Genomic DNA, 144,179 nt, shown 5'->3' with positions numbered 1-144,179 from the left:
GGCAGATTATTTCAAAGTACTGTAACGTCGGTTTATAGTATTACAATTACATTTCTGTACATTACTACTCTTATAATGAAGTTTACATTGATCGTTTTGTAAAATTAAATGCAATATGTATGCATTATTCACTTTCAAAGGATTTTATTTTCATTTTCATCCCAAGCCCGCAGTGAAATCCCGTTACTGTACATATGTATTAAGAGATTTCTGTTATCCCTATTCGGTTATCTGTCACAGCCCTGGTCCGGACGGTTAATCAAAGTTTTACCGTACCACCAAAAAAAAAAAAATAAATAAATAAAATAAATAATAATAGTTAATAATATATAATACACTGTCTATAAAAAAAGATTATGGTTGTCTTATAAAGTACTTCTTTTAAAAAGTAGTCTTTTTTAAGGACCGAATTGCAGTCACAGAGCAAGTTCAATTTTATGAAGTCGTAGGAAAGTACTATGGTGGTAGACCCATGGAAAGAAAGGAGAAAGACAATTTTTCCTAAATTTTGCTCTTAATTAAATAATATTCATAAGTACAGTTAATTCACGATTAGTCGAACTCCGATAACTCGAATATCTGTTTAAATCGAAGTTTTCACTCGGTCCCAGTATTTTAGTGTTGACATTTAACTCAAAGTTTTCTTACTTCAAGTCGAAGTTTTCGGGCATGAGAATAATTTATAAAAAAATAGCATTTAGTAGTAGAATTTAGCATTTCCCAATACAGTTTAGCATTTAGCAATAGAATTTAGTAGATTCCTTTAGTCGATTCATTTTTTCGCTAGCACAAAGTGAATGACTTTATCACGAAAGAACAAAAGAGAGAGAGAGACTCAAAAATCACTGTATTTTTCAACAGAAAATAATCTTGTACATGAACTTTATCATTCGCTTCATTTATACGAATATCATACATGCGTCCGTTTCCATATTATACACTATGTACATCTATTTTGTTTCTAAATATTCTCATTCAATAATTAAATATGATTAAATTATAATTTTTTTCTCGGATTCCTTCATCCCCAGTAGTTTGACATGTTTTTTTTTTATTCGATATTCGTAAATATATATATATAGCATCGTTATTTTAGTAAATCTTTTATTTTCTCTCTCTAAATTCGGATTTTCTATAAGTCGAACTAGTTTTTTGTCAGTCGTTGCACATTCGACTTATCGAGATTTGACTGTACTTGTAGGTAAGATCGTATTTCAACATACGAGGTTATCGTCGATCCTTCCTTTCGCGTAACTACTTCGTGGTACAACGGAGAACATCGTTTATACTTAACCTCGCTTTTGGGCTCGTCTGCTGAATTCTCAGATAATAACAATAAATTGTCACTTAAGTCCACTCTAAAATAGTCAGAGCCGGCTCAATGCTTATTTTCGTCTTTCAATAGCCATTCAATCGGTCAGTAACTCTAAAATTTATGGCTTTTGCGGTAACAATGCATGAAAAACTATTTCAGAGTGGCGATTTTACAAAAAAAATACGCACATTCAATTGATCAAAATGATACTTTTCCCAAAAATTTGGGATTTGAGTTGTTGAAAAGTTAAAAAAATCGAATAACTGAAGTTGTTCTCTCTCTCCCTCTCGTAGAATCAGGGCCTTTGCCAGAAATTTCTTTCGGAGGAAGACGACTAGTATTTCGGGGGGGGGGGGGGGGCAAAGTGATAAAACGATAGATTTAACCATGTTATGTCATGTAGGCTACCGTATTTTAACGTGTATTATAAAACCTCGTATATAAGGAAACCCCTGATTTTTTTGGGCTTAAAATTTGGAAAAGTTTTAATCAGAAATATTTATTTTTTTTTAAGATATAAAAAACTGTTGTTTAATGTTCGTCATAGAAACCATTAGTCCTCACCATTCTGGTCTGGTGCATCACAATTGGCTACATCAACTAGTTCATTATCGTCTTCAAAGTCACTCTCATCGTAAATTGCATCCGATAATGAGATCTGTTAAAGCAGCGGTTCTTAACCTTTTTCAGCTGCGACCCAAAATAAATAACAAGATCAGCTTCTCTACCCACAAGACTGTTTGTCTTTCAAAATTAGTAATAATATATTTATGATTCACGACCCAATATATCCAGGGCCGTAACTAGATGCTTGGTCACCCGGGGCAAGTGCACATTTTGGCGCCCCCCTGGAAATGTTGAAGGTAAGGTTTGAGAATGAAATTTGCGCCCCCTCGGGTCTAGCGCCCGGGGCACGAAACCCGTCTGCTCCCCCCCCTAGTTGTGACCCTGAATATATCATTCATAGCTCAAGAATCCCTGTCTGTAAGTGGATTTGTACGACCCATCTCGAAAGCGCTGCGAATCACGTTTGTGTCGCGACCCATAGCTCAAGAATCCCGCCGCTGTGATGGTCGAGTGGTGATAGTGACGGACTCGCATCGCCTGTTCGAACCCCACCGCCACAGTGGTGGTCGACTGAAGTTGGTTTTCTACCCAACTTCGAGGCGTGAATGCGAGCCGATATCTCCCGTTAAAAAAAGTCTCGCCACAGAGAGCAACAAGACTACAAACGATACAAATATTCAATCATTACATTCATTACGTATCACCAACTTGACCTCTGAAAAATCAGACATTAGGTACGCATCGGACTGTTAGGTGCACACACTTACGCTTCCGACACAACTCACTAGGCAGTGAACTGCCCATGGCGATAGACCTGAGTTGTGCTCGGTTTGAAAGAAAGAAAGCTCAAGAATCCCTGCCTGTGTAAGTGAATTTGTACGACCCATTTTGGAAGCCCTTGCGACCCAAGTTTGGATTCCGACTAGGTTAAGAACCCCTGTGTTAAAGATTTTCGAGATTAAGCATGTGTAAATTTGTAAACAGGCGTTTGTGGACAGGTGGGGCCTCAGAAAAATCTCTTTGCCCGGGAGGTTCCATGACTGAAGACGGCCCTTATTCTTTCTTGACTTGTTAATACCTATATTACTATCCATGAATAAGAACCTCCCTCCCCATATTTTTGGGAAAAAAGGGGTTCCTTATGCACGTTAAAATACGGTTTAGCATTCATTTCCCCACATTTCACGGAGGTGGGAAACAGATCCTCAGATCCCTTCTCTTGCCACGGCCTTGCGTCTAAATTAAATATTTTAACATTAAAATGTATAGGAATGAATTGCGACTAAAGCCAATAGACGTATAAATGATAGCGGTACAAACGGGGTTTCCCTGTGTTGCTGTAATGGACGAGGGTCAGTTGCACTGCTCCTTAAACCTAATATAACAACCTTTTTATAACAACTAATTGTTGGATAATTAATTTAGTTAATTAAAAAATATAAAGTTTCACGACAATGACTACATGCCACTGCCTGTTCTAAGCATATAGATGGAGGAAAAATAATACGGGGAGAAGGGAAAAAAGTTATCTATCAACAATTCGGTATCAGCAGGGTAGCGGAGAGGGTGGGTGTCCAGTGCAATTCGGACATGGATAACAAGAGAGAAGCAGTGCAATTCGATAGCCACACCTGCCATCCAGTGCAACTGACCCATCTCCGCTGCAATATTCTTACAATGGAATCTTCAAATCGTTCCAATCGTCAGTAGACATCCAGTATGTGTAAATGTTTCTTCGATCTATTTATTAGTTGCAGTAAAAAAAAAAAACTTCTTCGGATTAAACGAAGAAAATGGAATTCGATCATTGATCTAGCAAATACCATAAGCATCCATAAAATTCCATAACAAGAAAACGCGTACGTTACGTTACGTTACGTGAGGCTACACAGATGGGTGACCAACAAGTAAAACAGCAGATAAAACATGGTATTAATATGATGTTGTTCATTGGTCGTGGTATGTATTACGGGTTTATCGTCGCCTGGAGTTTTCTCGTAGATGACTGGGCGCGCATATTAGTTAGTGTAGATCTATCTATTTGGTTAGCGCCCGCGAGCGTTAGATGGTTGTGGCCACTTGTCGTGAGGTTCGTGAGTCACGATGTTTCGGCGTGACGACAGGTGACCATGAGAAATCTCTACTTGCCCCTTTTCCTCTTTGGCGGCCGACGATGATCATCATCTTTTCAAATGAGGGGGAGAAACCTGTTTTCTTTCAGTCGAATTTTGCCTTTTTTCTTACGGCCTACAGGTTGATTTCGTCAGCTAAAAGGCGAGACAGGTGAAATAAGTTTCTTTCTTTTTTTTTAAAGACATCGATAGGATATATCCCAACGAGCAAAACAGAAAAAAATGACAACTACAGTTCAGTGGAATGATCCAAAGAACAACAACAACAACGCGCTATGCTAACTAACAGCTTGAAAGCTAATCATTACTGTTGGAATAGGAAATGAAACAAGGTAAATCAATCATTGCGAAGAATACTGAGAGTTATTGCTAAACGCATCTTTCATTTCGATTTTAACTTGTTATTAATTTTTTACGAAACTGTATATTTATGAAATTGATAATGAACGTTTGAAAAGACGGGGAGGAAAAACTAAAACCGTAACTTTGTTATGCGGTTGATTTTTTATCAAAATGTTGATTACCCCTATAGTTGAAAGCTAATTCAGAAAAATATGTGCAGGACGTTTTACGAAGAATATCCAAAAAAAGGAATAAATATTTTATGATTGATTCTGAAATTGAAGTAAATATGGTGAAATATATCTGCAAAAATATGAAACAATTGAGCCACGATAATTTCATTCCCATGCAATAATAATTGGGCGAAATATAAGAATTAAAATTTGTATACGGCCCAATAACAATTGAATAAAAATTCGTTGAAACATCGATGATCCTCATTTTGGCTAAAATGATCAAGTCTTAAAAGGAATTTGGAAATTGACGTAAAAAATAGCATAAATCAAAAATTTCAAAATCAAATTTCTTTTTTTCTCAAAAGTATCTTGAGAAATGTTCCTACAAATATTACAGGACAAATTTTTTTCAGTATAAAAGTCAAAAAGCAAAAACAAATTTTACGAATTGGCATAATTTTAGTTTTTACATTTTCCCTAATAATCATTTTACGGGACTGAAAAATATCACAATCAGTTTCCCTTTTTTCCTGCTGAAAATTCATCTCATTTTAGTTTAATTTTTGAGTCAACAGTAAAATTTTTATTCTTTTCGGCTATTCCTTGCGAAACACCCTGTAGAAGTTACGTTGTAGAGTTTATAAGTATGCAGTACGAATATAGTTTGACGAGTTTTTACTGATTTGGTTAACTTGTCCAATTAGAACTCAATCCCCCGGAGGACGCAGGTATCGCTATCAGATGGTCAGTAAGGAGTGGAAAATTGCATAAATCGAAAATTCACTTTCGTGTTTAGTTAATCTCAACACCTATTCACAGTATCGGTTAAATGCTTTTTTATCTGACATAAAGCAAATAACTGCTTGAATAATAAGAAATTGATGTTTGTGTTAGTATTTAGTAGACAGGTTGTGATTGTGAAAACAGTTATGAATATACTGTTAGGAGCATCGCCCTTTCTCAATTTACTTGTTCATTGTCTTGGGTTTTCTGTTCGGTCTACCGAAATCGGCTTTGAACTTTGGTTCTATGAGTCTAATGGACTCTGGGATAGCGGGAGACAACTGCAGTGTGCAACACCGGAGAGTCATTTTGCAATCTGACGAGGAAATAGTATTGCACGCGTCTACAATGTTTATACTCATGCCATTCCCCCGCCCCTTCTCCCACAAGAATGTGACACTTATTTTTGCTCTAAAAATTAGCGAAAATCAATTTAATGGGTCCGCTGTTTTTTCTTAGAGTGCATCAATAACCCTATCCCAGGATGAATTCCTGCATTCAGAGCGTCATAATGCATGGACCTATCGGTAAGGCATTTGCATAGGGGACTATAAACAAATTTATACGTCATAGTTTTTTACAGACTAGAGGTACCCACGCTTCCTACACATTTTAAGGAGTACATACAACTTCTAAGCATTTTTCGGGGTATGCAAGCTTCCTGCGTATTCCAAGAGCCACGAAAACCTACTACGCACTTCCAGTGCTCGCATTTCTGGGGGTCGCATACTTTTTTAGGCATTTTACGCATTTCTCGAAGTACGCACGCTTCTTACGTAGTTCTAGAGTGATTATTTGCAGCATGAAAGGCTTGCAACCACTAGTTTTTAACAGCGAGAACAAGACAAGACGGCGTAGCTAACACTATAAATGCCACAATTATTTCTAAAAATAACACAAAAAAATAATAAAATAAATAAAATATAATAAAACAAAACAGTTGGATGAATAATGCAAATTTCCAATCACACTAACTAGATATTTTCTTGATTGACATTCAGGCTTAGAAAATTCAGTAACATAAGCCCCCCAACCAAGAAAGAAAGGGACACCCACTAACTATTGCGCAAAACCTAATGCAATGCAAAACGTCATTGAATAACGAGTAAAAATAAAACAAATAAAAGTGAGCGCAACTTATAAAAATAATAATACTAATAATTTAAAAACATAAAAAAACCGATACTAAAGCAACGAATAACAGACCACAAGTAGTAGTAGTGATAATAATAATAATAATGCAAAAAAAAAAAAAAAGAGAACGGTGGCCCCCGAGGCTAAACACCTGCACCTCCTGTTTGTGATGCACGTTTGCTAAGAAGGTGGCACAGGTGCGAAAGGGTGTATGAGTATGTATGAGATGGAGTATAGTGCAATCTCAGCTTAACATCTTTATGTGCTGTTCAAAAATCTCCACCGACGAAGAAAAGAAAATCAAATTCTTTATATTACAGGTGGTTTCTTCCTTTCCAAGACACGCCATCTTCATATTCATCGAATGTAAGATTCACAAACTAAATATCCACAAATTAAAGCTGGCGGTGCAAAAAAATTCGAAGGTATAAATTAATTTATGGGCGTTGTTAAAAATATCTAAGTCAATCTCGATCGAAACGACATAGAAATGACCACGAAAAGTCGTTGAAACCAAAATAATAGCGCACCCCCTCCCCCGCCCTCCTTTGCAAATAGATTTTATATACAGGGTGATTCATAACGAAGTATACAGTTTCTACATTCTGGGAAACCGTAACGGTTGAAGACACGGACCACAACTGCGACACGTTATATCTGAGGCCTCTCGCCACTTATATAATGTTGTGTTAACCATTTTTTACGGCATAAGAAATCTGAATAAATATCAATTGCGTGAGGATTATGTGTTACAAACCACTCTTATGGTGACTTTTGAAAACACAAACATATAATTACGACCATATTCATAATAAAGAAAATATAGAAGATACATTATAAGTAAAAAATGGGTTATGAATGGTCCCAGCATTGATTTTGGAAAATGGGACATATTTCCCATTGCCCACAAAGAGTTCCAAGCAAAGTTTCTCATTAGTCAGACGAGGCCGTGAGAAATTCTCTTGGAATCAGGCACGTTATTTTTCCCCGATTTCATATATCCCGAATAATTTCCCGGTCGCATGTATGGTTTGGTGTCACTGTTAATCGTCATACGAATTACAATGAGTAAATCTGTCAGTTGGATGTGTTTTATTGGCTGATTTACAGAATACCCTGCACACAGGGTATCCTGTAAATCCTGATTCGGCCTTTATCGTAATCAACCGTTCGTCGTAGAGGCACGATTTTAATATAGAAGATGCTCAAAATGTGTTCAAGAACCACTCTGTGCCAGTTTCGAGAGTGAAAATACAGTGTGTCATGAATTTAAAAAAAATCTAAATTTTTATATGGTCCCCTTTTATCTAACTCTCAATTACGAAGTTGTTGCACTATCTCCTCTGAGGGCAACTTTGCGGGGGGGGGGGGCATCATAAACTAACGAACCACGCTTTCTTCCCTTATTTATGCTGTTCTTTCCCAACTTTTCTCCGATATTTGAATTCAGATATCTCAGCGAATATGCACCCCAGTAAACGTCGATTTCTTTTTTTTGCCCTAAAGAGAGACAGGGCAATCACTTTCTAATTGAAAGTTAGAAACCTGGGGGGGGGCTGTATAAAAACCAAGATTTTTTACTTTATGAGACACTGTATTTTCCCCTCTCGAAACTGGTACAGAGGGATTCCTAAACACATTTTGGAATGGCCAAAGTGTATCTTCGAACGTATATATTATCGACAGGATCTCATCACCATCATCAACATAATTATGTACAATGCGATTCATAAAAAGGTATACAGTTTTTTCAAGATGTTGTAAAACAGTAACAGTTGAAGACACGCACCACAACTGCGATTTATTAGGTAGATGTAATCATAAAGTATTTGTGTTCTGTTAATGATGGAAGCGACTTAAGTGGTAGCGCGCATGTCACGTAACTAGTCAGTCCAAATGGCAGCGTCTGCAGTAGAGAGGGCATGCTGCATTCTTTAATCGAGAAAAACGGACTCCGTAACTGTTGTGCTGTAATAGTTGCGATCCAATTTGAGAATAAAGTTGTCACACCATCTTCCTTCTACTGTGGCATCAACTAAAGTCTCAACATATCCAGAAAAGAGCCTCGCGTAACAGTTTTTTCTTGAAAAAGACTCAAGAACGCAAAATGCTTTTTCCATTACATATGCTGCCACTTCCACTGACTATTCATGTCACTTGCGAGTACCAAGACACAAACTTTACGAGTCCATCTACCTAATGCAGTTGTTCTCAAACTTTTGTCTTCCGCTGCTCTCCTGTCCTAGTGAACATATATCCGCGGCGTCCCAGAATAGTCTAACAAAGAACCGCTTCATGGTATTGAATAGGCGCACATTAATAAGGACACAACTCACCAAGACGGTAGAAGCCGCGACGCACACTTTGAAAACCAATGACCGACCTAACGGATCGCAGTTGTTTCTTAAGGACCAGAAAAATATCTAAAACGATTCGACGGATCAGTCAATGCCATCTTAACGCGTGAGTCTACCCAGGCACTACCCGGAGGCCTTAAGTGCAGAGGGAGGTCCTCGTGATAGTGAGATCTAGTTACAATTTTCGAGAATATGTATGTAAAATTGGAGGCAATTCATTCTAGCCGAAAAATAGGGCCCCTCAGAAAAATAATTTTGCCCGAGGGCCAGTGATACTGATAAGACGACCCTGGGACCAGTTACTTACAGCATGAGTACCGTGAGCATGTGTCCTTTATTTTACCGATAATTTTTGTATTTTCGTCCGGTGTTCCAACTTTTCCATACTATTGCCCCGTTTCAAATTATCAACAATTAAAATTATCAAATCTGCCGCGAACCACCTTCACTATCACTACAAATCACATGTTGAGAAATGATGATGCTGTGCAGCAGGGGTGCACAACCTCAAGTCCGCGGGCCAAATGCGGTCCGCCAAGGGGTTCCATCTGGCCCGTGAAATATGTTCGGGTAGAAAAGATCAGCAGTAAAAGGCGGACCATATTTCCTCCATAAAAATACGAGAAATCGGAATCAATAGGGGAAATTGCCAAAAAAATTGTCAAAGGCAACTAACGTTACCAATTATAGTCAAAAGGCAATTGTCAGAGGAAATTAAAGTTGCTGAAAAATTGGCAAATACTGTAGAAAGTAGAGGGCTACTGTGCCAGTCGAAATGGACTAAAATTCAATTTACCGAAAAAAAAACGTATATTTGACATGTATGTGAGATGAATTACAGTGAAACCTCGATATAACGATACTCTGCGGACTAAGAAAAAATATACTTGTGAAGAGATTATCGCGTCATATCTAGAGGAAGCAGTTTAACATTAGAGTATAGACATTCCCAAACAAGAGTTAAAAAAATATCGTTATAGAGAGATTTATCGTTATATCGAGTATCGTTGTCACGACGTTTCACTGTATATGACTATAATTAATTATGACAATTAGAGTAATAATTATCATAATATAATTTATTGCTTGATAAAATGATCCCAATCCTTGATTCAGGAAAAATAAATAAAAATTCAAGTTATCTTCGTTGAAAATACGAAACATTTTATGGTAAAAAGTCGGGACGGCCAAAATTTCGGGAATGTCCTGTAAAATAAGGGCCAGATTGTCACCTCCTTTTATCCAGTTTCGGGTCAATGGGCGGCAGAAATACTACATATCGGACTAAAAAGGTTGTGTGCCCCTGGTCCACAGGGCCTGACATCATCTATACCGGGCCGCGAGTGATGCCGCTGTGGTGGTCGAGTGGTTATAGTGACGGACTCGCGATGCGAGGATCCGGGTTCGAACCCCACAGTGGTGGTCGGCTGAAGTTGGTTTTCTGTGGTTCCCAACTTCAAGGCGCGAATGCGAGCCGATCTCCCCGTTAAAAAAAGTCTCACCACAGAGAGCAACAGGCCTACAACGTTACAAAATATTCATTAATTACACTGCACTCACAATTTGAAGTATAGATGGCAGCACTGAAATATCATACACAAAACTAGCTACACGCTCAGACTGTTAGGTGTACACACTCACTTTGTTCCAGACTCTGCCACGAAGCTGGGCTGGAAGAGATCTCGGCAACGGGATAAGTCTGGTGGCAGAGACCCTGGCGTTCATTCATTCATTCAGGGCCGCGAGTGATTAGCCGTTTCTTTTTTTCCTCATTCATTTTCTAATAGTTGTGTGTGTGTTTGACCGGGCTTCCACTTTCAAAAACAAATGAAACTGTGCCGCGAGCTTCCAAAGTATGAGAACCACTGACCTAGAGAGTTTGCAAACATATGTAACATACATATAACAAACATACAGCAAGAGACTAGGTCAGTGAGCGACCAAGGAGTAACATAGAGAGTTTGCAAGCATGTGAGTTACTAAAGGAGTCACCTAGAGAGAGGAAGGAAAAGGTCTGGGAACTGCAAAAGAGTAAGGAAGTGTGCATACATGTCAGTGACCAAAAGAAAAACCTAGATAGTGTTTGAGCATGGAGGTGACCTAGAAAGCGAAGGACAAGGTCAGTGAGCGACAAAAGAGTGACGTAGACAGTGAGATACCAGGTCGGTAAGTGACCAAAAGAGTGAACAAGAAATTAAGGTAACATGTTAATGGTCCAAAGAGTAATCAAGAGAGCGAAGAACCATGTCAGTGAGAGAACAAAAGGCTGACCTAGATAGCTAGGGACCAGGTTAGTGAGTGATCAAAAGATTGACCTAGAGAGTGAGGAAACCACATCGGTGAGCGACCAAAAGAGTTATTTATGATATGTAAGCATGCAAGTGTGTACAAGTGTGGGAGCATGCTTGAAAAACAGTGTGCAAGCATGTGAATGATCAAAAGAGTGACCTAGACTACAGCATCTGAAAACTGTACACTTCTTTATGAACTGCTCTGTATATTTCCTAATTTCGTGATTATTAATCTTTAAATTAAAATAAACGCGGAATCATTTAATTTTTGTGGAATGAAAATTGAAAATTTCGTAACAAAATTGAAATTTTGAATTTCTTAAAGAACCGAGCACATATTTCGTAAGGAGGTAAAAAAAAGAATATTGGACGAATTAATTATGAAACTAAAAGATACCCTGCAGCTTCCCACGATCTCATCAAACTATTTGAGCCGGCAAAGCGGTGTTACAACATAATTGTAAGCGCTCCCATCGATACAATTATGAAGCACAATCTTCGTTAATCACAGTTCATTAGCTCTAAATCACCCACATCACGTATTACTGCCACACCCCCCTTACTGTAATAATCTCGATTTCTTTCTTTTTAAAAACACTGCGTAAAGTGTCTTAACGTTAATGAAAGGCTGTTTGCCTTTAGGCTGTTTTGCCTTCGGAAATATATCATCTTTTGTGCAACGAAGGAGTCAAGAAAATAAACGCTAGGTATTTTTTTGTCTTTTTTTTTTTCATTTCGATGATATATTGGTAATCGTGCTTCATCATCAAATTAATATTGCACTGATAATTTACCGATGCTCATCAAAAGTATTTTATTGAGTAAAAATTGTTTTATACTTAAATTCAGTTATGGTAAGCGGTGCCCTTTGCATTGATTTCATCACGGTGAAACCTCAATATAACGATATTCTCGTGGCCCTCCGCGTTCTGGAGCAGGGCCCATAGGCTGGGACATTTGGCGGGCCTCCAGACCAGACTTTCCACGGGTCCTTCAACAATGAATTTATAGCATGAAAAAAAAATGAATTGCCCCGGGCTCCAGGGCTGGAGCCCTTGCAGCCCCCACCCTTGTGAGGGCCATGAATATTCTGTGGACCGAGAAACATTATCGCCGTAGTGCAGGGATTCTTAACATTCCCAACTTCGTGGCACGAATGCGAGCCGTTAAGAAGTCACTCTTTAAAAAGTCTCGCCACAGAGAGCAACACGCCTATAGTGGTACAAATATTCAATCGTTACACTTCATTCACTTCACTTCTGAAATATAGATGGCAGCACTGAAAATCAGACACAACACTATACACGCACTCACACTTCCGGCATAACTCATTTGGTAGTAAATTGCCCATGGCAATGGACCAGCGTTGTGCTCGGTTTGAAAGAAAGAAAGAAAGTGATTCTTAATCTTTTTTCCATCCCGCACCACCAGTGCGATTCGATTTACTTTCCCGCACCCCTTGAATAATGTTCTGCCTATTTGTTGGAAAATTTAGTTTCTTTCTTTGTAATTTATTAGGCTAATTATCCATTAATTAATTATGCAAATTCTAAAATTAAAAGACAATGAAAATTTTTTTTCATTGACGAAAAACTACACCAACGCAACAAAACAGTATTTATAAAAAAAGTAAATATATATATATATAAATACAAAAAAACTAATAACATTTTATTAATTATTCTACCCAGGTGTGCAGGCGCACCTGGTTAAGAACCGCTGCTGTAGAGGGATTATATTGCGCAACGCTGATTTTGTTCTCAAAGATTTTTCGGTGATTTAAGAATGATTTTGGGGCACTGCTTCCTAATCTGGTATTGGTTTCGTCAGATTTGCTCTGGTTTTTGAGATAAATTGAAAATAAAATTTCAATGGTAGTACACAAGCAGCATACAGGGTGGCCCAAAAAGGACTCCCTGATTTTAAAATGAAATAACTCGGGAACGGTGATCGATAGAAGAATAAACAAGCTGTATGGTTATTCTGAAAGCCGTGAAAATCTGATACAGACGTTTCAAAATTACTTACAAACATTGCCGACAGGGCTGCGCTGTATGTTGCAATCACAGTTTGGAGTCATAGAAATATTCATCCAGAATTCATGAAAAAGTTTCTTTTTCGCCCAAAATGCTTGCCGTTTGTTTATATTCGTGTTATTAGCATGCTGCGCTTAGATTTTATTGAAAGGATTGCAGATCGAAACGGATTGGTTATATTGAGGATTTCAACCAATCCGTGTCGATCCCTAATCCTTTAACCTTTTGAAAAGATTATGGGTAGGCCTACAGTATTTGGAAGATGAATGTCTTAAAGTTGGCTTCTTGGATCACTGTCCGATGTTGCCGTGAAGTTTATTATATCTTCATATGACGTGCATATAGGTAACTAAATTTTAAAAATTTACGATGCAATGGTTTCATTCATGGCCTCCATAACGGGGGAGGGCCAGTTCCGAGCTTAATACTGCGAAGAGTGAGGTCGCACCGGGCCGCTAAATTTTAAGGGCCGCAAAACAGTAAAAAACAACTTTTATTACATTTTGACCTTGTAATAAAATCACATACGCACACACTAAACCACACTAAAACTCTGCTGAAGTTAAAATTTAAAAAAAATTCTAAAATTCAGACATCGAACGCTCTGGCCTATGGTTTCAACATAACCCCTCCCTAAGCGACGGGTGCTGGTGGATCTGGTGATAGACCAGAGGGGGAGCTACATTCTTTTAAAATTATTCGAAATTGCACGGGGGAGGCATAATGCTTTATTGCTCCACTGAAAGAGTAATTAGTTGGGGCCCTGGGTATATAATGCCCCCAATCTTTAAGTGCCTGAGGACACACTCGTAATTTTTTCCGTTGGCAGCGGGCATTATTTATTGTCGAATGCTCTTTTTTTGTGACCATGAAATATGGTTTGATAGTCATCCTCGAGTGTCAATGTAAACCTGGATTACACCAGAATGTTGCTCATGGACACTGGGGCAGTAGCATAAAAGGGACTTTTCAGGGGGAAGGGGGTTCACATTTTTCCCAAGGAGAGTTACATTTATTGCAATAAGACATTGCAAAAATACGCCATCATCTCGGCTGGGGGATGGGGTGAATCCCCAAAACTCACCGTTTGCGTACGCCAATGCACTGGGGATTGGGAAATCCCGTTTTAGAGGGCCGCAAAATACCTAAGTCTGCCCCTGGGGAGGGCTGGGGGGCCTATGGGTTAACCGTGATTTTTTTTTTCATTATATGTTTACTATAAAATTAATATAAAGAATATCGTATGCTTTTTGGCCTGGACCTAGCCGAAACTCACAAACCAGCAACCCTGCTCAAGCATGACGAAACCATGCTTTTACCTACACAAATATTCGAGAAAATTTTATCTTTCTATATTTTTATAGACATTATCTAGATCAGTATTTTTTCGTGAGCACTTATCCGAGAATCCCTTGATCTAACATAGATACCAAGGCAGGGCAGTAACTAGGCTGGGACAACCGGGGTACTGCTCCTGGGCCCAGAGCAGGATGGGGCCCCACAAAAGTTTACATTTGTTTTGCATAATAATAACCCTCTCAAGAGGTGCCTCAAGTAAAAGTCTGCCCCGGGGCCCCGAGAATGCAAACTACGACCCTGTACCAAGGACTCTCTGAGCTACGCCACGGTCCAGGCATCTTCAACCTGTTAATCGCGATCACCATTCTGCCAGCCAAGCTCACCCTGCACCCAAAAGTGCTCGATTATGTAGGCTCGAGGTCTTTCTTCATCGACAAGCTAATTAAACCATCCCATTTAAGGTGACTGCCAGCCTTCAAATGACGAATTTTGTCAAAATTCTCGAAATTTTTTAAAATTCACTTTTTATTTGAAAGTGCAGTTATTATTAGAGAATCCAAAACTGTTTTATTTTTGTCTCTACAATAACTAGAAGCGAAATTATTGCCAATTAAGTAAAACGAATTGAATTATCTTAGTCTGATAATGAAATCTTTGCGCTTTCTGAATATTCGCGTTTTTTGCTTTTTTACTTCACGAAGAACTTTATTTCTCAAGCATTTTTCGAAATATCTCTAGCAAACTTTCCCACTGCATTTGAATCAGTTTCGGCTGAGCAGAGAACAAAAAACTAACCAATGTGTTTGAAACTTTTTGATTTACATGATTTTGAATTGAGAATAGCAAATATTTTTAACAAAAAATGTTTTTTACAATCGCATTTTAAAATTGTTTCATAGTATTCTAAAACTTGAAGTTCATTGCACAGAACAATGTCATAGCAATAATCTGTGTGAAGAACATGTTGATACAAACAGTAGTTTTTAGTGCACAATGTCTAGCAGAAGTACTGAAATATATGCTAATTTTATACATATAAATTAGCAATATAATTTTTTTTTGCCAAAGTATTCATTGAAATAACATTTATTTTCTTATTTTTATACCACATTCAAACCAAAACCACATGCGTTTTATCCAAAATGATTTTTAACATAAAGTACCCCAAAGGCCGGCAATCGCCTTAAATTGCATTCAAGAATTCAGATCACGCTAGTCTGAATTTGAACATACTCAGTCTGAGTTTGTCATATGAATGCTCATCTTTTGATGTTGGTCATAAAGGTCGATAAGATAATCGCCTAAAATACCAAAGGATGTTTATATGTTTCGCCAATTCGATACTCAGTTCATCCTTGTCAGACACCTTCCTGACGCGGGGTTACAACAGAAACGGTGACATGACCAAACGGCGAAAATTATTGCTACCGCTGGGAGTCCCACGCAGAGGGGTTAGCGCACCAACGTCTCGGTGAGTATAAAAAAAGGAAAATGTCGAACGCTGTCGTTCGGAATCGGCAAAAACTGGTAGGTAACGGTCTAATTAGCTCTCGTGTTCAGAAAATGACCGTGGTGAGACAAAAGTAATCAAATGCTGGACATAAAAGCTGCTCGTAACGCGAAGAAAGTTAAAGATCCCTGCCATAATCGCTGGCCAGACAGCTGTAGGCCTATAGGCTTTCTACACTCATGTCCATAAATTAAGGATTATCTCCGGCAAATAAAGGTTCAGAAATAAAACAAACGTTACTTATTCATAACGCCCATTTATTAAACAAAAGATAAAGAACAAAAACGATGGTGTGTGTATAATACCATTCATAAAAACTACGATTTTTGCTCCCTGGAGCAATTGTAAAAAATATCTCCTTTACAAAAACTTACTATTACATGGTTGGTATGATGGTTAATACATTGTATGTCTCCCATGCGATGAAATACAGTCCGTACAACGCCTAGGCATGCTGAGTATCAAATTATCGATCTGATCTTGGGGAAGATCACTCCACTCAGCAAGCAATGCTCTCCGAAGTTCCGGTACACATGTAGGAGGTGGTTGACGGGCTGCAACTCGTCGGCAAAGCATGTCCCACACATGCTCTATCGGATTCAAGTCAGGTGAGAATGCTGGCCATTCCATACGGGTTATATCCTCAGATTCAAGGCATTGTTTACGATGTTTGCTCGGTGAGGACGGGCGTTGTCATCCATAAACACAAATTCTGCGCCCATGGCACCCCTAAACAAACGTACATGTTGTTCCAGAATGATGTCCTGATAAATTTGGGCTTTCATGGTTCCGGTTTGAACATGCAGATCTGTTCTGGAACCCAGTATAATTCCACCCCAAACGAGCAATGCTGCACCACCGTAACGGTGTCGTTCAATGATGTTGTCTTGGTGGTAACGGGTACCTGGCGTTCTCCATATGAAAGTCCGACGTGAATCAGACTGCAAGCTAAACCTGGAATCGTCGGAAAACATCACACAAGCCCCCCTGTGACGATGTCCACATTGCATGTTCTCTACTACAGGCTAATCGCTGCCGACAGTGAGTTGCCGTGAGCGGAACACATCTGACAGGCCTGCGAGTATATAGACCAATATCTCCCAAACGTCTGTACACGGTTTGCCTTGAAACTGTGGTGCCCGTGGCTGCAGATAGCCGACGAGACAGGTCGGATGCTGTGCTCCGTCTGCTTCTTTTGGCAGTTACTGCCAAACACCGGTCTTTATTCGGCGTTGTAACTCGGGGGCGACCTGTACTGTAACGTCTACTGACATTACCGTTATCTTGGAATCGTTGCCAAAGCCTAGAGATGACACTTTGGGCAATTCCAAGTTCCTCGGATACTTTCATCTGAGTACGCCGCCATTCCAGGCGGCCGATAATTCTACCACGTAAAAAATCATCCACATGCGTCCTCTGTGTCATAACTATTCGCTTATGGCACTGAGCACCTTACAGAACTCTTGCGAACAATTTCGCTTCTTTGCCACCATTCCTTATATACTCCCCTCTTACACTCTCGTCATTGTGGCGTACTATCGGCATCATCTGGTGGCTTCCTGAAATTTGCATATCATTCTTGCAGATGTGTGTGATAATTCTACAGGTGAAATTTTTACTTTAGATTTCGATTTCCGTGTGATTTTGAATTATCCTTAATTTATGGACATTAGTGTATATGTAATTGCCTTATGATTTGTTTTGTTCCGAAATACATCCTGAGAATCCCGCTTTTCTAGATGGGGTGAAGAAATATAATAATAGGAAAACGGATAACAAAATAAAATAAATCATTTTAATTAAACATGAAATAAATAAAAAATTATAATTTTAATATTCATTTAATAAACTAAATAGTATTTTTCTGTAGATTATGCGCATACATAGACTGAAGTCCACATGAAATGTGTTCCGGATTAGACGCGATAAAGTTACTGCATAGTGGAAAAATTCAGAACATGAACGTTAACTTGTCAAGGACGAAAAAAAAAACTGAATAATCGCTCAGACTATATTATTAGATGGTAGACTTCTTTTTTCCTTCCATCATCACACAACAACACCCTCAACTCATGCATTTACTTATTTCTTTTTAAAATTCTTTGCACAACCCTACCAGAAGAAAACGTCATACCTGGGCTTCCATACTCATGATGAGGCTGATTCAGTGAGTCAGGGGCTCGTTCGAGGTCGAAAGATTCCCTGAGGCAACTCACCTGTGCCCACCTGCATGTACACTCAAGCAGTCAGGTGGACGAGAGTTGTGGCTAAAAACATACAGACCGCTTCTCGGAAATATATATATATTTTTTTACTTCTTTCTCCTCTAACATCACCGTTCGAAATGAATTAGCGACAAACATACAGTATTTCTCAATACTTAAAAAAAAAGAAAAAAAGATAAGATGTTGAAGATTTCACTGGATTCTGCTGAGCCAATGCTGCAAACGATATCATTTGAAAGTGATGGCTCTTATCTATATATATAAAATTGATTTTCTGCCTGTCTGTGTGTGTGTATGTTCTCTATACAAATCCACAATTTTAGACCGATCGTCGCCAAATTTTACATGTATAACAAACAGGGCCCGGATTAAACGATAGGCTACTTTAAAAGTTCGTCAGAGCTGAGCAAATGCCCGAAATGGGCGATAATTATGTCGGACAACAATGGTTCCTGGACCTCAACAATCCCTTTCGGAATGTTTACTTTGGCTACCGTGCTTCCCTAGCAATGCGAGTCAGACATGCATATGCATTTACAATGGTTTGTCACTTCTTTAATGCTGCCAGTGTTATGTATAATAGTTTATTCCTTTATAATGGTTTCCCACTTTTCCAATTCTCCCAGTAATTGAAGGAAACCCGGGCAGCGCCGCGTATTATAGCTAGTTCTTTATAAGCAGGGTCTGTCCGAGAGGTTGGCGGCTGCATACGGCAGCGCAAAGATGAGTCCATGGACTTGCAAATTGTTTATAGTAAAATTATCTGTGCGTAGGGACTTCATATACAGGCTCTGCTGGTCAAGCTTTTCTTATGAACATAGCTTGATGTGTAATCTATTTCTTGTTTATAGCGTAACTAATTTTCAAGAGATGAAATTTTAAAGACACTTCAGCTCCCTTTCGCTCAGGGCCATCTTATTAAGAACATCATAGACCATAGTTTCCCAAACTTTTCGTTCCATCGCCCCCTAATTTCTGAAAATTTTTCTCTCATCGCCCCCCCCCCCCAACTCAACTGAACCCATAGGATCCTATGTTAAATCCGTAACTTCTATCGCGCCCCCCAGAACCATTCCATCGCCCACCAGGGGGCAATATTGCCCACTTTGGGAAACACTGTCATAGACCCACGAGCGAAGTGAGTTTTCTGAGGTCCTACCTTCTGACTAAAAATGCTTACCTAAAAATTTACATATTTACTTTCAAAAATTTCAATCAGATATTCATTTTCGTAAGGCCAACGGATCATTGGTCCTGGAAACATGAACATCGGTATTTGCATATGTTTACATAGGAAGATGTTCAAAATATCCACCGCGCATATCGAGGCATGCATGCATGCGCGTCGTGGAATAAAGAGAGAGAAGTTCATGTTTCCAATAAAGTTTTTTTTCCTTGCAACGGATATGGCGTCATACTTTTCTTTAGCATTTTTCTCGAAAACTATGGGCCGTACAGGTACAGTTCTTTGGTTCATTTTTTATGCATTCCAAGTGAGGAATCTGGCTGTGCAGAGTTTGGGTGGTCTTGATGGGACACCCTGTATAGTAGTAGTAGACACAAAAATGAGAGAGAGAGCTGACCAAATCACAAATGGATGGGGTCACCTATGAACTCGATTGGGATTTCTCAACACCCGATGTGACAACAACTGCATGTTGGTTATGTACACAGTGTAAATTAAAAAGATCTTAAGTATCTCATCTTCCCATAAATTCTCACTTATCCAATTTTAGAGCGGTTCATTCTAGCCTTCGGTCAGTTGTTCTCTTTCTTATAGCTCCCCTTGGTGTTAAAAAAACAACAACTCATCCTCAAATTTTTGGCCATATGTGGAACGAACCAAACGAGTTTCCATAGAACCCTATGGTTTCATCTAACGAACGTGATTCCAGAACGAATCATCTTCGTTATATAGTCAAGGTATCATTGTATTTAAACCTCTCCAATCATTTGTAGACATCTTCTATTAATGAAAATAACTATTAACTTCTATTACAACTATTTTCCGTTTGGTTATAAACTTTGTTCTCACATACTTTTACTTTTCTTTATAGAAAACAAGTTTTTTCGATTTCAGTTGAGCAGTGGTACCTCGGTTTATGAATTTTTCCACTAACGAAGATTTTTTTGACGTCTTTATGCCTCAGCTAACAAACATTTTTGTTAATATGAATGCGTGCACCAAAATGAAAATGCCACGTCGTGAACAAAATTTTCGTGATAATGAATCCAATGAGTAACCGTTATTTGAGCAAGATTAATTTATTCCCACCTCGAAAGAGCCTTCCAATACGCCCCCTCTTTCTGAAAGATTTTGAGCAATTTCATGTAAAATGAAAGATTAAGAGAAAATGAATTAAATTTTTTTTTTAATTCAAAAATCCTCGGACTTGAATGATTTCAAGGGATGCGATAAGATTTTTCTCGTAGTACAAAATTAAACACAATCTGGACATTCAAGGATTTATCTCTTCCATCTGCACGTGTATGAGAGAGAAATGAGCTAACTACCTCATACATAGTGTTTAACCTTTTCAGACTCGAGCTTTCATTTTTTGAAATTTTCAAAATGCTTTTGCATTTTTGATGCCCAAAAATGCATTGAAAGTATAAATGTCAGCAAATCTTTACTTTTTCATAATTTCAATTTTTAATTTATAATTTTTCTGAAAAAATATAGTTCACTTCGTTCAAAATTTTCCTGCCAAGACGATGCAGGGTATATTCATCATTAGAACCCGGATCATATGCAAAAGATCCGGGTTCTAATGATGAATATACCCATTTACATATTTTGCATTTTTTTAGCACTAATGCATATAAATGCATAAAATCGAAGAATTTTCAGAATAAGTGCATATATTTTTGAAGGTTTATTTAAGCGTAATCAGTTTTTTTTATAATTTTCCAAATAAATATTGTTAATTAATACAGTAAAATTGATCTTTTGCGGTCACCGGCGGGACAAAAAAATTTGTTTGTAAAAGAGGGGTGACCGTTGATCAGGGATTGGAAATGCGTACTTCTATTATACAAGGGGAAAATATTACTTGGCCGTAAAAGAAGGGTGACCACATCTGAGGGGGTTTTTACTTTATTTTTATAACATCGGTTTTTCTGTCGCAGGTGGAATTTGGTGAATTAATAGAAATGTTCATATTTTTAGAAATAGTGTAATTATTAGTAGTGTAATAATTTGAAATTCTTTTGTTACTGTTATTTCGTTACTGAGCAGCTACAACAAACTAGAAATTAAAGATGCCTAAATAAAAAATATGTAGTTTTTTGCATATGCAGTATATGCATATGTGGGGATATGTTTTGTAATGTGCACATATTCACTTTAAAAGCAAATCTGCTTTTTTCTTCATGGTGATTTTTAAAATGCATACTTTCTCATTTTTGGTAAATAACTTTTTCAGGATTTTTTTAGAATATATTTTTCGTTTTTAATGCATATTTTGGCATTTTTAAGTACATATTTGCATATTTTTAGAGCATATTTCTCCACTTTTTAGTGCATATAATCCGGGCTCTATTCGTCATCATCACATACAATTTTTTTCAGAATTTCATTGCTAAAAATTTTATGTAATAAATCATGCTTTTCATATTAAAACCCCCTGAAAGTTCCACTTCAGGTGCTGCCCTCTTATGAAAGCCCCAAAGTTCATCACCATATTTCTAACTCAAAACTTACATAATCTTTCAAGTCAGGACTTAACTCCGTGAGGTCGAAAGAAGAAATTCTACAGTGAGAAAAAGCAACCCACATATTTGTGGCACCAGGGTCCGAAAGGGATAATAAAAGCAGGCCTGCAGCCAGAAATTTCGTTCGGAGGGGGACCACTTTCATTTCGGGGGGGGGGGACCAAGCAGTGCCGTCTTAACGCATGGGCCTACCCGGGCACGGCCTGGGGCCTCAAGAGAAGAGGGCCTCACAAAAATGAAATCCGGTTGAAATTTTTCTAGAATTTACTAGGTAGGGCCTCAGAAAAGCCACTTGGCCCGGGGGCCTATGATACTCTTGAGACGGCTCTGGGACCAAGGTGATAAAACCATAGATTTGGCCCTCTTTTCGGTCATTTTCTCACATTTCGGGGGGGGGGGGCAGACTCCAAGTCCCCCCTCCCTCGCTACAGCCTTGAATAAAAGATATATATGTCCAGTTTCCAAAAATCAGCGTGGTACAACCCCTCGGGGTAAAAGGCTTATATCCCTCAAGGGACAGAGCCTGGGCCTCGACTGGTCTTACAGTTTCCAAAACTGGACCACTTCCTTTAAATTCCCCTTCATTCTATTGTGAATCTCAGCCTTCGGTCAGTATTTTAATTTTTTACAGTGCTTTTAAGTGTTTTATGAAACTTAACTTCTCAAAAATTTTGGGCCGTTTCTGAAAAGAATTAAAGGTGTTTTTTTTAATACAAAACCTATGGAAAATCCCGTTTCGGCTAACAAATGTGATTGCAGTACGAATCATCTTCGTCAGCCCAGATATGCGATATGTAATATGTTACTGCCAAAGCTCGAAGTGCTGCCAATTCGGGACGGGTCCGAATTGCACAAATGATTCCGACTTTGGCCGGCCGTTTCGTGAAGTGGTCGGATATCCCTGGCCAAAGCTCGATGTGCTGATGTAAGGCGACCCGGTAGGAGCCAAATCCATTTTCTTCAACGTCAACGTGTGATATATGTCTTTATATAGTAGCTGTGTTGGATTACCCCCATGTGACGAGAGAAAAAAAAGTGAAATTTGGGAGAAAAACTATAAAAATAATTACATAAACATATATATAGATTTTTCTGCCAAATTTTGGAGGAAAAAAATTATTACCGCATCGTGACTACGGTTTGATGGGTTGCCATAACTAACGTGGACAGTTATCACGGAAAAATACACTAACTGGACGATGACCCCGAATCAAGTCTCTTGTTATCGACTTTGATCAGGGATCACTGGCCACTTCGGGAACTGGCCGGCCTGGGTAAATGAATAACAAAATTGGACAATTCGCGAAACGGCCCACCCCGTCGCAAATTGGCCAATTTCATTCTTTGGCAGTAACATATATCCGATTAAGATTCACACGCCAACGAAATAGTAAAAAAATATATTTCCTCTCTCTAGCCACTAAAGTAGAAATAAAAACGAGAATTGGGGGAAAAAAAACTAGCAGCGTTTTATATCAAATCTCGCGTTTGTTTCATAATCGATGCATCTTCTGAGAAAAAAATAAAATAAAAGTTGTGTTTATGACTTACGTACTAAAATAGTGTTGCACAATATAAGGCAAGTAAGATTTTCGTCTGCCGCGGGATAACTTCTTCCGAGGCTTGAAGATGATTTTACTCCGGTCTTTTAAAAGCCCGGTTCCCGACCTCACGTCCTTGAGAGGGGCAACCTGTTGCAACCAGGTGAGTGTGAGTGGAATGTGCGACCTGAAAATTTTAACGGAGGGGGTGGCACAGATGTGTGACCCACGATGCCACACCTGTGGAATGCAGGAGCAGTTGATGCGTGGGAAAAAAACCTATAGCTCATTCTTACTTGCGGGTGTCAGCCGTTACATAAAGGAATTATAGAATAACTTGTTCTCTTTAGAAACGTTTAAAAAAAGTTTTACTTTATAAATTTATTGTGATAATTTATCCTGCATGAAACGTTCATAATAGCCGATATGAGTCAAGAAGCCTACTTATTTACATGACATTGCTGACTAGAAGTTTTGGAGGCTTAATCAACCAGCGGTCAGATTTTTTTTTATCAACATCATAATGATAAATATACTCATAAAAATTCTATTAACCGGAAGAAACCAATCGAATTCAGATAAGGAATTCAAGTATAGTAGTATTTCTATCTTTCCTGAGAATATAATTATATTATCTAGATTTTGGATTTTATAATACAGTCGTCGTTGCAGAAGCAAATTTATAACTTCACCGCTTGTGTGTGCGGCTATTCAAATTTTGCCACCCTTCTAACGATCTAATTTAATGTTCTTGACCACAAATTACCGAAATTCACCACCCCCTCGGAACTTTCCGCTCTGGTCTATAGTGCCGCTGTAAACACGCCTCTGAGTCGACGATCGTTTATACGAACTCGAACGGACATGAAAAATAAGTTCGTAAAATCGGGGGTTCGTTAAATGGGAAAAACTTTCAAAGAAATGGCATATTGTTCAGTATCAGAGGACTAGTTCGTAAAAACGTATCAGTTCGTAAGAATGAGTGGCGACAATTTGTGAATGTTTTGAAAAACGCATTATAAAGCACACTGTACCCGACTGAAGGACTTAAGTTTTATACCAGTATTAATAACAACTAAATTTTGAATCCCCGATAATTTATGAATATATAATGTAACGCGCACATCCCCTTTCCCCATTGGGAAGCCCTCGGATCCGTAAAGATGTCAGCACAGGGCACTGCTATAAGAGAGGCGCCAAATCAAGAGTAAAGAAAAATAAGTAATTGCAGGAAACTTTGGAAAAAATGTTTTATCTGTAAAAACAATCAAACTATGAATTTTATGGATGGAGTAATTTGCACAGAAAATTTTTGATGCATATGCATAGCATATACAAATCTGCAAATTTTCAGGCTCATTTCACTGGAGGGGCGCCAAGGTGATGTCTCACATGGGAGAAGTTTGTCTTGAGTCGTCCCTGGACACACAGCCACCCTAGGTCCTCCCATGGAGGAGAGGCTAACTGAACTTTTTTGTTTTTTACACTATAAATTTATTATAGAGAGGCCTATAGAAAATCCTGGAGTTGGTGTCAGACCCGGACCTAGGCAGGTGCGGTCGCACCGGGCCGCAATTTTTCTGAAAGAAACCCTTTTCTTCTGAAATGGGAAATATTTGTGGGAAATGCACATTTCTCTCTCTCTCTCGTGGGAGATGAAAAAGCTTCCAGTTTTATAACCCCCGATATCAAAGTGCTAATAGCTGTGGCAATTAGTGAAGGAATCCAAAGAGCATTGTGCAGTAGGATTGCCGATGGTCTATTTCTTACTCTATTTTTCTTTTTTTTTACATTTTAGATAGCGAGTAAAAGCAGTACCTATAGTTATTGCTGGCCATATAATGATTGTCATCATAGCCTCCGTTCTGAACATGGTGCGTTCAACTCGCACTCCATGGAGAATCGGCTCCATTCGTAGAACTGAACATGAGTGCGTAATAAATTTTAGTGTAATTCAGTGGCCCTCAAGCTTTTGTGACCCACGACTCTTGCCTTATCCGAGGCCGGTTCTGGACGTTTTTCAAGTGTAAGTGAATAATATTTTGATAAAAAAAATCACCCCTCCCCTTCAGTTGGCACCCTAAAAAATTGCCCTTCATCAGTTGGCGGCCTAATAGGGATCCCCGCCCCCCTCAGTTGGAGCCTTCTGTGGCCGAACATTTCCAAAGCCTCCTAGAAGTGGTATTTAGTAGGCTTTGGTAGTTCGCAGGATTCAAGATCCGATCATACGATAGTCATCATACTTCCTCGGCTCCCCACAATAGTCTAACAACGAATCGTTTCAAAGCACTGAACCAGCACACATTAATATTGACAGCTCACCGTGGCGCCCCTAGGAGCCGCAACGCACACTTTGACAACCACTGGTGTAAATCATGGCCCCCACATCCTGGAGCCCTCCCCACAACCAGACTTCTACTGGTCCCCATTATGATGAATTTATAAGTGAAAAAAAAATGATGAGAATCGTCCTGGGCCCTGTCAGCCCCACCCTTGTGGGCATGGTGTAAATAGTGAGGAAGTATAACATAATTTCTCTGTCGAAAGTTCCAGGCATTTCATATTTGAATTTTCCAATATTCGAATTCAGTAGATAGTGATAGGATTCGTGTAATTCGTTGTTAAGTGCTATCAGCGATATCTTTGTCGACTGCGGAATGCAAGGAGTTTTGCGCCGAGTCCTGCCCTCAAGGCGATAACAGCGGCTTACAAAAGGCCTGACAGGCTAAAAAAAATTGTCGACTTTTCGTACAAAAACTGCTTTTCATTGGATCTTGTTCCGAAACTTGAGTGTGTAGTTGTTTATCTTAATTACCGGACTTGAATCGAGATTTACAGTTGAAACTACTTGTTTACAGTGTCGTGTTGGAGCGAGTAAGCCAATTTTTCTTCGATGAAAGTATATCAGAGCAAGTTTGTGTGTATTTATTATTGTTATTAATCTTATTCTTAGAAAAATAAGCGGTACTTGAGCTGAATCTAATAAAGATTAACAAGAAAAAGTTATGTAAAAAATTTAAAGAATTCTAACTGCATGTGAAATTCTTTTTTCCTGACTATTTCCTTATATGTATTTAATATTTTTTTTTACCGAAGCATATCAAATGTTGATCATGTATCAAAGTTCGAAATGAAGTATTTTACTGCGGTATAAATTTTTATGATGATAAGTGGATAAGTTATTGTTTTGTTCAGTGTCGCAGACCCCAATCCCCCCCCCCCTTACGGCCTTGCTAGATCCGGTCCTGAAACTGGTACAACTGACAGTGCAAAAATTTGCTAGAACAGCCAAACCTCTTTCTTGTTGCACCCTAAGGAATTTAAAATTTTTTTGAAATTATCCTTTCCTTATCCCTGATTTGATGCCACTTCTGTGGCAGGGCTCCGTGAGTCCGCACGAGAGTCGCATCGAACTAGATCCACCCCTGCCTCTCGCATACTGAAAAAAACAATTCATTTTAATTGTTGCCCTCCCCCATAGGATTGTAGAAAAAATTTATAACCAGTGCTCTGGCAAAACTACATACTAATTCAATTAGTTATGATTAGGGGCACGATAAATTTGATTGGTGCTTGCCAATTTAATTCACTCTCGATGGCTTGACAGTCTCTTTAAAAAGCCTATTTTTAGCTGACCTTTTCACAGCCCACACTTCCAAATTTTGATTTTTGTTTGCTATTCCACAAAAGTATCCATGTATCTTAATTACCTTGCTCTATCACAATTACATGCATGTAACCATTGAAAACATTTAGTATAAATTTAAAGATTTATGTAATGAAGTATCTTCATACATTAGGCTCGTAATGGAAAAAAAACATGACTCTTCTTTATGATTTCAATAATGAATTATTGGAAATTACTAAACTATTTTTTTTTATTATAACTAGGGCTGGTCCAATTAATCCATTAATCAAGTTGGTAATTGCAGTTAAAAATTTTAGTTGGGCTAATCGACGTGATTAAAATTTTAAATAAAAATTCATTATTTCTGTGGTCAGATGGCAAAATGTCACACACGTCCCTTTTCTCAAAAAATTGAGTTGTTCGCATTCTGGAGTCTCATTCATCAAAATTTTGGAAGGTGACAAAATTTCGTCTAGTTTTTTTTTCTATTTTATGAAGAACCAACGGAGGCATATTGTAACAAATCAAAAAGCCACAGTATCACATTTTTGTGAAATATTGTTTACAAATTTGCCCTAGTTAAATTTTGAAAAAGTGACTTATTACATTTTGTCATCTGAGCACAGATTTATTTTTATTTGTTTGGCGAAACCGATTAGATGTTTTATATTATATTTTTAGATGTAACATTTTAGATGAATGACCATATTTAAAAATATTTGAATTAATATTTTAATCAATTTTTTCAATATGGGGGAAATACAAGTCAATTCAATGAAAAGTAGTGATTCTATTTTAAAGGGTTATTTTCAGTTTTAGACGACAAGGCAGAAATTTGTTTTCTCCATTGTGAACAGAATTTTTCGTATTAAGGAAACATCAGACCCCACCTATTCCAGTACAATTTGAGAGCAATTTCTAAGGAAAACGTAATAGTATGGAGATCGAAAGTAGTTTCAAAATGACTAACCTAAAATGATTGATTTTCTAAAAAACTGACAAGATCCTAGTGAAGAAATTTCATGTTCTGACAAAAACGTTCAGCATTACTTCAAGTGTGGAACCTAAAGTGGTGGAGACTATATATATAAACGTGGTAATTTAATTATTGTAATATTTTTTTACATCTAGTGAATAGTGCGAGTGAGAGAGAAATGAATAAAATATAGTTTGTAGCATCAATTAACATAAAAAAGTTGCTTAATAAGTTATAAAGTAATAAATACAATAAGCCAGCCCCATATAATGGTTACTTGAAAATATTCGATTAATCATTTAAAATTTTTTGATTAACCAGTTAAAAATTTTATCGATTCCCAGCCCTAATTATAACGCAATGTGTTTGATTATGAGCCAACCTATCAATGCATTTGTGAAACAACTAAATAAAACATGAGTGTAGGTATAAACCTGTATTGGGCTCGAACCCCCCCCCCCCCTAATATTTGTAATACTTATGGAAACATAAGGCTTGAGGCCCCCCCCCCCGCCCAAACAATATATTGGAGCCTTCCTAATATTTCCAATATACATTACGCCTATGAAAAGGAGTATGGTAAAATAACTCATTTTTCCTTCCACATCCGGATTTCTTACTCCTTCACACTGCCTGTACAATTTTTGGCACATGCTGTAGAACCACAACTTCCAAAATATTTCTGTCGTAACTCAGAAAATTCGTAAGTCTGGATGTAATTATATGCATTTTTTTTAGAAGGGCAGCAAAACTTTCTTTTGTGTGTGCACCGGGCTGCGAAATTCCCAAGCCTGGCCCTGGTTGGTGTCCATATCCAGAATGGGAAACTATACCTCACAATATTTTCTTCATGTTGGAGCCTCTGGTACAATGTTTTCAAGATGAAAAGTGAATCGCAAACACATTGAACAAAAAGTTGTCTTTTCAAGGTTCTTCACCAGTGTTTCTCAACTGTCAGGAACTCACATCAATTCAACCAGGCCATGAGTGATTCATAGTTCCTTATTCATCTTCCATTAGTAGTGTGTATGGCTGCGCCTTCCAAAGGTTGAGAACCACTATTATAGAGTAGTGCCAGTAGTGGCATCAGAACTAGCAGTGACTAAGCACCCAAGAACTTTTGTGGCAAGGGTTTGAGCACCTCCAGAATTAATTCATAAATTGAAATCTCTTACATAAAGCTCAAGTCGAGAACCCAAAGAGCTAAAACACTTCAGACTACTACGCTTTTCTATGCCTTTTAATTCCCCTTCTGATTCTTCAGTATAAAAATATCATCCATAAAATTCATGAAAACAATTTTCCTATATATTTTTTGGACTTGCCCATGTTCATAGAAACAACATTAAAACTAAAAACAAAAAAAATTAAATTTTATTCTTCTTTAAAAAAGAGCGATTTAAAAAAAGTAATTAAATTTATGGTGCTATGTGCATAAGTGCTGAAATGAATGAAATTTCGGTTTTCTAAATTATATTTGGAATCTCATACCATCAGGGAAAAAAATCAAGTGCTTCATGTAAGAAAAATATATTTTTTTTCTAATTAATAAAACTGATGTTCTCAATTGGGAACAGTAGCCATTAAAATATTAAGAAAGCCTGCTATACCAAGTATAGGTTTTGGTAGCTTATACGAGACTTACTGATAAGAAGAAGACCATTCAAAAATTTGAATTTCTTTGAGACTAAAAATTTAAATAGTCTTTAATTTTTAAAGAAAGCATTCAAGTGCCACTTTTGATACCATGGATTGGATACCCAAGATGTCCAATTTTTGTGTTCTATTATTAACTATACCATATTTAACCCCTTTACATACAGGGTATTGGCAACAAATTGACAATAGGCAGTTGAATTAGCAGAGATAGATCTCAAAAAGTAGTACTACTGTTAACGTATAGGAAATGAAAGGAAGAAAGAGCAACAGGTTTTCCTATTCTTTCTCTCTCCCCTCCTTGCCAAACTTTCCCTATACAGATAACACTTTTTTTACTTGTCAAACCATAGCGAGGGAAGAAAATAAAATGAGTTATTGCTGAGGTAAATAGAAAATAAAAATTGTTTACAGGGTTACTATTTGAAGTCTTGAGAGAAGGGAAAGAGCACAAATGTATTTCTTCCATATACACAGGGACAAGATATCTCATCTGTATGCGTTAAGAGATTGAATTACTTCAATCATCTGTAATCTTTTTGTATTGTTTGTGATGGTCAAATGTTTGTACCAATCAATATAATTTGAGCAATAATAATTATTTTATTTGTCACAAAAGTCTTTAACTTAGAATTTTGTCCTTTTAGAGTTTTTTTCATCCATCCTTTTTTTCATGACTTTTTCAAACAGAATTAATCATTTAATTGCTTTTGAAACATTGATAGTATGAAACATGTTGTCCCAATTTCTAATCTGACAGCGATCACAAAATTTATTAAAGTCTATAATGCATTATGTTTTATACATATTTTTATCTTCATTAATATACATTCTGCTACTTTTATAGGACAAATCTTTAATCCTCTGCTGCAATGAAAGAGATGTTATTGAAACTGCAATCAAACATATTCCCCTTACAATCCAGACTTATTACTCTATGGCTATTAGTTGTTTAGTTCATTTGAAGGAATGTTAGGAAGAGAAAGATTTTCAGCTGATAAAGAGGTAGAGCATTTTATGTCATGGGTGTAGAAAGTAGTTTAGGCTTGTTGGTGCTCAAATTAAGCTTTAGGCAGAAAATTATGATTTTTGAATTTTAAGGGTGCTCAAGCACCCACAGCTCAGACACCACTGCTTTATGTATGACTAGCTTCATAATCGTCTGACTTCTTTTTACATGACCACAGGATAAATAAAAAAAATGCAAATGCGCTGAAAGAAAGGGCATGGATGTCAATAAGAGTATGTCAAAAAATAAGCCAAGTTTCCTTAGTATCCTAATTTCATAATGAATTAATTATAGAAGAAGTCTTGTTAATATTTAATCTGTCCTCATAATAATAATTTATTCAATGTTTTGTAGCATATTTCCAAATTTTGTTAACAGTTTTAAGATTTGTGATATATATAAGTTTTATACCTAATCACATTCAAGAAGTCACATTATGCTGATTTGAGTTTGTACATATGTCAGAGTTGCCATATAAGTGCTTGTCTTCTGATAATGGTCATAGCAAAGCTTGCAAATAGCAGACATGAGCAAGAAAATTATTCAGCAGAAAAAAACAATTAAATTTTAGCTAAGAATGCAGGGAAATAAATTTCAAAAAAATTTGAGAGGTTACCTGAATCCCACGGAATAGGGCTTCAATACAATTTGCTAACTATTTTTGCCCCCCCCCCCCATTAGCAGACAAAAGTTTTGGTAACATGGGTATCTATTTCTGAAAGGTAAAACAGGTTTTTATTGGTTATCTAAAACATAATTGATAGAATTCAAGAATTTTAATGTTTAATGGTTGTCATAATAATAACAAAAAACTTAATTTTTAAAATATAGAATCAAATTTTATTTCTCTCTAAAGTCACAGGGGAAATTTATATTAAAACAAAATTAACAGTTATTTAAAACATTTTTATACATTGCAAAAATAAGAAAAAGAGAAACCAATCTCACAGAAAATATAACAATTTATATGCTTTTAAAAAAACAAAAAAAACAAAAACGACCAAATATCAATGTCAAGAAAAATATATAAATAAGTGAAGATCTTTTTTTTTTCACTATATTAGTTATAAAACTTCATTTTCTATAACCACAACATGTCTATAGAAAATACATCTTCACTGCACACTTATTTGTAGTTGATTACAAACTTGCAGAAGAACTTTAATACTTGGCATGAATCCACAAATTTCACCAAAATTACTGTGTGACACTACCTCACCATGAGCACGGAGTGCCTTGGAGTAATCTTTCTCATATAATACAGCATAAGTAATTTTATGCAATCCATCTATAACAGCTGGAGAAAGCTAAGAAATAGAATTGTACACAACAATTATATTTAAAAAATTTCAGAATGCAATTTTACCTAAAAAAGGTATAAAAATGAAATGAATCAGATTAAAAACTGCAAAAAAAAAATAAAGAAAATGATTGACCAAGCAAATTAATAAGAAATATCATTAAAGCCATAGAAAATATTAGTTCTAGTTTGGGGCTGCACAGGCACCAGGTCGACTAAAAAAATTTGTATTGCCACCTAAAATTTTTCAAATGTGGTTGCTAAATTGGAGTAAATTTCAAAATTGGAGTCTAAAGGTGACACAAAATTTTCTGATGTCATTACCCTACATCTTTTAACATGGGAAAAGTAAAAGAAAACATTATTTAGGGCCAATTCTCTTGAACAAAATACCATGCTTAGCTCCTAAGAAATTGAGCTGGTGCCTAAATATTTTTTTATCAAGCCCTGTTGTGGTTGTGATAAGCTATGAGTTTGCATCAAAAAAATCTAGGTGAGTGAAATAATGGTTTTCAAAACTTTATTGCCATGTGGATCAAGGTTATATATTCTAAACTTGTACACATAGTTTTTCATAACATACCAATCATTTTGGAAATCAAGCAAACACAACCTTAAGAAACTAAGGTATGATCATATTTGCAATAAATTATATATTTTGTAGAAAGTTCATCTAACTGTACTCTCTCCAATATTTTCTGTTGTTCATCTCAAATTTTAGCAAAAAAATCAACTATAAGTTTTTACAAACTAATCTTCTGGTCCCAAACAATATACTAAATATTCCATTAAACATCTTTCCCATTCATGAACTTTTAATTTTAAGAGCTAAATTTTTCAAGTTTTACGAGTTTATAAAATTTAAAGACGACTGTATAATTAGTATAGATCATACTGGACCTTTAGATTGATGAAGATGTGATTATCCAGACTTTTTAATTTACTGATGCATGCTCATCTCAATTACATTGGATAAGCAAAGTTTTACTGTACAGTGTTTATTTGAATCACTGAACTTCCCAACTAGATCAAAATTCTTCTATCAATTTTTTCTAAATTTACAGAATCGTTTCCATAACTATTTGATGACACACCATGAGTGTAGTACAAGATAAAAAACCAGAACTACTAAGAAAATGTTTCATTCAGTTCATTTTAAAATGACATGGCTTTATAGGAAATGAAAATAAGAGACAGACAATGAAAGCTACAGAAAAATTTATATACAAATAAAATTTAACTCACAGATTTTTTTCGAAGTAGATCATACAAGTTTTCGAGTTTCTTAGGAATTTCTTCCAGCTTACGACAAATTTGCTATAAAATATATATATATATATATATATATCTTGCGAAATATTTTTCATTGAATATAAATTCAATGTTGATGGTAAATATTGAATTAAAATACAAATTGCCCTTCACATAATTAAAAATGATCTTATATTTGTAATATAAATGAAACAAATTACTTACTGGAGTATTTGCCCTCTCTTGGCACTGCTGTTGTAAAAATTCAAAAACGTCATATATGACCTTATGTTCTGGAGGAATGGGCTCCTTTACTTTAAGTTTTTCTACTTCTGAGATACATTCTTCTATAACCTATGTAAAAAAAAGAAAAAATAGTATTTCATTTGGAAAATGTAAAAACTAGCATAAAAAATTAAATTTTCACAAGTGAACAGTGAAAAATAGTTCTAGCCAGAAAAATTAACAGTTCAGCAAAATATAATTGATACAAAAACAACTAAAGAAAACTGGATAACTTCAGTTTTGAAATCAACTAGAGAATTCAGAATGACACTGAAAGTATGTTTATGTAACCAATGGTTCACAAGTTATTTGAGCTGAAATGGATTTAAGTTTTTACCCTGTATAATTCAATTCCTACATTTTAAGATCCCTTAAAATGTAGGATTTATGGATCGTAAATGTATCTTTACTCACAAGGGATACCCCTTGTGAGTAAAGATATTTTATTCAAAAATAATTACAAACTGGATTTTAAAAAAAATGACATGACAATATACAGTAATACAAAGTTCATATCCATCCAAAAATAATTGAATCATTTTAAAAAATCACTTAAAAACTGTGTGTTTTGTAGACTTCAACTGCAAAACTTTTTCTTTCACATGAATTATCAGTTTACCAGTCAAGTTGAGACCCTTTTACTATCACTATAATTTAGAAATAACCTATGTAATTGTTCCAGATATTTTTAGGTCCCTTAAAACTTTCTTGCTCTACAATTTTCTTTTATTTTTTTTTCACCAGTCTGAATATATCAATAATAATCTGAACATTTTTCTTCATTGCAGGATATAGGAGAATAAACCTATTGATGTCTTAAGATGTTGCATCTTTTCCCCATTGTTTATCAATGGCAAAAAGTCTTACATTGTCATATCACTGCTAGATACTTCAGTAAGTGTTGATATTTCATCATTTTTTAACTCTAAAACCAATAGGTTGATACCATTAAACTTTGAAATTTTTTTTTGGCATTATACAGCATCGATCATGGAGGAAAATATCCCCCAATTTCTACATTTTTTCCTTCTATAATTGTCTAAGGACATGTTATGTTGGATATGGATTGTGCGTCCTTCAAAAACACGGCTGAAAGAAGAAAATATAATGTGATCCAAAGAGCCTCATTCATACCAAATGTACAAAATGATTATGTTTGCTAAATCTACTTTCACATCAGCACATTGTCACAAAAAGGCAGATTAAAAAGCCCAACACACCTGCGATAATCGCGAATCAACACGATCTACATCCACTGTTAGATTATAAAGGATGTGAACTACATTTACTTCTTTTCTTCAATTGCTTTATTCTGAAGCAGTTTCAGTCAGCTTGTTGTCTCTCCAGTTAAAAAATACGATTTCGAAAAGAATGAAAAAAAAAAGCCCTACACAAAAAATTATTATTGAAACTTCTTTGAATGTCTTTAAATAGAGGTTATAGAGTTCCTATTCAAAGGAACATAGATTAAGACATTCATTAATTAAGCAAAAGTGTCCCCTAAATGGAGGTTTAACTGTATGTACATATATAAATGGTATTTTGAAATTTATTCACAGAAAAAAGAAAGTGCTGCTTAAACATATATAACATATACATTTCTACCATCTGACGCAATGTCTATGTTACTGCATTCTTGTTTTGCTTTGTGAGAAAAAATTAATTTTAACAAAGTTAGATTTAGATTAAATACCCAGACAGTACTTACTTCAGTGGTTTTGTGTATTACATTGCCAGTCTCAACATGTTGCATATGTTGCAGTGCAGAAGTTCCCACATAGCTTTGGACAGAAGTGACAAGATTTGTTGCCTGGGAATCATCAATGGGGCCACACAAAGGAGTGGTGATCGGTGCTGGTGCTTGATAAGCAGCTGAAGAATGCTGTAAAATGAAAGATTATACTCAATAAATAAGAAAGTACTGAAAATTTTTTTTTTAGAGAAGAAACACTCAAAAAGCATTGTAGTTGCTTATTTACACTTGGTATGTCTGTTTTGCTTAATTGGCTTGGAAAATTTTGGACTTCAACGATAACTTCCCCATAGTTAAGAAAAAAAAATATCTCTGAGAAAACCAATGTCAGTACCCAGAGAAGTCATGGTAAATGAGGTTCAGATAATCAAGGTTCTGCTGTATATACAATGGCATTATGCTACAAGACTGGTGATGATTTTTATATCAGCATTGCAGTGAAATCTTGACATAAGGTACACTGAGGTAAGTGAAAATTTGGGGGGGGGGGAGTGTAACTGGAACCACACGTGATTTGTAAAATTTAGTTAGCCTCTGAGAATGGTCACTTGCGGAATTTTCATTTCAAATTTATTCTATTTTCAGTAAAAATATAATTGATACGATAGCTACTCATATAAGGAGCTTTCATATGGAGAAGTTAGGTATGTGGTCATGTTGCTACCTGTTATGTCCTTTACATTTTGACTATTTCTGAAAGTGAGAGTTGACCTAATACATGACCCCCATAAGGGGGGGGGGGGGGGTGACGGGGATCTAGCCCTGAGGCACGAGAGTCAAGGGGGCCCATGGGGGGGGGTGACCTTTCCTATTTTTTTTCCTTTCAGATATGTGTTTCATAGGAGAAAATAGAAGACATTTTAACATCAGTCGTATCAATTTGTATGCGTATCTGTATCAGTGGATATTTTAAACTAAGTATTTATATTCTTTTTATTGCAATTTTTTTTTAACAATGCACATGTACAAGTAACCAAAAAAAATAAAAATACGGAAATGAAGAAAAGAAAAATGTACAAGGCATCACTCTCAGGTGACAGTCCTCCTCCAACGAAGGAAGAAAAGACATTGTGATGATCATTCAATAAAGGCTACAGACAACCACAGTATTTCCCAACAACAGCAAAGACATCAGCACTGGGTGTGTGACTCCAGGGCTATAGTGTGACCCCTGCTATTTTCAGTGTGTAGAAGACCATAATGTCTGAATGAAATGAAAATTGGCATGAAAAGATGTCATATTCCACAGAAAAATATTCATGGCTTGTGTGTGCTGATAAAGCACATGACCCCTCCTTACTTGACCCTAAATAAGAATTTTGATGACGTCTAACAAATGTCCAAACTCTTGCTTCTAAAATCGAAGTGATATGTTCAATAGAAAAAGAAGATAAAACAATGGGAACTGTCAAAAAAGGTTGGTGACACCTATAATAAGATTGAAGAGACAAGCAACAATACACTTGCGTTTTCCAATGATCTGTCCCATTATGTGCCTAGTTTAAAAGTTTTTCCCCTTATGTTTTGTGTTGAATACGTGATATATATGAACAATTAGTCCCAATTCATGAATATTTTGATTCATGTTACTATGTTGCGTTCAACAAAGAATAAATGAATTTCCCTTTTTACTGATTGTAACTAGCTTTTCTTAGCCTTCTTGAATGTATTGAATTTCACATATATTCAACTTATTTGAGACTTTCTTCAATTGATTTGATTACAAGTGAGTCTGACACTGCATTTTAGCATAAATTATCAAAATTTGATGAAAGTTTTTACTTCTGTTGAAGTTTCTTTGAGTAAAGGAGGGTCATTCCATGCAGTTTGAATTGCTCTATATGAGCTAGGAACTTGATATGAGGGAATGGTTGATTCTGGTAGCACTGACGTTGACTGGGGAACTGAAAAAAAAATGACAGAATAAATGTTTAGATATGGCCTATAATGTATAATTAACAAAAAAAAAAAAAAAACCAAAATAACTCAATTGAAATACTAAATACTAAAACTATACCATTGGCTCCATGGGCCGCAGGAAAGATTAACATCTACTTCCCCCCTCCCTAGGAACAACGCCCGTCTCTCCTCACTCCCAAAAATAATAGATTCTGTTATATAGAAGAGCACATACTACCTGTGACAAAAAGTGTTTGATCATGTTCAAAAACACTGGCAATAATAAGTTTAAAATGCAAAAAAAAATTATTTTTTTTTGCTGTATAATATCATAAAAAAATATAAAAAAATAAAATCAGTAAAAATATAAATTTATTCCAATGTGACAATGAAAATTAGTTCATGAACTCGCACCATGTGAGAAAAAATCAATTGATTAGAACTTTTGTGGGAAATAAGTGTTTGATCATTATTTTAAACAAATATGTTAGCTCAAAATATGTAAACGGAATAATGTTTGTGCAGTTGCAGGGTAACCAAACAATATATAAAAAATGAATGTAACTGGGTTTTTATCGTTATAACTTTTTCTGAACAGCTAAGAGGTGGTTCCCAGAAGATATTTTTCTGATGTTCTCAAAAAGCTGATAATTTCTATGTTGGAGGATAGGGCTCCTCGAAAAGAAGTTTCAGAATTGTTTAGCTGTGCTCTAAGTACAATGAGATTTCTTTGGAAAAAAAATCAGATGACTGGTGGTGTTGATAATTTGTCTCAGTCTCTCTCTCTCTCTTGTTGAACACCTGGAATTACATTGAGAGGTGATAGAAAACTCACTGCACTTACCAAGAACACACAATCATCATACCACCTCGAAATAGCTGAATGCAGAGTGGGAAAAGCACAAGGATTTTATCTGCAACCATACTTTACGCAGACAAAGACTCAGTTGCAATGGTTTAAAAAATCATGTTAGTCGGAAAATGGATGACTGAAAGAAGATGCCTAAACTAACTTCACAATGAAAAGTCAAGAAACAGTTTGAAAATCGGAGATGGCTACGGTAAATTTGTATGGAAGAGAACAGCTTAATGGTAAGTGCATTAAGAAAAATAACTAATGTTTAGTTCATCATTTGTATATGCATTACAGATAGTGGATTAGAAAAATCTGTGCATTGTGAAGCATACTATGATCTCAGAGGTCTACATGAGAATTATAGAAAAATTTTTGATTCCTTGTGTCCACAAATGGTTTTGGGATTGAACTAACTTTACATTACAAGACGAGAAAGCGTCTTGTCATCATGGCAGAAACTCACTGCCAGCTAGTTAATGCAAAGATAAATACAGGAAAGAAAATTTAATTAACCAATAATAGCAGAGAGTGACATCACATTTTCGGATTGTCTGGTTACCCTGCAATTGTGCAAACACTGTTTCCTTTACATATTTAGAGCTAAAATATATTTTTAAAACTGTGTGTGTGTATGATCAAACATTCATTTCCCACTAAAGTACTGATCGAATATTTTTTTTCCAGATGTTGCCAGTTCATAAACTGATTTTTAAGGTCACATCGGAATAAATTTATATATTTTTTCATTAATTCTGTATTTAGAATGATTGTTTTCACTAAAAGTTTTCGTAGAGAGAAATTTTGTTTTTCAAATTTTTGGTTCATTTTATGTTTTAAACGTACAATTGATAATTTTTTTGTACATGATTGAACACTTTCTGTCACGGATAGTAGACTTTACTTGTAACCAAAATCTTAATAGAATTAGATTATCCCCACAATACAACTTTCCTTCTAATTTTGATTCTAGTATACTTTGTCAAGATTGTCTTTTGCTTAATATCCTTTTGAAATAGTTCCACAATTTGACATTCCATATCAATTCAATTCAGAAAGCCCCTGTACCTTCAGCACAATGACTTCTTTAATTTACATAATAATCTCTACCACATTATTTTCAGCCATATTTTATAAAAACAATATTATATTAAACTTTTTCTTGCTGCTGTTTTTGGTTTTTAAAATACAGTGTAATGCCAAAATGTTTTTTTAAACCATAACCATAACTGTTGTGTTTGCTGTGTGTGCACACCCATCTGCTGTACAAAAAGCATGCAGTGGCAGCTTATGCTTCTTTTATCTTTTTTTTGTTCATGTACAATTTTGTCTGATCTGTTTTTACTAATTTTTTTATTAAGTTCTAGGTTTTAATAAATTCATTGTTAGTAGTTACATCTGTATGCATCTTTCCTTGTTTCATGAAACCCTTGAACATCCTTCTCTAGAAGCCAAAACAGCAACAAGAAAAAAGGCAAGGTGGAAATTTTTTACCAACACAACAAAGAAGAGAACCAATGATATAAGCAAATAGCAGGAAAAAATCTGAACGTTTGTTTTATCATCATTGATTAATACTAGAATACTAGAGTATGTGTCAACAAATTGCTTTATTGGTTCGTATAATACTGCTATCATAGCTGCCAACTTTCGAAAATGAAAATTCGGAAGATTTTCGCGCGAACCCGTATTTCATGTTAAAACCACTCCCTAATAAATACGAGAGGGATTTTTCCAAATAGAATAGGGATTTTCCACACATAAAAGTTAAAGAGTAGGGAATAAAATCCCTACTGAAAAACTAGTCAAATTAAAATAGGAATTTTACACACATGGAAGTTAAACCCTTGGGAATAAAATCCCTATGCAAAAAACAAGTGAAATTGGAGGCCAAAACTTCAAAATGGTGATCTAAAAAAATAAATAAATATTGTGTTCAATCAGAAATGCTGTGAACAAACATTCTGCGTGAACGACCCAAAAATCATCGGAAGATGAAGGGAAAAACGCGTCAATTTTTGAAGAACACTGACTTCTTGTGACACTTCTTGATGGGTTTTTCTTAAAAATTTCACATGAGTGATGATGGCAGTCTTTCCATGACCGATATTTATGTCCGTAACACAACTTGTACAAAAAGGAAAAGTCAGCCCTTTTCTGGAAGGTTTGATAAAAGGAAATTCATCGGAATAAGTACCTTTAAAATTGATTAAATATATTTTGCTTATCAGTATTCATGTTTTGTTATATCGCACATACGTAACTTCAACAAAAGAAATTCTGACCATATGCTCGTCATTACCCAGGACTATTGACTGCTAAGCTATTTCCCTTCACGATAAGACAAACCACTTTCTTGTTACCATCATAGGGGTTGTAAAACTTCCTTCAAAAGGGAATTTCCCCATTTACGACGTTTGACGTCATTTCGAAAGGAGAAAAAAAAAAAAGAGGTTTCATGCCCCACAAGAAATTCCTTAGGGATTGTTTTCATAAGCGGGGAATTTTTTAAATGAAGTAGAGAATTTTTAGGGACAATTAGGGATTTTTTGTGATTTTTGTAAAAATTCGGGAGGTTTAAGAACTTTTTGGGACATCGAGGGATGAAGCTAAAATTCGGGAGACTTGGCAGCTATGCTGCTATACTACTACTACTAAACCCAGCCATGCACCTCGTCCATATTCCTTTGCGGAACCTCTAACAAATTGGTACATGCAGGAATGTGCGTGTACGTGTAGTGAAACCTGATGTGAAGTTCGTTTCTGTGTAATGCTTGTTATGTGTAGTGCTGCCATCTTCCACCAGTTTTTTCTAACTATGAGTGAAGTGTAATGATTGAATAATTAATCGTTGTAGGCCTGTTGCTCTCTGTGGCGAGACTTTTTAATGGGGAGATCGGCTCGCATTTGCGACTCGAAGTTGTATGCTGCTATACTGCTACCCTGAATCAGCTGATAAACGAAACCCACTTTCATCCACAAATAGAATATCTGCTTCAGTCAGTGCTATTCAGTCCAGGTGGTGTGTTAGACATCACTATCCAAAAATTTAAACATTTTTTTTATGCACATTGTTGTTGCTTAACTTTTGAGCCAGCTTATTAAAAATAAGAAGTAATTCAATGAAAATTGAATGCATCCATCATTAAACAAATTAAGACATTGAGTTCGATAATTCAAGGAAAACATTCCACTTAAAATAATAATAACGAAAATAACATCAGATATTATAGTACAGTGAAATCTCAATATAACAATATGCTGGGGACCACAAAAAAAAAAATTGTTGTAGAGGGATTATTCTTATATCAAGAGGAAGCAGTTTAATATTAGATTATAAATGTTTCAAAACAAGACTTGAAAAAATATAGTTGTAGAGGGATTTATTATTATATAGAATATCATTGTAATGAGGTTTCATTGCATGTAGAAGGTGATTCTTCTATTTGGCTTTCTTTTTATTTTGAATATCACAAAAGATGCAGGAATATTTTACCTTGTGTAAAAGTGGAGTCAGGGTAAGGCAAATTTGAATAAGATACTTGAGCTCCAGCAAATATATTAGTTCCACTGAAAGAAAATATATAGACAATATAATAAATAATCATGGAATGAGAACTTAAAAGAGGTGGGGAGAAACCAACAATCATTAATCTACCTACCCTTGACTTGTATTGAGAACATTCACTGGTTGGGATACTGGTGCATTATAGGAGCCTGGCTGATGATATACATTGTACGGTGCTGAATACGCATTCTTAAATGGCTGACTTCCATCTGATGGTTTGGGTAGTGTTGGATATTCACTCATACACAGATTCTTAGAATAGCGTTGCAAATGTGGTAAACCTGTAGTACCTGAAAAAATATTCAAAATATAAATTGGTAAAACTTTTTACTTTCAATTTTGTCACATCATGACCATTTTTTGTACAAAACTTATCTGACAGGGACCTAGAAATTTTAAAAATAAATTTTGAATGGCATCTGATTGTCTCACCATCTAGTCATGATTTGAATTCAGACCTGCACATTCAGAGGTAGATATGCTAATCATTCGGCTACAGGTAGCCTATAATTTAACTCTCTACTGTATAATATATGGTGGGACTTCAATTATCTAAGCATTGACTGACTAAGTTTCAAGTTATCCAAGGTAGATTTCAGAAATGATTAAAAAAAAAAAGAAGTAAAACAACATACAAAATGCTCTGCATCACAACAAACTGGTTCAACTACGACTGTGGTGTGTAGCGAAAGCTTTATGCATTACGTGAAAGTTGAGGGAGGTTCAGAAGACATTGAAAAACTATTTCAAAATGTGTACAATAGTCTCCAAAATGTTGCAAATTACTAATTCAGTACAATACTTTGTAACTTCATACTGTACTTCATTGTAAATTTTAGATAATCTATGTGAAAACATAGTTTTCAATATGTACATCTTTCATTTATTTGAATCTTACACAATGTAACTTAATACTGTATTGTGCAGTGATTCTAAATAATCTTTGTGAAAACATAGTTCTCACTATTTACATATTTCATTAATTTGAACTTAATAATGTCAGTATCACCACATATTATGGATATCTGATGTAGGTTAACATCAGCTCAGATAATTGAGCCCTATTGACTACATATTCATTATTTTAAATAGTAAAACATACCAGATGTTTCTCTCTGAGAATGTTGAGGGATATAACCAGTTTTTGGAGGTGGCCAAGAGCCAGTCATTAGAGGCGCACTACTAACAGGATGAATACCTGACGCTGGATATTCATACATATCATTCTCTGTGTGTGACCAGGGGACACTCATTGTAGGTACATGTGATACACTTGAAGGCGCATTGATAACAGGAACAGCTTGGGGAAGAAAAGGTGCTAGAAATTGATAATAAAGTTTTATTTGCCAAAAGAATTAGATTGGAAAACTTAACATACTTACATAAAAATTTAATTTATTATTGAAAAGGCCTACCAGATTCTCCGCTCTGGGAATATTTGGGAATAAAACCAGCTTTTGGCGGCGACCAGGAGCTACTTATTGGAGGTATATATGATGTACTAGATGGCACATTGCTAACAGGAATATTTTGGGGAAGAAAAGGCACTGGGATCTGAGGCACATAAGTTTGTTGTAGATTTGATGCACTGATTGGCAGTTGATGAGGGAAGCCAAAACTTTTACCAGAAGAAAATGAACTGTCTATACCAGTAGGCACATCTGCTCCTGAGTTTACTAGCTGTAACATTAATAAATTATTCAGGTATTAGAACATATCACAAGAAAATTTTTTGTACATTCAAAACTGTTCCCATACATTAATCATTTGTTTGTATATCAAAAACTATCAGACTGTCAAGCAACACATTCCAACTTGAAAATTGATATCATGGCATGTAATAATCATCATCTTTGGAAGAACTAGAATTAACCCTTTATATCTGATATTGTGAAAAGTAGAATAAGAAGAAAATTATAATAAATAGTTATCATGTAAATTATTTGGTAGGTCATTTTAGTTCTAATTAAAGGGAAAAAAAACAATTTTTTTGAAACGGTTTCAACAAAAGTTAGTTCGTAAAACAAATCATCTATAACCTGGTACTTTAAAGTACTGTCAAGATATAAAGTGTTAAGCCAGAATTAATCAATGTGTGAAATGCAGGTGCTATGGGCTACAAAAAAATAGGAGCTACTATTTTGCTAAAAGGAATTTTTTTTTAATTTAATTTTTTCTTCTAAAATAACCTTTCTAGGGATAAAAAAACAGCTTCCAGTTTCAAACCCAGACTCTATTAATGCTATAACATAGATAGTAATCACAATTAGTATATGTACAGTACGCTAAAAAAGCAGAAAAGCAGTGCATGCAAAATTGGGGTGGTCTATTTCTAACCTTCCCCCCCAAAAAAGAGTTGTTCCCTGCTTTCTGTCATTTGGAGAGGAAGAACACATGCAGTAATGTATAGGACTCTAGAAAAAATTTATAACCAGTGCTCTGACATAACTAAATATTAATTCGATTAGTATGATGATAAATCAGATTGGTATTTGTCAAAATGTGATTTCATCACATTGCCTAAACAATATTTGCTAAATATAATGAAAAACTGCAAAAACATTTCTTTTTATAATTTTAAAAGATTGCAAGTCATGGAGTGATTATATGAGAATTTTTTAAAAGGGCAGGCAACATTATTTTTTTTGCACTAGGCCACAAAATTCCTAATCCTGGCCCTAACTGGAATATGGAAATATAATAGACCAGCATTCTCATTGTGACTTGAGAATTTGAATTGCTGCATGCAATTGCAATGAATAAAGATTGATCTGTAGATAAGATCTGTATCAATGTGTAAAGATCAATGAATAACGATTGATGTGTAGCTGTCAGTGATACACTGGAAACCATCCACATTGTATGAAGGAAATAGCATTGCATTCAGAGCACTTGTTATTAACTATAGCAAAATAATGCAGTTCGTCTCAAAAGTTTAGACACTATGGATTTTTGACTGCGTCATGGATAACATTTCAAATTTTGATTTTTTTTTTTTTTTTTGCTTGTGATCAGAATGCAAAAACTTACTTTAAACTTTGGTCATTTTCCAGGAAAATAAGTTTTGGATTTTTTAAACTCAAAATTTTGAAAAAAAGATATTTTAAAAGTTTAGAAAAATTTCCAATTATATGCAAATTTTGAAGATTGTGTCTATATGACATATCAATGATCGAGAAATGATAGTATAAAAGTGGAAAGCGCTATCGGATTGATTTTCATTTGGAAAAAAAAAATTGCAGAAGTCACATATTTTATACGATGAAATCCCTCGAGTACTTCATTTGAAAGCAAAAAAAAAGAAAAGGAAAAAGGCTGTAGAAGTCATTGCTATATATTGCAGGGTTCCAAGCAAAATCTGCTCGATCATTTCCCTGACAATAACTCAAAATTTTCCGTGCCCAAAAATGCATACACAGGGTTCCCTCTCAAAAAAGTAGAATGGGGGGGGGGGCTTACCCCCTTAGACAGCATAATCACAGCACATACTATTAAAAAGATCGCACAAAAATTCTTTTTTTCTAAAAAATTCAAAAATTTATTTTCTCACAGCACTATTTCATTATCATATAAGATTGACTCAAGCTAAAGCAAAATGACAGAAATTACTTGGTAACAAAAACAATTTTTGGCCAAAACAGTGTACTAGCAACCACAGATAATTCTATCCCTCTTCACAATATGTTACCTTCTTTTTTTTTCGAGTCTTCTAGAGTCCAGTGTGTAAACTCTTCTCCTCAATGCACAGCAAATTATAAAGACACGCAAGTTTTTTAGGAATGATGCTCCTTTGCGAATGCTCCCAAAATCACAGTGCAAAATGTGCAAATTACAGGGTCCAATGTAAATAAGTCCAGATGAACTGGATGGTTTTAATGCACTGTCCACCTTTTTGAGGGATATGTTTACATTTTAGTGTAGAATGCCAGTGTCATAGTTTTCGATAAATGAAGCACTTTTATTTCTAGCTCTTTGCAGAGCTTTGTAAACATTGTTTATGCCTCTACATGTCCTAAAAATAAAGAAGACAATCTCATGCTATTGGGTAGCATCGGAATCACAAAACCTAGAATCAGTGGTTCTTAACCGGGGATGCAAAAGAGCATTTTGAGGGTGTGACATAAAAAAAAAATACATATTGACTGATTATTCAGGAAAATTCAAATCTGGGACAGCTTCCCAATCCATATCAATTTCAGAAAGTTTTTTTGCAGAAGCTGCAGCCTCTCCAACTTATTACGTTCCAATCTTGCAATAAGTTTTCACATGAGATCTTTAAAAGAATTTTAAACAAAAAACTAACAAATATTTTTAGAAATGACTTGCACTCTGGGGGTACTGTCGTAAGAAACTCATCTCACACTTAATGGAGTATCTTTTACTGTCAGGCCAGAGGTAGCAAACTTATCTGAAATAGACTTGTTGTTCTATATAAACTTCACATTGTCAAAAATGTATATCACTCTTTCCAAACATTACACATTTTCAACCCATCTCCTACTAAAAAAATTCAGAGAAAACCCTTTCTCTTTCAATTTTACTCATTTGTGTTGCATTGTAATGCATGTGAACTGTGTGTGGTAAGGAGGAGAATTTTACAAACAAAAAACTATATGCCACTGAGGAGTTGTTTCATCCCATCCAGCTGCCTTCCATACAAACCACAGGTAAACCCCCTCCATCTTGACATATCTGAATGGGCCCCTATACAGAGGCAGGAAAAAAAAGCAAGAGGATAAACCATTTTGATAAAAAAGAAATTAAAGCTGGTATTGGCTTTTTGTTTTCTACGATGGACAATGGAAAAGAGGGTCTCCTCTTTAGACCCCTTTCATCCATTTACTGAAAAAGCAGGTTCAGTGACCTTACCAACATTGGTTTTCAGTATGTAAAATCCCACCCTTCAACTGGTAAGACATTTTGCTCATGTACACCAAACTTTCTGTCAGTACAGGATCCAGAGGAAAATGCAATAGAGATTGTTGATAACTTTATTACTCATTGGTGAATTTTTCTGAGTGTTATTAGGCAAAGTTTATCTATTCTTCCAAAAATTACCTTGCATGAAATTATGAAAGATCCTGGAATGGAAATTTCAACAGATACAGTTCATAGACAGATCAGAGAGGCTTGTATTTGGTTCATAAAAGAGTGGTTAGGAAATCACCTGTCACACAGCCTGAAATTTTCCACAGAGAAATGGAGAAGAGAGACTACTATTACTAAACCATACACGCACCTCATTCACATTCCTCTACTTTCAGGAGACAGTGCCTTTGCATGATGTGAAAAGTGTGATTTATTACATAAAATTTAGCAATGAAATTCTGAAAAAAATTGTATGTGAAGATGAATATACCCTGCATCATCTTGGATGGAAAATTTTGAATGAAGTGGATTATTTCTTCACACAAAAATAATAAATAAATAAAACAGCAAATCTTTATTTTTTCAAATTTTCATTTATGTTTTCAATGCATTTTTTAAGTATCAAAAATGCAAAAATATTTTGAAAATTTCAAAAAATGAAAGCTCGAGTTTGAAAGGGTTAAACATTATGTATGTTATGCAGCCAAGTTTGTGAGCCATGGTATGAGGTAGTTAGCTTATTTCTCTCTCATACACGTGCATTTTCCATACAGATGGAAAGATAAGATCCTCAAATGTCCAGACTATTCAGTGTTATATTAAGGAAAAAAAAAATCTTACAGTATCATTGAAATCACATAGCTACCTGTATTTTTTTAAATCTGAATTTTCTCTAAACTTTTGAGACAGATGTTTTTTGAATATTTGATACCGTAAAAATTCTTAATGTTCTCTTGTAACAATTTTTCTTATATAAATGTAGAAATGCTTCAGGTATTATCAATTAAAAGGTGCTAATTTTACTCACCATATTTTTCTTGTTATTTTGAGAAAAGTGCGTTATCTAAACTTTTGAGACAGACTTTACTTGTTCACAGCCACTTTTAGAGCCAAGTCATTCAGTAAACCTGCTCTGAACTACCCATAACAATGATTTTGCTTAAACTGAGAACATGAAAACCAAATATATAGATGAGGGACATATGTTGAATGGTAAAAGTATTGATTTCTCATGGTTTAAGCTATCAAGTGAAATGTTTATTGAAGTTCGCATAAATACCTTGAACAAAGTAAAATCAAGACCACAGATGATTTTCGACAAAATTTTAAACTAGATTTGCCACATTAACAGCTCCTTTTAGTCCATCTAAAAACAACTAAGAGAAGCATCAGATTTTTTTATTTGCATATGCTAATTCTTCTGGAGATAATCAAGAAAACAAACGATAGGTCATGAGGATTTTAAAAAGTTGGTTAGTTACTTCTGAAGTGGAATGTGTAATGAATTTTAATTGATATTCACACATAAAAGTATTGACATAACACACGTAGAGGAAAGTAGAGAAAAATAGCAAGATGTGTGTGTTTTATCTATGTTACTGCCAAACCCTGAAGTTGGCCACTGTGTGAAGGGGCCAGCCCAGTTGACGTAGCCAGTGTCCGGAATTAAGGCTTTTGCCGGCCCCTATTAATCCCTAAGTTTGGGGTCATTGCTGCATTATTGTATTTTTTTGTGACAATTTTGGGCATTTATTAGCTATGGAAAAAACCCTAACAATCAAAGGAATCGGAATATCAATATCTTAATGATACATATATAAGGATTGACATATAGGGGGCCAGCGAAAGCCCGAATTTCGGACTTTGGCCAGGTCAATTGGGCTGACCACTTCATTTGGCAGTAACATCTATATAGAAAAACCATTTTCACTGCTTAATGAAATTTAATGAACTACTTAAATTTATAAGTTAAAAAAAAAATTCAAAATTTACCGAAGTAGATTGCTGATATGAACTGGGAGTAAAATTTGCATGAGGAATGGATGTTTTAGATTGAGTATTTCCTTCAGATGCTTGAGTAATCCGATCTATAAACATAGCACATGATTCCTAAAATAATAATGTGCATTAAAAAGTAATAAAACTGTACAAAAATTTGTTAACTAAAACTAAACTTTCACTTGAAAGAAAAATAGTAGAATATCCCTTAACACGCCAGAGAATTCTGTATACATTTTTCGATATTTATACGCATAAAAATATAGTCAAACTTAGTTATAATGACATCCAAAAAGCAGCAAAATTTTGTTGTTCTAACCAAGGTGTCATTACAACCAATGTTGACATTTTCAAGATCTTTTAAGTATGAAATATATAATTAAATGCAATCAACTACACATGAAGGTTTTATTTATTATGATTAAGTCGACAATACTTTATCTAGAATATTAGAAATTGGAATCATAAATATGTGAACATACAGGACGTCGTCAATGACTATGTCAATACTCAAATGACTCTGGCAAGAAATAAAATGTTACAGTAGGTCTGCAATGAATTAAAATATACTTCATAAAAAAAAGTTGAACATCATGAATGCATAAGATAAGCATATATGACCACATTTATTACAATATAATTTATAAAATGTAAATTATCTTCATTGACAAAACAAAAAATCTGGAATTTCTATCAAAATGTCAAGGGCAAAATTACAGGAAAATATGGAAAGAATGTGAGTCCTCCTATATCTTCATATATATTACTTACCTCATATATTACTTATATACTTCCATCTTTCCCTAGAATATGGGTCAGATGTGGCCCTTCATTATGATAACTCATAAATGTCTTGTGACCTGTCCCTAGAGGCATACACATACCCTAATTATGATAAATGGAAATTGTAAAATATACAAAACTTTGTTTTGCGCTGTTGTTCAGATGACTTCAGAAAAACTTCATTGTGATCCTTACATACAGGCAGATGAATGTTTTTAGTTTTGATAATGTTCAGCCACTCTTATGAGATTGCATTGATAATTTTTTTTTTCACTTCCCGAATGTTACACACAAGTTGAATTGTTGGCAAAAAAAGTCAGTTTTTGTCTTAAAATTTAACTCATTGATGATGTTGAATTTATCTTTATAAATACTGAAAAGAATATATGTTCCAAATTTAGTTTCTTTCCCCAAACATTAACCCCTCAAGCGCGGAGGAGATATAAATGAATCCCATCTCTTAGGGCAAAAAAGATTTAAATGGAATCGCTGGTTTTTGCAGATGTTTAGTAAAAAAAATTACAATTTTGAAACTAATCAGTGAATTAATTTGAAATTTTTTATGTTTATAAAATAAGGCCTTAGCTATAATATTATATAGTATCACTTGTATTACTTAAAAATTTATATGAGATTTTCTTTGGTAAAATTGTTTTTTTCACTTATACAGCTGCTAAAAACTTGATTTATAACACAGCCTCCTGGCCGTAACAAAGAACTACAAACTCAATTATACAGAGCATTCTAGGTCAAAGGGGTTTAAACACACTCTTTACAATAATAATTATTCAGGGTATTTTAGCTCAATGGGCTAAAACATGCTCTTTACAATAATATCTCAGATCCCCATGTGTCAAGCAGCAAATGTTCATCACTCACATTAAAATATGATAAATGAAAATAATGTAATAGTTATGATTGGACAAAGCCACATTATTCCTCTTTTGAATGATACCAAACATGCAGAGATTGTGAAATAATGAAATGGATTAATAAATCAAGATATGCAGTTGGCCTCTGCTACATATTGGGTACATATGTGGCCACATAAGATGTTTTTTCGTACGTACTGGGTACGTAGAATAGCACTGAGGGATTAATCGACTGCAACAACCTCCCATTAAATATTATTGATTGTACTTTAATTTCTCATTTTATTTGCAACATCAACCATCAAATTTCATCACAGCATCCTCTAGTACAGGCCTCGGCCAAACAACACTGTATGAATAAATAAATCTTCCAAAATGAAAAGCTTCATTTTTCCATCTATAACACTGCTTCAACTTGAAGTACATATGTGTAAATCATACAACAGATGAGTCATGCAAGTTATTGCTTTAAAGTTTAAAGCTTTGCAGCATTTATGTCAGAAAATCATTATCTTGGGAAATCATCATGAATGGATCACAGTATGATGACTTAAATGGATCACAGTATGATGACTTAAATGGATCACAGTATGATGACTTAAATGGATCACAGTATGATGACTTAAATGGATCACAGTATGATGACTTAAATGGATCACAGTATGATGACTTAAATGGATCACAGTATGATGACTTAAATGGATCACAGTATGATGACTTAAATGGATCACAGTATGATGACTTAAATGGATCACAGTATGATGACTTAAATGGATCACAGTATGATGACTTAAATGGATCACAGTATGATGACTTAAATGGATCACAGTATGATGACTTAAATGGATCACAGTATGATGACTTAAATGGATCACAGTATGATGACTTAAATGGATCACAGTATGATGACTTAAATGGATCACAGTATGATGACTTAAATGGATCACAGTATGATGACTTAAATGGATCACAGTATGATGACTTAAATGGATCACAGTATGATGACTTAAATGGATCACAGTATGATGACTTAAATGGATCACAGTATGATGACTATTACATACTCATAGTACTTATAACCATCAACTGTTGCCTAGAAGAGCTGCCAGTGACATTTGGGTGAGGTTATTAGAGTGGTGGACAGTCAACACCCATAGCCAATGCTGGCTATTAACTCAGGAATGCAAAGACTGTGCCAAGAGGAGTCCAATACCACTAAAAATGCACACCATGATACAGACATACAACAACTTTTAAAGTAATCAGGCCTTCCACTCAAAAAATTAGAAAAAGCAAGACTAAAAAGTAGGATGGGAGAGGGTACCCCCCCTCCCAGACAACATAATCATAGCATAACAAAAAATTGCACTATTTCCGTATCCTATAAGATTGACTCAAGTCAAAGCAAAATGACATAAATGACTTGGTTACAAAAACAATTTTTGGCCAGAACATTGCACTAGCAACCACAGAAAATTCTTTTCTGTTCTCCTCAAATTATAAATTATTATTATTATTACTATTATTTGGAGTCTTCACAGTGCAATCTGTCAACTCTCTTCAGCACACAGCAAATTATGAAGGCATGTAAGATTTTTAAGAATGACGCTCCTGCACTTTCAAAAGCATGGTGCAAAACAAGTTCCAATGTAAATAACACAATTGTGTTGCCATCTTTTTTTTTTAAAGGGATTTGTTTACATTTTTCTGTTCAATACCAGTGTAATTGTTTTTGAAAAATGAAGCATTTTAATTTTTAGCTCTTTGCTGAGTATTGTATACATTGTTTATGCCTCTGCATGCCCTAAAAATACAGAAGACAATGGAATGCTATTGTGTAGCATCAGAATAATCAAACGTAGAATAAGCCTATGTATCAAACTACTTTGTAATGCAAACTGTTGTTTCACCTATACACAAAACGTGCACCATAATTTTAAATGATAATTGCTAGTTACTGTCCAAGACCACGAGAAGTAAATACAAAATTATTTTTCCCATCCAGACCAAAGTTTTAAATGACTACTCTACTTTTTGAACCCTCAAACTAAGCAACTGAAAAATTAATAAACCAAATGGTCCACATACGCCCCCCCCCCAAATAACCTTGAAAGCGATACAACTTCCGCTTTGGCAGGATCATTAATTGCAATCTACATTTGTATTATTTTGCAATATATCGATGATTCCCTGCTCAATTAAAACCTATTACACGAATTTTGTAGCTAGGATTTGGTAAAAAGGTAGGAAAAGTAGAACAAAAACCAGAAAGTAGAACAAAACTGAGAAAGTAGGACATTTCACCAAAAAAGTAAGAAAAGTAGGACGAGTGGGAGCCCTGACTAATAAATAAATACAGGGTGTCTATAATTTAAAAAATGATATGGCTTGAGATGTCTAAAACTGCAGATTTAACTTTTCATCACAAAATTATGCAACTTAATAAATATAAGTATCTTAATGAAGAAATGAGAATACTTGAAACCTTTTAAAAACGAAAATTTCTGTATAGCTTTTAGTGGGGAATTAGTGGGTTCATATAAGAGTTTCACCCGTGAAGCCTGTTCTAGCAAAATCAATGTCATACTCTTTAGTGAAGAAACAAGAATATAAATTGTTCTGCTGGAGATGTTTAGATACCCTGTAATGAAGCTTGAGCAATTTGGCCACATTTTCCTTGCAAAAAATTATAATTTGAATATAAAACATTCTCTATTGGTGAATATTAGAACTGAATTTTTTTTTTTTTTTTTTGCTCTCAATTTCTTTCCCATTTCTTCATTATGATATCCTCAAAATTTCATAGCTTCTGATAAGTAGTTAATGCTGTAAACTACTCAGAACATGCCAACTCTAATTATAGGCACCCTGCATGGAGTTTAAAACTTTAACCAACATTTGCTCATCATAGGCAGGGAAAAATTAGTTACCTCATTTTTTGCATATGAAAGATACATTTCAGCCCCTTTTAAATGTCCTTGGGAAGCCAAAACCGCAGCAAAACTATTTAGAAGAAATGAAAGAGCTCCACTCTGTATACAAGGTGAAATTTTAGATGTTTGTGCAACTGCGTGTCTTAAAACTATTATTTGTTCAATCAGATCCTGTAATATACAAAATAGATAACATACATAAAAATTAAGCAAATGAACCCATGACTCAACAAATCAGATAGGAACCAAAATTTTTATGCATTAAATCTGGGTTTCACTGTACATGTATTTTTTTGATTTTGCAATTGAATGGTATACATATTTCGGTTTTTTAATACTAAAGAAATCAATTAAGGAAACCAAAACCAAGAAGGAATTATCTCATTGAGATAGAATATAGTTAGCTTAATAAAAAATATGATAAAAATTAAGAATTTTTTTTTAACATCAGAAATAATCAAAAAGTGATTTGAATAATCCACAGAGCTAGCTAGTTTGTTGTCTATGAAAAATGTGAACAGTTTAAGGGTGAAAAGAGAAATTTCTCAATCTTTGTACAATAAGACCTAGGTATGATGCCATTACTTTTAACGTTGCCTGGCCTATAACGTCACTTTTATTGGTTCTTGCCAACATATAGTCGAGTACACTTATAACATACCCTGGATATAATATGTATACACTCCAAATATTACACATGGTTTTGTAATCCACAATTTTTGGCCCATTCCATATATTTTTACCTCTGTTATTCCATGCCCCACTTAAACATACACTGTGGATATAACAACTAAGAACACTTTCTTAAGCTAGAAAATAATGCTGATATAACATACTGCAAACAAAAACCTGGGAAAATGAAGCCAAAACTGACTTATTTGTACAACATGTGTACAGTGATCTCTCACTTAAACGTTTCTCTCAGTTATAAGACAATTTTCTGCACTCCTGGTCACAGATATAGCGTAATAATACTATTCACATATACAACTTTCTCACTTATGTGTTTTTCATTGCCCATAAGTGAGAGATATCTGCAGGTGATATCTTAACCCATTAATGACGACTTTGATTTTTTTAAAAACAAAAAATAATGAGTGGAACCACTTCCACTATTTATTGGTAAAGAAAAAACTTAAAATTTAGAATGGCAAATTTTCTTACCAACCAGCGTTAATGGGTTAATGTTTTTATACAAAAAGCCACGAGAATTTTTCTAGTAACAAATTTATTAATGGCACTGTAATAGTTCACAGCTAAAAAGCGCCACCTTTTAGTAACAAATATAATTATTCTAACAGTAAAATTATGTCACTTCAAAATATTCCAAATCTTTCTATGAATTTCTATGAAACTGCATGGAATGCAAAATTCGTTCTGACAGGACATGTCTCAAACTATCTGTCAATCTCGCGAATGAAGGTGTTTAGCTCAAGTGTACTTCTAGGCTGAAGGTGCACCAATATAATAGCACCTTGCTAATTTTTGATAGCTGTTTCTGTCGAACAGATAATACAGTTATTCTGAAATTCCAGTTTTTACTTTTTAGCATATATACACAGTAAATTGTTTCAACTGCATAATTCTTTCTTGGGGGAAAGGATGAAGTTTTTCATGCAAATTGAAAAAGAGTGCATATTGAATCAAGCAATAAATAAAAATTTCATATAATTGAAAAAGAAAAATTTCGTCAAGTTGTCAAGTTTATATAGAAAAAAATAAAAAAAATACAAAACCTGCAAAGGGTAGGTGCCTTTTTGAACATCTCTAACCCAAAGATAAGCAAAACGTTCTAGATTGCCAGCAATTATGTAACATAAAGCTGCCTCATGTTTCGTAAAATCTTTCTGAGCATCCAATCTTGAATAAAGCTTTTCTGTTGAGATAAGAAACATTGCTAGACTATTCTGATACATAGAAGGAAATTTTATTTTTTTGTTAGTATTACAGTCAGACTCACACTCTTATATTATAAATTTTCACATACAACAAAGTTTTTCTATGTCCAATGAATTTTGCATTGCTTATCTATATAGATTGCTTATAACCAGCAAGCACTAATTTCAGCAAAGTATGCTTGCAACAAATTTTCAACCAGTTACCAAACATGAATTGTCATGAATTTTTTTGTAATTTGAACACACACACTATAAACTTTATTTACCTTTCTACAATGTGTACCTACAACTGATAATGCCCCCCGCACGTTTTTTCCCTGGAAGATTTAAAATAACACTGGCAAACAAGGTTTTTGTTTCTTGGACGCTGAGTACTGTTTCTTACGTATTTTTCGATGCTGATTCTGAATCTGTTGTCAGAAATCGTCCATCAGGCACCAGTTTTCTGCAATTGCATTTTCCATTGTTGCGGGCTAGCCTAACCAGCCTTAATACTCTATACTTAGAAGATCAACATTTTTAACCTAATAATGGGTATTATGAATATTAAAACTTGCCTCATCTGACTAAATATTATGGAATAGTACATCAAGATTCTTTTGAGATACCTCTGATCATGTGCTAGCCATGGGGACAAGGGAATTACGAGTCTCTTTCACCTTTTCTAGGGAATTTCTGACCAAACTGTCCAAGCTTTGCTCCTCGACCAAAGCTATTTGAAAACCTTTTTTCGAATGAAGGCGACTTAGTCTATTGCAATGATGTCGATGCTCTGTATGTTGCATTGGGGAATCAGTATAATCCCCTAGAGGGGGTTATTCATAGATTCCTCTAAAACCAGCTTGAAAGCAGTACTTTTGCACAATGGTAACGAAAACCCCTTCATTTGCATCGCTTACGGGGCCCACATGAAAGAGACATGAAAAGATGAACGTTTTATTACGGATGGTTCAGTATGAAAGACATACCTGGCACTTTTGCAGAGATTTGAAAGTCATTGCCCTTGTACTAGGTCTTCAACTAGGATATACAAAATTTTGCTGTTTCTTGTGCTTGTGGGACAGCAGAGATAGACAAACCATCATGTAAAAAAACAATGGCTACCAAGAAGACAGCTCGTTCCGGGAACCAAAAATGTCGTCAGTCAGCCCTTGGTGGATCCTCAGAAAGTCTACCTGCCATACATGCTACACATTAAACTGGGATTGATGAAAAATTTTGTTAAAGGAATGAATTTTGAAATGGCGTTGGCTTTACCTTTCTAAAAAAAAAATTTCCACGGGTCAGTGGCGCTAAAATCAAGGAAGGCATATACATTGGCCCTCAAATTCGAGAATTAATGAACGATGCTGAGTTCGATGCCACCCTAAATGAGCAAGAAACACCAGCATGGGAGTCATTCAAGTCCAGAACTTTCTTGGAAATAACAAGACAGACAAATATAAGGACCTTGTGGAGGAATTACTTCAGAACTATAAAGCTCTTGGTTGCAATATGTCACTGAAAGTGCATTTTCTTCATTCACATTTGGATTTTTTCCCAGAAAACCAAGGTGATTTCAACGACTAGCACAGTGAGCAATTCCACCAGGACATATCCATCATGTAATCACATTATCAAGGCAAGTGGAGCCCAAACATGCTGGCCGATTACTGTTGTACATTAAAAAGAAATATTCCTGCTGCAAAATACAGAAGAAAATCATGTAAAAATACCTTTTGAACTGCCATTAATATTAGAATTTCAGCTATTTTAATAAGCAAATGCAAAAAATATACGTTTTTCAAAATTTTAAACGTGTGTTACTCAAACACTATGCCTGACACACAAATTCTGAAAGCATATTCGGAATCAACGGGGAAACTACTATAAGAATGACCCTATTTGATAAAAGAAACACAAAAAAAGTCAAATTTTGTTTACCAGTGTAATCTTTGCTTCAGATATATATTTTTTAATTTTCCCTGTTAATTCCTATTTTGCTTGCATTAAACCTTAATACTTAATAGGAAGGAAATATAGAAGTTATTTATTCCCAAGAATATAACTTCCAAAACACTTTTACCATGCATTTGCCACTATTTAGCTATATTTGGAACATTGGTTATGATAGTGTTATTGTGTGCAAGTTAATTTTGAGAATGTCCACACACAAAATGCTATGCCTTGCCTTGAAAATTGAAGCTATAAAGTTGGTTGAAAGACAAAAATGGAAAAAAGCGAGGTTTCAATGAAATTCAGGATTCCTTTAAGTTTTTTATCAATGATTCTAAGCAAAGAATTGAGGAGAAAGTTTTCCAAAGGGGTGCATTGAACATCTCAAGAAGAGAATCAGAGAAGGAATGAACCAGTGACCAGGTCCTTGATAAAAGAATAGCCATTATATTTTGCATTTGGTAAATATTATTTTAATGCAAAACATTTGTCATCCACAATCATATCAAGCAAAAAAAAGCAACCATTATATTACTTTTTCTATAAACAAATATTTTACTTGATGTATTCATTTAAATAAGGTTCTAATTACATTAATTTTTTTTTAATATATTAGTTTAACCTCTATTTTAAGAATGCATAGATTATTGAAAAATTTGTATCAAAGATTTCCAAGGAACCAGAAAAAACTATTTTCCTTATAGATAGAGTTTAATGGAATGCACATTATTGCTACTAGAGATCTCCAGAAATCAAAGTGTAATATCATTATATAAAAGATTATAGAGGGTATCATTACATTGAAGTTTTAGTGTGTACATTTAAAAAGTATATTCTAAATTCCCTATTTTATTCCTTTGCAAGTTCAAAAACAGAAGAAAAAATTTATCTTTGATATTTATTTTGGTAGAATCCATAAAAGCCTACACATGATTCAAAATATATATCAAAATGCTCAAAATGCAGTCTGATTTCAGAAAGTGAAGGGAAAGATCCAGGAGGAATTCAGATTATATGAAGCTTTATAGCAAAAAAAAAAAAAGGACATGCTTTTCAGTCTCAATTGGTTAACTTCTTTTAAAAAAATCCATTAAACTACATTAAATAACTTTATAAATCAAACCACACCAAAATAGATGATGTTTTTCCTCAACTTGAACTGAAAATTTTTTTTTTAATGGAAAATGCTCAGATTGGATTCTCTTTCTAAGTTGGGGGGAAGGGGCTGTACTATGTTAGCATAAAATTTACGGTATATTATTTTGATCACTTTATTTCACTTAGTGTTTCAATAACAATTCAAAGTAAATATGAAACACTGATTTTTTTAAAATAAATAATAAAACCGAAACCAGGATGTAACAATAATGATTACGTTAATTTAAAGTTATTCTTGTGATATTAAATTGTACAGCAGTTACTTTCAAATTGAATGAAAATACAAAAAACAATGTGTGAGGATTACAGCCTCACACGTAAAATGGCATCAATGAAAAAAAAGAAAAAATAAAGTGATTGCTTATTAAGGTCTCTGGATTTCTATGTCAAAATTACTTCACAGTTACAATGCCAAGGGTTTATGAACAAATTATCATCATGCTTGATCAGGTATTATTTTCATGTTCATATAAAATAATACTGTATTGCAGCTATATGACTGGAGATTAGCAAGCTTGGTTGTAAAATAGAAATATACATCAAGGTTTCTAGTTTAGCAAAGAAATCACTCTAACTACAGTTTGTAGGGAGAAAATTCTAAAGCGATATTGTTTTAATTTTAAAACAAGTTTTTTTCCCCTCTTTCAACTTAAAATTGAAGCCCAATAATTTTCATCTGTGTTATACACATTTTTGTTAGAATTTTCTTATAACTTCTGGCTTATAAGATTTCCAACTTAAAAATAATATAACATAAACACATTACCATACAAACTGAAACTCAATTATTGTTTTTATAATAAGCATTATCACATACCACATAAGAAAGGAAATTCCTCTGGCTTTGAATATACTAATATTGCAGCTAATGTTTCTTTCCAGCTTTTTATATCACAGTTTTCAACGAAAGGCAGCCAATCTGATGACACAATAGCAGAAATCAGCTGACATGAAAAATAGAAAAAATACTTAAACTTTTGAACAAATTGAAAAAAAAAGTGTTCAGGCTCTGTCATCAGCACAGTATCAAGTTCAAGTGTGAATATGTCTTCCAAACCTCATTACAAAGCAATAAAACCTATTTGTCTGCTAAAGCAATAAAACCTATTTGGTCTGCTAACCACAACTATGCATGGCTTTATATAAATAGGGTATTGTTGGAATCGGATCCAACAAGATCTATCTTCATGTCGAATATACTTCCAGAGATATAGTTTAAAACAATTTGGAAAAAAGTGTATTATGCTGTAAGTAACCAAACCACAAGATGTATCATGAGCTACGTACCTGAACCAGAAAATGTATTAACACCAGGAAACTACAGTTGAGTTTGTCTTCTCTGTTAAATATTTATCTGTAGACATGTGTTTCATATACAGTCAGCCCTCTGTATTCACAGATTTCATATTCACAGTTTTAGTATTTGCAATCTCTTTCCCAGTCTTCAGAAAAACACAGTTGCAATGCCACCTCTCGAATCAGAACAAGATATAAATTGTACGTGGTAAACAAACATTTTAGAAAGCCCTCTCAAAAGTTTTCCTAGTGCTTCTGGAAATGTTTCTAAAAGACTGTTTATTTAAATGTTTCTGAGTGTGAAAATTTTGAAAGAAAAATTTGAAATGTTGACAATAGACAGCTTCATTACTGCGGTTCTCTATTAATGCAGCATCAGTGAATCTACAGTAAGATTCATCAAGAAAAAAAAAGAGCTTCCCAAATTTGATTAGCCATTTCTGTAGCCACATGTGCTACTATATAGTCCTGTCTCTTACGTAGAAAGCGCAATTTTTATGTTGGTGTGATAAAAAAAGGTATGAAATTTACATATTGCATAACTTGCATATTATAACAGCCATGATTGAATATGCAAATCTGTGAGCACTGAAGGGAAAGATTGAGTCACATTAAAAAAATAAGTATTCTGTATATGAATAATAGAAAAGGTTGGACACACAACGAAAACACTTTCTCTAGACAGGTTTTGAACAGTGTTTCATTCCCAAAGTCAAAAGACACCTTTATAGTGAAGATATACTATTCAAAGTTATTTGGATGCTAGCTAATGCCTCTGAACTATATGTGGCATTTCCCCTATATGCCTCCTAACACAACATCTAACATTAAGCTACTTGATCAGGAGTTGTGCGAACATTTATAGCTCTCTATACACATTACCCAATGATGACTGTGCAAAAGCTATCAAAAAAGTTTAAAATGCAGGAAATGCCTTATTGATTATGAGCAACATGGCATAAGGGATTAGTAAGTTTAAAACAGTGATGGATTGTTTCCATGACATAGACCTGTCCATGGTTCATTTTTCATGAGTAAAAAAATTGGTATAGGAAGCCTAGCTACCATACTCTGAAATAAAGATCATAAATCCATATCATAGACTGAAATAAAGAAGAAATGGCTAATAGACAATATGTTTTTCTTTCAGTAAACATTGCCACGAATCACTGGACATCCCCTTCTACTTCTGTCACACAAATCAGATACAATCGAGATGCCTAAAAAATAAATGTTTATGTGGCTTGCATTATTTGTGGATTTTCCATATTCACCACGAACCCCAAAACATATTCCCCTGCAAACACCAAGGACGACTCTACTTCTTGAGACAAAAGTGTTTAAAGAATTTTGTTACACTAACGTTTCAGAGATACACCAGGTTTGGTGTGAAAGATGATTTAAAAGAAATATTCACATAAAAATAATTATCATTCATACTAACAGAAAACTATGAGGAAAAAGTAATATTAAAGTTGCTACATGAAGCATATCATGTTTGTAATTAACATTTTTACACAGGAATTCATTTTCACCACTTCTCAAGAATTTTGTATCATTTTTGTGTTTCAGAATTCTAGAAAGTGGAAGAATTGCTCTTCAAACTTAATAATATTTAATAAACACATGCTCCTGGTTGAAAGAAATATTCACATTATAATAATAATAAATGACAGAAAACCATGAAAAAAAAAGTAATATCAAAGTTGCTACATGAAACATACGTTTGTAATTATTGGTTTTGCATGAAAATTATTTTTCACCTCTCCTCTGTAATTTTTTTGCATAATAATAGTGATATACCTGTATATTTACAGTAAATATACAAGGTGCACAGGAAAGTTCCTTTGACCTAGAATAACTCACAAACCGTCGATTCTAAAGGCATACTTCCAATTAGAAGAAGTATTCAAATAATGTGTAGACCTCAGATATGTCATTCACATTGCATGGGGTTGTAATAAGTTATTAAAATAAAAAAATTCAACTTTTTATTTGGTCACCCTTTTTTAAAAATCCCATTAAAAATTTGTTGTTCAGTTTTTCCTGGGCCCAACAAAAAATTCTATGTTTTTTAACTAATATTTGCTGTGATATTTGATTTAAAAAATCGCTGAAAAGGAAGGGGGAAAACAGCATATGAAGTGTAGAATGAGCTCTTTTCTGTTAGTTTATTCTGTTTTTCCCTTCATTTTTAGCAATTTTCGAATTCAAATATCTAAGCGAATATTGCATTTTAAAAAAACAGGTTTTTTTCCTGGGCTCAGGAAAGACAATGAAAATTTTCTACTATTGAGTTTTTTTACTACAGCGTGAAAAATCAAAAAGTTATTATTTTTTATTTTAATAACTATACAACCACTTGCAATATGAATGACATATCTGAGGTCTAAACGTTATTTGAATATTTTTTCTAATTGGGCATATGCTTCTAGGATGAACGGTTTGTGAGTTATTCTAGGATAAAGAGACTTTTCGATGCACCCTGTATATATATAATAACACATGAATCACAGCAAGCAAAATTTAAATTTGTTTGTGAAAAAGTCATCAAGTAGCTTTAGAATTAATGAATTTTTTACAAGTCAGTCAGAATATGTTCTTTGTACCTCACGCCAGCTTTACAGAGGTAATTGATTAGCATTAGTCATTTTGTTTGATTCTCTCCAGAAAGTACTGTACATCTATTATTACCATCATTCATTTTTTTTATATAATTTCTAATTTGATGACATTCAGCATACAAGAATATTGCGACATGTGCTTTATAGTATTAGGTAAGTGTCACGGATCAGCCTTGCAAGCAGCAAGGATATACAGTCAACGGTATCCAACACGAAACACCAAGATCATAAAGTTATTTTGCAACTGGACCGCTGATTGCGCGAGTCAGGGTCTTATTACCCCAACCAAACGTAGATGCTGGGCCAGTATCAACCGTAAGAACACAGGCTTTTGAAGATAGGATGTTGTTTTGGTTGAATAGAATCCAATTGACCAGCTGAGTGATAGCACAAGAATTAAATTCTTGCATCCGTATCATTACACAAGGGTGCAAGCACTTTCATCAGAAGATATCCGCAAAAAAAGAACTCTGCCAATGCTTCAACAACATTCCAACGACAGAACTTTCCTAAATAGGATTCTATGGACTGATGAAGCAACGTTTACTCATGAAGGTGTCTTCAACAGCCCTAACAATTTCAGAAACTGTTCTAGAACAACACATAGCACTCAGATGTAGACACATTTTTATAGGCACACAAAATTGTAGAAATATGGTGAGGTTTATACTCCAACAGCTTGTGGAAGTATCTTGTGAGAATGGGCGCCATGCAGTGGCGGATTAAAGTCGATTGAGGCCCTGGGCACGTGCCCGGTGTGCCCACCATTAAATTCGCCTCTGGCGCCATGCACTCTGTAAAGTTTTCCATGGTTCAATTCTATTCCAAAGTTATGTAGCAGGAAATGTCACTTGTCAGACTGAATCATTTGTTTCAAATCACTGTATGTTCAAAATTAAAACAAGACAGCATAATATATTTCATTCAAATAATAAGGTAACAAATTTAAAAAAGAAACAAAATTGACAATTTTCAGTGAAAAAAAAAAGAACATAATAGACACAAAAATGTAATGCTAATACATTTAAAAGAGACTTTAAAAAGAAAGGAAAAACTACAGAGTAAAGCAAAAAATTTTAATTCAATACATACCTTTGAAGTAGAATTACTTTCCATTGCACCAAAATATGCCTTTTGTGTTTTTTTCAATAATTCCTGTCCACCAATATTAGCAAGGACTAAAGCATCAGCCCATCTTTGAGGATTTGCTTCAATGCATAAATCAATTGCTGACTCAATGTTCCCCACAAGGAGAGCTCTGTATAATTCATTGTCTCTGTCTGCTCATAAAAAAGAATTGATAGAGCAGAAATTATAAATATTGATATTAAGAAAACAATAACAGCATTGCAGTTACACAAAAATTTTAAGAATTTGAAGGTTTGAGACGTGCACATACATGCTATAGGCATGGAATTAAATTTTATCACAAACTAATAAAGTGGAATGACTTCAAATTTATAATACCTTATCATTATACAGTGAAACCTGTATGAATGGAACATCAAGAGACTGAAATAATATTCAGTTTTAGACAGATTTCCACTTTATAAAGGTGCAAATCAAAGCACTGATCATTGAACAGACTATATTTTGATTTTGTTTTAAACAGGTTTTAGTCAAATTCAATGTTCATCTCAGACAGGTTTGACTGTGCATTATAAATTTAGTCTTTTGTGAATACCATGAAAGATAAATTACACCAAACAATCACAAGGTGAATCAGAATTTAGTTTAAAAGTTTTCAGGTTTTTTGGCTGACGGGAAGTATGGTTTTTATCTTTCAACGTTTCGTTTGCATGAGTGGTGAACATTTTGAAGAAATATTACTTTACAGTGGGCAAAAGGCTACTACTTATGCCTTCTCCCTGCTTGAATCACACTGCCTCGTCGGGATTGGTCTGTTGAGTCAGTCTGTTTTCCCCATTGGCCGAAGTTGTTCCTAAAAGCTCTGGATAATGCTTGGGTTTCAGTCTCATCATTTTTGAAATGGGAAACCAAGCACTGTTGATTTTCATCCTCTCTTCCTTTCTGTTGAAGCAGTTCTTGTGCTTTTGAATTTCTATTGCTTCTCTAAAAATACGTGGAAAATATCTCATGTCGTTGGGTGTTTGAGAAGAGAATTTTGTGGTCCTTGGTCAGGGCATGCTCTGCTACGGCTGACTTGTCAACCTGACCCAGTCTACAATTTCGTTTGTGCTCAACTAATCTGGTCGATATTGATCTTTTTGTAGTGCCTATGAACACTTCTCCACAACTGCACAGAATACGGTAAACCCCAGCTGTTTTTAGTCTGTCGTCTGTCCCGTTGATCTTTGGCCGACCTGACGCATTCACTTAGCTTTCTGGTTGGTTGAAAAGTCAATCGTAGCAGAGCATGCCCTCACCAAGGACCACAAAATTCTCTTTGCAAACACCCAAGTGTTATCCAACGACATGAGATATTTTTCACGTATTTTTAGAGAAGCAATAGAAATTCAAAAGCACAAGAACTGCTTCAACAGAAAGGAAGAGAGGATGAAAATCAACAGTGCTTGGTTTCCTATTTCAAAAATGATGAGATTGAAACCCAAGCATTATCCAGAGCCCTTAGAGACAACTTCGACCAATGGGGAAAACAGACTGGCTCAACAGACCAGGGACAAGCAGGGAGAAGGTATAAGTAGTAGCCTTTTGCCCGCTGTAACGTAAGATTTCTTGAAAACGTTCGCCACTCATGCAAACGAAACGTCAAAAGACGAAAACTGTTCTTCAAGCCAGCCAAAAAACCCGAAAACTTTTAAGCTGAATTCTAATTTACACGATGGCCACAAAAGCCTTTTTTGCTTTATCAATCACAAGGTGGTTGCAATTAAAAAGAGATTATGTTTGGAGTCTGATTATCGTAACCTGTTGCAGCTAATGGAAAGCCAACGAGGAAAGACGCGTGGTCCAGGACCTGGTCTGGTTAACGAGGGAAGATGAGTGGTCCAGGACCTGGCCTGACCACGGCGGAGGGCTCACACGAGCCAACAATCCAACGAGGGAAAACGTGGTTCAGGACCTGGCGCTTCCCCACAGAGAACAACAAAGGGCTCAAGCTCAATAGAGCTACAAAGACATCAGAAGAGCTCATCAGAATAAATTGTATATTGTATAATAGAAATATTTAAATCTGTATATACTTTTTTTTTAAATAATGTGTTTTTATATTCATGTATTTTATATGCATAATAAAGCACCCGACACAATGGCTAAAATTGACAATGGTTGATAGAGCCTGGGTGGTGCACTGTATGAAATGAAATAAAATGCAGCTAATGGAACCAAATTTGATGGACTGAAACATTCAAAGTTTCAGACCACCAGAATTTAATTCTTATGGAAAAATATATCTAGAATCACTAACCAGGAGAAAAGCAGGCCCTGCATATCCTATCCTATCAATCATCATATTCATACACAGACGCAAAAGCAAAATATTCATAGATATAAAGTGATGCTGGAATAGTGCTCATGCAATACACGACAACTAGATATAGGCAATTTTCTATAGTGCTGAAAATCATGCAAAAAAATGTTAACCTTTTTCCCTTACAAAATTACCTCAGTCCATGAACTAAGCGCAGTCAGGAAAAAAACATTAGAAAAAAAATGTTTAATGTAAGCACCACATCTGAAAACCTACCGCACCTTCCAGAATGAAATTTAACTTTTATGTAATCAATATTTTAGCATATTCTACAAACAAATATTAGCTAGAAAATGCTTGTTAATGTTGAAAGAACCAATCTTGAACAAATTAGAATGTAATTCAATTATTGATATTTGAATGCAATAATTTAATTTTCATGTCAATATTTGATAGAGATTGCGTTTTTCTAAACAAAATTTCATGTTGGCACAGAATTAGTGTAAGTGCCATGTGCTTTCAAAATTATGTTTTTAAATGTAAGCACTACATTTGATAGACCAAGAAATATAGTAGGCCTGCATCATAATATGTATCGGCATTACAATACCATTTTTATTATCATACCAATATATACCATATTTTATATATACCATACAAATTTTATTATCCATAACTTCTCATTATGAAGCTGAGGCTTATATAGCTTTGGACGTTAATTTTTAGCAAGTGACCCATCCAATAACTCTTTTTCAGACTTTAAGTGATTCTAATTATTTATGAGAATTTTACGTATTTCTTTCTAATACAGTTAAAAATTAAATTTTTACTCCAGAAATGAATGCCTAATCTTACATAGTATATATTACAAGATTCTCAAAGAAATCTGGTTTTTCTTTGTTTGTTTGTTTATTCTTCAATGAAATTATGTGCAGCTTACACAAAGCTGCAGCATTTTTACAAAGACTTTTTCTTTTGTTCAATTTTTTTTTGCTGAGACTTATACATCCCAGTGGCTTATTTATCAGAAAGTAAAATGTATATTTTAATGACCCCCTTCTTCGCATGTGATTTTTGACAATGTATACAAAGTATTTAATACAAACTATTAGAGGTATACGTTACATTGCATTAAAATACACATTTATTTTAAATGAACAGGCATTTTAAAAAGCACAATGACCTTTCAAAGGAAAAGAAAATTTAAAGTCATGATTATCTTACCTATATTAGTTTTAATAATTGCAGGTTCTTTGACTGGACATTCATCAATTGAATTAAGAAGGTTTCTGCATCCAGGGTTATCACTATCCTTAAATGAAAAGATGAAGCTATGTTATAAATTCATGAATATATGGACATGAAACAATAACTTGCTGAATGTAACTAAACTGCACATGCTAATAACACTCCTTTGAGTGAATGTTCTACAGCATTTACCAACTGAAGCTGACAACACAAATGAAATTTAGTTCAATCATGAAATTGAAAAATCAACTGTAACTACAGTTAGACACAATACAAATACAAATACAACGCCACAACAGGCAAAATGCCCAACGAGGTGGCTGATAAAAAGATGCCCATAAAAATATGGATGTCATATATTTTTTTAAAAAAAAGCAACCCAATTAAAAATGCAATTAACACAAATTATAAACAATATATACACATGATTAAATATTATACAATGTCCATAAAGAATACTTATGGTTGTCTTATTCTAAGAATGGATAGCTTCTCGATTTACTCCAACATGTTTATCGTATTTCTTTTTAAACGTGTCAATTGTGTTACAATTTACTACCTCCGGGGGTAAGCTATTCCATTTATTAACAACCCTATTAGAGAAAAATTCCCTGCGACACCATAACCTTGCATTGTCCCTCACCAATCGAAACTGGTGTCCCCTTGTAAAAGCAGTCGATTGGCGGTGTACTAAAAGTTCATGGTCCATCCTATCCATCCCATTGAAAATTTTGAACACTTCGATCATATCTCATCGACACCTACGTTCATCCAATGTAAACATATTCAAAAAATGAAGTCTCTCTTCATAACTCAAGCCCTGTGTGCCAATAAGGACACGTGTAGCTCTTCTCTGCACCCCTTCAACCAATTCTATGTCCCTCTGTAGGTATGGTCTTCAAAACCTTACAGCATACTCCAGTCCAGGACGAACTAATCATCGAAAAAGCGGAAGAATGACTTCAGGAGAACGCGAAGAGACCTTTTCGAAAATGAGGCCAACAATTCTATTCGATTTTTTGACCACCGCTAAACACTGTTCAGAAAACCTAAGTCGCTCGTCAATGAGAATTCCCAAATCAGTGACCCTAGTTGCATCCGGGATAGTGACACCATTCAACTCGTAAGAGAACCGTGGGTTGTTCGAACCAAAATGAGCGACCATGCACTTATCAACGCTAAACGTCATGCTCCATTCATTTGCCCATGCTGCAATCCTGTTTAAGTTGGTCTGGAGCAACTCCCTATCGCTTTCATTCCTGATTACCCCCATGCAACATGTATTACCCCAGGCTTTATTACCCCATGCAACACCCGTATATTGAATATCATTATCTCCATTAAAAACCGATGCGAAAAAGTCATTGAAAGCACTACACATGCCTACATTGCTCTCTACCCTAGAGCCTCCTATCGACAGGGGGCCAACTGTCCCCTTACATCCATTATTGATGTATCGAAAAAATGATTTTGGGTCAGAGCCAATGTTATCTGTCAACCTAGATTTAACTTCCTTTTTACTATCCCTTATCACTTTCTTCAACAGTCTTCTTTTATCAGTAAACAATGATAGGTCACCTCGTCCACTTTTATACTCTCTGAATGCACTTTTCTTCTCAAGATAAAGGTTCCGCACACTATCCGTGAACCATAGAGGGTGTGATGTACAAACACGCTTTTTTCGAACAAAGGGTATGACGTCGTGCAAAACAGAGGACAGCTTCGTACTAAATTCTTCCCATTGACTTACCACCCCTACTGATTCCAACCGGTCTTTGAAAACTTCTGCTAACCTTCCTCTCAAAACATCAAAGTTAGTTCTCTGAAAACAAGGAACCAATCTTTTGTTATCAACCTTACCCGAGGAAAAGTTACAGTGAAATCTGAAGATACGATGATCACTGGAAGAAAACTCTTCCCCCACTGAAACATGTTCAACTAGATCCTCATAACTAGTAAGAACTAAATCCAAAATAGCAGTACCCCTAGTGGCTTCTGATACATGCTGATACAAAAAATTTTCGAGCACCAACTTAAGAAAGTCTCTTTCATACTGATTTCCAGATGAAAGGTTCTCCCAATCAATACCTGGGTAATTGAAATCCCCTAGTATGAGAACCCTCTTACGCTTACATATGTAGGAAATTTCATCATGCAATTTGGCGATGTAGTTTGGATCCCTATTCTGTGGATTGTAACAAACCCCAACAATAAGTTTATGACGTCTTTTGTTCTGAAGTTCAACCCATATGGTTTCAATATCACTTCTCTGCACGTTACACTCTCTAGCCTTCAAACAGGATTCACGTATATCAACACTCCACCCCCTTTCCTATCAGATCTATTTCTCAAAAAAGTATCATATCCTGAGACGTGTAAGAAAGATTCATCCCCATCGTTTGCCCAAGATTCTGTAATGGCTATAAGATCCAAGACCTCCACAACTATCATAGTTTCTAAAAAATCTTTCTTATTACCCAAGCTCCTGGCATTTATTAACACACATTTTAATTTGTCCGGTGGTTTATTGTCAATCGAGAAGCCATCCAAGTCAGAGGTGGGTAATTCCTCGTCAATACTGTTGTGATTACCATTAACTAACCCGCATTCCCGACTACGTGGTCTGGGAATAAAAAACCTGACCTAAGACTATCGTAAACCTCCCAGACCCCCCCTCTTAGTTAGATGGATCCCATCCGAACGAAGCCACCTATCGGTAAATGCGGGAAGCTCCAAGAACGTGACCCCAAGTGAAGAGCGAATGTCCTTCAGGCCTATATTGAATTGGTGGATCCTATTCCTATACCCCCTACTACCCCTTGGCAGCACTGGAATCACTGCCACATCTGACCTCCCCTCCCTAGCGGATAATAGTAAATCCCGGTACTCTGACAGACTCACTAATATTCGCTCCTACCTGATTTGCTCCCACCCACAGAATCACCCACAAGGGCAACTTTTGGCGATGAAAAACGTCTCGAACGTTTCCATTCTTCCCCCCAGGAAGACAACAGTGCTCGAAACCCCAAAAATCCATACACACTCGGTTCCCAAGTTCCCTAACCATAGAATCACCAATGATTAAACCCCTATCACTATCGCCCTCTACCTCATCCACGACCACCCATTCGCCCTCTAAACTGTCATTGTGCGTGGAGATTGCTTCTTCATCAACAGGTGGCTCGACGACCAGAGGCTCCGTTATAACCGGGCCCTCTAGCACCCTAACTTTTTCCCATAAAGCTTCGACCTTGAGTTCCATCCTTTTCCTATCCAAGCACCCTTTACAGTTGAAACTATCAGCTACTATACCCCTAGACCAGGGAAACCTCCTGTCACATGCTCTACACAACACTAGTCGAGGTCGAGGCATACTAACACTATTGCTAAAGCTAGATAATAATAATAATAATAATAATTAAAATAGGAAAATGAAAAACGTTAACAGGAAATTAAAATAATGTAAAATACATTACTATGCGAAATATATGTAAGAGATTGTACAATGCACTTCGATACATTAAAGTTTTGCATATGTCAAATATTTTAATGTAGTTGAATCTTGTATGATTTGACTGATCGCTTGTAATGAATAACTAATTTCTGGAAAGTAAACATATGATAAAACTTTCAATCTGTTTCAAGTCAAATATCTTTGTTATTGAATAGTTGTGTCTAGGGATAGTGATTTGGCAGAATAACCAAATACAGGATATTTTTGGCTAATGTTTTGGCAGAATAAATGAAAATAAAAAATTATTGGTAATTTTAAATGATTGATATTGAATTTTAATTACACAATTTATTATTTAAATAAATATTAAGAAACTGGTGATTGAAAGATTTTTATTGTCATGATACCGACAATCTAATTTAATGATGATATATTGTATTTTAATATTACTTTCAGAATACATTTTTTTTTCAACACTTGTTACAATTTTACTTCTAATTAACAGAATGTCTCAACCATCATTCGCCCTCAACTAGTAATGCATCATAAAATTTGACTTATTTTCTCTTCTTTGGATGTTCTTTGCCCCCTTTGCCTCTTTCAAGAGCTTAATACATATCTTGTCTAGATACATCTTTCAGTAATGAATTTGATTTGCATATGTATGTTACTGTCAAAGTCCAAAATCAGCCAGTTGACCAGGCAAATGTCTGAAGCTCTGTGGAATTTTGGACATTGGCGAAAGTGGCTGGAGATACCAAAAATACTGATATCAATCCCCCTGATATTGATGATCCGATTCCTTTGATTGTTAGGGATGCCATCACTAACCATAATTAATTACCATAATTTTATCATAAAAAATATGACAACTTGATGATGACCGCGAATTATGCAATTTCTTTGGCCACTTCATGAACTGGCTGACCATAGCCCGAATTTAGGATGTTGGCCAGGTCAACTAGCTAATTTTCAGCTTTGGCGGTAACATATAATTCATGCTCCCTTCCACCTTATTGAAGTAAGATTCTATTTTCAGTTACATGTTTTCCTTATCCTAGAAATTCCTCCTGACATAACCTCTTTTGCAGAAAATGATATACACCACACAATAAAATGTAATCAGTAAATTTTTAATTTATGGGAAAAATTCCAATCAATATAGTTTTTCAAAATTAGTTTGATGTACTTAGATTTACGCAGATATTAGGCCGAATACCTGAGCATTATTTAAGCAAACCAAATATTCAGCAGAAGGGCTGAATATTACCCAAATATCCGTGCCCCCCTCTAGTTGTGTCTAAAAATATTTAAATAATTTATTTGTACTGAATGGGCAAAAGCTTGTATGGCATTTCACTATTGCGGCCAATATTTACCCTCACCCCCAAGAAGTGTTGAAGCAGTGTTTTTCAACATGTGATCTTAGACCCCTGGGGCTCCATTGCAAGGATTGTATAACCAGACATGACCTGGACTCTGTCCCATGAGATATATAAGCTCCATTACAAGGGCTGGACAAATTTCCAAAAACTTGCATGCCTGACTGAAAATAATACATGCCTGAATAAATATTTTACTTGATAATGGGAGGCATGCAGGTTTCAGAAATTCCAAAATTTTGAGGGGTTAGTTTTAAGGTATCGAGGTAAAGAGTTGGTTAGGTAATTTTTTTTTTGGCAAAGGATAAGATCTTTAAAGTCATGTGTAGAGGCTGAGATCTTATTTCTGAGAGAAAGGGAGTAATTGAATTTAAGTTCGGAGACATTTCTGCAAATACTTCTTTTTAAATGGATAATATCACGATTGATCCAGGGGTTAAAGATACATTTTGAAGAGGTATTTTGATGGGAACAGAGGCTTTGCATTTTTCAAAAACAGCTTTGAATTTACTCCAGAGAATGTGAACATCATTTGAGGAAGATGATGAAATGAAATCAGGGAAATGGGTGCGAATGATATTTTGCAAAAGAGGAAAGTTGGCCTTGTTAAAATGGAGTTTTGCAGCGTGCTTAAAGGGAGGGAGAAAGTGATGGCGAGAAAAATTTACAAAAAGTATTTTGTGGTCAAAAATGCCATAAAAAGATGAGAAATCAGAAACCGGGATTTTATTTGAACAGCAATTAGGTCTAATGTAGAGCTTGAGTGGTTCGAGATTCTTGTTGGCTCTAGAACAGTTTGAACGAGATATATCTCTTATATTCCACATATGCAAATGATTAAATGTTCAAGGCCAATGAATGTTAACTTTGTACAGGTAACAAATGTGGACAGTTTATCTTTTTTCATTGTCTGGGTGGGTCGCAGTTCCCTGAAGACAAAACCACTAATGGCGTTACAACATTGTCGAAGACCTCATAGCCAATTGGAGGGCTGTCAACATGCTCGCATAGTTGGGATATGTGAACCTGGCTGGTCATTTTGAACAATTGGCCACCCCCTGCACCGTACAGACACGGCTGTGTAAAGATGCTGGCAGCAATGGTTGCTGCAAGGAACTCATCAGTGAAGTGAAGGCTTTGGAAGGCCATGGTGCACGAATGTGAGGCAAGATCGGATGATTGTGTGACAGGCCCGAACTTCCCCAACGATATCATTGTCTGCTATCTGACGTTGCCTGGAAAAAAAATTATAGCCTCTTCAATACAACCCATGGTACCTTCCACCATCTCACAGTGCTTGGCTGAGGTAGGGTTATGCTCACAGTGACCTCTAAGATGTCTGCCTTTGACACCACAACATTGGCAGAGTCGTCTAGAATGGTGTCGTTGACGATCATCATTGCTGCCAGCATACTGGCATCACATAGGTTCAGCGATGAATCCCACTTCAGTCTTGTACCAGATGACCATCTGACCCTTGTGTGGAGGGGCCAGAGCCAGCGATCCCAATCAGCCTTTGTTTTACAGAGGTATACAACCATTACCCCTGATGTGATGGTGTGCTATCTCTTACGAGAGCAGGTTGCCTCTAGTCATCTTACGTAAACCTTTAACAGTTCAATGATATGTTGATGACATCCTGTGGCTGCCAGCATTACCCTTCATGGCACGTCATTCTGAGGCAATTTTACAAGATAATAGGCCAAATACGGCTCATATATCTCTGGACTGTCTCCATGCTGTTGATACTCTTCCTTGGCAGCGAGATCACTAGACTTTTTGCCAATCAAACATGTATGCGACATGGTGGGCTGCCAGTTTTGGGCATCCCGAAATGTCTCAGATCTGGAGCGACAATTGATGAATGCCTGACAGAATGTATCGAAATAAGAGATTAGGAATCTTTATCACTCCTTATATTGATGTATACAAGCATCAATTGCTGCCAGAGAGGAGGGGGTTCACCAATTACTGATTTGAACATTCCATGTTGAATTGCTAGCCATTGACAAGTCCAACGGCTTTGAATTTTTAATTTTATTGTCTGTGTATGAGCTTTACACATATTTAATTTCAATTAAAAAAAGCCACTTTCTTCATTGTGCTCTGTTTTTTTGCAAAAGAGTATACATTGCGTGGAAAATTTTTTTATACACTCTGGGTTTGTCAGGCAATAGATTTGTCAGGCCCTGGTTTGTGAGTACTTTGTGAGGGGTCAGCAGGATCATTTTCATACACTAGCATTGCATGAATGTCACATTGTTTTTTCTTTCAAACCAAACACAACTCTGGTCTATCACTGTGGGCAATTTACTACCAAATGAGTTTTGCTGGAAGTGTGCATGAGAACCTAACAATCTGAATGTGTATCTAATGTTGTGCATGAATTGTTAGTGCTGTCATCTATTTTTCAAACTATGAGTGAAGTGTAATGATTGAATCTGGAGATGATGTCACTCTTTGATATTCCTACAAAGGTTTCAACAACTGCTGCGAGGAATCAAACCCACATCCCCTCACTTGCCAGGTAAGCAAGCTAGACCACTATACTAGAAAGGCAACAAAACTCTTTCCTTAGAGCTTGTGTGCTTTGACTGGGACTGTGCATGGACAGTCAGTCCTAACTCAGGCCAAAGATCAATAACTGCCAAGAGATGGTGTCACTCTCCACTATTCATACAAAGGTTTTAACAGCTGGCTGATGTTCATTCCTGGATTTATATTCACATCGGACAGCTGTTGAAACCTTCATATGAACAGGGGAGAGTGACATCATCTTCGGATGAGTTGCCATCTGCTGACAATATCAGTAACTGTGATCTTTGGACTAAATTAGGTCGGACTGTCCATGTACGATCCTGTGCAGTGGCCACAAGCTCTAAGGAAAGAGGGTTGTTACCTTTGTAGTGTAGTGGTCTAGCATGCTCACCCGGCAAATGAGAGAACGTGGGTTTGATGTCAGCCAGCTGTCAAAACCTTCATAATAATTCAATATTTGTACCATTATAGGTCTGCTCCTATCTGTGGCAAGACTTTTTAATGGGGAGATCAACTCACAAACACATTCTGTGATTATAAATCATAATTATTTCAATTCTTTTATGATATGAAAATTATAAACAAACCATCCATTTTGGATTTTATGGGGGTGGGGTGTCTTGTTGACCTTCACAACAAGAGGCCCACAGTGCATTGACCTTAACTATGGGGAGGGGTCCATGGTGTATCAACCTTCATTACAGGGGGTCGTGACACCAAAAAGGTTGAAAAATACTGTGGTTAATAAAAGGCATTTTGCGTGTTTATTAGGCAGAAGTCATCATCTATGTAAACAATGGACTGGAAAAACTTTTATTATTTCATAATTTTTCTATTTGCTTCAAGAAAACTTCCACTATAAACCCATGAATGCATTTATTTCATTTTATTTATTTATTCAATATTGATTGGCCGAGACCTATACAAGAGGATGCGGAATTTATATATGGCGAAAGTGACGATTGATGGTACGAGAGAATTCGGAAATCGTGGTGCAATCTACAGTATTTGATGGTAGGTTGTTCCAGTCGATAATAGTTCTTGGGAAAAAGCTAAATTTGTGACAATCTGAAGAGGCAAAGATGGGCTGTAATTTTTATACAAATACAAATACAAATACAACACCACAACAGGCAAAATGCCCAACGAGGTGGCTGATAAAAAGATGCCCATAAAAATATGGTTGTCATATGTTTCAAAAATACAGCAACCCAATTAAAAATGCAATTAACACAAATTACAAACAATATATACACATGATAAAATATTATACAATGCCCATAAAGAATACTTATGGTTGTCTTATTCTAAGAATGGATAGCTTCCCGATTTACCCCAACATGTTTATCGTATTTCTTTTTAAACGTGTCAATTGTGTTACAATTTACTACCTCCGGGGGTAAGCTATTCCATTTATTAACAACCCTATTGGAGAAAAATTCCCTGCGACACCATAACCTTGCATTGTCCCTCACCAATCGATACTGGTGTCCTCTTGTAAAAGCAGTCGATTGGCGGTGTACTAAAAGTTCATGGTCCATCCTATCCATCCCATTGAAAATTTTGAACACTTCGATCATATCTCCTCGACACCTGCGTTCATCCAATGTAAACATATTCAAAAAATGAAGTCTTTCTTCATAACTCAAGCCCTGTGTGCCAATAAGGACACGCGTAGCTCTTCTCTGCACCCCTTCAACCAAGTCTATGTCCCTCTGTAGGTATGGTCTCCAAAACCTTACAGCATACTCCAGTCCAGGTCGAACTAAGCCTCGAAAAAGCGGAAGAATGACTTTAGGAGAACGCGAAGAGACCTTTTTGAAAATGAGACCAAGCATTCTATTCGATTTTTTGACAACCGCTGAACAATGTTCAGAAAACTTAAGTCGCTCGTCAATGAGAATTCCCAAATCGGTGACTCTAGTTGCATCCGGGATAGTGACACCATTCAACTCGTAAGAGAACCGTGGGTTGTTCGAACCAAAATGAGCGACCATGCACTTATCTACGCTAAACGTCATGCTCCATTCATTTGCCCATGCTGCAATCTTGTTTAAGTTGGTCTGGAGCAACTCCCTATCGCTTTCATTCCCGATTACCCCCATTAGCTTCACATCATCTGCGAATTTGCTAGTAATTCCATCGATACCCTGATCGAGTTTATCGATAAAAAGTGAAAAAAGTATGGGGCCAAGGACACTTCCCTGAGGAACTCCACTTGTGACGTCTGTCCAACCAGAGAATTCCCCGTTCACCATAACTCGTTGCGACCTATCTCTTAACCACGATTCTATCCAATTCAGCAAGTTGCCCCCTATTCCAATCTCGTGTAAACGCTTCAAGAGTTTGCCATGTTGGACCCGATCGAATGCCTTCTGGAAATCAAGGTAAACCACGTCGACATTTTTGCTCTTACCCAAAGCCTTAGTCACGTAATCATAGAAGCAAAGGAGGTTAGTTACACATGACTTCCCCTTCCTGAACCCATGCTGATTATCCGACAATACATTATTCTCGTCTATCCACTTCACAAACTGCCTTTTGATGATAATTTCCAAAATTTTCGAGAGGGAGCTCGTCAAACTCACTGGACGATAATTAGACACCACTTCTCTACTACCCTTCTTAAATATAGGAACAACGTTAGCCAGTTTCCAATCTCTCGGGACGATACCCTCAGCAACACTACTCCTGTATATCTGTGCGACTGGCCCCAACAATTCATTAGCACCTTCCCTGAGAACCCTGGGATAGATATCATCTGGTCCTGGTGCTTTGCTTGCACATACATTTCTTAGAAGATTTAGGACCTCCACGTCTTCCACTTGAATATCGTTGAGCGTTTTGGGAGTGATTGAGTCTAACAGAGAAATGTGAAGGTTTAATTAGAATGTTGGAAGTGTCAATATAAACCCATGGAGGATTTTGTAAAGAAAAGTTAAACGAGAGAAAATGTTCTGTAAGTGTACAGGCCGGGTTTCACAGACCCTTCTTTGATTATATATTTTATATAAAATCTTTCTACAGATAACAGTTGTTGAGTGCTCAACAACTATGGCATCTACAACATTGTATGCCAATGCAGATTACCATATATAGGCCAAAAACTAAACGTGCCCTAAAATACAGTTTAAATTAGCATAGAAGATACGTAACTAAAACCAGACTTTAACCACTCACCCATAGCCCAACACTGCTGGTCCATTGACCATAAATTTGACTTCTCTTCTGCCAAAATCATTCAAAAATGCCCCTCACCGTCTGACTTGGATTTCTTCGAATCATTCCACATCAATAAAAGCACAAACCAGTTGATCAACGACCTAACTAGCACACCATCCTTCTCAAAAATCTGTCAACAGTTTCTACAATAATTATTCTTCTCCATCAGCATCGCTATTACGTTCCCGTTTGCGATTGGCTCCACCATTTTTCTTTTTCCGTTTTCCTCTGCTCTTTTGTTGCCAGTTCATTTTGAATTTGACTCTTTTGTCTACAACAGCGAGTAACTCCCGCTATAAAGAGTATATTTTTTGATATTTTTCTTTGTTTCTGCTACTGATGAAGGAACTTCATATAGTTCCGAAACGCATATAGCCATGGTTCTTTTTGCAATTTTGGGTCCAACTACGTCGGTCGTTCAATTGTATTATCTAACCCAAAAGGTAATTCATTTCTATTGCTGCACTATTTTACAGTAAATTTCAAATTAATAGTTCTGAATTACTCATTACATCATACTAGAGCAGAAGCACAATGATAAAAAATAGGTGTCATAGCCCAGGTCGATAAGATAAATTGTAGGTTGATAGAGTACGAAAGGATGTTTAGAGGTGTTGCAAGTTCCATACACGATTCCTCCTTATCAGAAACTTTACTGATATGGAGGTACAACAGAAATTATGACACCATGACCATAGAAAAAAGGTTGCTACCACAGGAGGTCCTACACCCAGGAGTTAGAGCACCAACCTCTCAGTGAGTATAAAAAAGGCAAAATGTCAAATGCTGCTTTTCAGAATTGGCAATAAATTGTAGGTCCCAGTCTTGTTAGTCTTCGCGTGCAGAAAATGACTAGGGTGTGACAAAAACAATCAAATTATCAAATACAATAAAATGATTGTTTTTAATGTATGTGAAATAGGCTTTATAATATGAGAATATAAACATTAAAACATGATCTTTACAGTTATTTCAAAATAACAATATCTAAAATTGAAAAAGAAAATATTACTTGACTGCATGGGTTAGGTCTCACAGACCTGGATACAGATAAATCTTTTTAACAGTTTCGGGGGGGAACAACCACAACACCCAAAGTTGGCACAGTAGATAAACAAGTTTAAATATAAAAATAGCAAGAACCTAAAGGAAATAGTTCCTGCCACCTGTCCGAGATGAGAGAAATACATGTGTGCATGGGTCTCACAGATCCAACCTAGCACTTGGGTTATATATCAATACAATATTGAAATTGTGTTTCACGCCAATTCATCTCTTAAATACATGATTCTGATGCTCTTGTAGCCTGTTGGGTGCATTTGAGTGCTTCCCAAATTCAATATTTTTAATTAAAACTAGCCAGTACATGATTTTTTCCAGATATTCTGTTTGCATCTGGATCAAATACAGTGACTAAGAAGATAGGGTAATCGTCATAGAAAATAGAGAATTTTCTTTTTTCAATCATTCTTCAGACCATGATGTTTGGCATTGACTCTGTGACATGCTGACAGATAAACAATGCAAAGCAGTTGTCGAAATAAAATTTCTTAACACCGTCATACCTTGGCTAATGATAATAATATGTTATGGAATCACATTTTGTCAGCCAAAATCTTCATTAGCTGAAACACAATTTCTCATAAATTTCTATAGAAAATTGTTCAGTTCGTTTTCAGTACAGTCCGAAATTTAAAGATAAATTTTATAAAACATTAAGAAGCACCATGAAAAAGAAAAACTAACTGAAAACTGAGATTTACAGCTTCACAACTGGATTAAAATAGAATTTACTGGAAGATGAGAAGCTGAAGATCTTTTTTATTTCACATCATTTTCACAACCCAGTTGAGTTCATACATGTTTAGTGATACGATGTTAGTGTATACATGTTTAGTGATACGATGTTAGTGTATACATGTTTAGTGATACGATGTTAGTGTATACATGTTTAGTGATACGATGTTAGTGTATACATGTTTAGTGATACGATGTTAGTGTATACATGTTTAGTGATACGATGTTAGTGTATACATGTTTAGTGATACGATGTTAGTGTATACATGTTTAGTGATACGATGTTAGTGTATACATGTTTAGTGATACGATGTTAGTGTATACATGTTTAGTGATACGATGTTAGTGCATAGGTGGTGATTAGGAACGAGAACATAACAAAAACTTCAATGAACATCCTGCAGAGACATATATGACCATGACAACCGAGCAGACATTCAAATGCCATACTGTTGCCATTCTGTGACTCGTTATAATATTAATGATATCAAATTAATAATATCTTAACCAATACGTAATACAGATGGGGAAAAATAATCTCCTAGAATGTACAGACCGTTCAATTTAATATACATATATGCTAAGAGTCTTGTACCGAAAGAACATGCACTATGAAAACATCCTAGTTTAGGCTCCTTTTAATTTTTTATGAATTTTTTGCTTTGCTTAATCCTTTATTTTATACATAGTGACTTAAAACTTTCTGGAAGAGAACTAGAGGCATATATGGAAAGTGATTCTGAGGCAAACATTAATTAATCAGGCTCTAAGGACAATAATTCTGATGACGATTGTGCAAAAATTCAGCTCACAATGCTGAATTTTTTCACAATTTTTGCTCTGCTGTGTTATGTGAGTGTATAAATCCATGTCAACTAAAAATGCTTGTTAGCAAATCTGTATTTGTTACCCTAGGTAGAAATATCACAAAAAATCTTTGTTAGCCAAAAAATTTATAAGCTGAGTTGTTTATTAGCCGAGGTATCACTGTACTTATTACGATTTTATAACACTACACAAAGGGTTACTTCAATTTGTCAAAAAATCCCATTTCTTACCTTCAAATGTGTATCTTTATTAAACAACCTTAGCAAAAATGCTGCTTTTGCTTTTGCTGATCCAGTTAATACAACCTGTAAATAAAAAAACAACAAAAAAAAAACAATATCAACCAACTTAACCCGCTATGGTTTATCTCTAAAAATTTATTGAAATATTTTTTTCACAAAAAAGGATGTAACTGGGTGCTGTTAGCATATTAATTGAGATAATATATCAACACAGCCATTTAATTAATTAGAGTGAATTTTTTAATCAGCTAAAATCCTGGCATAGGTGGTGAGGTTTCAATCCATCTGGAATACCTATCATCGTTAGGAGGCACAGTGAGCCTTGGTACAATGGCAGTGGCCATTGTGAGATTGATATGTTGAGATTGATGTATTGAAATAGATTGTTTGATACTTTTAATTTGACCAGAGTGGAATGAATGTGTGGGTGAACTTTTGAACACTGGCATGCAATGCATGCTCTAGTTCATGTCTGAAATATTTTTTGATGTTGCGCCAGGTGAAACATTGAGATGCGAACTTGATGATAGCTTTGACACCTGGATGAGAAAGTGTATGGATTGATTCAAAAGCTTGTCTTTTGTGTGATTCCGGAATATAACAATGAATGTGTCCTGTGGAAATGTCACAAACTTGTCCCTACTGTCTGGCAAAAAAAGTTTGACGATCTTCAGTGATGAGCTTTGTTGGAATTCATGCCAGGAAATACATTGTTCTGTCCGGAAACATACCTGATATTAGTAGTAAATTCTGTGATATTACTCAATTGCCATAGTTGTCAAGGCAAAGCTTTGTTCTGTTCTGGTTTGAAGGCATACATCAATAGATGATGATCACTATAAATGGCATCCTTCTAGTTAGCATTTGAAATGTTTAACTGCGCTATAAATAGCTAGAAGCTCTCTGTAGTTTACTTGGGACAGAGAGAGTGCGCAAAAGTAAAAACTGAGGGGGTTGAATCACGCTGTCATGTGCTGAACCACGGCACCGATGGCATTGTCCAATGCATCTGTTACAAGAGAAATGTGCACATTTGGTTTTGGATAAACACAAATTTGCATTGTACAGTGCTTCCTTGACATTGACAAAGGCTTGTGAAACTTGTTGAGTCCAATCGAGTGGTTTCCGACTGTTTTTCACATGCCCTGCCAACCATGGGAGGAGATACGGGGGCGTCAAAGATGGTGCAGGTCTGCACACTTAGCTATGAACTAGTGGTAAAATTTAACATGCCCAAGAATCAGCACAAGGAAGTGGCAGAAGTGAGTTGCATAAAGTTCTTGATGACATCCACTTTGGCAGATAATGGTTTGAGTCCATCCTTGTTGATTTCATATCTCAAGAATTCGAGGTCAGGAGGTCATTTTGACACATTCGTGCACAGTCCATATTGGTCAAGTTGACTGAATATTTCATGTAAGTGCTGGAGATGAGTTTGCTCATCTGGAGAAGCAACCAGAATATCGTCCAAGTAACAGAATACAACTACCAATCCTTGTAAGACCGTATTCCTGAATCTCTGGAAGGTCTGTGTTATCCAAAGGTCATATACAGAAATTTAAAGAGTCTGAATGGTGTAGCCATTGCTGTTTTCGGAATGTCCAGTTTGTGCATTGGAATTTGTTGATACGCTCTAATCAGGTTGATGAGGAATGTATTGTCGTTCCATGCAGAATGTGAAAGCAATCTGTGAGGTAAGGAATCGGCTAACGATCGGGCACAGTGATTTTGTTGAGTGTTCTATAGTTTCTACACTGGTCTCTACAGTAACCATATCCCATATCTCTTTGGTACTAAATGGAATGGACTAGACCAACTGCTCCTAGAAAGCTGACAAAGCCCTTGTTGCATCATAAACTCCAACTCTTTTCGTGCGACTTTTAACTTACTTTTCCGTGGAAAGCAGTCGAGGTCAGGCATAAACTGATGGACCCATAGTCTTAATGAAGTGCTAGATATTGCGCTCTTTAATTTTTATATTTTGGAAGTGTGGATGGATGGAGAATATCAGGGAAATTCTTTGAATATATCTTCATATGGTGATGAAAATTGGTTGATACTGCTCAAACGAAAAGATGAAGCTGTGATATTTCTCACAATGGAACAAGTGGCAGATAGCAGGGTTGTTCCGTCTATGATGGTTGCTATCGACTAACATGTTGAAATGAGATAGAAAATCCACACTAATAATTGGTCGAGTTACATTAGCTATGATGAATGGCCAAGCAAATGTCCTTTGCAGGTTCAAATTCAATGTTTAAAGTTTGGTACCGTAAGTCGAGATAGGGGAACCATTGGTAGCTGTAAGAGTCAACTTCTCTGGTTTCTTGTAGGTATTGATGTTCACGGGATGACTGACACATTAGTGCCTGTGTCAATCAAAAAAGTCCAGTTGGTAGAAGTATTGCCCAGTATGACTCTGTCGATGTATTGGCAGCTGTGGCCTTGGTCAGTGGGGGACTGCCTAGTTAGTTCCCCACTGAGGTGTTGAAGGAGCCGGGCTGTTGACATTTCTTAGCCTCAGCTCCGAAATCAGTATGGTAGAAGCATAAGCCATTTTGAGATTGTTTGCATTGGGCTCAGCTGCGAGAATGCTGTTCGTGACAATGAAAACGAGGTCTAGGCTGCCGCTGTGAAGTATGAATAGCGGCCTTCAGCTCACTCAATCCTTTGGTTAGACCTACAACTTGTTGCTCCAGTGAATGACTGACAGCGTTCTCAGGTCGATTGAGTGCTGAGCAGATATTTGGAATGGCCAACTCAGTGATTTTATCTGCCATCAAAGCAAGCTGTTGAAGACCTTCACTTGAAGCAGCTGGTATAGCTTGGACGTTAGCATGGAATCGTGCTAAATACAATAATTTCAACAAGTCATCGCTGAAGTTACGTCTGGCCAGCTCAGGCATTTGGGCAAGCAGATGCAATAGTTTTTGATCTCCTAGCTCTAAACTTTATGGTAGCATATAGGTTTCGGATGATTCACTCTCCTCGTAAACCTGAATCAAATGTGTCTTGAGCGTGTCGTATTTGTTCTACTGGGGAGGTTCGAGAACCTAATTTTGGACGGTCGATAAAATATCCGCATCAATGCCAGCAATAGTGTGGTTGAACTTTGTGTCATCGACAATTATCGATGTGATTGAGAATTGTGCTTTTAGTTGAACGCACCACAAGTTTGCATTGTTTCTCCAAAATGGAGGCGGCTTTATAATGACACGATCGACACACTGCGGACTATCCATTTGCAACAGATGAAACTATTATAGGCTTACCTTGAGAAGCTTGCTGTTCAGATCAGAGCCGGTGGCACCAATCTAGGCACCTATCCGTAGGGCTGGGTGTTGGGCACCATTATAAAAGATGAATGACAATCAGAAGGTTTTCATAAACGAACATAATTTATTTGGTAAGGACACATCGTAAAATACAGGACCTCATATACACATGGATTCCAGCCATCGGCATGAAAACATTAGATTTTTATCGCAGCTTGCATTGCTAGGTTACAACCATCATCTACGATAGGTAAAAGTTCAACTAGAGGTCACGGTCACTACACCGCTTTAGTAATTTCTCAAAATGTTTTTTTCTCATACAAATACAAATACAATAAAAATACAACGCCACAACAGGCAAATTGCCCAACGAGATGGCTGACTTAAGAACATCATGGATCCCGAGCCATTTTTTGGAGGCCCTACCTACTGCTGCTACACCACACATGCAACCCCCCCCCCCCGCGGAACCCCCAACGAATCGGTACATGCGGGAATGTGCGTGTACGTGTAGTGAAACCTGACGTGAAGTTTTTTGTTTCTCTGTAATGCTTGTTATGTGTAGTGCTGCCATCTGCCACCAGTTTTTCAAACTATGAGTGAAGTGTTATGATTGAATGATTTATCGTTGTAGGACTGTTGCTTTCTGTGGCGAGACTTTTTAAACGGGGAGATCAGCTTGCATTTGCGCCTTGAAGTTGGGAACCACAGAAAACCAACTTCAGCCGACCACCACTGTGGGGTTCGAACCCGGATACTCGCATCGCGAGTCCGTCACTATAACCACTCGACCACCACAGCGGCCATAGGGTGGCCGCCATCATAGATTAGGGTGTTATTGCATTTTGCACTGAACAACACTGCGAATAATAAAATGAAATATTGAAGTAAGAAGAAGAGTTTATAATAAATAAAATTACTCAATGATTTTGGGCCCATTTTACTTGATGCTCAGGGGCTGTAAAACCAGACATGGCTCAGGCTCTGCACCATAGGGGATGTTTGGGAAAGTTTTCTCTAACAAGGTTGTGAATAAATGAAATGGCTTACATCGAGTGTCGATTCTACTACAACTGACAAATTGAGAAAGAAATACAGTACTCATACTAGGATGAATCAAGAGAAGATATTGATACTTAGATAAGACAACCATAATTTTTTATGGATAGTGTATTATATTTTATCATAGGCATTAGTTTTTTTCATGACTGCTTTTATTTTGGGTTGCTGTGCTTTAGATATATTTGAGAGACATGGCAAACATATTTTTTTATGGGCACCTCATAGGGAATTTTGCCTGTTATGGCCTGTTTATACTTGTATATAACTGATAGCCAGTCAAATCTCAGAAAACTTTTACAGCCAATGAACCTTTTACATCATTATTTGTGTTCAGTATGTTAACTTCAAACAGGACACAATAACTTCACTTTTGTTAGGTGTTTCAAAATTTCAGTCTTCATAATCTCTGCAGCATATGAATTATGATTGTCTAAAATTTTAACTTATCAAGCTATTCTCAAATTAAAAAGTTAAATTTATTACATCAGTAATAAAATACCTCTAACAATCTCCATTGAAGTCTTTTCTCAATGTCTATACAAGACTCAGATTTTTTTTGACAAAAAGTACTCAATTGCCCAGTATTCAAAGCATGTTCCAATTCTGCAGCTCTTTCCAAAACTTCAGGCTCACTAATAACTGCATTGATACGAACAGAAAATTTAGTGGGACAGCCATGAAGAGTTTGACCGAAGCTTATCAACCTCCCACCAAACTGGAAAAAAACAGTAAAGACAAAATATCTTAAAAAATAAAACATCCAGAACATTCTTAGCATAAACCAAACATTTTCAAACCAAAATTTCATGAGTTTTTAAAATTTTTACTCAGCATTGAAACTGAGTATTAGTCATGGTGTTTAAATAATATTAATGCATTAAAGAATTAGAAAACCTGGCGTATAATACCACTCTACTATATTAATATATGTACTGTAATTTCGGGTTAATAAGCCGCTGGGATGTATAAGCCACACCCAAAATATGGAGGGGAAAAAAGGTTTTCATAAAAATGATGCAGCTTCATATAAGATGCACATAATTTTTTATTTAAAAAAATTGAATAAAACTCAATTTTTACATTTAAATTACTTTGTTTTTCATTGAGTTTTATAATATTACTGCTGCTTATGATTTGAGTTTCAAGCTTGCATTGTAAGATGATTTGTGATTGCCTAGTTGTGTTCTATAATTTCCCATTGTTTGTACTATGAATTTTGAAACACCCAGTAATAATGCCGTTATAAGAACGTATCAAATACGTTATAGCAACGTATCAATTGATTGTGATTTTATACAATTTTCGCTATGAAATATGGCCTGCATAGTAATATCTATTGAATTTTCTACTAGCTGTCTTATGTGTGTGTGTGATCAACGTATTAAAAAAACCCTTCAATGTGAACGGGCTGCCATATTTGTTTACGTTCATAGATTTGGGTGGCTTTGACTACCGCTCATACAGGGTACCGCTAACATCAGCTAAAGTAGACTATTTACTATAGCTGGTGTTGGTACTGCGCCTAAAGTTCAGGTGATGCAATGTTGCAAGAGTTTTTACATGTGAATGAGGGTAGAGGTTACTCCCTAAAGAAAAGAAACAGTAGCAGTGGAAAACAGCAAACTTAATGTTTTTTTTCTTAATTTTTTAAAAGTTTTTATTCTTTTCATGTTGATGGCAATATGAATTTCTAATACAGAAGCCCTGTAAGCATTGCAAAATACAGCATTGCTGGTCTATATCTGGAAAGTTGGTAAGTCTGCATTATGTTTGAATTTGGTTGCTGTGGAGTTCACAAGATCCCCTGATACAAGCTAGTAACTCTAGCTAAGATGGTACTTCTAGGAGCTCAAACTGAAGCCAAGGCACCTATAGATAATATGACTGAGTATTTTTAGGAACTCAAACTCTAGCCATGCTCTTTTTATGCTTGGGAACAGAGGTCCTTTCCACAATAGGTCCCACATCATACATTTCTTCAGTAGGCACCTTAAACTAAGATCAAAGACAGGCACTTCATAACGAGCATATAGTGAACATCATATACTCAGAATTAAGGTGCCTATGAGAGGTATTTCTAGATGCTCTACTCAGAACAATTATTAGTGAACAAAATAAGTTTCATAAAGAAGACGACAAGACGTTGTGCTTCAGAAAATGTGGGGGCTGCCCTGACCATGATTTCAGATGAAGAGTTTGAAAACAAGGAAACAGTTATTTTCCGGATATTACGCTGAGGTGAGCTCGGAAAGAAATGTCATCACGTCTCCGCTGGGAGAAAAGTTTGAAAACAGTTTTCAAAAAATTGTGATAAGAAATACCTCCAGTTTACTCCCTCTTCTCCCAATGCTGTGCTATATAGACAAAATCACAGTGAAAACTGCAAAGAGAAGCGCATAAATGGAGTTTTCAATTTTCCATCCATGATACTCTCATCCATCCTTTTAGTCATTGAAGGCAAAAAAATAAAGAATTAAATTTAAAAAAAAAATTAAAAGTCATCTAGAAGAATAGGTGCCAATGTAGGCAAAATTTTGATTGGGGGAACAATAATTACCCCCCCCCCCGGCTACACCACTGCACCTAAACCCCTTACATAACCATTTATTCATATAAAACAAATAACAGTTGAGTCTTGATAATACAAGTCAAAAATTTGATCTGAATAATCTGAGCTGCTGAAAAATTTTTTTTTCTTATATTTCTTCTCAAAACACTATCTTTCTGTAATCCCCCCAAAGAATGCTCTTTTTTTTCATTTTCCTCCAAAACTCAAGTGATTTTGGTTTGAAGGAGATCTTCGCAGCCCAGTCTGTAATATAATTTATTACAGACTGGGCTGCGAAGATCTCCTTCAAACCAAAATCACTTGAGTTTTGGAGGAAAATGAAAAAAAAGAGCATTCTTTGGGGGGATTACAGAAAGATAGTGTGGGCCAGTGAATAAGGAACAAAACTGGCAAAACTGTGTTATGCTTGAAAATCTAGTGGTCAAAGTACTATCCCTATAAACTTGGTATAACATTATAAATTTAAAAAATGAAAAGTTAATTTGGCATTAAAAAAATTAAAAACCATCGACCATTAAAAAAATTTTATGGTAAAGAAAAATGGTAAGTCTCACAAATAAGATGTTTTTGCAGCTGCTGAAACAAATGTGTGATTTTTGTAAGAAAATTTAAAAGAAAAACTACTCAAAATTCTCTTGAAATTAAATTGAAAAATTTCTTAGTATTTAAACTGTTCAATGTATCTCTAAACCAAGTGTTGTCATGCAATGCATGTTTTTCCTTGATTTATAAATACATTTCATAAGCTAGTATATTGACATTGTCTAACATACAGAATAGATCTAGTAGAACTGTCACATAACACGCACAAGAATGTCAAAAAATATTAAATGCATTGAACATACAGCAAAACTTGCACCAGCAGTTCGCCTCATCCACTTCGGTTGCTTTGGATAAAAACATGAAAATTCTATATTTCCTAGTTCTTTAAAACCCTGCAAAAGAAACAAATATTTTTTATGATTTTAATGTATGTACCACAGCTTCCTGTGCATAATCTGCATCTGTAAATTTATCTATTTTAAGAAAAACTACTATTGGTGTATAATATGTATGTGCAAATTTCATTACAAATAATAAAATCTTAAGGAATGTAAATGGTAGTAGTATGTAGAATGTAAATGTTGTAGAATATTATGCCATCTATTACCTTGACTTTCTCAGTGGCATTTATGGGATATCTCGTCTAATTTGATGCTTTGTATATCAACAATTAAAAGATCTGGGACTTATCTTTTTGGTTGTTGTGATGGAATGGTTGCTTATAATGAATGATAATTAAATAAGCTAGACTGTATTTATTTTTATTCCAACTTCTTAGAAAAAAGAGCTGCAGATGATACACAGTGCTACATAATCTGCAGAAAGAAATACTGATGTTTTTTAATGTATAAATCTGTAGATTATATGTAAGGAATTACTGTATACACACAATATCAATTGAAAGTGTATAATAAATACCCATGTCATCTAACTAGCTACACACAACTAAATTAGCACAAGCTTCAGATTATTAGTATAATTGTTGAACAGATCAGAAAAAAAAATACTTACACTAGACATCCATTCAGGCTCCCCACTAAAATCTGATCGGTTATGTTGATGTGGGTAAAAAATACCAACATTTCCATCACAGGATGAACTTGCAATATAAGAAGGATTCCTGGGACACCATGCTAAATCAAAAGAACTTTGGCTACCACATCGTGTTGAAAAAAGAAGCTGCAAATAGAAAAATCATATTGAATGTTTTAGGAAAATGATGAAATTATACAGCCTTTGAAAGTAATTGAAAAAAATGTTTTTTTGTATAAAATATAATTCATGCCTTTTCCTTGAATTCAGAAATGGGATTCCAACACAAAAGTTTGTTTTCTTTCCCACTAGACAATAACAACTCAGGATCTTGAGGACACCATGCCATTGTCAAAATACCTCTTTGATAGAAAGAAAGAAAATATAAACAATTAATTAAAAGCATATATAAGTCTATAGTACAGTGAAACCCCCCCCCCTCTTTTGTGGCCATTTTTAGAACAGGAAAATAAGCTAGTAAAAGAAAGGGGGAACCATAAGAAAGAGTGTACCTATTGAGACATTTAAAACAAATATTATAATTTGGAAATAAACACAATTATGATAATATAAGTTAGAGTGAATAATATGAGCTCAACTGCACTTAGAGAATGTGAATTGAATTTAAAAACCCTTTCTTTCTCTCTCTGCATGCAGCCAAGAATTTTGAGGTCTTCACTAACTCGCGAAGTAAGACCCCACTATTGTTCTTATCTCAGACTGGGATTCTTCTTATCTCTTATTACGTCTTTTTTTCCCTCTCATCTTTTTATTTTGAGCACATTGCGATCTTTTCTTTCCGCTGACCACTCATATGGAGATGAAATCCATAAGGATAAGGAATGTTTAAACAAAGAATGTTGCAGCACATAGGGGTTCTAATTAAATGGTATGGAGCTATGAAAATAGCATTATGATTGTATTTGAGGGTGGACATTAAGCAGGGGTTTGGAATGCATACTTCACAAATAGGTTCTTTTCCAGGGAATTTTTATTTGGCTGTAAAACTAGGATGGCCATTGGGGGGGAGGGACAACACCATAAAGCTATCAAATAGCAACACTAAGCACCAGAAGGTTTAACCCTTCAAAGCAGTTCAGATTTTCTCTCTCTTTTGAATAAAATATAACCTTTCCCTCAATAGAAACTCACCAAAAATAGAATCTTGGTTGAAATCAAGTAAAACTGGAGGAAAGATTCTGGTCCAAAAAAACTTTTTTCTTTTATCATCATAAGATTACAAACTAATGACTATGATCCTGAAGTCAATGATAAATACAGCCCTTTAGATAAAAATGAGCAGAAGAAAAGAATTTTCGAACGAAAAAAGTTTTTCCTTACACAGACTAGAGGCACATGCTTACACAAATGAATGCCACCACTAGAAAGTATAAAAATGATGTGTTGTTTACCTTTTTCCATTCTATTTCTGATGTACCCTGTACGTCATACCATATTGAAGGGTTAATCAGCCAAATAAGTGTATTTAATTTCCATGACAATACAAATTCATTATTAATAAATTGTTTAAATTTTCTAATTCCAACCAAGTCATTTGCATTCATCTTCCACGTTGAGAAAATTTATGAAAGCATTTAAACTTCTATTAATTTGGATATATGTATAAAATACTTATGCAAATAAAAGTTGATCCAATAGAGCAGTGGTTCTCAACCGGGGGCCATATGGCCCCCCTAGTGGTACTGGGATACTTCAAGGGGGCCACGGAAGAAAATGGAGAAAGGGGCCATGACAGGTGGTTTGGAGGGCTGCAGAGAGCTGAGAAGAAAAATTGAGGTATGAAGAAAAAAGGCTTTTATATATTAGTAACTATACACTTCCAGAATCCAACAAAACCACCCATAAAACCGAGGCCTTCTTAGGGCATGGACCCACCCGGGCCTCACCGTCTACATTTTGCAGCAGGTTCCCTAGGATAGGGTTTTTCGCAGGCCCCCGGCTACATTTTTCAGACCTGTCCTCTATATTAAATTTATAGTGTGAAAAACAAACAATGGTGAAAACCATATCAGGCCCCGGGCTGCAGCTTTGTCAGTCCCACTCTTGTGAGGGGTCATGCCCGGGGGTCTCATATCCATAAGTGACCCCCACCTTATGATATTTTGTGAAGTATAATAAATTTTGAAAATAAGTAGGAAATATGTAGGCTGTTTATTTCCAGCTAATTATGGGACTACCATAGCATTACTTTGCCTAGGGCGCCCATGATGTTGAGACGGCTCTGAATAGAACTCGGACTAGCGGGGAGCTAAATAAATTCTAGGCAAGTGGTCTGGAGGCCAATGTTATTTTGCGAAATTTTCGTTCAATATAAATTCACTGAAAAAATCAATTCAATATGTATAAAGGATCTTGCTTCTAGTTGAGGGTCGAAAACTCTGGGTAAGACAGGGGAGCCACGAGAAAAAAAAATGGTTCAAAGGGGGCCACGGGCAAAAAAAGATTAAGAAACACTGCAATAGAGAATCCTGAATGAAATTTTTTTGAAAAGGTCAATTCAAAAATGTTTTATTCTGAAAAGTAAGCTGTTGGAGTTTTCCAAGGGACAGCACAAAGCATATGTGACATGTGTGGCTTCAGGGTGCTGCTCTAAGAAGAGCAACAGAATTAGGGAATAGAAGGAAAAATAATAAATAATTAACAAAAATAATTTTACGACTGTAAAATTCAGAGAAAAACTAACAAACTGAAAATTTCTCTAGAGAATATTTCCTATACTTTCCTCATGTGTGATGAAACTATTGATGCAATGAAACAGTGCAATTCTTCTAATTTTTTTATCAATCCAGCTCAACATGAAATGGACATGCAGATATAAATATAATATGTACAGGGGAACTTCAGTTAACAAGCGATTCGTATAACGGACAAAAAATTTTGAACAAATTTTGAGTTAACGTTTGACTCAGTTAACAAGCGATGATTTGCACTACAATTAAAAATCTTGTGTTTTGCTTATTTTGATTCCTGTTATCACAACCCTGAACCACTGGTTTTTCACTTTCGCCCACACACCTATTGTGAAATTGTGGGTAATATTCAGGGCTGTCATTTCAACTTTTTCCAGGGTGGAGGGGGGGGGGGGAAGGAATCTCTTACTTTTCAAATAGAGATTGCAGAGATTTGTTAAATGTGGGAAGCCAAGTGAAATTTTATAGAAAAGAACCACGCAAATAAAGCTATAGCAGTGTATGAGCAAAATTATGAACCTGTACAAAGATAATGCAATATTTCTCATTTCTGAGAAATCCTAAAAATGAGACAAAAGAAAGTGTCATTGGATAGGTTCTTTTTCAAAGTCACACAAAAAGAATAAGTTTGTAAGCAACACAGAGTATGTAAGTCATTCTAAATGGTAATCCTCCTCTCTCAAGTCATTAGAGTAAGTTAATTTGTAAACATTTATCATATTGTATGTTTATTTATGGCATTGTTATATTATAGTGAAACTTTGATATAACTCTGCAGACCAAGAAAAAATATCACTGTTGAGGGATTATCATTACATAGAGAGGCAGCAGTTTAACATAAGAGTATAGACATTTCCAAACAAGAGTTGAAAAAATATTCTCGTACATAGAGGGATTTTTATACTGAGTATCATAAGAGCGAGGTTTCGTTGTATTATTGATTGAATGCCATTTTTATTAGTCATTTTTATGTGAATGAATAATTGAGAATTATCTGAGTTTCAATTATTTCCTATGGGGAAGTCTAATGTGGATAACAAGCACGTTCACAGAACGAATGAAGCTAGTTAATTGAAGTTTCACTGTATCAGTACTGAGAAGTGGGAGAAAATACTAATTATCCTACAAGGGATAGGAACTTCTACTATAAAATTATGACACTATAGCCTCGTTCACATGTACAATAAAACATCCCGGGAAATTCCCGGTAACAGGGATTTTCGCTACAAACCATTCACATGACGTTTAGTTTATGCCAGTAATCCCCCTCTTCTTTCCGGAAGTCGTCACTGGTTACGTGGGTTGAACGGAAGTGGTTGATTCAAGATGGCTGACGAAGGAACTTACAGTAGTTTTTGTGCAGCGCAAAGGATTATGGGAGAGAAGGTCGGTGTCGACCACCAATCCACCCCAAGAAAGATGGGCTTTTTTTTATGAGCTTCTCGCCCACCTTTTTTTCCCTACGAGAGAGAGAGAGAGTTGCCATGCCGGTAATTATCACCAAAGCTACCCCCAATCTTGCACATGTGAACAAGGCTTATATGCGGAGTTTTTCTTATATTTTTTTGGGTGCAGCTTATACACCAGAGGGGCATGAGAAACATGTCTTGCATGGGTGAAAATTTCGTCTTGGGCCGATGGTGGAGGGAGGGTTGACTGGTAGTTCTATCAACAAGCTGAATGAAGTTGTTTTATGTAATCCATAGCAGTATATGAGGATAAAGCAAAAAATGGGTAGACTGAAACATTAAAACTATTACATGGCTATTAAAATGTGCATCTGTATTGATCAACTGTTCTATCTGCTGAACCCTTCTGTAAATTCCATTGACATAATTGCTTTTATGTCTTTTCAGGAATTTTGAAAGACTTACTTTCCTTATTCATATTAGTCAACACTCAATAAAATGACCCCCTTCGTTCCATTGAAAACAGATGTTATATTGGGAGAGTCATTATATCGAAATAAAAACAAATATGATAGTCGTTGTATGTAAACATTTGGGACTTATTGTACTAATCGTAATGGAATGGTCGATATAACGTGGGGTCATTATAAATAAAAAAATTCAATCAAACAACACTCTTACACATAATCATAAAATTTCATTTTATATATTTAACAGTTTATTTCATAATTTAATTGCAGCCGGGTTGTCTTGAAACTTAGTGGTTTTCAGAACAAAATTTAATGAGATGTAAAATACCTTTCATGACCTTCCAAACTGTGTACTGGATATGAAGCATATCGTAAATCATAAAGCTGTATTATAGGACAAAGGTCATTTTCAGATGCTAAGCAAAGCTGAGTTGCTGCTTCTGGATGCCATGATAACATCTTCCAATGCAACTGTAAATTGAGGGAAGATAACCTATTAATTACTCAAATAAATACTCCACATCAGTAATAAAAAGGGTATAACAGAAAAAAATACTTGAGAAAGATTTTTTAGCAAAAGATAAGATTATCATTCATGTAAAACCATGAAACAATCAAGAGACTAAATTTTTTTGCTATTTTGTATTTTCTTGCATAAAAACATGCCGAAATGTACATGAAAATTTCTGAAGCACACATGGGGTTTTCAATGACCAAGAGAATGAATGTTTTACCATTTGAACAGGATCTTTTGTAACTTTCATAATTGGTTCATTTCGTCTAAGATCCCATACAGCACAATGAGATGGAAATGTGGAGGCCAGAATGTGTTGCACTTGGCAGTTCCAAGCAACAGATGTTACATAATCTGAGGGCTAAAATAAAAAAGACATAGTAAATACCATATATATATGAAGTTTGACAAATCCTCATTGTGATATTGTTCAATCAATATTTAAAATTATGCACTGACCACTCCTCCTTTTGCTTAGGATTAAGTTAATAATCAAGGCTAACATTAAATTTTGGATTATTCAGTATTGCATATACAGTAAAATGTATGTAATCCGGCAAACCCTTCTGCTCTAGAAAAAAATTTACAAAATAACTGCAGGCTATTCACAAATACAGTGTGATTACTTTAAAATTTTACTATGCCTTATACAGTCGAATACTGTTATAGCGAAAATCTTGTTTTAACGAACAATTTTCTAATCCTCCAAAAAAGTTTACATAGGAACAATATTAGGTAACCTGGAATTCCTTTATAACGAAATTTCATTTTAACGAAGTGATTCCTCCGGTCTCTTGGCGTTCGTTATAACAGGATTCGACTGTATCAGTGGTTTCTAACCAGTGGTCTATGACCCCTTGGAGAGGTTTCAGAGGGGAGGGGCAATGTGCTTGGATGAGGAACCAATTAGCTTATCATTTGTGCTGAATATCATTCTGTAAAGGTGGCAGTGGCCGTCATCTTATTGTCAGAGGAGGTCTCTGGCATTTGTCTTATTGACACAAAAAACTAAGAACCTTTGCCTTATACAGTGTATTACTGATGAGTGACATTTTGAATTGAACACACTGTGGTTTAAATAAAAGATATATTTATACATTTTACCTGTTTAAAATAGAGATATACAATATATATTCTTCTGATACTCTTTTCAAATAAGTACACCATTAACATTAAGGAACACCTATATACATAATACAGTTGGACTCACTTATAACAAACACAGATATTACCCATTTTTGCATATAACAAAGTTTTTCAGTGGCACATGAATTTTGTATAGTTTATGTGTTTATGCTATTTTCATTACAAGGGTCAAACAGTGATTTGATATGATTCCAAACTCGTTATAGCACCAGAATTTTGTTAAATAAATGGTGGCGTTAAATCAGGGTTTGCCTGAGTTCATAAATACTTTCACTGATTTTAATAACAGTTAAAAATATTTCATCAACCTATGATGAGCCAGTATCTTTATGGGTGTAAATTCTGAAAATAAAGAACAGGAAAAATGGAATCATATGTCTAAGCTTTTGTAACATTCCCAATAAAGTTACTCAGTCATAGTAATTTTTCACTTATCAGATGAACAATAATCATTATTATCACAGGTAATTTATTTTTTTCATTCAATGTATAAATATACATTTATGTTTTGAATTGAGATAGTTCAGTTCAATAACTGAAGTGAAATTAATGGCAGAATGCTGTCACCAGACTTATCTCATTTCTGAGATCTCTTCCAGCCTAGCTTTATGGCAGAGTTCGATAATTTGCAATTCATTTAATCATTTAATTTTTTTGCTTGATTATAAATAAACAAGTAAAAGAGAACAATACTCTCAGTTCATTTCATGTAGAATAAAAAAAATAAATAAATACAGATTTATACTAGAATCTGGTATAAGGGAAAGTAAGAGCTAATGGAACAAGGCCAGATTTAAATATTTGTTTGGTTCTTTTTTTTTTCCAAACATTTCTTTCACATCTGAATGGCAACAATCAAGATTTTGCCATTAATCACAAAGAGTAAACCATTCTTGATTATTAAGGAAAAGGAAAGACAAAAATCAGTTTTTCACCCTGAAGAGTAATTTTTTTTGAATAATTTTGAATTATTAATTTTTTTTACATTGGTGAAGATACTGATAATAGGTATACTCTGAGTATTACACTTTTACAAATTTCAGTTAAATTTTCTCGCGATAAACAGGTGCTGTTCAGATTTCTAAAATATAAACTTTTAGCCCTTGGGGTCTAATGAGACAAGCACAGAGATTAGTGATTAACAAACTGTTTTCTCTCAAGCAAGAAAAAAAACTTCAACATATATTGCTAATATAGCATCAAAGTTACACCATAGCTTAACAACGATTGAAACTAGAAAGCTCCTATTTCATTACACTTTAGCTTAAGCATAGAACCTCATGAAAGATTATGCTTAAATAATATTTCATGGTTTATTAACTTTTTGTGTCTATTTTCTTCCCTATTAGACTATAAGGTTGAGATCTAATGGGACAAAAGAGTTGATGTATAAAACTGATCATTCCTGCAAAAGCAACTGAAATTATTATTTTTTTGAATATTTTAATAAAAAACATACAAAATGTATATATTCATCAATGAAACAAAAAAAATTAAATTTGTTTATTTCACTTCAAAAAAATCAAAAACTAAAGGCTGTCCCATTACCCCCCCCCCCATATCAATGGACATGAATAAAGCAGTCTCTGGATGTCAAGGGCTAAATGGCTATTTCTTTTTTGTTTAATAAAAAATGTGACACAGTTAAGAAAATTTTTTTCATTACTCTAATATACACTCATAGTACTCTAATGCAACTAATTCACATGATTTTTTTTTTCATAGAATCACTTGGTTATTTGAAGTGATATTTCAATTGCATCTACCTGTGACTTAATTTGTGGTACTGTGGGTGATGATGGGTTATTGAGATCCCAAACAAAAATCTCAGATTCACTGGAACCAGATGCCAATAAACAGTCCTGAAAAAAAATTATATATGCAAGTGAATTAAATGTACTAAAAGGTTGTAGTTGCAAAATTAAGTAATGTTGTTGAAACACACCAATACCAGCGCCATAGGCAACTGAAATATGTAGTGTGGTAAATAAACATTGTAAAAAATATGTATTGTAATTTATGTTTTTAGGAAGTTGATAACAAAATCAAAAAATGGCAAAATATGAGAAGCAAAAAACTGATAGCAAAATTGATGACAAGAATTAGAATGCAAAATAGTGAAGTAATACATTTTTTGCAGAATATGAAATTTGAAAATTATCAAAGCTAGTGTCTGGGGTCTCATCGGGGGTAACACCTAGACACTGGCTGGAGGATGAATGTTTCTGAGAGTACTTTAAGCATATGCCTAAGGAAGTACTCAGTACCCTGACATACTGCTATTGTACTATTTAAGTCCATAATTATTGAAATTCAAATGAGTATAGAATATTAAAAGCCAAAAAAAAATATTGTCAAAATTTATTATTAGCAAAATACAGTCCAATATAAAATTCAAATGAGTATAGAATATTAAAAGCCAAAAAAAATATTGTCAAAATTTATTATTAGCAAAATACAGTCCAATATAAAATACAAATAAAGTAGAAGGTAAAAGTATGTACCATATGTGAGTAGGCCCAGTTCTGTGGCAGTCACCCTGAAGTTACATGGGTTCGATTCCGGGTAGAGACAGGCCTGTAACTAGGCTGGGGCAATGGGGAGCACTGCTCAAGGGTCTAGGATTGAATGCCCCCCCCCCCCACAGAAAATGTACACTCATTTTGAATTATAATCTTTCATAACCCTTTCAAAAAGTGCTCCAAGGAGAAATTTGCCCTGGGGCCCCAAGAAGGCATGCTAAAGCCCTAATAGATCATCTTATAATGAAATTCTGGATGAGGTTGCTAAAAATGCCAGAAACCATTCACAACTCTACTCATTTTCCTCATTTTAAACATTTCAGTTTCTCCATTTTACCAGCAGAACACCTTTTCATCAACCTCCCAATTAATGAAATAAGGTTTTTTATGAACTTAAGATTAACCATGACATACTGACATCCTACTGGCAGAACCTTGTTTTTCAGAAATAACTCTGATTGCAATGTTTGTAACAGACATGAGGCTCACGATCTTGTCCATGTAATTTTTTACTGTCCAATATATACATATCTTTCCGCTAAAAACACATCTTAAAATGCATTAATTCCCTAGAATCAAATGAGCAGTCTCTCATTCGCCTGCTGGATACCAATGTTTCTGATCGACCTTTTATCTACAGATTATTTAATTTCTTTCGAAATTTGCAACTATTTTTAGATATACTGGAAATTTATGAATGAAGTGTATTGTGCGATCATTTTTGTGCTGTTTTTTCCCCTTCATCTTGTGGATTGTTATGTGTTTTTAATTTTCCCCGATGTTCTTTTTGTATTTTTAGATGTAAATGTGTAATTCTTTGTTATTGTATCACCTATTGTAATAGGCCGACAGCCCTTAATACAATTAATAAATCTAATCTATCACAATCGCGCGACCTTAAAAAAGTGGTTTTACTACTTTGTATACTGTACTGCACTCATATACACGTAAGTTGTTGAAGATATTTAGTTGTTTTCCTTAATGAGGGGCTGTGTACAGAATTTTCAAAGAGAATTCTGGAGTTTCTATTCTTCTGCGGATTTTCTCCCCTGCAGTTACATATCGGAAATTACGCAGCTATCTGCCAGCATTCAAAGACAGCAGTCTATAGGCGTAAATTAGCCTTGTTCTTAATGGATTACGAATGCATATTTTTTAAAAATCCTAAAGGATTTGGAACGGCTGTTCAAAGTGTAAAACATTTTCCAAGATCGTTCAGAAGAAAAAAAACATGCGAGTCTGTAAAAACTCTGGTGAAATAAATTAAGAGAATTTGCATATTTTATCAAATTTCATGAACTGAACTGAATGTAAAACCACTGCTTCTAGACAAAAATGCAAATCTTGTACGTCAAATATGTAAGCGTACACGTGTGTGTAGGCGGAGCCAGTAGAGAAACAGGCTTTATAAGCGCGCGTAAGTTAAGTGTTCGCAAAGTGTGGTTATGCGCGAGTACAGACAGAAAGAATACGAGAATAATGATCGGCAAAATAACGGATTTATTTAACGACAGCATATTGATCTCCACTAGAAATCATTGAAAAACGAAAGTCCATATTACGTCTAACATAACTGATGAAACAACGCAAACATAACACTAAGACAAGAACCACAAAAACAGGATCCCAAAAAGTTCATATATATACACATTACAAACATGTGCGATCGCGTCATGATTTGCATATTGGATCGTGATCGATCCGGTTACGGTTGAGTTCCTTAAATTTGCATGAAAAAGAAATAAACCTAACATTAAGACGCATTTCGTTCGCTAGCACACCTCGGCGAATTTCTTGGTGTTATTTTGCAGCAATCGGTTAATTTCAAATTATAACAGTAAAAATGAGTAACCACCAACATTTAGATGATGGAATGAGGTGGCGAATTGTGGGGAGGCTAGAAGCAGGCCAATCTCAAGTCCAGATTTGTAGAGAGTTCAATTTAATGCCCAGCGTCGTGTGTAACTTATGGAAACAGTTCCAGGATACCGGATCCATCGAGAGAAAGCCCGGGCAAGGTCGTCCAAGAGCCACGACGGCCAGAGAGGATCGCTATTTGTCGATTATAGCGAGGCGTAACAGGAGTGCTACAGCTTCTCAGCTCTCTCGTGACTTGTATGCAGCCACAGGAACCCGTGTATCAAGGGTGACTGTTTCTAAAAGACTTCATGAGAGAGGGTTGTTTGCAAGAAGACCTGCTGTTTGCGCCCCGCTCACTTCTTCGGACAGGAGAATCCATTTATCATGGTGCAGAGAGCATAGAGATTGGAGTATGGATCAATGGGCGACCGTGCTCTTCACTGATGAGTCCCGGTTCATCCTAAGCACCAATTCTCGCCGTACGTTCATATGGAGACAACCAGGGACCCGCTACCTACCCTCCAATGTCCGCGAAATCGGCCATTATGGCGGAGGAGGTTTAATGTCTGGGCAGGCATCATTTTGGATGGCCGCACACCTCTCCATGTCTTTGAAAGAGGCACTGTGACTGGTGTGAGGTCTTGGAGCCCTATGTTCGCCTTTTCAAGGGTGCAGTTGGCCCTGAGTTCATTTTAATGGACGACAACGCAAGGCCACATAGAGCTCTTCTGCTCGAAGATTTTCTAGAGAGTGAGGATATTCGCCGGATGGATTGGCCAGCCAGATCTCCAGACCTTAACTCTATAGAGCATGTCTGGGGCGCTCTGGGGAGGGCAATTGCAACTCGCAACCCCCCTCCGGGAACCATCCAGGGAATGAAAACAGCGTTGCTGAACGAGTGAGACCAATTGCCACAGGAAATGATAAACTGCCTTATTTCAAGTATGAAATCACACTGCGAGACCGGTATATCTGTAAGAGGGGACCATACCCCCCATTAACCCATCTATTAACCTATTTTTTTGTTTATTCTGCAACCGCTGTTTCATACCTTCCGACTCCAACAAGTGTTACGCACGATCATGCGTGTGTATTACAATTATTGAATGGTTATTTGTTTTGTATTGTATCAATGTATGTACATATCAAATTTCATTACAATCGGTACAGTAGTTCTAGAGATAATCGACCAAGTCTGCAAATTCTCTTAATTTCTTACACCAGTATATTATTGAAAGAGCTAAGATTTAATGTTCTAAATGGGAACGTTATAAGTGAGATCAACTGTATATTTGGTTTAGATTTTGTTATATGTGCTACATTCCATATGTTAAATTCTCAGCACTAATGGGCTTCTTTGCAAGTTTTTCCTACTAGTAGACAATGAAAGTAAACGAACCTTTGGATAGAACATGTTTTTATAAATGAATTATTTGATTCACAGAGATACCTCCTATCCAGAACGTGGCCCACTGTTCTGTCTCAAGGAAGAGATATAAGCAGGTGATCAAAGACCTGGAAAACGCTGGAAAAAAAATTGGTAGAGATAGTAGGGAATTATGCGAGGAGGGGGGCATACGTTTTTCAAGATAAATTTTTTCAAGAGGGACCCACTTTCACTCAAAAGGGATCCAGATGTTTTGAATACCCTGTGTCCCGGGACCAAGGTAAATTAGGGCACAGCAGCATCTCTACTGTATGTATAATTTTATGTTCTAACAAGCCTAACCATGTACCGCAATAGTACTTATGTAAGCCTTGTGCCAGAGTTGTAAGACATCAGGGCTGTTTGTGTAGAACTCGCAACATACTATTACATTCTAAAATAAAAATGGTTGTACTATTGTGGTCCACATTTCTCATTGTTCTCTTTTTTTTTCAAAAAAAAAATTAGTCACATTGTTTTTATTTTTTATTAGAAGATATTCAAGTGCAAAACTGGGGGGGGGGGGGGGAAAGCAACTTTTTACAAGTACTAAATGTGTAGCTGCCTTTAGTATTTTCAAATCGACTGTTGTACATGCACCTTACCAGTGCAATATCCTGGGCTTGGAATGTAGCTATCCTGCTCCACCCTTAAAATGTTAACCTTTTTAAGATCACAGGCCTAATATTACGTGCAAACACCAGTGGAATAATTCAAACAAATTCTCTGTCTTCCTTTACCATAGACCATAGTCTCCCAAACTTTTTGTTCCATCGCCCCCTTCATCAGAAATTTTTTCCTCTCATTGCCCCCCAACTGAAGTAAACCCATAGCATCCTATGTTAAATCAGTAGGTTCTATCGCCCCCTTGAACCATTCCATCTCCCGCCAGGGGGCGATATTGCCCACTTTGAGAAACACTGCCATAGACGATATACCATTTACCTATAAAGCAAAGCTTTATAGTAACCCTTGCTTTTTCTTTCCCTCCTGATGTTTTTTCCACACATATAATTTATCTTTCTGTACATGTAAAAGCAAAAGAGAACTCATATGGTGAAGGTGAAAAGAGAACTAAAAAATTCCCTTATTTACCTTATCTAATTTTTCCTTTCACCCTGCTTCCTTTTTCTAACGTGCGGTTAGGTTAGGACAAGATTACCAGATTTATCGCAGATTCACCAAATAGAGATAATCCAAATTTCTTGACAAAAAATCTTGTACATGAAGTGGTTAATGCTGTCATTTTTTATTATCACAATGTATATATTGAAATTCAAGACAGGGGAAACATAAAAAATATGTTTAGCATTTAATGCAGCGAATGCATATAAAAAAAAAGAGTGGCTACCCTCACTAGAAGCCTTTACAAGAATACATATATTCAAAAACATTATATAAAATAAAATAAACATAAACTATAAAATATAGACAGTCTATATCAGTAGTTTCAGTCTTGCGTTCCCCAGTAACTCCAGGGATATGATATAAATTAAGCTAATTAATTTAAGACGCAGAAGATAGTATTAAAATAAGAAAACTAGGTATTTGTATTTTGGATCTCATTCATGAAAAAGTGGCCCTTTAGGTAAAGAGCTGTATACAGATGACTTCTGGATGGAAGTAAAAGTAGAATCAAGTCTACATGGGGAAAATTACAGCCCTCAAAAATGACCCAGGGGTGGGAAGTGACAAAGTCCATTTTGGAGCAGCAAAATTCAGGATTCTGAGCAGTTTTGGAGCAGCAAAATATAGTCTGGAACAGCAGCACTTCAAATGGACTAAAAATTTTCTAAAAGTTTTCAATTTTTTTATACTCGGAAAATTTTTGCAAAATGGGAGAATTTCGGAAGAATCAACATGATGTTTGGCGATTTGACACTCGTTATTTGGCGAAGTTGCTAATTACCATTCCTAATTCAGGTGACTTGCTCTTTTACTCGAGGAATGAAATTTTTTTTCACGAAACATCTGGATTTGACGTAATGATGATCGACTATAGTAATTTCTGTTGCTTGAAGTGGCGACTTTTTACTTTTTTTGAAAACAGAAACTGACTCACATTTGTGCTTTAAAGCTGAAAGACCATTGCAAATCATCTTCAGCTGCACGATCACAGATATTATCGGGTTTTGTGATGGAAAGCCTAATGTGTGAGGGGACGATAGTTTAAGCACAGTGGAATAAAACACGCTCTTCTGGGAAAGAATCGTTCCGTGGCAAGCAGGGACAAAAAGTTTCTGGGCGTGCTTTTCGAAATTCCAGACATACTGAAGCAAAATTCGCTATTTGGCGCAGAAAAATACGAAAATACGCTATTGGAGCAGGATGGCTTAAGATGTTAATTTTGGCGCAATTAGTGCAGAGTTCCCACCCATGATGGCCATAAACAAAGGTGACCTTTCAGAGAGGTCTAGCTGTATTTTTACCATTGAATAGTTTTCAACTTTACAGGAATTGAAAAGTAAAGCTGGTTTCATCTCTCACTTACTTGAAATTTATTAAAATCAAGGCAATGGACAGGTCCTGTATGTTTTTTCATTTGGTAAATGAGGGAGTTCTCTTCCTTGTTGATAATTTTTTCAGGGTCATAAATAAGAATATTTCCATCATGAGTACCACCTATTATTCGACCACTATTAGCTTCCATTGACTTCATTCCAATGCAGCCCCATACAAGTTTATGGAATCTGGAAAAAAAAGGAAAAGAATACACCTGATACTTTATTATCTGAATTAGAATTTCGTACCTTGAAGGAGGTTGAGAACAGTTTTGAATAAAGTACAGAACACTTTGAAAAATTCTTACCTTTTGAAACTTTTTTAATTTCAATTTTTGAATTCTGAAAATCTTTTTTTCTTATAAATTGCACACACATATATATACTTTAACTAATTTCAGTGAAAAAAATCTTTATTTGCATATTCTTTATAAAATATGTTAAATTTGATAAAATTCCTAGTAGTAGAGAAGAACTAAAACACATTAATAGCCTATAACAAATTTACAGATATGAAAAATTGTGTGGAGTCTATTAACTGTTCTTGACATATTTTTGGCCACCAACTTCAAATATTCTTTTCATTTTCTCCCTCATGTAATAATTTTTCACAGGATTTTAGTTTTACAAAGAAAAATGCTTGAAAATGCATTATTTTGGCCTTTCAAATGTGGAAGTCCCAAACGACTTTTTCACACGATATTTGAATCATTTGATAAGCATTTGACAAAAAAACAGCATAGAGCGAAGAAAACTTTATTTTGTATTGAATTATTTTAAATTCTAGGTTGAGCTTTAAGACTTTGAGACATTAAAAAATATTACAGTATATACTTATGCATAATGCCGATCCCTCTCTCCAAGGCTGCAACTAGGAAGAAAAACTGACTTTGTCACCTGGGGCAAATATTCTTTTTGCCATCCTCCCTCCTCATAATCTTGAAAAAATAAACTTTATGCTCTTCTTGGTCCAAAGGGCCCAGAACATCAGACCTGCCCCCTCCTCTAAAGACCACCAAACCAACTAAAAATTTAAAACTTTGCTCATAAGCGAACTGCCAAAAGTAGATATATTTGAGGGAAAATATGTGATTCATGGAAAATTTCCAAAATGTAAAAGTTACAATGGAAAGCTAAAGGAACAAAACTTTCAAAATGTTTTCCCTCTGCCCATTTTTTTAGACATTTTATAAGAAAGCAATATAATTCATTCTTCTACAGATCTCTACGGCTATCACACGGTTCAAGTGAGCAGGGATGCACAATGTTTTCATTCTGCTGGCCACACATGCACGATGGCTACCATTTGCTGGCAACAAATATGTACTTATCACATTGTGTAGATATACATTTTTTAAAAGCACCTTTTGCAGATGGATGGAACCCACTTCATTCTCTTGTTAATTGGTTATTTTCCTCAAGGTTAATTAAGGGTTAAAAATTAAGGAGTGAAATAAATTTAAAAAAAATTAAAGAGCAGGAGCATTCTAGATCCTAATGGCTTTGTATGTTAGGTAATGCAATACAAATATAAATACAACACCACAACAGGCAAAATGCCCGAGGTGGCTGATAAAAAGATGCCCATAAAAATATGGATGTCATATATTTTTTTAAAAAAAAGCAACCCAATTAAAAATGCAATTAACACAAATTATAAACAATATATACACATGATTAAATATTATACAATGCCCATAAAAAATACTTATGGTTGTCTTATTCTAAGTATGGATAGCTTCTCAATTACCCCAACATGTTTATCGTATTTCTTTTTAATATCGTATTTCTACAGAGGACAGTCAGAAAAGATGAGCAGAATTTTAAAAGATAGTAGAATGCGCAAAACAAATATTTTAAATCATAAAATACATGGCCTAATAGAGGGAACTTTCCAATGAAAGTGAAAAAAAACATTGCCTCAACTTCTTTTTGTCAAACATCTGAACAGCATCATCAATGAGGCTTCCATTGATACAATTGATACTCTTGAGGACCTCCTCAGCAGAACTGCTGTTGTTGCTAAAACTGTGCACAAAATATGCAATATCTTCCAAGATCTATAAAATGCATTCAGAAGCTGTGAAGCATACAATAAAATAGGTAGTTGCTTTTTTGAGAGGTTTCTAAAGGTGTGTTTACAGGGCGTTGTCCTTGAGTGGTTTGCTGGGATTTCCCCCATGCATTTGTATGGCTACTACTACTTCACCAAACACCAACTCTAGCCATATCGCTATATTGCAATTTATTGCCATTAGTGAGATGGGTTGGAAGTGAAGGTGCTGTCTATCGGTGGTCGCCTCGAGTTCGTTAGGGAAAATATCTTATCTATATCCTCCCTTAGGTTCGAACCCGGGACCCTGACAACAACCTTCATGATGGTAGTCGAGCATCTTACCACCATGCCACTCGAGCAAGCATTTGTATGGCTGTCACAAAATATTTCATTAGCAATGCACACTAGACAAACGCCAAACTTGAAAGCCTCTGCTGACTATGGATTCGAGAGAGGAGCTAGCGTTGCATCTCTGATTTTGTATAGTCAAGGCTGTGGTTGGAACAGATTTGTGAAGTGGGGGAAGAATAAAAAATAGCACAGTGAATTTGCAAAGAATAACCACAGCGATTAAAGGTCACGGAGAGCGAGCCTATGTAGATGCACTCTAAGAAATTGTATTACAGTGAAAATCCAATATAACGATTATAGCTATAGAGGGTATAATCGTCTATATAAAAATATAATACTTCAGTTCCAATGCACTTTCCATGAATTTAATATATTCAATGTATAATGATAATTCCTTTATAATGATAGGTTTCTACAGTCTCTTGAGCACCTTTATATAGTCATTTTGTTTTTGTATGTTCTATTGCATCTTAAAGTTTTACCCATCATTTTAGACTTGTCCTGCACATGACGGTTTTTAAACACACAAATGATGAATATGAAAACTTTACCAAACACAATCAACTTCTTTCTGATCACTCCCAATCACTGGCAGTCACATTGTTGTCCAAGTATTTTCCGTAAAGTAGTCAGTGCCATCTTGAGGGGTGGGCCAAGGAACCAACCACAATACAAAAACTTTAAATCAAAGATTCCAAATCATGAAGATTTTATTTATTCTGAATTTTTTAATCAACTTTTCTAATTCTTTAATCAGTATTTCATTTACTTTGTCATTGTCAATTTTATTCAGTGTTTTACAGCTAAAATAAAATTTTTACAATACTTGAGAAAAAGGGTACCAAAAATATTTGGGTCCACCCCCCAAAGCCAAATGTTGTGCATTGTTCTGCAACAAGCCCTCGGCTGGATAGAAATGTTGTGCAGTAAAAATCACTATAATAGTGTTTTCTACACTTTTCTTAAAATTCTTCCACATTGTTCTGCAGTAGCACTGATTGTTCTGTGACACACATTGCAGATTTTGGCATATTCTGTTTTGGGAGGGGGGGGGGGAGGAACACTGCCCTAAAACTCATTTATATATATATATATGATGCTTGACGGTGACTATACTGTATATATTATATAAACCACAATAGCAAATACAAAAGTAAAATAATATCACGAAAGATAAAGAAAATAACCAAAATATATTTAACAGCTCATCTCATGTGGGGAAAAATCTAACAACTTTCAGCATTAAATTTTTAACTATTCTTACCTGTAGTCAGATTTCACACCACCAAGTATGGTCAAATCCAAACTATCACTCGACAGATTGAGGTCATAAATATCCAATGTAGACTCTATGCTGAAATGGTAAAGTTAAACAAATATTATAATGGAGTTTGAGTGTCAATATTTTTTCACAAGTAAATTTTCATTGGTTGCTATGTAGTTTGTGTCATCATGGCTTCACATTACAAAAGCCCTGGTTCAATCCCTCTCCCACAATATAAAAATGATGGTTGTCTGAAGTTTTTTTTCCAATTTCGAAGTGTAAGTATAAGCTAATTTAAATTTTTTTAACAGTTTTAACAGTTTCTTGACAGCAAGCAGCAAACTCACAACATTAAAAAAAGGTGCACTCAATGAAAATACACTATTTTACCAATTTCTGACATTCAATTCCCCTTAGAAGGATGTCAGCATTTTTTAACACAATAAAAAATATGCTGATGGGAGTTCACAAAAACAACACTATTTGGCTTTTCCATTATTTACCAAAAGTTTCTTGGAGGAATGTTCATAAGATGCATGTGTGGTTGTAAGATGCATGTTTTCATTACTTGAAATGATCCTTAATTAAAATGATGTTACTGATATAGCTTCTTGTTTAATAGACAAGTACCTCATCTCACTCGTACTTATCTCAGATATGAACATTAACCCTGAAATACAAAAATATACTAGAGATTTTTTGAATGAAGCATCCAGTAGAACACTTGTAAGAACATTTATATATATATATATATATATATATATATATATATATATATATATATATATATATGAATTCACACACACACACACACATATATATATAAACTGAAGAGCCAAAAAAACTGGTACAGGCATGTGTATGCAAATAAAGAGATATGGAACCAATCAGAGTACGGCGCTGCGATCGGCAACGCCTATATAACACAACAAGTGTCTGGCATAGTTGTTAGATTGGTTACTGCTGCTACAATGGCAGGTTATCGAGATTTAAGTGAGTTTGAACGTGGTGTTATAGTCGGCGCACGAGAGATGGGACATAGCATCTCTGAGGTAGCGATGAAATTTGGATTTTCACGTACGACCATTTCACGAGTGTACCGTGAGTATGGGGAATCCGGTAAAAAATTAAATCTACAGACCATGCAAGAACGGGACCAACGACAACTGACGAGAATCATTAAACGTGACAGACATGCAACCCTTCCACAAATTGCTGCAGATTTCAATGCTGGGCCATCAACAAGTGTCAGCATGCGAACCATTCACCGAAACATCATCCATATGGGCTTTCGGAGCCGAAGGCCTACTCCTGTACCCTTGATGACTGCACGACACAAAGCTTTACGCCTCGCCTGGGCCCGACAACACCGACATTGGACTGTTGAGGACTGGAAACACGTTGCCTGGTCTGACGAGTCTCGGTTCCAATTGCTTCGAGCTGATGGACGTGTACGGGTATGGAGACAACCTCATGAATCCATGGACCCTACATGTCAACAGGGGACTGTTCAAGCTGGTGGAGGCTCTGTGATGGTATGGGGCGTGTGCAGTTGGCGTGATATGGGACTCCTGATATGTCTAGATACGACTCTGACAGGTGACAGGTACGTAAGCATCCTGTCTGATCACCTGCACCCATTCATGTCCATTGTGCATTCCAACAGACTTGGACAATTTCAGCAGGACAATGCGACACCCCACACGTCCAGAATTGCTACAAAGTGGCTCCAGGAACACTCTTCTGACTTTAGACACTTCCGCTAGCCACCTAAATCCCCAGACATGAACATTACTGAACATATCTGGGATGCCTTGCAACATGCTGTTCAGAAGAGATCTCCACCCCCTCTTACTCCTACGGATTTATGGACAGCCCTGCAGGATTCATGGTGTCAATTACCTCCAGCACTACTTCAGACATTAGTCGAGTCCATGCCATGTCGTGTTGCGGCATTTCTGCTGGCTCGCGGGGGCCCTACACGATATTAGGCAGGTGTACCAGTTTTTTTGGCTCTTCAGTGTGTATATATATATATATATATATATATATGATAAAAATGAAGTAGATATGGGAATTCATTCAGATACAACTGGGCCACCCTTACCAGATGCAAGGCTCCCTTCACAGTACCAATAATATATATATTTCCTTTAATCCGTTACACCAGTGGTTCTCAAAGTGTGCATAAAAATGCCTACAGTGCTGTGAAGTGGTCTTTTTCCAGACTATTTTGGGAAGCCACGGATAAATGATGACAAGGCCAAGGGAGTCGCAGGTGACAAAAGTTTCGGAACCACTGCCTTATACAGTGGAATTTCTTATAACAGGCATTTCCTGTAGCAGAAAGAGTTTTTAGTTCTGTGGAATAGGGCAGAAATATATAGTCTTTCATTTCCTATTAGCTGTCACTCCTCCCTTTGCAGACCTAATTGGTCAGTCTATAGTCAGTAAGTGACCGTATGACCAGTGTTTTACGGAACAGTATTTTTCCTTATTTTGGCTGTGCAGACTTTTTTTAGTAAAAATATCCTATTTTTTTTCAAAGACGCTTACTTATATTCATACTCCTTACTGAAATCGTAAATGAAGATAATTTTCATAACTTATAAATTATATTATGATAATTATGACAATAAATATAAATATTCATCTCACATTTTTATCATGTTTTCAAGGTTTCTTTCATGAAATACATTTTAATTCCTTGCGACTTGCAATAGCTCTTCATTACCTGCTCATTGGAAATTTTTCAGCAATTTTGCCAACAATTGACAACTTTTTGGTGACAGTTAGTGATGTTTTGTACATGTGTGGATCAGGGGTTGATCACTATCCCCATTCAGTAAAAAAATTGTATTATTGGCATAGGTGGGAGGGTGAAGGTGAACACCACCCCTGCCCAGTTTGAGGAGCCTGTATCCCCTTATGATTGGACAGACAATTCATCATATTCATTGCTAGAGAAGTATCACTAGGCTTACGTCATTGCTAATATCTTTCCCAGTTCGTGGTTATTGGTACTGTACGGATGGCAAACCCCATCAGTGTATACAGTGGAGTAGAGATGTGAGGTGAGAACAAGAATATTCTGAGAATATTCTCCTGGATGTAAAAATTTGAGAATAATAAATAAAAAAATAAAATAATAAATAAAAATAACAATTATTCTCAAGTTATTTATCAAGATTATTTATTACAATACATGTTATTACATATATTCTTGATAATAACTCTCTGGAAAGATTTTGGTAACTGAAGAATATTCTCATCAAGGAGAATATTCTCTGAAAGGACTATTATTAATAACTGCAGAATAATTCTTATTATTTTCTATAAGAATATTCCCCAGTAATTTATGAAAGTAGTCCTTCCAGAGAATATTCTCAAGGATATATTATATGTAACTATCCCCAAAGCAGAATGTGCCGAAATGTGCGGCGTACATCGCAGAACAACCAGTGCTGTTGCAGAAAAATCTGGAAGAATTTTAAGAATAGTGTAGAAAAACGCTATTATGTATATGCGAATTTTTACCGCAGAACATTTTCAGTCAGCTGAGGGCTCATTGCAGAACATTGCAAAACATTCTGCTTTGGGGGTAACTATATTATAAATAACAGGAGAATAATTCTCATCAACAATTTATAAGAACATTCTCAAGTTATTTATAATAGTAGTCCTACCAGAAGAATATTCTCCTCGATGAGAATATTCTCCAAAAGATTATTCTCGAGAATTTCACATCTCTACAGTGGAGTGCTGTATATGTTTGGTGAGGGGGTAGCTGCCATGTACCTTTCAAATCAGAAGTTAGAAATTGGCAATGTGTGTTGTGAATGTATTGTTTTATGTTATAGATCTACGCAGTAGGCTTTGACAAGACGTTCTTAAGCTGTGCCCCCACTGTATATGCTTAGACTAGTAGACCAATGATTTGTTCATGTGAATTCTTGTGTTAAGATAAGTTAAGAGACAGTTGGTAGCTTGTGAGGATCCCTCTGATGTACTTGCGCTACGTCTCCACAATCATGGATGGCAGAAAACTGTGGCACTGTTGACTCAAGTTTACACAATTGAAAAAGAAAGAAAGGAAAACCTATAAGTATCCCCTGACAAGCGCAGAGATTTAGGGAGTAAGAATTACTTATGGTGGAAAGCTGTAGCACTGTTGTCTCAACCAGTTTTCATGCTTGAAAAAAAAAAAGAGAACCCAGAAGTGTCCCCTTACAAGTGTAGATTTTTGGAGCAAGAGACCTGAGCATGTGTAGTGTGGATCCACCTTTTAATGGGAATCCCGCTCATATTTGTAACAATTTCTGCAACAAAAAAAGGTAAATTTGAGTGCACTGCAACAAAGAACAATTATAGGGGGAAGTATACTTAAAGATATTATTAAACAAATATAATCACTTAAATTTGAACTTACCTAAATGTGGAATCAATTAACTGAGCAGCTGTGCCCAAAGCAATATTAATGCACTCATGATGATAGGGTGACCAAGCAATATTGGCAGCTCGTTTTATTTCCTTTATCTTCATTTTTCTTAATATAAACAGAATATACAACAGTAAATGAAAAAATAAGTGCAAAGTCAAGTGGTCATACCATATAAAAATTATTTCAGTTTTTATTACTATACAGTATATATATAGCAGAACTTCAAGTATCTGATATAATTTATCTATATTAGTATTTGACGTAGTACAAACCTATTGAAATTGAAACCTATTAAAACTATAATTAAACTACATAGCTGAATCAAAATATTTGAGTAGTGGAATGTTTGCATAAATATAAAGGGCCAGTATCATCTATTACAGGGGTGCAAATCTTTTCAGTGTGCGGGCCAAGTATAGGGTATTCCTGCTGCTCGCCTGTCAGAAACTGGTAGTGTATATAGGTCATATATAAAGTGACCATATGAGAGAGAGAGAGAGAGACCTGTATATCACAGAACATTCCTGTGATTTTGGTTGTCCTAAATTTTTTATAAAATATTCTGTTTTTTCCTGTATTTGCAACGAAACTCTTTTGAATTTTTATTTATACAAATACAAATACAACGCCACAACAGGCAAAATGCCCAACGAGGTGGCTGATAAAAAGATGCCCATAAAAATATGGATGTCATATGTTTCAAAAATACAGCAACCCAATTAAAAATGCAATTAACACAAATTATAAACAATATATACACATGATAAAATATTATACAATACCCATAAAGAATACTTATGGTTGTCTTATTCTAAGAATGGATAGCTTCTCGATTTACCCCAACATGTTTATCGTATTTCATTTTAAATGTGTCAATTGTGTTAGAATTTACTACCTCCGGGGGTAAGCTATTCCATTTATTAACAACCCTATTAGAGAAAAATTCCCTGCGACACCATAACCTTGCATTGTCCCTCACCAATCGATACTGGTGTCCCCTTGTAAAAGCAGTCGATTGGCGGTGTACTAAAAGTTCATGGTCCATCCTATCCATCCCATTGAAAATTTTGAACACTTCGATCATATCTCCTCGACACCTGCGTTCATCCAATGTAAACATATTCAAAAAATGAAGTCTCTCTTCATAACTCAAGCACTGTGTGCCAATAAGGACACGCGTAGCTCTTCTCTGCACCCCTTCAACCAAGTCTATGTCCCTCTGTAGGTATGGTCTCCAAAACCTTACAGCATACTCCAGTCCAGGACGAACTAAGCCTCGAAAAAGCGGAAGAATGACTTTAGGAGAACGCGAAGAGACCTTTTTGAAAATGAGACCAAGCATTCTATTCGCTTTTTTGACAACCGCTGAACAATGTTCAGAAAACTTAAGTCGCTCGTCAATGAGAATTCCCAAATCGGTGACTCTAGTTGTATCCGGGATAGTGACACCATTCAACTAGTAAGAGAACCGTGGGTTGTTCGAACCAAAATGAGCGACCATGCTGCAATCTTGTTTAAGTTGGTCTGGAGCAACTCCCTATCGCTTTCATTCCCGATTACCCCCATTAGCTTCACATCATCTGTGAATTTGATAGTAATTCCATCGATACCCTGATCGAGTTTGTCGATAAAAAGTGAAAAAAGTATGGGGCCAAGGACACTTCCCTGAGGAACTCCACTTGTGACGTCTGTCCAACCAGAGAATTCCCCGTTCACCATAACTTTTTTTCACTCACATTTCATTTTTCACACACTTTTTAACTCACATTTTTTACTGAAATCAAGGATTGAGATTATTTTCATAATCAATTAATTAAATTGTGATAATTATAACTCATTTATAACTTAATTATGTGATATTATATATATAAGAAATATATTCATCTCACATATTTGTCAAACACACATAGGCTATATATCTATCTATATATATACAGGTTTTTTTTAGCGAATTACATTTCATCGTGACTTGCAGTTGCCCTCTATTTTTCACCAATGGTGATTTTCCATCAATTTTTAATGATATTTTTAAACTTCATTCACCACTAACAATTTTTCCACTATAATTGGCAAATTTAGTCATCTTTGACAATTTTTTTGCAATAATTGGTGATGTCCCATATGAATCCTGAATTCCTGCATTTTTATGAAGGAAACCACTTTTTTACCGAAACACCTTTTGCAGGATGCATGAAACCTATTGGCAGGCTGTATTTGACCGGCTGACCAGAATCTATGAGCACCCCTGATCTATTCTAATAATAATGGAATATATATTCAGCATACAGGAAAACAAGTTGGGCATGTTTAGCTTTGTAGCTCAGAGATGCCACTAAACTCTAATTTACCTGGACCCAGGTTATTTGAAATATCTGGGTCCTTCTAAAAAAAAAATTATCTTGAAATGAATTATGCCCCTCCCCCCCATAATTCACTGGTATCTCTATGAATTGTCTTCCAGCATGCTCCAGGTCTTTGATCACCTGCTTATATTTCTTCATTGAGAATGAGTGGTGGACCATGTTCTGGGCAGAAGAAGGTATCCATGAATCAAGTAATTCATTTCTAAAAACATGTTCTATCCAAATTATACTATTTACTTATTACCTATTCATTTACTTTGATTATCTACTAGTAGGAAAAGCTTGCAAAGAAGCTCATTAGCACTGAGAATTTAACGTATGGAATTCTGCACATGTAATAAATTTAAAACAAATATACAGTTGATGCCGCTTATAACGTTTCTCTCATTTAGAACATTTTTCCACACACTTAGGACCACGGAAATAAGTTTTACTAACAATAAGTAATTCTTATTAAGATTTTCTATTTACAACATTTCTTATGACGGTTTTTTTTAAAAACGTTATAAGCAGGATCCACTTTAATTAACAGTTAGAGGCACACATTTATATATTTACTAATAAATCAATCTATAAATTCCCTTCTGATTTATTTCACATTTCGTTAAAGAAATCTTAGCCCTTTCAATATCTTCTGATCAAATTTAAAGCAAATTATATTCTCTCTCTATCCTCTCTCAGACACTTATCCCTATTCTTACTTTGGTTTTCCTGGTAAAATGATTTTATTTTCCCTCCCTGATGGTCCACCACTCTCATCTGTTGCCATTTAACTGCCACATATTTTCACATCTGAATATAGGAGCTATGTCAGATTTGTTGGAGAAACTTAACAATGTGCTTATGTATGTGTGCCCAGCATTTGGCATGTTTTGTGTTCAGTAGGTGGTGCCATCTATCAAGCGCTGCAACTAGATACTTTCTCAAACGGGGCAAGCACACATTTTGGCACACCCATGTAATATAGAAGAAACAGTTATAAAGGATGAATTTGATGCCCCCTTCTATCCCGGAGCCGACACTCGCCTGTCCCTCCCCTCCTCCTAGTTGTGGCCCTGCATCTATCCTCCATACTGGCGATGTGTGTGTGTGCATTTGAAGTTTAATGTATACATATTTGTGTTGTAGGTCTGTGTGATCACCATAGCAACCAGAAGTTTTTTTTTTTAAAGAAATAGCCAACTCAAAATTTGAAAACTTTAGAAAAATCACATTTTTAGCTGATTACCATTGTGCAATCGCAGGTTCCAAACCCAGATTTTCACCAAAAGCAAATTTTTTTTTTGGGGGGGGGGGGGAGGTATAAGGGGCCTCCTCCCTGCCCTCCCCTGAAGATCAAAAATTAAAAATGTTTTTGTACCGAATTTTAAAATATTGGAATAAAATAATTTCTTTTATACTATCTGTTAATTTAAAATTGTTTTTTAGTGTTAGTGACCCAAACTTTCTGTGAAGAATTAGATCCTTGTACCCCACCAAAAGCCAGTTTTACTTACACACCCGTGATTTTCGCAATGCGAAACAGTGACTACCACATAGCAGCTAGATGACAAAAATGACAAAACTGTCGATATTCAAGGTAGAATTTTTACTGATTCATTTTTTTCACAATCTCAAGAATGCGCATTCGCAATATTGTAAGAACAAGGCAAATTTACGGCGTATAGACGCTGTCTTTGAATGCCGGCAGATATATCAGCAAAAGTACCGCAATTTCCGCTATGTAACCAGAAGGCAGAAAATCCACAGGGGAATAAAAACTCCAAAACTTGACAACTACACGGCTCCTCATTCAGGGAAGCAACTAGATATCCCTCATTTTATTCGTCAACAACCCATGTGCATATTAATACAGTAGTGTAGAAAGTAGTAAAACCACTTTTTCAAGATTGCACGATCACGATACATAGTAAAAAGGAAGGAAAAAAAAGTTGGGGAGGTTTTTCTCTCTACTTTTTTCTTCTTAGAACTAGGAAAAATATTTATGCGTCTTTTTCTGAAATTCTGGGTATTTGATGCGTTAATAGTGTGCCAATTGCATTTCTGTAGCTGTATTTCGATGTTTTCTAAGAGTTGCAACTTCTCGAATTTGCTGAACTAGCCAAGAAATTCCTCAACAGTTTCTTTCTTTCTTATTTGTACTTATGAATGCTATTATACAACATGGGCGAGAGAATTTTGGACTTATGGAATATAGTCCTCCAACCACAAGATGAGACATGGATATGTCATGTCTTGTCACATCGATTGATTTTATTCAATTCTTTTAGATATACCTATTGAATATCGAAAATAGCTCATCAGCGACTGAGCTTTCACAATCTATTTGTCCTTCTAGAAAAGAATAGAACCGTCTACGATGATGTGATGTACTAGCAAAGTCTCGTTGTTGGAGGAGACTATACAGGAGACCTGCCATGGCTGATGGCAATCTTCAAGTAATCAGAGATGCCGCTGCACTCTAACTTACCTGGGTCCCGCGACCCAGGCATAGGCAGAGATAGACTTGGAAGTCTGGGGGGGGGTGCATGATGATGATGTCAATTCATCTATACATATATGCATTAGATCAGTCTGCTTCACCTTTGATGCTGGGCCCCCCCCCCCATTATTTCCGCCCATGGACCCAGGCTATTAAAAAAATCTGGGTCCCTTTTGAGTGAAAGTGGGTTCCTCTTGAAAAAAATTTATCTTGAAAAACGCGTATATATATATATATATATATATATACCCCCCCCCCCCATAATTCCCTACTATCTCTACCAATTTTTTTTCCAGCATGCTCCAGGTCTTTGATCACCTGCTTATATCTCTTCCTTGAGACAGAGCAGTGGGCCATGTTCTGGGTAGGAGGTATCTCTGTGAATCAAATAAATAACTCATTTATAAAAACATGTTCTATCCAAAGGTTCATTTACTTTCATTGTCTACTAGTAGGAAAAGCTTGCAAAGAAGCCCATTAGTGCTGAGAATTTAGTATATGGAAAGTAGCAAATATAACAAAATCTAAACCAAATATACAGTTGATCCCACTTATAACGTTCCCATTTAGAACATTTTTCCACTTAGTACAACTGATTTTCATGGTCCCAACTCTAAGCAATTTTTATTAAGATTTCCCATTTGAAGTGTTTTCCTGCTCGCAATGTTTTTTATGAAAGTTTTTTGAAAAACGTTATAAGCAGGATCCACTGTAGTTAAAAGTTAGAGGCACACATTGATACATTAAATCAATCTATAAATTCCCTTCTGATTGATTTTTTCATTTCTTTAAAAATATCTTAGCTCTTTCAATATCTTCTGATTTAAAAATTAAAAGAAAATATGAGATTCTTTCTCTCTCAGACAGTTATCTTCTGATTCCCTATTCATAAGAGCAAGGATTTCATATAAATCCTTGTAAAGCGATTTCCTGGTAGAATGATTTTATTTTCTGTCCCTGATATCCACCACTCTGATCTGTTGCTATTTAACTGCCACATATTTTCACACCTGAATATTGGAGCTATGTCAAATTTGTGTTGGTGAAACTTAAGTGTGTGTGCATGTGCCCAGCATTTAGCATGTTTTATGTTCAGCAGGTGGTGCAGATACTGTCATGTCATGATGTTCCCCTAGGGAAGCTTGAGAACTTCTTCGAAATTTTCATTCATAAACAACACCATCTGAAACACTTTCTCATATATTCTGGAAGACGGATATACAATATATAAATTCTAAATTTTGACAATTTTCGCTACTGAACTTCCGAAAAAAAAACGCAGGCTGAGACATTTCTCTCTGGTTTTTTTTCTCAATCTAATTATTCACCTGGTACAGTACCAACATTAGAGATACTTTGTTTCATGAATAGAGAGTTCATGCATAAAAACATTCAAGAGCAGAAAGGTCTGAAAATTTAGGATGCAGGCTATATTGCTCATAGCCCTGGTAGTTCATTCTCTGATAAGACAATTGCTTATTAAAATAAATTATATCTGAGGTTTCAGCTGATTGCAGCTAGTGTTGTTAATATTCGACAACTTATACCAGGGCGTCTTTTTGAATTTTGCATTTGAATACCGTAATTTCACACAACTATGGTTCAAAATAACACAATTTTTTAGATTAATCATCGTAACTTCTGTATTCGAGCTTTCAATTTTTTTTTTTTTTGCTGATATTGCCTGTAGATAGATCAAGCATTAATGTTAAACACTTTTTTTTATTCCTTATGTATCTCAAATATGGATTTTTTAAAAACTAAATTTTGGACCATAGTTGTGTTATGAAGTCCCAACTATAGTCTATCAAATATTTTGTGTTATAAATTGCTTACAAGTCATAGTTGAGAGAATGTACTACAACTACATCATATATCCACCTTTATCCTTTTTGCTAGAAGAAGAGGGTTTTTTTTCTAAATTCAGCCACTAAGGGGGGTCACAAGGGGGGGGGGGGTTCATAGAGAAATCAAACTGAGCCATAACCGCTGAAGCTATAATCATGAAATTTGGTCAGAAGTTTCGTTTCATGACGTACAGACTAACCATGAAGAGGGTTTTTGAAATTCAACCGCTAAGGGTGTTATACGGGGGGTTCAATAGTGGGGGGGTGGTTGTATGGAGAAATCTGCAGAGCCGAAACCATTGAAGATAAAATTCAATCCCGTAAGCAGAGTTAGAATTAAAAAATTGAAGTCACTGGTCCCACGGGTATGAAAAATTATGCAGACATCATGACTGGTCCGATAAACTAAATCCGTTCTGAATAATAAATTATTTTCCTAATTATTTCATCATTTAAAAGAAAAATATATCACTAAGAAGTGCAAAAATCTGCACAAAACACTTAGAATTACAGTCAAACCTTATTACTTAAACCCCAACTGTAAAGTTTTGGGGCTTTATTGAAAAACTAAGTGTGGAGGTTTAAAGAGGCATTCCTTTTTTAATTACATTTTCAGAAAACATTCTGCAAAAGATATTTTCTTCCAAGAAAATACGTATATACTAAATGGTTCTAAGATTCAAACAGCAACATTAATTAAGAAATGATTAAAACAAAATATCTTTATAAATCCCCGTCTTTATTTTCATTTTTTAGCACATTCAGCAAAAAATGAGATTTTCAGGTGTTAGAACTGCCAAGACCGACAAGAAAAGGACTCTGGAATGTGTTGTCTATGCACCCTCAGGAATAAGGGGTGAAAGGAACAACCCACATTTTTTGTCAGACAGAAAACAAAAAAATATTTAGTAAATCGTAAAGGATTGAAAATCAGCTGATATTCCCAACTCAAAGCGATATTCTAGTACAATGCTATTTTTTAGACAAAAATTCAATAAAATTATTTCAATTTAATTTATGAGAGCATAAGAGATTGGGATGGCATGCAAATGCCAGAAAAATATTGATTCATCAAATAGATGCAAAAGATTGAGACACCAGATGATGTATGTACTGTATACGCAGCATATCAAAACCAGTTTCGCACATAATTTTTTTGAATTTCTAGACACGGTTTTCTAAATATTTTTTATAGCAAATAAACGTTTATCATTCAACACTTGAATGACTGAGACAACATAAAATGACAGAGGATCTGCAATTCTTCCTTAATACTTCAGAGTAAATAATGGTTGACATTTTCTTAATTAGATGTAAAATTGTAATAATTGTTGAAATATACCTTAGCTTACGAATTTTCCGGCCAATGAAGACTTTTTCATGATTCTCCTGCTTTGGCTAGCGAATACAGATTCAGCTGACAAACATTTTCGATGATATGATGCATGAACTAACATAAAACAGTTGCTTCGTGAACTGAATTTTTGCACCAATCATCATCAGTAGGGCCCCGATTAACTCATGTCCACCTCAGAATCGTTTTTCAGTTATACCTACACTTCTCTTTTTGAAATTCTTTGAACCATTTCATATAGAATGAAAGATTCCGCCGAATTAGAAAATGTATTGGAAAAAAAGTAGCCTATGTTTTCAGAGTATGCATTCTTTCAGTGCAAGACTCTTAGTATCAAGCTCAACAGTCTGAGAGATTATCTTCTGCATCTGCATGTATTAGACAAAGAAATGAGCTGGATAGTTCACAAATGGATGACGACACTTATGAACTCGGTTGGTTTGTGTCAACACGAGCTTTATAGTAGACTACAGCTGGTGTTGGTTGTGTACATAATGAGAAATAAGATTTTCGGTATCTCCCATCTTCCTATGGATTCTCATTTATATAATTTTAAAGCTGTTCATTTTAGTCTTCAATTAGTTTTTGTGTTTTTTTTATATTATTCCTTGGTGTTTTAAAAAACGTATCTTTAAATTTTGGGCAGAACATGAAACAAATCATTTTCAATAGAAACCTATGGGAAATCACTTTTCAGGTAACGAACGTGATTCTAGAATGAACCATTTTCGTTAGTCGAGGTATCGCTGTAATTATATATCATTAAATTTCATTGCCAGTATAATGGCAATAAAAATCTTTCAGCTAACAGTTTTTAATATTTATTTAAATTAATTGCATAATTAAAATTCAATATCATTTGGAACTACCAATAATTTTATTTTCGATTAAATATGCCAATTTTATTTATAATTGTGATGGATTTAAAGAAAATTGATATTCGGCGAAAACATTAGCTGAATATTCTGTATTTGGCTGAATCACTATTCGCCCCATTCCTATTTCAAAGATCGAATCACCTATTTTCCTCTATAAGTTATTGTTATCAATCTTTCTTGATTTTATCATCTAAAATCACAAGCATGACAAAATATTTTTTAAAAAATGCAGGTACGCCTATCCTTCGCTTTAAAGCAAGTATACATTAGCGTGCCAATCTTGCGACGTAAACACCCCCCCGCAGCAGTTCTAATCCGTTCGTGGGTACACAAACTTCTTGTGTTTCTTACTTTTCTTTGTATTCATTGAAAAAAATGATTCCAGGTGGATCCAGTTCAAACAGCTTAAGAATCATACACTACAAATTACAGAAAAACCAATTGCAAATGTTTCATTGTATGATCCGTGCTCTAATATATAACATGATTTTGCCTTAACAAAATTTTGCTATAACACGATTTGTTCTGGTTTTTATTATTTTCAATCCCATATCTGGACTAGGATGTTATATTTTTAATTTTGATCTCTTATTTAGTCTAGAATGTTTTATTTTTAATCTATATCCCTAATTTAGTCTAGAATATTTTATTTTTAATCTATATCCCTTATTTAGTCTAAGAATGCTGTTTTGTTATTGTCTTTATTTTTATTATTATTTTTTTGTTTCATTTTAACAGCCATATTATCCCTTTTTGGTGATTTTGTTTGTCAGCAAGAAAGATGTCCTAAAGCATGACTCCGTTTTACTCTAGGCAACTTCTCGCCACGCTTTTGTGAATTTTTCTCGCCGAAGAAAAAATCATTGCCAAAAGGGATTATTATTATCATTAAAACGGAGCAGCTGTCCCATTTCAGCTATTTTTGGACTGTGTCTATACCGAATATGGATGTTGCCGAGCATAAGCAAAAAGTTTGAGAGAGGAGAGAGATTAAAAAAACAAACATCGAACACTCATTGGTCTTGTACCAGACCATAGTATCCCAAACTTTTTATTCAATCATTCAATTTTTTTTTTCTTTCATCGCTCCCCCCCTCCCATTTCAAGCCAACCCATAGGATCCTATACTAACCCACAGCTTCTACCACTCCCCCCGCCTCGGAACATCACCCCCAGGGGGTAATGTTGCTTACTTTGGGCAACAATGCATTAGACAATCGAATTTTTTTCATGAAATTCACAATAAATTGGAGGCACACATCATTCGTTCAATTTATAAAATCATCCAAAGCAATTAAGTCTGATGAATGATATGGAATACGATTGTTGTGTGTGTGTATTACTTTCGTTTCAATAATACAAACCACCATTTTACGAAACACTAGCATTTAATTTTGAAAAAAGATCAACAATGCTAAAATTGAAAATCATTCCAAATTTAAAAAAAAACAAATGATGTCAAGTCCTTTCTATTTTCCTCAAAAAACAGATGCACATCTCATAAATTTAAATAATATCATAGGCGATCTACCACAATGAAACAATTAATTTGAATTAATGTTTATAATAATTATGTAAAATTTACCCAATTGTTCCTCCAACTCTACAAGAGGAATATGATGTCAAAATAAACTTCTAACCGGTAAACAGATTTTGTTGACACGTTAACCATGTGTATTGTAGCACGGTGTAAACTTCAACGTCACATTCTATGCTATATTGCCAATTCCTTATAAAAAATTTCGGAAATTTTTAATTTATCACGTCTCTTTACTAAAATCATGTATCGATATTATGGTTATCTGCAACTAAAACTGTTAAATTTATTAAGAGAAGATTGTGCTACCCTCACTCCTAAAATTCGACTTACTTTATGCGACTATTACACTAAAGTCATCTTCCGTTACCAGAGAATAAAGACCGGAAAAAAAAGTTATAGTGGCTGCTTGGTGGCAGTGTTATCCAAAAAAAAAGTTTTAAAGAGTATTTTCTCACTCCTCTCTAAAATTTTTAGGGGTAGTTTTACAAAAAGAGGTGTATTTTTTCATGAAAAACAGAGAAATAACTTTATTTTAAAAAAAATTACCCAAAATTTGAAAGAGCATTTTGACTGCTCAACAAAATTTTTAGTAAAATTGAATTTTGATGGTCCAACGTATCATTTTACCAAAAAAGTTGCAAATCTTTGAAACTGAGCACATCTTCGGTCTCGCCATGGGTAATTTACTACCAAATGAGTTGTGCCGGAAGAGTGCGTGTGTAGCTAACAATTAGTGCGTATCTAGTGTTGGAAGTGAGTTTTAATGTTGTCATCTATTTTTCAGACTATGAGTAAAGTGCAATGATTGAAAATTTGAGCATTGTAGGCCTGTTGCTCTCTGTAGCGAGACTTTTTAACGAAGAGATCGGCTCGTATTCACGGTTTGACTTCGAGAACTACACCAATCAATTTCACCACCGTACCTCCAGGGGGGATTGAACCTGGGTCCTCACGATGTGTGTTCGTCACTATGACCACACGATCGCACAGTGGTAATTGATAGCAAAAGGGGCAGAAACGAGGTCACGGGGAAGAATTTTCCACAGTCTAGCTGAACGGCATCTAAAGCCATAAAAATAGCGGTCGCCTCTGGCCACTGGAATTTTCAATTGAAGACTGTGTCTGCGGAGGTCTGTGGATTGTCGTCTGTCCAAGATTTCGAAAAAAGAGTTATCAGAAGGCAAATATACCATATTACGTACCAGGAGTGGAGGTCAAGTATCTCGAGTCTCTCTTGATATGATCTTCCACCAACACCTGAAATTCGTTTAGTAAAAGCCCTTTGAGGACTCTCATGAGTAATGTCTTTAATTTTGCTTTTTTTGGTTAGATCTATTACTCTATCACTTTGCTCTCCCTAAATACCACTCGTTCCCTTCCGAAATAAATTTCTGGCTACGGCCCTGATATCAGTATAATGCTATAGTGGCATTTATTAGACATTAAAGATAGATACATGTATTCGCATCCACATTACGTTCTTAGGTGTGTGTCGTACAGTCTTAGAGAGAAATAAGTTTAGGTAGTCTTAAAACGACGGTGTTTGAAAAATTGCTAATGTTGATATTACAGATGACGGTGCAGTCATAATTGAGATTGCGTCAGTTTTGGTAGTAGGAGCCGCGGATTCCAAGCTACTGAATGAATGAATGCCAGAACTTTGTCACCGGACTTATCCTGTTGTAGAGATCTCTTCCAGCCCAATTTCGTGGAATAGTCTGGAACACTTTATTTTTAAGTCAAAAAAAAGGAAAAAAAACTACAAACACATACATATAAAAAAATAAAACTATATACAGTATTTCATACGAAGGTTTTTAACAGCTGGCTGATGCGAAGATATATTTAAGAAAGAGAAAAAAATCAACTGCCCCTGCGGGGAAACGAACCCACGTTCTTTCACTTTAGTGAGGAACCCCCTAGACCAGTGTTTCTTAACCTTTTACCACCCATGGCCCCCTTTGGACCATATTTTCGTCTCGTGGGCCCCCGTCTTATCCAGCGAACCCCCCTCCCACCTCATCCACCCTTATCTAGAAGCAAAGGCGAATTTGTGGTATTGCCGGCCTGTTCCTATTCTGGTCTAATTTTTTTGATTACCCATGCCTCCTGAACTCGACACCCCCTTGGTTATTGCCCTGTTATCCCCCCCCCCAATTTTTTCTGTAAATATGCCTCTGTCGATAGCAACTCTTATTACTTTTATGGATAATGTCTGTACTAAAATGATAATAATAAATTTTATAAATGTTGATTTTCTTAGACCATTGCGCATCAGTGAGCTTCCCTCTTGTGGAGGTTCTATGCAGGCCATCTTGACATTGTGGGACCCTCCAATAATGTTCTGAAGGCCCCGTACTTAGCTGTAAGCAACAGCATTGGAAGTAACAAGCGCAACAAATTTGCAGGCTTACTCTCGAAATTTCAGTCATAGTACCAGATCTCGCTATGTAAGCTCTGGAGAATCATGTATGCACATGTAGATCCCGGGGTCATGCCCGGATGGGGCCCGTGCATAAAGGGGAACCCTGGTTCTTTGGGCAATTCCATCAGATTCTGAAAATAGCCACACATTTTTTCCCCACCATATTTCACTTAAAAGTCTGATTTCTTAGCAGCCTAATCTATTTTTTACAGCTCTCCAAGGCCCTTTAAACCCCCTTTTAATAGCTCCCCCGTTCACTTATTTTTCTGCCATGGCCCCCTTAAAGTATCCCAGGACCCCGAGAGGGTCATATGGCCCCCGGGTTGAGAACCACCGCCTTAGACCATTAGACCAGAGAGGCCACGAATATCTTAAACTTTCCTTGCACTGAACGGAACCGTACATGGACGGTTGGACCAAACTCAGGCCACAGCTCACAATTGCTGACAATGCCACTAGATGGCGACTTATCCGAGGATGATGTCACTCTCTGCTATCCATGGCGGAGAGCATAGAGCAAAGCTGCATTAAGAGTCTTTCAAGCGGCTTTGGCGGAGAGTGACATCATCCTCGGATACAGTATTTCTCCGGACAATTGGGTACTATAGCGATTTCGCAGAGATTAACAGATGAGATGGGGTTGGAAGTTCTTGGAGAATGTTCAAGGGTTTCGTTAAAATAATGAATGTACTATTTTATTAGAAGAATTTATAGGGTCTATATGCCATGTCAACTGTTACCTTACACGCGTCATGTTATATAGAATACATAAGAATTCTCAATGTATGATATAAAATGTCCACCGAAAATTTTCAGGTACTGCAGTTTTGCTGCCTTAATTTTTCCAGCAAATGGTCCCGCTGGTTTTCAAAGCGCTGATTGGTAAAGGTTTTATGACATACAAATCTAGACCAGTAGTGCGCAAACCGTGATCGCAAGAGATTCTTCAGAATAAAAACTTCCGAATAAGAAATTCATTTTTATTTATAAAAATATGCCAAAACTAAAGAATGCCTTTATTCAGCTGAGCTAATTACTATGTATCATCATACAATGCCATTTTCTCGAATTCTGATTGTACATTAATCAATACAGTCGTTATAACGAACTTCAAGAGACCGAAGAAATCACTTTGTTATAACAAAATTTCGTTATAAAGGAATTTCAAATTTTTAACATGCGCAAAAAAAACAAAAAAAAATCACAGCAGAATTTGATTCTAGGGGAAAAAATAGTTATTTACGTTCCTAGATGATAAAAAGAGGGAATGAAGTTTCATTTTAAAAATAACACAAAGCAACTCAAATCAATTGAGCATTGGAGTTTTTTGCATAAGTTTTACTTAATTAGCATTTTAGAGGCAAATAATCCGTAATTATTATTATTATTATTATTTTGCACAAGTATTGTGGAAGCCAAGGAAACAACAAATTCCTCTAAAGTATACGCATGCTCAAACAAATGGTCTGGAAGGTTCTCTTGATCTGATAAATATCGTTTTAGAGTTCCAAACTAGCTAAGGGGCCATTCAAGTATTACGTCAGCATCGATGGGGGGGGGGGGGGTGATTTGCTGACTTTTGATGACAAGGGGGAAGGGGGGGGGTTTGGATGATGATGCTTACGTCATCAACCACCCTTTATGAAAATATGAAATATTCTTAATGACATCTTACTCGGTGCGCCAAAAATGAGAAAAACCTTTCGATAGTTTGTGGGCATTTGAAGTAACATCCCCCCCCCCATTGATAAGTGCCCTACAGGGCCACTTTAGTGATCTCTAAATGTTTCGCGGATCCAAGTGATTTGGAAATGTGTCCGGGCCGCTCAAGTGCTCTGGAACTGTGCCACGCATCACTCAGAATTACTTTGATTCGTAATTGTATGTCGCGCATCACTTAAATAATCTGAGAATGTAAGTCATAACCGTGGGTAACTTGAGTGATGTAGAACCGCACTGGGGGGGGGGCACTTAAGTAGTCTAAAACTACGTCACATTTTGTTACAAGGGATCTCTAAATGTGTAACGGATCGCTTAAGTGTTCTGGAACTGTGTCCCGGGTCATTTAAGTGATCTGAAAATGTGCCACGGGAAACTTAAATGCTCTGGAATTGTACCATGAGACACTTAAGCGATCTGTAAATGTGCCGCTCAGTTCATTTTTACAAAATTAGGTTTGAGGAGGGCAGGCTGCATCAGATAAACCCAGGGCCATTTGCGGGCCAAGGGACTTTATGCGATTTATCATTATATGGCTTAGAGGGTGGGTCGCAATGAATTTATTAAAGAAAAACTTTGAGTTCATAGCCTTGAAATAGCATTGGAATTAACAGAAATTGATTATAACACCATATAAAGGTATTTTCTTTCGAAATTTCAATTAAAAAAAATATTTTTTTTAAAAAATAAATTTTTGATCGTGGGGGGGGGGGATGAGCCTTCTTATGTCCCCCCGTGTACGTCTCTGATCCCACCAATATGCGTTAGGATTCAGAGGGGCAGAGCTGATGACGAAATTTAGCTGACAAGGGGGGAAGGGGTCAAAAATGGCTAAAAATGTGCTTACGTAATACTTGAACGGCCCCTAAGGCTTCAGATGCTGCAAGGTAGCAAAGCATACTCTAGTGTAGCGGTTCTGAACCTTTTTTTGACTCGCGGAGCCCTTTCTGGTACATAATTTCTATGGCGGAGCCCTGTAGGCTTATTTTTTTATTTATCCCTTTCGCTATTTCACCAGCTTTCCATTCATTCACGTTTCTCATATCAACTGAATTTGTTTCCCCGCAAATTTGTTTTGCTATCACACCATACTGTTAGTTCTTTGAAACGATTCCAATCAGCCGACACTTGCTTGAAAGTTTTCGCATCCAGCAGCACGTGCGAATTCCAAAACCTTTTGTCCTGTGAGTGGACCGGTAACTGGCATATTTCGGGAACGAAATGTTCTGAAACCAGGTAAAGAGACAGCTGCATCCACATCTTGTAAATTCGAAAGTTAGATCTTTTTCCTAGGAGATCCTATAATCACTGTTTGAATTTGCAATTTCAATTTCGTCCGATTTTTTTCAAAAACGTTGAAAGAGTAGATGGAGATTGACTCTGTTGTTTTTCGGACACTTGTTTTAGAGTTCGTTATAACGTGTTTTTCATTTCGTTATACCGGTATCGCGCAATACATTGTTACTAAGTAAATTGATTTGAAAGATTGAAAAAGATTTCGTTACAACGAGATTTTCGCTATAACGGTATTCGTTATAACGGGATCCGACTGTATATCGGCTCCGTCATGCCAGAATCACGAATGTGCAACGTCCTTGCAAAAAAAAGAACGTGGGAAATGACGTTTGAATGTTTAGTCTCTGCACATGTTATTCTATGGAAGTTATTTTCCTAAAATGTTTTGTAACGTGTGTTTGAATAGGGATACACAGTCGCGTTTCAGGCACAACTCAGACAGCAAAACAAGCTATCCAAACAGCTGATAAAAAAATTAAAAATTAATACATTCGTTCTTGTGGGATGCGGCGGCAGATATCAAGTTGATACTTTTACAGGGTGATTTAGAGAGAATCACCCGATTCCTCAAAATTGTATATTTCTTAAAAATTAAAAACACAAAATAGAAAGAATGATAGTGATATGTGAATATACGAGGCGAATGTGTCTACGTTTTATTAACAACTTTTTTTAATCGTCGATATCAAGTGTAGAATCGTAGAATCATTTTGAAATCGGATGATTCTTTCTGAATCACCCTGTATACGGAAATCAAGGACCATACACCTCGCTACTCTGTCACCCTGCACAATGTATGTCCCGAAAAACCAGGACATATAGTCAGCTAATAGAGAGATCGCGGGACATATGGTCAGTCAATGTAGGGGGAAGAGTTGCAGGACATATGGTCAGCCGATGTAGGATCTCCGATAAATTTTTTTGTCAAAAGGGGGAGGGGGTCGCACTTCAAAACGTTTGCGCACCACTGATCTAGACGATATAGCCACATTCGGGGGGGGGGGGGGGAGTCGAGTGGATTTCATTATGTAAAAAGCGGCGGATACGAATTTTTTTTTTAATTTGTCTACTTTTTGTTTTGCTCATGCAAGACCGCACTTATTTAGATACAAGAACCCGTGTGCAATAATAATCGTCACGCTCTTTCTTTAAATTTTCCATGAATAATTTCATGGTTGAAGCCCACCCACTTCGCACGTTTTCTTATTAATTTTTTTTAAAATTAATATTATTTTCTCGTTTACATTACCCACGAAAACAATATCCGGTGCTGCCGCATCTGTTGCAGCCCCCCCACCCCCAAGGCTGTTCTGGCCTCATAAAGAAAAGATTATGGTAAAATAATTTTGTAAAATGTAATGTGCATTATATAAAATTAATGGCCTATAGACAATTTTCTCACCTTTAAAATAAACAATTAGAGGAAATTATGTGATTATTAGGGAGTTCGGTGATGATCTTTTTTTTTAACATTTCTGATAACCAATTCATATTAATTTAATTTATTACTTGCAGTTAAATTGTTGAAAATTCTGTGCATAGTTTCAATTTTTTTTTTCAAAGAAATTTCAATCTCTTGTTGAAATCTAGAATTTTGTGTTCCAATATAAATTTCATTCTCATCTCAATAAATACCGTACTAGAATTTTTTAAAGTGTGTTAATTAATGAAGAAAAACACAGCAGATTATTATTGAAAGTCATATTCAAAAACCCATTAAGCTATTTATATACTGTTTAAGAACCTAAAAACTCTTATAATACTACTCAAGACCAATAATTAAACGTCAGAGAGACGTTTAATTTTAATACCTTGCTAATTGGTTTCTTTTCAAACTTTAAAAGTATTTAAATTCTGTTGATATTGAATCTGTCTCTCATTAGCTCAGCCGTATCTGTTATAATTTCTTAATTCTATACATTCTATTAATTTACACTAGCACAGTATTCTAATATTGCATATTAGGTTACTTATATTGTATATTCTTAACGATATGTTTCTACTTGGAGAAACTCAGAAAAATTACATTTCCGTGTAGTATTAACAAAAAATATGATATAACGGGGGAGGGGTGGATGGAAATATAATAGAAAATAGCTGAATCATCTGAGATGAGAAAGAGAGTAATTTTAAGAAAGAGGAAAGAGAGGAAAAAGGAGGGAGAACGCATCTTCAACACGGATTCTTCTAATACAAATCTGCAGACCGGTTTTTAAGGGGGACTAAGTTCAAAAACAAATCTACTCAGGTTTATAGAATACTTTTCTTCGATCGACGCAAAGCCCCTAATGTGGCTTGAACTATGTGCGTGCTTTGCAATGAGTAGATGTGACTATTTTTTGGTAGGGAGAAAATCGCGTACGACAATCATTCTTTGTAAAGGGTGATTCTTCTGGCATTTTCAAACAGTAAATAACACTTGACTCAGTATATTATCTCTTGTACTGTCCCTCTTTCCCATATACAATATTGTATTTGTAGTTCTCTTAAAATATCATGTACGTACACGGTCAATGGTACATTTTACAGTTCGCGTTATAGTATTACAAATATTGGAAAGTTCTTATGTGATATTAATTTATAATGATTAATTAATGACAAATAACATAATGATCATGGTCGTAGGCAGGAGTTTTACGGGTGGGGGTGGCAATACCCTCCTTTGCGTACGCCAGTGATTATGGTAAATATCGTTCCCATCACTAAAAATATCAATTATATTTGTAATCGTATTGATTTCGGATTTTTGTATGCTTCAGAATATTATATAGGACTTTTTATGCAAAATGGTGCATGCAATTTCTATATAACTCTCTGTCTCAGCAACCAGGGCCGCAACTAGATACTTGGTCACCCGGGGCAAGAACGCATTTTGGCACCCCATATATTTTTGAAAGAATAATAAAAGGGTGAATTGTGCGCCCTCTCTGGCCCAGCGTCCGTGCCCCAGACCAACACCATCTATAGCAGAAAGCCTCCACACGAAACTCGTGCCGTCACTGAAGGAGGTCATCTCACCTATTTCCATTGGATATAGTAGGCCGACGCATGTGCCATCTCTTTACCCTTTTTTGCAGTATATCCAATTTCTATAAGTGAGATGACCTTCTTCAGTGACGGCACGAGCTTCGTGTGGAGGCCTTCTGCTATTGATGGTATTGACCAGATCCGGCTGTTTCCCCCTAGTTGCATCCCTGACAGCAACTGTATATGTTGTTAGATAAGATTTTTGAATAAAATACGGGATCCCTCTAGGACGATGCTTCTATTTCTTTTCAAAAATTAAAACAGATTTAATAAACCTAAAATAAAAAAAATAAAAAAAACCATAAAAATTCAATAATAGTTAAAATTTTATTCATTTCTTGTATATAAGTTGATAATTAATTATTTTCCCAATGTACACACAACTTAACTTATTATTATACTTCATAGAAATCAAATAAATTTACACTGAAATTCTAAAAAATTAAATTTACTGTGGTAGAGGATTTTCAAGCATGAGATGAATTATTCAGATATTTTTTTACGACATTCGAATTTTAAATTTACTAAATTGTTTGATAAAAACATTTCTTAATACAGTACTTAAGAACGAATTTCCGAAGAAATTTTCTCTGTGTGGCTTTTTTCCCGCTATCACTATCTTTATACCCGCTTCAGAATTATTATTACCCTGTCACGTCTCGAGATCTAATAGCAGTGCATTTTGGGGATGATCCCTTTCGTGACTTTGTTTCATCGGTAGAAAAGAAATAGGTAAAAAAGGGAAAAAAGAAAAAACACAGAGAAGCTAACGCAATATTTTGAAAAAAAGCTTTTTCTATACTACGCTAGTCATAACGAATCCCGCCATGTCCGCGCAGTGGACAATGCTTTTACCAACTTTGTTGGTCGGATTTTGGTGTATTCAAGATGGTAAGTAAATTATATATTTCAATTTGTGCCGTGCTTAATTAAACAGAAAACCGAATGAGTTTAATTTTAGTATTTGTGCAACAATAGGGCTGTGGATGACGGTTTCCAAGTGAAACGGCAGGTGTATTATTGTACCGGTGGGCGAGTAACTGTTTTGGTGTCATTAAAAAGTTTTTGTCATTTCTCTTAAATAGTGAAGTTTACCATAAAAGTTCTTTTTCCGATTGATTTGCCAATAATATATTGAACTGCTCCACTTTATGAATGTTTTGACTAGTAACAAATTTGTTTGGATTTTTTAATGGGCGTGGCGATGGCGACTTGTTCTGTCGAAGTTATTTTTGGTTCTTTAAAATTTTAATTCATGATGTTTATTGTTTACAAACAGTCTTTTTTAAGTAAGAACAACATATGCATATTTGTGAACACATTTATCTAAAATTAAGCCGTAGTATTTATTTCTTTTAACGTTAGAAAAGTTTTATTACACGTGTTCTTGTATTACTGTAGGTGGAATATAGACAAGTACATATCCATGCTTGTGAATGTTTAACTTATACATTATAATCTTATTTTAATTTTTCATAACCAAATTATGGATTTAATGTTCTTAATATTTTTTAACATAAGTTTCCATCGTTTTTTTTTAAACATGACGCTTAAAAATTAAAGGAACATAAGATTTGAACATAAAGATTTTGTTTCTTTTATTAAAATTTCTAAATTTCAGACATCTGAAAATGAAAATGCGCCTCAATTAAATAATTTATACAAAATACTTCGATAAAAATGATAAATATCTTGAAAGTCGAGAATCAGAGAATGAAGAGCAAAATGTAATATAAATTATTATTGAAGATGTAATGATATATGAATTTATACTCTACTTACGCACTCTAAATAAGTTGAACAAATGACACCTTATGTGATTCACCATTTTGTTGCTTTTAATGATTGTCATATGCAAGACTTCCGTTCCTGATGAATTAAGATAACAAAAATGGGATCTTGATGTGAACATGATAACTTTTTTTATATGCCACACTATTGAACGTGAAGGTCCCTAAAAATTATTAAGAAATGTTGCATCATATTTGAACCAAAAGATGCGAAAACTGAAATTCATAAATATTTTTTTAAATCTAAAAACAAATATATAAAATAACACCAGCATTCAGAATCGGGAGCTTAGGCCATGGCTTTTAACGGGCGTCAATTCAAGACTTATGGAAAGCCCCTAAATTGAATTTACAACCAATTTATGGCGTAAAAACAGTGGATCCAAACATTTATGCGACCAGGGATGAATGTATGACTTTTCGTTGGTAGCGGATGCAAATATCCAAATTTATTCTCTTCATTAACTGTAACATATCATTGCAATTGTTACACAGCAATGTGTTTATCGTTTCCGGGAGCCAAGGCATCCGCGATCACTGGGTTGGGGACAACTGGCGTAAAAAATGATGGTCGATAAACCGGGAGCTTCATTAGCCTTCTCCTTGTAAAAACCATGAATATAAAAGAATATAGAATTGAAAAAAGTAACACACTATATTATATATATCAAAAGTTATTATTACTGCATCATTAGCTAGACTTTTGAAATATTTGGCAATGTAATCAAAAGATAAGAAAGTAAATGTGACAAAGGAAAGAAATTTGATGAAACGGGTTGTTTTTGATACAACAGTTAATTAGTTTCGATAAACCACTAATTAAGATAAATTACTATTAAATTTAAATATAACTTTGGACACATTCAGCTCTTGAAAATTCAGATAAACTGATGAAAATACACCACTTTTATCATATGCTACAGCCATGCCCCCCACCAGGGTGGGGCTGAAAGGCCTAATGATTACCATCATTTTTTGTGTTTTCCACGCTATAAATTCACTATGGAATGGCCCGTGAAAGGCTGGCTTGGGGGCCCGTCAAACATTCCATCCTAGGGGCCCTGCTCCAGGATGTGAGGGCCATGGCTACAGCTGTTGTGTAGTGCTATGAAATTTTAATTGAATTCAAATCTACAGGATGAAATATCTGAGTTTAAAGATTATCAAGATATTTTTCTTGGAGTATTTAGTGATGGATATTCTAAAAGCTAGAATATTATGTCAAATGATAATGTGGATATCATTTTATTTTATAAAAAAAATTATTACATATATATTTTACTATACAGGGTGTCACTTACGTACTAATTCGGCCTTTATCTCATCAACCGTTCGTCGTAGAGGTATGGTTCTAACTTGAAAAATGATCAAAATGTGTTCAGGAATCACTCTGTACCAGTTTCGAGAGTGATATAGTGTTTATAGTTTATAGTGATACAGTTTTATAGTGTGTCACAAAATAAAAAATCTAAATTTTATGTGGTCCCCCCCTCGTACAACTTCCAATTAGAAAGTTTCCGCCTTGTCTCTCCTGAGGCGAACAAAGAAAATTCATGTTTCTAAGTGCAATATTTGCTGAAATATATGAATTCGAAAATCTGAGAACAGTTGGGAAAGAACCAGAGGCGGATTTAACGGCGGGCCCGGGGCCCCAAGTTCTGAAGGGCCCTGAAAGACCCAAACTTTACACTTTTTTCTAATTCAAGGAGCCCAATGTTTTCTTTTGCGCCCCGGGCTTCGATCGACTTTAATCCGCCACTGGAAAGAACAGCATAAATGAATGAAAGAAGTGTTGTGTGTTAGTTTATGCTGTTCTTTCCAAACTTGTCTCTGTTTTTGTAATTCAAATATATCTCAGCGAATATTGCACTTAGCAACATGATTATTTTTGTGGGCTTCAGAAGAGACTGCAACAATTTTCTAAGTGGAAGTTAGAGAACGGAGGGCCATATAAAAATTTAGATTTTTTATTTTATGACATTCACTTTCGAAACCGATACAGAATGTCTCTTTTAGCACTTACAGGACACCCTGTATATATATTATGTATACTGTATTCACTAGTTTGTGCACTCACACATAATATTTAGTTTGCACATTTTCTGTTTATTTTAATTGTTTTATTATTATAAAACAGCATATTTTTAATATTTATATATTTTTTTACAATTTTGTTTCTTTTTATTCGTATATCAGAATGGTAAATTGAATGAAAATTTTCAATTTTAATCTGCAGTTCAAGCTATCAAATGCTGGGTTTGTCGATCTGACGCGGATCCGAGATGCATCGATCCTTTCGATAACACTTCAATACCCATAACAGATTGTAATGTTCAGAAGCTCACTCACTACCCTGGAGTTCCTGCCACAATGTGCAGGAAAATTAGACAAAAAGGTGAATACTTTAAACGATAAATATATAATCTAGTAAAAAGATTGGTGTGTCGTGATATTAATATGAATTAAACCTTTTTTAAAACAGGTGACAGATTACTTTTTTATTTATCAGAATAGAACGAACCAAGGTTTTTTGTCTGAAAATGACATTTTGAGCTCTTGAAACTATACATAAAGTATTTAATACATTATATGCAAGGGCGTAGCGAGGGGGGGGGACTTGGGGGTCTGGTCCCCCCCCCCCCCGAAATGTGAGAAAATGACCGAAAAAAGGGAAAAAGATGGCCAAATCCATTGTTCTGTCACTTTGGTCCCCCCCCCCCCCCCACGAACGAAATTTCTGGCTACGCCCCTGATTATATGGCCTACAGAGCTAACGCTGTACGTCATAATTTTTCTTCTATTGATATGAAGAAAACACACAAACTTTAACAGCAGCTCGTAGTTTTTTGATCTTCAAGTGTGGAGTAGACGAATTAGAAATGAAAAAAAGAAGAAATGCGAATGAAAGAAGTACGTGCATTTTTTTTGTTTTTTTTTGTTTAACACTCTCATCGCCCCCCATTAAAGAGATATTTCACTTTCAAGAAAAAAGGAAATGCCATTTGACAGAGGGTTTAGTGATATCTGCTATGATAATTAAAGGGTTAACTCACCTATGAAATATAGGTGAGGGAAATGAAAGAGAATAAAAAATAAAAATAAAGGGATTTCTGATGATGAAATCTGAAAATGACAATTAGAGAGCAAGGAGGTCTAGTTTGAACCTAGAAGTATTATACTGCGTATGCACTGTGTAAGCACTGTGCAAAAAAAAAAACCTACTGACTTGCAGCACAGTGTCAGGAAAAATCATAGAGCATAAGAGAGAATCAATAAATATGGATGCATCGAGGCTGTAACATGTACAACAGGCATCTTCAACCCGTTTCTCGCGAGGACCAAAGTGCTCCCTGAAGAACTTAGAGTGCTCGATGCTCGTATCCGATTTCGTACTCGCGAGCACTTGATCAACGTAACAATTAAACACCCTGTAGAAATTGCATTCAAGGATTGAAATTATCCTGATTTTAACCTGATTTTAAGCATTGTTATGTTAAACTTTCCGTAAGGGTGGTCTTCTTTTTATGATGAGTATAGGCAGTGCTCGCGAATTTGAAAAAGGTTAAATACCTCTGATGTGTATAAGATGCTTTAGATATTCCTGAATTTTCTTTCAATTTTTTTCGCATAGCGTCATGTCACGTGCTTTATATCAGAATGTGTCATGTATAGCACCAAGTTTGATCCGATGCAAATTTGATTTTTAAAAAAATGGAGATTTTATTCACATAAAACATTGTCAAAGTTCGACATTTGTAGAAATCAGACTATCACGTCTGAATGACCGAATATTGCACAGTACAATCTAAGTGTAAAAATATTTTTAACTTGAACAGATCAACACCAAATGTAACTACGCAAATACAATTAGAAATATTGCATTTTCATTAATGAAGTATACATTTAAAACGATATATTGAGAGAACGCTCATGATTGGTTACAAATTTTAGTTGTATTAAAGAGGGAACTCTCCAAGTTTATTTGCAGGTCAATAAAGTTGGATATTAATGGCTCTGTGCAGATGTGCAAACGGAGTTTAATATCTTGCGAAATGTTTAGTTGCATTTGAGATGTTATTAAATCAAAACCGCTGCAGAAATATGCTTTTGATATAGATTTGAGAGGCTCCACATTTTTCATTCAGTTCGTACACGGCGTTTAAAACGCGTCACTGATTTGAATTCAGCTAGCCAAAGCACGCACTGAACCTTAGGTTGTGGCGTCTATGTGTCGCCTAGCAGTGAAAACGCTACTGCTGTGAAAAGAATCTCAAAGCAATACCACACTAGAGATGCACGTGCATGACCTTGGTGGGAAGATTGGATAAAAACTTGAAGCAATTCCCCTTTCCAACGGCGCAGCAGTTTCATAACTGAGCACGCGTGTTTCTTCCAGAATAGGCCTTTGGGGCCGTTCAAGTATTACGTCAGCGAATTTGTAGCCATTTTTGTCCCCCCCCCCTTGTCAGCAAAAGTCAGCAAAACTCTGACCCCCTCCCCCTTGTCAGCAAAATTTCGTCAGCACTGCCCCCACCTCCTAACGCATATTGGTGGGATCAGAAACGTACCCGGGAGGAGGGCATAAGGGACTCGTGCGCCTCCCCCAGACGAAAAAAAAATTTTTTAATGCAAAAAATATTTTTTAAAAATTAAAATTTCGGAAGAAAATACTTTTATATGTTATAATCAATTTCTGTTAATTTCAATGCTATTTGAAGGGTAAGAACTCAAAATTTCTCTTTAAGAAATTCATTGCGACCCACCCTTTAAGCCATATATGGTAAATCCTTGATCCGCACACCAAATGTGGCCGTGAAAGTTATCTGATGTGGCTTGCCCCCTCAAACCTAATTTTGTGAAAATGAACTAAGTGGCACATTTACAAATCGCTTAAATGACCCGTGGCACAATTCCAGGCCATTTAAGTGGTCCGTTGCACATTTTCAGATCACTGACGTAGGCCTCAAAGATAACTTTCACATTCAAAGATCACTTAAGTAACCCGCGACACAGTTCTAGAACACTTAAACGATCCGTGGCACATTTAGAGATCCCTTGAATGACATGTGGCATAGTTTTAGAGCACTTAAGCGATCCCCAGCGCGGTTCCACATCACTCAAGTTACCCGCGGAACATTCCCAGATTACTTAACTGATCCGTGGCACAAGTACAGATCACTTGAGTAATACGTGGCACAGTTCCAGAGCACTTAAGCTGCCCGGGCACATTTCCTGAGCACGTGAGGGATCCGTGAAACATTTAGAGATCACTAAAATGGCTCTGTGGGGGACTTATCAATAGGGAGAATGTTTGTTCAGGTGCCCAATAACTATCGAGAAGTTTTTTCCGTTTTTGGCACACTGAATGAGATGCCATTAAGAATATTTCATATCTTCATAAAGGGTGGTTGATGACGTAAGCATCATCCAACCCCCTTCCTCCCTGTCATCAAAAGTCAGCGAGTCGGGAACCCCCCCCCCCCCGCCATCGATGCTGACGTAATACTTGAATGACCCCTTTACAGTGGTTTTGGATACCTTTGGATATGTATCTATATGTTGTGTGGTGCGTTTCCATGTACAGATTAATTATTTGATCGTTTCTTTTATCAGTTTATGGAAATTGGCGCTTCATCCGAAGTTGCGCATTCTTGGGTGCTCCTGGTGAAGGAACTGGAAATGAAAATTATTGCACAATGAGAACTGGGACGTACAATGTGTTTATGGAAACATGCACTTGCAATAGCAAGGATGGGTGCAACACTTCATCACGAAATACACTTTCATTTATGACTGTCTTTTTCTTTATTGCTCTTAACCTGTTAAATCATGTCGTTCCTTTGATATCTAGGTGAAGAAAAGGCTTAACCTTCTAGATTTATTTGTAATTTACAGCGCAATAAAGATGTATTGAGATGTGGCTATCAAAGGAAATCAGACAATATTTTTGCGTCGTTATGCAGTGGCCCGATTTATTTCGAGTTAAGCTGAACTGAATAATCAAACGAAAGTCACGTGGGTGCAGTATTTTTTATGTTAACTTGTGTTTGTTTTTCAAGTCTTTCGTTTGTAAATATATGTGTCATACACAATTCGTTCAAAAAATATTTTGTTGTCACTTGTGTTTTTTCTCATTATATAAGTATGGCGAAAAACGTGAAATGAGTATTTATACCCGTCTGTGGAGGTTTAAATTTTGATATTAAATTTATATCATAAGATTTTTATATATTATTAAATATTCCACCGTGTTCTTGATTGTTAAAAGAAAAATACGAGACAGTTCGAAAAGAAACTCATCAAGAGTTTCTCATCGATTTTACGAGTAGTGTACATATTTTTATCATTCTAAGTTTAATTAGTCAACATTTTATTATCATCTTAAGATTGTGGTGCTTGTTATTTTGTATGTTAGGAAATCCAATAAATTTAAAAACTTTTAATAAAGAAATATTTGCTTCCAATGTCATCTTAAACCAATAATATAGTCGATAAATTTATAGTTGAATGTCGATAAATTAATGAGTAAAAAAATGTGACCATATACGTAAAACAACAATTTATTCAGATTTGAATAGCAGCTGATATTATTTCTCAGTTCATAATTATCATTTTTAATTACTCAAAGGTTCTTCTCCTTTGGCAAAATGACATAGAAAACAGACTTGCTTTCCTACCTTTGAATTCAAGTCCATTTAATTACCCCCGTGATCTCGTTGAGGATGAAATAATGGTATTTGACCCGGTGTTTTGGAAAGCATTTTAACGAATATAATTTCCTCTTTTTTTTTTCAGAAAAAGTATTATAAAGTTATGGGTGGGAAATGTTTTGAGAGTGTTTTTTTAGCTAGTGTGAGCAAGTGTATATTGAACTGACTCTTGTATGAAACTTATTAATATGTAGAATAATGTATGGTTAGATAACGATTTTTCTATCGTTATTATTTTTCCAAAATGGTAAAGTTCTTGCCATTTTTGGTACTTGTATGAATGGAAATGTATTTGTTTACAAATAATGAGAAAAATTATTTTTCACTTTTTACTTGAATTTTTTTCTCAGTGTAAAAGCAATAAAATTTTGAAATTCAGAAATTTTCTGTGATTTTATTTGCATGAGTCGAAATGAATGAGTTTCTATGGGTTGCGGAAGTTTAGTATTGTAGAAAAAAACTAAACCCCTGGGGTACTAATTGAATTTTTATGAAATGCTCTTCTCTCTCTCGTTTCTAAGACCTAAAACAGTAAAATATTTATGTTAAACCAGGGTCGTAACTAGGATTTTTGCCGCCCACAACTTTAAAATTCGATAATTTTATAATGGTGTTCTTTGTTCCCACCCAAAAGTGCCACTCCCTAAATTTTGCCGCCCGGGACAGTTGCCGCCCCCCCCCCCCAGTTACGGCCCTGGTTAAACCAATAAGAAACCGTAGTTTTGAATGCAAATTTCGTTATGAAAGCTCATTCCGCTCAAACTATGAATGTCCAAAAGTAAAACACATTTTGTAGGACAAAAATCATTCACGGTAAAAAACTTTCAATGGAGTTGAATCCAATGGGTGTCCTAAACTATCAGATAATAGCAAATAATACGTGGATTTTTTTTTTTTATTTAGACAAGACCAAAAAAAAAAAAAAAAAAAACCCAAACAAGACAAAAAGACAGTTACAAAAACAAACACTATTTGACCTAAAGGGATCATTCAAAGCAAAGGGAATTTTCAAGGAATTAAAAAGAAATTCTGCATTATGCATTTTATTTTTGTTATTCCCTCACAATAACCGAATCACCAGCGAAGAATGGTAGCTATCATGTTGAAGTTCAAGAACTGATCCAGAAAAGAGAGGACTTAATTTGAATCTCTTTTAGGGCTTCATTGCGTGGTAGTTTGATTTTGGTTCTGGGGACAAGGAAAATAAGAAGATATGGGGATGCTTGTTACGAGGTAACAGTGTGCATGTGAGCGAGGGAAAAAATGTACAGTACTTATTTTGTTGTCTTCTTTACAGGATAAATTAAATATTTTAATGTTCTTCAAAAAACTGGAGTGGAGTTTATATAGTAGCCAAGAAAGACCTGTGTTACTAAGAGAGTAGGGATTGTAATTACGCGATCAGGTACATAGTTGACGATTTCTATGCCCCACATCCAATCACCGTGCGGTATTTGTGAGCCAACAAGTAACATTCTACACTAAAATAAGAAGAAATGAAATAGGATGCCGTGGTTTTAAACATGGCAAACTTGCTAGGTAGTCTTACCGGACTACTCTCATGACGTTCAGATGAAGTTAGCAGCTCGTGTGGAGGCCTTCTATCTCTAGGAGGTGCTGCTTAAACACGCTCTTTACAATAATAATTATACACGGCGTTTCAGCTCAAAGGACTAAAACATGCTGTTTACAATAATATCTTGGATCCCCACGTGTTAAGCAGCAAACGTTCATCACTCACAATAAAATATGATAAATAATAAATAAAATAAAAATGTTATAAATAGATAATAATTATTATCATTGTACAAAGCCACATTATTCCTCTTTCGAATGATACTAAACATGCAGAGATCGTGAAATAATATAACACAAGTAATTTTTTTTTAGAATTTAATCCCTCAAAAAAGGCTTTTGGCAACAAATTTCAACGATTTATAGTTGAAGTAGCAGAGATAAATCTCAAAAACTGGAATTTTTGTTAAAATATAGGAAATAAACGAAAAAAAGATCCGTGAAGCAGGTTGTCCTTTCTTTTCCCCCTCTTTCCCCCCCCCCCTTTTTCTTTTCCCCCTTGTACGTTATACTATACATATATATTTTGCTCGTCAAACCGTAGAAGAAAAACAATAAAAAAAGAAAGAAATAAAAAAGCAATTCACTTATATAGCGTTACCGATGAAGTGTCTCGATACGAGGAAAAGAAAGGAGGTAGAGCTCGAACGCATTTCTTCTCTCTGCTCCGAGCCGAAATATTTCGTCCGTGTGCGGAAAGAGGTTAAAACTTGTTATACATATTTCCTTAATTATTAAATATCTATCGAAATTTAACAATTGAATCGTAATTCGAGGACCTAAAAATGCAGAAGTAAAATGAATTAAGTTTGTGATGCGCAGTATTTCATGTAAAAGCAGTATCATGGTGTTTGTTAACTATGACATTGTGCATGTGCGAGAGGTGCAATGTCACCTTAAATTAATCTTGGGTCTTTGTCAAGACCACCGATTCTCAACTACGCACAGTACTGGCTTCATAACACGGCTTTTGTGTGGTATTGCGTGACCTTGTTGGTTGATGCTTGTCATTAAACAGAAGCGTCGAGAAATGAACTTGTTGCTTTCCTCCCCCTCCTTTTAGTTTTCTTTTTTGGAAGCTATATTTTCACAACGGGAGAGGAAATGTAGGTGGTACAATTTTCGTCGTCAGACGAAACGGGGACAAAATATCCAGTTGCATGAGTAAATGATGGCAAAATTCCATGAAAAGCTTGAAACAGACAGTGGCACAAGCCGGGTTCGTAAATTGAATAATGTAAACTAAAACTCGTATCGCAAAGTTTAAGGTTGTTTACCAAAGACTAATGTTAGGGTCTGTGCCAAATAGTTTATACATTATTCTTTATACTGTGCATGCAAATTCTTCCAACCTAGAATATTCTAATAGATGAAAAGAATGAAAATATAATGTAATGGACACATGTCAATTCATTTGTATTGAATTTAACTGCTTGGCTATAATTTGACTAACGAAATGACAAATTTATAACCCGTTAGCAGGTTTAATAAATTGCACAGAAAAATATCTGCACAAAACATAAAGAATGAATCTAATTTTTTCATTGATCTCTAATCTGTTCTGTCTTAATCGCCTCTCATTCATTATCGAATGAATAAGCGAGATAAAAATGCTACACTTAATATCAAAACGTCTTCTTTTTCGTTTAAAGAAGACGTCTTGATGTTAGTGTAGCATTTATCTCATTCATTCGATAATGAATGCGAGGCGATTAGGACAGAATAGCTTAGAGATCAATGGAAAAATTATATTTCTTTATGTGACTAATTCTAAACAAGTTTTTATTACTCACTAAACAAATTTGTAGTAGTAGATACCAACGGAATTGAAATTAGTATTTTTTGATTAAGTCATGAACTTTATTGGCTTACACATCTATATCATTATCTCTTTATCAACCACTACCGATCTTCGTTAATTAAATGCAACGATCTTCAAGCTTAAAATATAGTTTTGCCAATTTGGTCTTGTGCTACAGAGGTACAACTAACACCATAAGCTTTGTTACCTTAGGGCCGAGGTTCCCAAACTGTGAACCGCCAAAGATTTCCTGGTGCTCCATGGAGAGATTGGAAAACAGATAAATAATTTCCCAAGCATTTCAAAAATTTACATTTATACTAGGTTAAAGCTGAGGGATACTTCTTTTTGAATCAATGAAAGCAAATGTTTTTTATATGATATCGGGGCAAACATCGAAGGTTTTGTCTCAGAACTAAACTACATTTATTTGACCAGCTGGTGAGAAATTTCTGGCATTATTTCTTACGGGGTTAAGCCCATTCATTTAAGAGGGCTCCGCATCACTCCATCATCGAATCACGATGAACTTGTACGATTTCAATCTGGTATGCGGATCATAGTTCCATACGGGCTCCACCATATTTTCAGCCGCGCAACATCTTAGTATAGATGGAAATGGGACTAGAGTCAATCCATGCTATTTGCTCCTAATTGCCGGTAGTACGTTTATTGCGTTTTCTAGCCTATAGCTCCTAGAAGTTTCATTATAAGTGCATTACTATGGTTCAGAAAAACTTCAGTGCGAAGATTTGCTTTCAGCAAAAAGGTACCCTTATGAGTTTTCGGCTCCTGAAATTCATGCGTGTGCATTGCACGGTTCATATACAGACTATCCCACAGTATTCCTCATCTAGCTGGGTGGTAATCTCATTTAAATATCTGACCTCGATAACAATGTAAGATCCAGCTGAGTGGTTTCTGATAGGGATCATGCAAGAATAATTGTACTGCTCTGTGGTTTTCCCACTTGTTTCATCTACTCTCACCATACACTTACAACTTCCACACGCGAAAAGTCCAGTTTTAGATACTAATTAGTAATTGAAACGTGTGAGCATCGTGTTGGATTCATCGTGAGGATTCAGGTTCGAACTCGTTTACGACTCATTAATAGTCGGGTGAAGTTGGTTTCCTGCGATTCTCCAACTTACGAGGCGCGTATACATGTGGCAAAGCAAAGCCGTACAGTGAACGGTGCAAAACAAACGCGTGGAGCCACAAAAAAAAAATGTATATATATAACACAGTGCAGACATACGGAAGAGCAAAGCAGTACAGGGGACGGTGTATAGCAAATGCTTGGGGCCACAGAAAAATATGACTATGAAGAGGCATGGACGCAAAAGTTCAAAAATGCTCATGCAAGTTCTAGAACATACATGTTAAGTAACTCCATCATTCTCTATCCTATACCCTTGTGCACCTGGGGGCCATCAGTGACTATGGGAGAAAGTTCGAGTCGTTATCGTTGTCAGTGAAATCTTCTGCATCTCCATGTTCTAGAAATGTTTCTCATTGGGGGGGGGGGGGTGACACCGGTTGCTGCCTCATTCGATCTGATGGGGAGGGGTGGATCTGTTCTCTTAGCAACTAGAGGTCGTTATTATGAACTTGCTCCAGGTTGTTCTCAGGAGCCCGAGTGGCGCAGTGGTCAGCTGCTCGTCTTCCACTACGAAGGTTACCGTCAAAGTCAACGGGTTCGAATCTGGGCTAGAACATCCGAAGCAAGTTCTTTTTCTACCGAGCCTGAGGTGACCACCAATAGATGGGGCCTTAATTCCTCCAACTCCGCTGGTTAGAAATTGACGTATCGCGATATATGACAGGAGTTGATGTGCAGTAAAGTAGTAAGTTGGCCTCAAGAAATCTCTTGAAATTCCCCCAGTCTTGGATGATCGTTGATCCCTCACCATCTTGCAGTCTCACTCCTCGATCAATTGTACTTTCAGTTTCATCACATGGAATTGGCTTGTGTGCGGGCACCCAGTTGCATGTTAACGTAGTTTGCCTTTTAAAACCGCTCCAGGTAGGTTGTGATCGGACAATGGTATGAGAAAAGCAGAATTTTTTCTCTGGCCCATTCCACTGGTTTCAGATTAACTCTGGGCAGCACTGGGTGAATTGCCTCATCCTCGGGCTCCTGGTCATC

The 144,179-nt window shown here is 35.7% G+C and overlaps 2 protein-coding genes across 3 annotated transcripts; one reads left to right on the top strand and one right to left on the bottom strand.

The window, feature by feature from the left end:
* Positions 1-31,508: 31,508 nt before the first annotated feature.
* On the bottom strand, positions 31,509-122,039 carry Sec31 (COPII coat complex component secretory 31). 2 transcript variants are annotated; one of them, XM_089239843.1, is made up of 27 exons: positions 121,730-122,039; positions 111,209-111,325; positions 106,780-106,869; positions 103,099-103,297; positions 96,566-96,661; positions 93,874-94,014; positions 93,468-93,610; positions 88,803-88,911; positions 88,529-88,696; positions 87,820-87,909; positions 84,905-85,120; positions 80,057-80,131; positions 66,582-66,669; positions 63,059-63,246; positions 58,864-58,990; positions 54,792-54,931; positions 53,053-53,226; positions 48,462-48,578; positions 43,016-43,280; positions 42,703-42,900; positions 41,695-41,890; positions 41,529-41,602; positions 37,063-37,184; positions 35,236-35,409; positions 33,468-33,596; positions 33,237-33,308; positions 31,509-31,998 (listed from the first exon to the last, which is right to left on the bottom strand). In XM_089239843.1, the coding sequence occupies exons 2-27, from the start codon at positions 111,319-111,321 to the stop codon at positions 31,807-31,809; spliced, it is 3,696 nt and encodes a 1,231-aa protein (XP_089095969.1). In that variant the 5' UTR covers positions 111,322-111,325; positions 121,730-122,039; the 3' UTR covers positions 31,509-31,806. The 2 variants fall into 2 exon arrangements, with proteins under 2 accessions (XP_089095969.1, XP_089095968.1); XM_089239842.1 differs by having other exon boundaries at positions 42,703-42,918; positions 121,730-122,038.
* Positions 122,040-130,921: 8,882 nt separating this feature from the next.
* On the top strand, positions 130,922-139,030 carry LOC149080656 (UPAR/Ly6 domain-containing protein crok-like). The gene is made up of 3 exons (XM_089239841.1): positions 130,922-131,042; positions 134,178-134,336; positions 137,555-139,030. The coding sequence occupies exons 1-3, from the start codon at positions 130,979-130,981 to the stop codon at positions 137,794-137,796; spliced, it is 465 nt and encodes a 154-aa protein (XP_089095967.1). The 5' UTR covers positions 130,922-130,978; the 3' UTR covers positions 137,797-139,030.
* The last annotated feature ends 5,149 nt before the right edge of the window (positions 139,031-144,179 follow it).

This window comes from Pholcus phalangioides, unplaced genomic scaffold (genome assembly GCF_987345545.1).
Source record: "Pholcus phalangioides strain wild (caught in Gottingen) unplaced genomic scaffold, Ppha-v1.0 ptg000011l_1, whole genome shotgun sequence".
NCBI classification, from domain to species: domain Eukaryota; kingdom Metazoa; phylum Arthropoda; class Arachnida; order Araneae; family Pholcidae; genus Pholcus; species Pholcus phalangioides.
Note: the sequence above shows the minus strand (reverse complement) of the source record. Positions and strands in the feature narration are given on the sequence as shown.

Bases quoted from the DNA above. Each gene is read 5' to 3' on its own strand.
- LOC149080656 (XM_089239841.1), top strand. From the start codon at position 130,979: ATGTCCGCGCAGTGGACAATGCTTTTACCAACTTTGTTGGTCGGATTT. The intron at 131,043-134,177 runs GTAAGTAAATTA...TTTAATCTGCAG, and splicing joins ATTTTGGTGTATTCAAGATG to TTCAAGCTATCAAATGCTGG. The intron at 134,337-137,554 runs GTGAATACTTTA...TTCTTTTATCAG, and splicing joins CAGGAAAATTAGACAAAAAG to TTTATGGAAATTGGCGCTTC.
- Sec31 (XM_089239842.1), bottom strand. From the start codon at position 111,321: ATGAAGATAAAGGAAATAAAACGAGCTGCCAATATTGCTTGGTCACCC. The intron at 41,603-41,694 runs GTAGGTAGATTA...ATTTTCTTTCAG, and splicing joins GTTCTCAATACAAGTCAAGG to TGGAACTAATATATTTGCTG. The intron at 33,597-35,235 runs GTAAGTACTGTC...TTTTTTACATAG, and splicing joins TAATACACAAAACCACTGAA to GTTATAGAAGAATGTATCTC.